The 144,179-nt window shown below is 40.8% G+C and overlaps 1 pseudogene; it reads right to left on the bottom strand.

Moving 5' to 3' along the window:
* Window positions 1–51,172: 51,172 nt before the first annotated feature.
* LOC124776183 lies at window positions 51,173–119,569 on the bottom strand (annotated as a pseudogene).
* Window positions 119,570–144,179: the final 24,610 nt, after the last annotated feature.

Here is a 144,179-nt window from a genome sequence, read left to right as displayed (position 1 = left end):
TTGCATCGGGATTCATTACAATAGGGACAATGCCGAACTAAGTACAAGAAGAGTGAATCTCTTCGGAGGTTGTGCTTTGAGCGGTTTCTGGGATACCAGTATTAGATTCCGATGCACCAGTGCAGGTTTACTGTATCCCTTCGACCTTCACATTGACCATGAAACACAGAAATTGCATCGGGATTGAATACAAATGGGACAATGCCGACTTAAGTACAAGGAGAGTGAATCTTCTCAGAGTATGTGCTTTGAGCGGCTCCTGGGAGACCAGTATTAGATTCCGTTGCACCAGTGCAGGTTTACTGTATCCCTTGGACCTTCACATTGACCATGATACACAGAACTTGCATCGGGACTGAATACAAAAGGGGCAATGCCGACTTAAGTACAAGAAGAGTGAATTTTCTAAGAGTTTGTGATTTGAGCGGCTCCTGGGAGAAAAGTGTTAGATTCCGATGCACCAGTGCACGTTTTCTGTATCCCTTGGACCTTCACATTGACCATGTAACACAGAATATGCATCGGGATTGAATACAAAAGAGACAATGCCGACTTAAGTACAAGAATAGTGAATCTTCTAAGAGTTTGTGTTTGAGCGTCTCCTGGGAGACCAGTGTTAGATTCCGATGCTTCAGTGCAGGTTTACTGTATGCCTTGGACCTGCATATTGACCATGAAACATAGATATTGCATCGGGATTGAATACAAATGGGACAATGCCGACCTAATTACAAGAAGAGTGAATCTACTAGGAATTTGTGCATTGAGCGGCTCCTGGGATATCGGTATTAGATTCCTAAGCACCACTGCAGGCTAACTGTTCCCTTGGACCTTCACATTGACCATGACACACAGAAATTTCATCGGGATTGGATATAAATCGGACACTGCCGACTTATGTACAAGAAGAGTGAATCTTCTCACAGTATGAGCTTTGAGCGGCTCCTGGGAGACCAGTATTAGATTCCGATGCACCAGTGCAGGTTTACTGTGGCCCTTGGACCATCACATTGACCATGAAACATAGAAATCGCTTCGGGAATGAATACAAAAGGCACAATGCCAACTTAAGTACAAGAAGAGCGAATCTTCTAAGAGTTTCTGATCTGAGCGGCTCCTGGGAGACCAGTATTATATTCCGTTGTACCAGTGCAGGTTAACTGTATCCCTTGGACCTTCACATTGACCATAAAACACAGAAATTGCATCGGGATTGAATACAAAAGGGACAATGCCGACTTAAGTACAGGAAGACTGAATCTCCTAAGAGTTTGTGGTTTGAGTGGCTTCTTGGAGACCAGTATTAGGTTCCGACGCACCAGAGATGGTTTACTGTATCCCTTGGTCCTTCACATTGACCATGAAACACAGATATTACAACGGGATTGAGTACAAAAGGGACAATGCCGACTTAAGTACAAGAAGAATGAATCTCTTCAGAGTTTGTGCTTTGAGCGGCTCCTGGGATAAAAGAATTAGATTCAGATCCACCAGTGCACGTTTAATGTATCCCTTGGATCTTCACATTGACCATAAAACACAGATATTGCATCGGTATTGATTACAAATGGGACAATGCCGACTTAAGGACATGAAGAGTGAATCTTCTAAGAGATTGTTCTTTGAGCGACTCCTAGGAGACCAGCATTAGATTCCATTGCACCAATGCAGGTTTACTGTACTCCTTTGACCTCCACATTGACCAAGAAACACAGAAATTGCATCGGGATTGAGTACAAAAGGGACACTTCCGACTTAAGTACAAGAAGAGTGAATTTTCTAAGAGATTGTGGTTTGAGCGGCTCCTGGGAGACCAGTATTAGATTCCGATGCACCATTGCTGATTATCTGCATCCCTTGGACCTTCACAATGACCATGAAACACAGATATTACATCGGGATTGCATACAAAAGAGCAATGCAAAATTAAGTACAAGAAGAGTAAATCTACTAAGAGTTTGTGCTATGTGCGGCTCCTTGGAGACCAGTAACAGATTCCGATGCACCTGTGCTTGTTTAGTGTATCCCTTGGACCTTCACATGGACCATCAAACACAGAGATTGCATCGGGATTGAATACAAAACTCACAATGCCGACTTAAGTACAGGAAAAGTGAATCATCTAAGAGTTTGTGCTTTGAGCGGCTCCTGGGAGACCAGTATTAGATTCCGTTTCACCAGTGCAGGTTCACTGTATCCCTTGGACCTTCACATTGACCAAGAAACACAGAAATTACATCCCGATTGAATACAAGTGGGACAATGCCGCCTTAAGTACAAGTATAGTGAATTTCCTAAGAGTTTGTGGTTTGAGCGGCTCCAGGGTGACCAGAGTTAGATTCCGATGCACCAGTGGAGGTTTACTGTATCCCTTGGACCTTCACATTGACCATGAAACACAGTAAATGCTTCGGAACTGAATACAAAAGGGACAATGCTGACTTAAGAACAAGAAGAGTGAATCTTGCAAGAGTTTGTACTTTGAGCGGCTCCTGGGAGACCAGTATTAGATTACGATGCACCTGTGCAGTTTTACTGTATCGCTTGGAAATTCACATCGACCATGAAACACAGAAATTGCATGGGGATTGAATCCTAATGGCACAATGCCAACTTAAGTACAAGAAGAGTGAATCTTCGAAAATTTTGTGCTTTCAGCGGCTCCTGGGAGACCAGTATTAGATTCCGCTGCACCAGTTCACGTTTACTGTATCCCTTGGAACTTCACATTGACCATGAAACACAAAAGTTGCTTTGGAATTGAATACAAATGGGACAATGCCGACATAAGTGCAAGAAGAGTGAATTTTCTAAGAGTTTGTGGTTTGAGCGGCTCCTCTCATACCAGTATTAGATTTCGATGCACCAGTGCAGGTTTACTGTTTCCCTTGGACCTTCACATTGACCATGAAACACAGAAATTGCATCGGGATTGAATACAAAAGGGACTCCCGACTTAAGTACATGAAGAGTTAATCATCTAAGAGTTTGTGTTTTTAGCGGCTCTTGGGAGACCAGTATTAGATTCCGATGCACCAGTGCATGTTTACTGTATCCCTTGGGCATTCATATTGATCAAGAAACGCAGAAATTGCATCGGGATTGAATACAAAATGCACAATGCAGACTTAAGTACAAGAAGAGTCAATCTTCTAAGAGTTTGTGCTTTGAGCGGCTCCTGGGAGACCAGTATTAGATTCCGTTTCACCAGTGCAGGTTCACTGTATCCCTTGGACCTTCACATTGACCAAGAAACACAGAAATTGCATCCCGATTGAATACAAGTGGGACAATGCCGCCTTAAGTACAAGAATAGTGAATTTCCTAAGAGTTTGTGGATTGAGCGGCTCCTGGGAGACCAGTGTTAGATTCCGATGCACCGGTGCAGGTTTACTGTATCACTTGGACCTTCACATTGAATGTGAAACACAGAACTTGCATCGGGATTGAATACAAATTGCACAATGCCGACTTAAGTACAAGGACAGTGAATCTCCTAAGAGTTTGTGCTTTGAGCGGCTCCTGGGACACCAGTATTAGATTCCGTTTCACCAGTGCAGGTTTAGTGTATACCTTGGACCCTCACATTGACCATCAAACACAGAAACCACACCGGGACTGAATACAAAAGAGACAATGCCGACTTAAGTACAAGAAGAGTGAATCTTCCAAGAGTTTGTGTTTGGCGTCTCCTGGGAGACCAGTATTAGATTCCGATGCACCAGTGCAGGTTTACTGTATCCCTTGGCCCTTCACATTGACCATGAATTACAGAAATTGCATCGGGATTGATTACATAAGGCACAATGCCGACTCCAGTACAAGAAGAGTGAATTTTCTAAGAGTTTGTGGTTTGAGCGGCTCCTGGGAGAAAAGTGTTCATTTCCGATGCACCAATGCAAGTTTACTGTATCCCTTGGACCTTCACATTGACCATGAAACACTGAAATGGCATCGGGAATGAATACAAAAGGGACAATGCCGACTTAAGTACAAGAGGAGGGAATTTTCTAAGAGTTTGTGGTTTGAGCGGCTCCTGGGAGAAAGGTGTTAGATTCCGATGCATCAGTGCACGTTTACTGTATCCCTTGGTCCTTCACATTGACCATGAAACACAGATATTGCATCGGGATTGAATACAATAGGGACAATGCCGACTTGAGTACAAGAAGAGTGAATCTCCTCAGAGTTTGTGCTTTGAGCGGCTTCTGGGATACCAGTATTAGATTCCGATGCACCAGTGCAGGTTTTCTGTATCCCTTCGACCTTCACATTGACCATGAAACACAGAAATTGCATCAGGAATGAATACAAATGGGACAAGGCCGACTTAAGTACAAGAAGAGAGAATCTTCTCAGAGTATGTGCTTTGAGCGGCTCCCGGGAGACCAGTATTAGATTCCGTTGAACCAGTGCAGGTTTACTGTATCCCTTGGACCTTCACATTGACCATGTAACACAGAATATGCATCGGGATTGAATACAAAAGAGACAATGCCGACTTAAATACAAGAAGACTGAATCTTCTAAGAGTTTGTGCTTTGAGCGGCTCCTGGGAGACCAGTATTAGGTTCCGACGCACCAGTGCAGGTTTACTGTATCCCTTGGTCCTTCACATTGAACATGAAACACAGATATTGCATCAGGATTGAGTACATAAGGGACAATGCTGACTTAAATACAAGAAGAGTGAATCTCTTAAGAGTTTGTGCTTTCAGCGGCTCCTGGGATACCAGTATTAGATTCCGATGCACCAGTGCAGGTTTACTGTATCCCTTCGTCCTTCACATTGACCATGAAACACAGAAATTGTATCAGGATTGAATACAAAAGGGACTGCCGACCTAAGTACAAGAAGATTGAATCTTCTAAGAGTTTGTGCTTTGAGCGGCTCCTTGGAGACCAGTATTAGATTCGAATGCGCCAGTGCAGGATTACTGTATACCTTGGACCTTCACATTGACCATGAACACAGAAACCGCATCGGGATTGAATACAAAAGCTACAATGCCGACTTAAGTACAAGAAGAGTGAATCTTCTAAGAGTTTGTGTTTGAGCGTCTCTTGGGAGACCAGTGTTAGATTCCGATGCTTCAGTGTAGGTTTACTGTATCCCTTGGACCTGCATATTGACCATGAAACATAGATATTGCATCGGGATTGAATACAAATAGGACAATGCCGACCTAATTACAAGAAGAGTGAATCTACTAAAATTTGGGATACCGGTATTAGATTCCTAAGCCCCACTGCAGGCTATCTGTTCCCTTGGACCTTCACATTGACCATGAAACACAGAAATTTCATCGGGATTGAATATAAATCGGACATTGCCGACTTATGTACAAGAAGAGTGAATCTTCTCACAGTATGAGCTTTGAGCGGCTCCTGGGAGACCAGTATTAGATTCCGATGCACCAGTGCAGGTTTACTGTACCCCTTTGACCTCCACATTGACCAAGAAACACAAAAATTGCATCGGGATTGAGTACAAAAGGGACACTGCCGACTTAAGTACAAGAAGAGTGAATTTTCTAAGAGTTTGTGGTTTGAGCGGCTCCTGGGAGACCAGTATTAGATTCCGATGCACCAGTGCAGGTTTACTGTATCCCTTGGCCCTTCACATTGACCATGAAACACAGAAATTGCGTGGGGATTGAATACATATGGCACAATGCCGACTTAAGTGCAAGTAGAGTGAATCGTCTAAGAGTTTGTGCTTTGAGCGGCTCTTGGGAGATCAGTATCAGATTCAGATGCACCAGCGCAGGTTTACTGTATCCCTTGGACCATCACATTGACCATGAAACATAGAAATCGCTTCGGGAATGAATACAAAAGGCACAATGCCGACTTAAGTACAAGAAGAGCGAATCTTCTAAGAGTTTCTGCTCTGAGCGGCTCCTGGGAGACCAGTATTATATTCCGTTGTACCAGTGCAGGTTAACTGTATCCCTTGGACCTTCACATTGACCATAAAACACAGAAATTGCATCGGGATTGAATACAAAAGGGACAATGCCGACTTAAGTACAGGAAGACTGAATCTCCTAAGAGTTTGTGGTTTGAGTGGCTTCTTGGAGACCAGTATTAGGTTCCGACGCACCAGAGATGGTTTACTGTATCCCTTGGTCCTTCACATTGACCATGAAACACAGATATTACAACGGGATTGAGTACAAAAGGGACAATGCCGACTTAAGTACAAGAAGAATGAATCTCTTCAGAGTTTGTGCTTTGAGCGGCTCCTGGGATAAAAGAATTAGATTCAGATCCACCAGTGCACGTTTAATGTATCCCTTGGATCTTCACATTGACCATAAAACACAGATATTGCATCGGTATTGATTACAAATGGGACAATGCCGACTTAAGGACATGAAGAGTGAATCTTCTAAGAGATTGTTCTTTGAGCGACTCCTAGGAGACCAGCATTAGATTCCATTGCACCAATGCAGGTTTACTGTACTCCTTTGACCTCCACATTGACCAAGAAACACAGAAATTGCATCGGGATTGAGTACAAAAGGGACACTTCCGACTTAAGTACAAGAAGAGTGAATTTTCTAAGAGATTGTGGTTTGAGCGGCTCCTGGGAGACCAGTATTAGATTCCGATGCACCAGCGCAGGTTTACTGTATCCCTTGGCCCTTCACATTGACCATGAAACACAGAAATTGCGTGGGGATTGAGTACATATGGCACAATGCCGGCTTACGTACAAGAAGAGTGAATCTTCTAAGAGTTTGTGCTTTGAGCGGCTCTTGGGAGACCAGTATCAGATTCAGATGCACCAGCGCAGGTTTACCGCATCCCTTGGACCTTCACATTGACCTTAAAACACAGATATTGCATCGGGACTTAATACAAAAGGCACAATGCCAACTTAAGTACAAGAAGATTGAATCTTCTAAGAGTTTCTGCTCTGAGCGGCATCTGGGAGACCAGTATTAGATTCCGTTTCACCAGTGCAGGTTTACTGTATCCCTTGGACCTTCACATTGATCATGATACACACAGAACTCGCAGCGGGATTGAGTACAAAAGGGACAGTGTCGACTTAAGTACAAAAAGAATGATTTTTTTTAAGAGTTTGTGGTATGAGCGACTCCTGGGAGAAAAGTGTTAGATTACGATGCACCAGTGCAAGTTTACTGTATCCCTTGGAACTTCACATTGGCCATGAAACACAGAAATTGCATCGCGATTAAATACAAAAGGGACAATGCCGACTTAAGTACAAGAAGGGTGAATCTTATAAGATTTTGTGCTTTGAGCGGCTCCTGGGAGACCAGTATTAGATTCCGATGCACCAGTGCTGGTTAACGGTATCCCATGGACCTTCACATTGACCATGAAACACGGAATATGCATTGGGATTGAATACAAAATGGACAATGCCGACTTAATTACAAGAAGGGTGAATCTTCTAAGAGTATGTGCTTTGAGCGGCTCCTGGGAGACCAGTATTGGATTCCGATGCACCATTGCTGATTATCTGCATCCCTTGGACCTTCACAATGACCATGAAACACAGATATTACATCGGGATTGCATACAAAAGAGCAATGCCAAATTAAGTACAAGGAGAGTAAATCTACTAAGAGTTTGTGTTATGTGCGGCTCCTTGGAGACCAGTAACAGATTCCGATGCACCTGTGCTTGTTTAGTGTATCCCTTGGACCTTCACATGGACCATCAAACACAGAGATTGCATCGGGATTGAATACAAAACTCACAATGCCGACTTAAGTACAGGAAAAGTGAATCATCTAAGAGTTTGTGCTTTGAGCGGCTCCTGGGAGACCAGTATTAGATTCCGTTTCACCAGTGCAGGTTCACTGTATCCCTTGGACCTTCACATTGACCAAGAAACACAGAAATTACATCCCGATTGAATACAAGTGGGACAATGCCGCCTTAAGTACAAGTATAGTGAATTTCCTAAGAGTTTGTGGTTTGAGCGGCTCCAGGGTGACCAGAGTTAGATTCCGATGCACCAGTAGAGGTTTACTGTATCCCTTGGACCTTCACATTGACCATGAAACACAGTAAATGCTTCGGAACTGAATACAAAAGGGACACTGCTGACTTAAGAACAAGAAGAGTGAATCTTGCAAGAGTTTGTACTTTGAGCGGCTCCTGGGAGACCAGTATTAGATTACGATGCACCTGTGCTGTTTTACTGTATCGCTTGGAAATTCACATCGACCATGAAACACAGAAATTGCATGGGGATTGAATCCTAATGGCACAATGCCAACTTAAGTACAAGAAGAGTGAATCTTCGAAAATTTTGTGCTTTCAGCGGCTCCTGGGAGACCAGTATTAGATTCCGCTGCACCAGTTCACGTTTACTGTATCCCTTGGAACTTCACATTGACCATGAAACACAAAAGTTGCTTTGGAATTGAATACAAATGGGACAATGCCGACATAAGTGCAAGAAGAGTGAATTTTCTAAGAGTTTGTGGTTTGAGCGGCTCCTCTCATACCAGTATTAGATTTCGATGCACCAGTGCAGGTTTACTGTTTCCCTTGGACCTTCACATTGACCATGAAACACAGAAATTGCATCGGGATTGAATACAAAAGGGACTCCCGACTTAAGTACATGAAGAGTTAATCATCTAAGAGTTTGTGTTTTTAGCGGCTCTTGGGAGACCAGTATTAGATTCCGATGCACCAGTGCATGTTAACTGTATCCCTTGGGCATTCATATTGATCAAGAAACGCAGAAATTGCATCGGGATTGAATACAAAATGCACAATGCAGACTTAAGTACAAGAAGAGTCAATCTTCTAAGAGTTTGTGCTTTGAGCGGCTCCTGGGAGACCAGTATTAGATTCCGTTTCACCAGTGCAGGTTCACTGTATCCCTTGGACCTTCACATTGACCAAGAAACACAGAAATTGCATCCCGATTGAATACAAGTGGGACAATGCCGCCTTAAGTACAAGAATAGTGAATTTCCTCAGAGTTTGTGGATTGAGCGGCTCCTGGGAGACCAGTGTTAGATTCCGATGCACCGGTGCAGGTTTACTGTATCACTTGGACCTTCACATTGAATGTGAAACACAGAACTTGCATCGGGATTGAATACAAATTGCACAAAGCCGACTTAAGTACAAGGACAGTGAATCTCCTAAGAGTTTGTGCTTTGAGTGGCTCCTGGGACACCAGTATTAGATTCCGTTTCACCAGTGCAGGTTTAGTGTATACCTTGGACCCTCACATTGACCATCAAACACAGAAACCACACCGGGACTGAATACAAAAGAGACAATGCCGACTTAAGTACAAGAAGAGTGAATCTTCCAAGAGTTTGTGTTTGGCGTCTCCTGGGAGACCAGTATTAGATTCCGATGCACCAGTGCAGGTTTACTGTATCCCTTGGCCCTTCACATTGACCATGAATTACAGAAATTGCATCGGGATTGATTACATAAGGCACAATGCCGACTCAAGTACAAGAAGAGTGAATTTTCTAAGAGTTTGTGGTTTGAGCGGCTCCTGGGAGAAAAGTGTTCATTTCCGATGCACCAATGCAAGTTTACTGTATCCCTTGGACCTTCACATTGACCATGAAACACTGAAATGGCATCGGGAATGAATACAAAAGGGACAATGCCGACTTAAGTACAAGAGGAGGGAATTTTCTAAGAGTTTGTGGTTTGAGCGGCTCCTGGGAGAAAGGTGTTAGATTCCGATGCATCAGTGCACGTTTACTGTATCCCTTGGTCCTTCACATTGACCATGAAACACAGATATTGCATCGGGATTGAATACAATAGGGACAATGCCGACTTGAGTACAAGAAGAGTGAATCTCCTCAGAGTTTGTGCTTTGAGCGGCTTCTGGGATACCAGTATTAGATTCAGATGCACCAGTGCAGGTTTTTTGTATCCCTTCGACCTTCACATTGACCATGAAACACAGAAATTGCATCGGGAATGAATACAAATGGGAGAAGGCCGACTTAAGTACAAGAAGAGAGAATCTTCTCAGAGTATGTGCTTTGAGCGGCTCCCGGGAGACCAGTATTAGATTCCGTTGAACCAGTGCAGGTTTACTGTATCCCTTGGACCTTCACATTGACCATGATACACAGGACTTGCATCGGGATTGAATACAAAAGGGACAATGCCGACTTAAGTACAAGAAGAGTGAATTTTCTAAGAGTTTGTGGTTTGAGCGGCTCCTGGGAGAAAAGTGTTAGATTCCGATGCACCAGTGCACGTTTACTGCATCCCTTGGACCTTCACATTGACCATGTAACACAGAATATGCATCGGGATTGAATACAAAAGAGACAATGCCGACTTAAATACAAGAAGACTGAATCTTCTAAGAGTTTGTGCTTTGAGCGGCTCCTGGGAGACCAGTATTAGGTTCCGACGCACCAGTGCAGGTTTACTGTATCCCTTGGTCCTTCACATTGAACATGAAACACAGATATTGCATCAGGATTGAGTACATAAGGGACAATGCTGACTTAAATACAAGAAGAGTGAATCTCTTAAGAGTTTGTGCTTTCAGCGGCTCCTGGGATACCAGTATCAGATTCCGATGCACCAGTGCAGGTTTACTGTATCCCTTCGTCCTTCACATTGACCATGAAACACAGAAATTGTATCAGGATTGAATACAAAAGGGACTGCCGACCTAAGTACAAGAAGAGTGAATCTTCTAAGAGTTTGTGCTTTGAGCGGCTCCTTGGAGACCAGTATTAGATTCGAATGCGCCAGTGCAGGATTACTGTATACCTTGGACCTTCACATTGACCATGAACACAGAAACCGCATCGGGATTGAATACAAAAGCTACAATGCCGACTTAAGTACAAGAAGAGTGAATCTTCTAAGAGTTTGTGTTTGAGCGTCTCTTGGGAGACCAGTGTTAGATTCCGATGCTTCAGTGTAGGTTTACTGTATCCCTTGGACCTGCATATTGACCATGAAACATAGATATTGCATCGGGATTGAATACAAATAGGACAATGCCGACCTAATTACAAGAAGAGTGAATCTACTAAAATTTGGGATACCGGTATTAGATTCCTAAGCCCCACTGCAGGCTATCTGTTCCCTTGGACCTTCACATTGACCATGAAACACAGAAATTTCATCGGGATTGAATATAAATCGGACATTGCCGACTTATGTACAAGAAGAGTGAATCTTCTCACAGTATGAGCTTTGAGCGGCTTCTGGGAGACCAGTATTAGATTCCGATGCACCAGTGCAGGTTTACTGTAGCCCTTGCACCATCACATTGACCATGAAACACAGAAATTACATCGGGATTGAATACAAAAGGCACAATGGCGACTTAAGTACAAGAAGACTGAATCTTCTAAGAGTTTGTGGTTTGAGTGGCTTCTTGGAGACCAGTATTAGGTTCTGACGCACCAGTGATGGTTTACTGTATCCCTTGGTCCTTCACATTGACCGTGAAACACAGATATTGCATAGGGATTGAGTACAAAAGGGACAATGCCGACATAAGTACACGAAGAATGAATCTCTTCAGAGTTTGTGCTTTGAGCGACTCCTGGGATACAAGTATTACATTCAGATCCACCAGTGCACGTTTAATGTATCCCTTGGATCTTCACATTGACCATGAAACACAGATATTGCATCGGGAATGAATACAAATGGGACAATGCCGACTTAAATACAAGAAGAGTGAATCTTCTCAGAGTATGTGCTTTGAGCGGCTCCTGGGAGACCAGTATTAGATTCCATTGCACCAGTGCAGGTTTACTGTACCCCTTTGACCTCCACATTGACCAAGAAACACAAAAATTGCATCGGGATTGAGTACAAAAGGGACACTGCCGACTTAAGTACAAGAAGAGTGAATTTTCTAAGAGTTTGTGGTTTGAGCGGCTCCTGGGAGACCAGTATTAGATTCCGATGCACCAGTGCAGGTTTACTGTATCCCTTGGCCCTTCACATTGACCATGAAACACAGAAATTGCGTGGGGATTGAATACATATGGCACAATGCCGACTTAAGTGCAAGTAGAGTGAATCGTCTAAGAGTTTGTGCTTTGAGCGGCTCTTGGGAGATCAGTATCAGATTCAGATGCACCAGCGCAGGTTTACTGTATCCCTTGGACCTTCACATTGACCATGAAACACAAATATTGCATCGGGACTGAATACAAAAGGCACAATGCCAACTTAAGTACAAGAAGATTGAATCTTCTAAGAGATTCTGCTCTGAGCGGCTCCTGGGAGACCAGTATTAGATTCCGTTTCACCAGTGCAGGTTTACTGTATGCCTTGGACCTTCACATTGACCATGAAACACAGATATTGCATCGGGATTGAATACAAATGGAACAATGCCGACTTAAGTACAAGAAGAGTGAATCTTCTCAGAGTATGTGCTTTGAGCGGCTCCTGGGAGACCAGTATTAGATTCCGATGCACATGTGCTAGTTTAATGTATCCCTTGGACCTTCACATGGACCATCAAACACAGAGATTGCATCTGGATTGAATACAAAAGGCACAATGCCGACTTAAGTACAAGACAAGTGAATCTTCTAAGAGTTTCTATTCTGAGCGGCTCCTGGGAGATCAGTATTAGATTCCGTTGCATCAGTGCAGGTTAACTGCATCCCTTGGACCTTCACATTGACCATGAAACACAGAAATTGCATCGGGATTGAATACAAAATGGACAATGCCGACTCAGGTATAAGAAGAGTGAATTTTCTAAGAGTTTGTGGTTTGAGCTGCTCCTGGGAGAAAAGTGTTAGATTACGGTGCACCAGTGCAGGTTTACTGTATCCCTTGGACCTTCCCATTGCCCATGAAACACAGAATTTGCATCGGGATTGAATACAAAAGAGACAATGGCGACTTAACTACAGGAAGACTGAATCTTCTAAGAGTTTGTGCTTTGAGCGGCTCCTGGGAGACCAGCATTAGGTTCCGACGCACCAGTGCAGGTTTACTGTATCCCTTGGTCCTTCACATTGACCATGAAACACAGATATTGCATCGGGATTGAATACAAAAGGGAATATGCCGACTTAAGTACAAGAAGAATGAATCTCACCAGAGTTTGTGCTTTAAGCGGCTCCTGGGATACCAGTTTAAGATTCCGAGCACCAGTGCTGGTTTACGGTATCCCTTGGACTTTCACATTGATCATGAAACACAGAGATTGCATCGGGATTGAATACAAAGGGAACTGCCAGACTTAAGTACAAGAAGAGCTAATCATCGAAGAGTTTGTGCTTCGATCGGCTCTTGAGAGACCAGTATTAGATTCCGATGCACCAGTGCAGCTTTACTGTATCCCTTGGACCTTCACAATGACCATGAAACACAGATATTACATCGGGATTGCATACAAAAGAGCAATGCCAACTTAAGTACAAGAAGAGTAAATCTACTAAAAGTTTGTGCTTTGTGCGGCTCCTGGGAGACCAGTATTAGATTCCGATGCACCAGTGCAGGTTTACTGTATCCCTTGGTCCTTCACATTGACCATGAAACACTGATATTGCAACGGGATTGAATACAATAGGGACAAGGCCGACTTAAGTACAAGAAGAGTGAAACTCTTCAGAGTCTGTGCTTTGAGCGGCTCCTGGGATACCAGTATTACATTCCGATGCACCTGTGCACGTTTACTCTATCCCTTCGACCTTCACATTGACCATGAAACACAGAATTCCATCGCGGTTGAATACAAAAAGGCACAACGCAGTCATAAGTACAAGAAGAGTGAATCTTCTAAGAGTTTGTGCATTGAGCGTCTCCTGGGAGACCAGTTTTAGATTCCGATGCACCAGTGCACGTTTATTGTATCCCTTGGACCTTCACATTGACCATGAAACACGGAAATTGCATCGTGATTGTATACAAATGGAACAATGCCGACTTAAGTACAAGAAGGGTGAATCTTCTCAGAGTATGTGCTTTGAGCGGCTCCTGGGAGACCAGTATCAGATTCCGATGCACCTGTGCTTGTTTAGTGTATCCCTTGGACCTTCACATGGACCATCAAACACAGAGATTGCATCGGGATTGAATACAAAAGGCACAATGCCGACTTAAGTACAAGAAAAGTGAATCTGCTAAGAGTTTGTGGTTTGAGCGGCTCCAGGGTGACCAGAGTTAGATTCCGATGCACCGGTGGAGGTTTACTGTATCCCTTGGACCTTCACATTGACCATGAAACACAGTAATTGCTTCGGAAATGAATACAAAAGGGACAATGCCGACTTAAGAACAAGAAGAGTGAATCTTGCAAGAGTTTGTACTTTGAGCGGCTCCTGGGAGACCAGTATTAGATTACGATGCACCTGTGCAGTTTTACTGTATCGCTTGGACCTTCACATTGACCATGAAACACAGAAATTGCTTGGGGATTGCATCCTAATGGCACAATGCCAACTTAAGTACAAGAAGAGTGAATCTTCGAAAATTTTGTGCTTTCAGCAGCTCCTGGGAGACCAGTATTAGATTCCGCTGCACCCGTTCACGTTTACTGTATCCCTTGGACCTTCACATTGACCATGAAACACAAAAGTTGCTTTGGAATTGAATACAAATGGAACAATGCCGACATAAGTGCAAGAAGAGTGAATTTTCAAAGAGTTTGTGGTTTGAGCGGCTCCTGGCATACCAGTATTAGATTTGGATGCACCAGTGCAGGTTTACTGTATCCCTTGGACCTTCACATTGACCATGAAACACAGAAATTACATCGGGATTGAATACAAAAGGGACTCCCGACTTAAGTACAAGAAGAGTTAATCATCTAAGAGTTTGTGTTTTGAGCGGCTCTTGGGAGACCAGTATTAGATTCCGATGCACCAGTGCAGGTTTACTGTATCCCTTGGGCATTCATATTGATCAAAAAACGCAGAAATTGCATCGGGATTGAATACAAAATGCACAATGCCGACTTAAGTACAAGAAGAGTGAATCTTCTAAGAGTTTGTGCTTTGAGCGGCTCCTGGGAGACCAGTATTAGATTCCGTTTCACCAGTGCAGATTCACTGTTTCCCTTGGAGCTTCACATTGACCATGAAACACAGAAACTGCATCCTGATTGAATACACGTGGGACAATGCCGCCTTAAGTACAAGAATAGTGAATTTTCTAAGAATTTGTGGTTTGAGCGGCTCCTGGGAGACCAGTGTTAGATTCCGATGCACCAGTGCAGGTTTACTGTATCACTTGGACCTTCACATGGAATGTGAAACACAGAACTTGCACCGGGATTGAATTAAAATGCACAATGCCGACTTAAGTACAAGAAGAGTGAATCTCCTAAGAGTTTGTGCTTTGAGCGGTTTCTGGGACACCAGTATTAGATTCCGTTTCACCAGTGCAGGTTTACTGTATACCTTGGACCCTCACATTGACCATCAAACACAGAAACCACACCGGGATTGAATACAAAAGAGACAATGCCGACTTAAGTACAAGAAGAGTGAATCTTCCAAGAGTTTGTGTTTGAGCGTCTCCTGGGAGACCAGTATTAGATTCCGATGCACCAGTGCAGGTTTACTGTATCCCTTGGACCTTCACATTGACCATGAAACACATAAGTTGCATTGGGATTGAATACAAAAGCGACAATGCCGACTTAAGTACAAGAGGAGGGAATTTTCTACGAGTTTGTGGTTTGAGCGGCTCCTGGGAGAAAGGTGTTAGATTCCGATGCACCAGTGCACGTTTACTGTATCCCTTGGTCCTTCACATTGACCATGAAACACATAAGTTGCATCGGGATTGAATACAATAGGGACAATGCCGACTTAAGTACAAGAAAAGTGATTCTCTTCAGAGTTTGTGCTTCGAGGGGCTCCTGGGATACCAATATTAGATTCCGATGCTCCAGTGCAGGTTTACTGTATCCCTTGGTCCTTCACATAGACCATGAATCACAGATATTGCATCGGGATTCAATACAATAGGGACAATGCCGAACTAAGTACAAGAAGAGTGAATCTCTTCGGAGGTTGTGCTTTGAGCGGCTTCTGGGATACCAGTTTTAGATTCCGATGCACCAGTGCAGGTTTACTGTATCCCTTCGTCCTTCACATTGACCATGAAACACAGAAATTGCATCGGGATTGAATACAAATGGGACAAGGCCGACTTAAGTACAAGAAGAGTGAATCTTATCAGAGTATGTGCTTTGAGCGGCTTCCGGGAGACCAGTATTAGATTCCGTTGAACCAGTGCAGGTTTACTGTATCCCTTGGACCTTCACATTGATAATGATACACAGAATATGCATCGGGATTGAATACAAATGGAACAATGCCGACTTAAGTACAAGAAGAGTGAATCTTCTCAGAGTATGTGCTTTGAGCGGCTCCTGGGAGACCAGTATCAGATACCGATGCACCTGTGCTTGTTTAGTGTATCCCTTGGACCTTCACATGGACCATCAAACACAGAGATTGCATCGGGATTGAATACAAAAGGCACAATGCCGACTTAAGTACAAGAAAAGTGAATCTTCTAAGAGTTTGTGGTTTGAGCGGCTCCAGGGTGACCAGAGTTAGATTTCGATGCACCAGTGGAGGTTTACTGTATCCCTTGGACCTTCACATTGACCATGAAACACAGTAATTGCTTCGGAACTGAATACAAAAGGGACAATGCCGACTTAAGAACAAGAGAGTGAATCTTGCAAGAGTTTGTGCTTTGAGCGGCTCCTGGGAGACCAGTATTAGATTACGATGCACCTGTGCAGTTTTACTGTATCGCTTAGACCTTCACATTGACCATGAAACACAGAAATTGCATAGGGATTGAATCCTAATGGCACAATACCAACTTAAGTACAAGAAGAGTGAATCTTCGAAAATTTTGTGCTAACAGCGGCTCCTGGGAGACCAGTATTAGATTCCGCTGCACCCGTTCACGTTTACTGTATCCCTTGGACCTTCACATTGACCATGAAACACAAACGTTGCTTTGGAATTGAATACAAATGGGACAATGCCGACACAAGTGCAAGAAGAGTTAATTTTCTAAGAGTTTGTGGTTTGAGCGGCTCCTGGGAGAAAAGTGTTAGATTCCGATGCACCAGTGCACGTTTACTGCATCCCTTGGACCTTCACATTGACCATGTAACACAGAATATGCATCGGGATTGAATACAAAAGAGACAATGCCGACTTAAATACAAGAAGACTGAATCTTCTAAGAGTTTGTGCTTTGAGCGGCTCCTGGGAGACCAGTATTAGGTTCCGACGCACCAGTGCAGGTTTACTGTATGCCTTGGTCCTTCACATTGAACATGAAACACAGATATTTCATCAGGATTGAATACATAAGGGACAATGCTGAATTAAATACAAGAAGAGTGAATCTCTTCAGAGTTTGTGCTTTCAGCGGCTTTTGGGATACCAGTATTAGATTCCGATGCACCAGTGCAGGTTTACTGTATCCCTTCGTCCTTCACATTGACCATGAAACACAGAAATTGTATCTGGATTGAATACAAAAGGGACTGCCGACCTAAGTACAAGAAGAGTGAATCTTCTAAGAGTTTGTGCTTTGAGCGGCTCCTTGGAGACCAGTATTAGATTCGAATGCACCAGTGCAGGATTACTGTATACCTTGGACCTTCACATTGACCATGAAACACAGAAATCGCATCGGGATTGAATACAAAAGCTACAATGCCGACTTAAGTACAAGAAGAGTGAATCTTCTAAGAGTTTGTGTTTGAGCGTCTCTTGGGAGACCAGTGTTAGATTCCGATGCTTCAGTGTAGGTTTACTGTATCCCTTGGACCTGCATATTAACCATGAAACATAGATATTGCATCGGGATTGAATACAAATAGGACAATGCCGACCTAATTACAAGAAGAGTGAATCTACTAAAATTTGTGCATTGAGCAGCTCCTGGGATACCGGTATTGGATTCCTAAGCACCACTGCAGGCTATCTGTTCCCTTGGACCTTCACATTGACCATGAAACACAGAAATTTCATCGGGATTGAATATAAATCGGACGGTGCCGACTTATGTACAAGAAGAGTGAATCTTCTCACAGTATGAGCTTTGAGCGGCTCCTGGGAGACCAGTATTAGATTCCGATGCACCAGTGCAGGTTTACTGTGGCCCTTGCACCATCACATTGACCATGAAACACAGAAATTACATCGGGATTGAATACAAAAGGCACAATGCCGACTTAAGTACAAGAAGACTGAATCTTCTAAGAGTTTGTGGTTTGAGTGGCTTCTTGGAGACCAGTGTTAGGTTCTGACGCACCAGTGATGGTTTACTGTATCCCTTGGTCCTTCACATTGACCGTGAAACACAGATATTGCATAGGGATTGAGTACAAAAAGAACAATGCCGACATAAGTACACGAAGAATGAATCTCTTCAGAGTTTGTGCTTTCAGCGACTCCTGGGATACAAGTATTACATTCAGATCCACCAGTGCACTTTTAATGTATCCCTTGGATCTTCACATTGACCATGAAACACAGATATTGCATCGGGAATGAATACAAACGGGACAATGCCGACTTAAATACAAGAAGAGTGAATCTTCTCAGAGTATGCGCTTTGAGCGGCTCCTGGGAGACCAGTATTAGATTCCATTGCACCAGTGCAGGTTTACTGTACCCCTTTGACCTCCACATTGACCAAGAAACACAAAAATTGCATCGGGATTGAGTACAAAAGGGACACTGCCGACTTAAGTACAAGAAGAGTGAATTTTCTAAGAGTTTTTGGTTTGAGCGGCTCCTGGGAGACCAGTATTAGATTCCGATGCACCAGTGCAGGTTTACTGTATCCCTTGGCCCTTCACATTGACCATGAAACACAGAAATTGCGTGGGGATTCAATACATATGGCACAATGCCGACTTAAGTACAAATAGAGTGAATCGTTTAAGAGTTTGTGCTTTGAGCGGCTCTTGGGAGATCAGTATCAGATTCCGATGCACCTGTGCTTGTTTAGTGTATCCCTTGGACCTTCACATGGACCATCAAACACAGAGATTGCATCGGGATTAAATACAAAAGGCACAATGCCGACTTAAGTACAAGAAAAGTGAATCTGCTAAGAGTTTGTGGTTTGAGCGGCTCCAGGGTGACCAGAGTTAGATTCCGATGCACCGGTGGAGGTTTACTGTATCCCTCGAACCTTCACCTTGACCATGAAACACAGTAATTGCTTCGGAACTGAATACAAAAGGGACAATGCCGACTTAAGAACAAGAAGAGTGAATCTTGCAAGAGTTTGTGGTTTGAGCGGCTCCTGGCATACCAGTATTAGATTTCGATGCACCAGTGCAGGTTTACTGTATCCCTTGGACCTTCACATTGACCATGAAACACAGAAATTACATCGGGATTGAATACAAAAGGGACCCCCAACTTAAGTACAAGAAGAGTTAATCATCTAAGAGTTTGTGTTTTGAGCGGCTCTTGGGAGACCAGTATTAGATTCCGATGCACCAGTGCAGGTTTACTGTATGCTTTGGGCATTCATATTGATCAAAAAACGCAGAAATTGCATCGGGATTGAATACAAAATGCACAATGCCGACTTAAGTACAAGAAGAGTGAATCTTCTAAGAGTTTGTGCTTTGAGCGGCTCCTGGGAGACCAGTATTAGATTCCGTTTCACCAGTGCAGGTTCACTGTTTCCCTTGGAGCTTCACATTGACCATGAAACACAGAAATTGCATCCTGATTGAATACAAGTGGGACAATGCCGCCTTAAGTACAAGAATAGTGAATTTTCTAAGAATTTGTGGTTTGAGCGGCTCCTGGGAGACCAGTGTTAGATTCCGATGCACCAGTGCAGGTTTACTGTATCACTTGGACCTTCACATTGAATCTGAAACACAGAACTTGCATCGGGATTGAATTAAAATGCACAATGCCGACTTAAGTACAAGAAGAGTGAATCTCCTAAGAGTTTGTGCTTTGAGCGGTTTCTGGGACACCAGTATTAGATTCCGTTTCACCAGTGCAGGTTTACTGTATACCTTGGACCCTCACATTGACCATCAAACACAGAAACCACACCGGGATTGAATACAAAAGAGACAATGCCGACTTAAGTACAAGAAGAGTGAATCTTCCAAGAGTTTGTGTTTCAGCGTCTCCTGGGAGACCAGTATTAGATTCCGATGCACCAGTGCAGGTTTACTGTATCCCTTGGCCCTTCACATTGACCATGAATCACAGAAATTGCATCGGGATTGATTACATAAGGCACAATGCCGACTCAAGTACAAGAAGAGGGAATCTTCTAAGTGTTTGTGCTTTGAGCGTCTCTTGGGAGACCACTATTAGATTCCAGTGAACCAGTGCAGATTTACTGTATCCATTGGACCTTCACATTGACCATGACACAGAGAAATTGCATCGGGATTGAGTACTAAAGGCACAATGCCGACTTAAGTACCAGAAGAGTGAATCTACTAAGAGTTTCTGCTCTGAGCTGCTCCTGAGAGACCAGTATTAGATTCCGTTGCACCAGTGCAGGTTTACTGTATCCCTTGGACCTTCACATTGACCATGAAACACATAAGTTGCATTGGGATTGAATAGAAAAGCGACAATGCCGACTTAAGTACAAGAAGAGTGAATTTTCTAAGAGTTTGTGGTTTGAGCGGCTCCTGGGAGAAAAGTGTTCATTTCCGATGCACCAATGCAAGTTTACTGTATACCTTGGACATTCACATTGACCATGAAACACTGAAATGGCATCGGGAATCAATACAAGAGGGACAATACCGACTTAAAAACATGAAGGGTGAGTCTTACAAGATTTTGTGCTTTGAGCGGCTCCTGGGAGCCCATTATTAGATTTCGATGCACCAGTGCTGGTTAACGGTATTCCTTGGACCTTCACATTGACCATGAATCACAGAATATGCATCGGGATTGAATACAAAAGAGACAATGCCGACTTAAGTACAAGAGGAGGGAATTTTCTACGAGTTTGTGGTTTGAGCGGCTCCTGGGAGAAAGGTGTTAGATTCCGATGCACCAGTGCACGTTTACTGTATCCCTTGGTCCTTCACATTGACCATGAAACACATAAGTTGCATCGGGATTGAATACAATAGGGACAATGCCGACTTAAGTACAAGAAAAGTGATTCTCTTCAGAGTTTGTGCTTCGAGGGGCTCCTGGGATATCAATATTAGATTCCGATGCTCCAGTGCAGGTTTACTGTATCCCTTGGTCCTTCACATAGACCATGAATCACAGATATTGCATCGGGATTCAATACAATAGGGACAATGCCGAACTAAGAACAAGAAGAGTGAATCTCTTCGGAGGTTGTGCTTTGAGCGGCTTCTGGGATACCAGTTTTAGATTCCGATGCACCAGTGCAGGTTTACTGTATCCCTTCGTCCTTCACATTGCCAATGAAACACAGAAATTGCATCGGGATTGAATACCAATGGGACAAGGCCGACTTAAGTACAAGAAGAGTGAATCTTATCAGAGTATGTGCTTTGAGCGGCTTCCGGGAGACCAGTATTAGATTCCGTTGAACCAGTGCAGGTTTACTGTATCCCTTGGACCTTCACATTGACCATGACACACAGAATATGCATCGGGATTGAATACAAATGGAACAATGCCGACTTAAGTACAAGAAGAGTGAATCTTCTCAGAGTATGTGCTTTGAGCGGCTCCTGGGAGACCAGTATCAGATTCCGATGCACCTGTGCTTGTTTAGTGGACCATCAAACACAGAGATTGCATCGGGATTGAATACAAAAGGCACAATGCCGACTTAAGTACAAGAAAAGTGAATCTTCTAAGAGTTTGTGGTTTGAGCGGCTCCAGGGTGACCAGAGTTAGATTCCGATGCACCAGTGGAGGTTTACTGTATCCCTTGGACCTTCACATTGACCATGAAACACAGTAATTGCTTCGGAACTGAATACAAAAGGGACAATGCCGACTTAAGAACAAGAAGAGTGAATCTTGCAAGAGTTTGTACTTTGAGCGGCTCCTGGGAGACCAGTATTAGATTACGATGCACCTGTGCAGTTTTACTGTATCGCTTAGACCTTCACATTGACCATGAAACACAGAAATTGCATAGGGATTGAATCCAAATGGCACAATGCCAACTTAAGTACAAGAAGAGTGAATCTTCGAAAATTTTGTGCTATCAGCGGCTCCTGGGAGACCAGTATCAGATTCCGATGCACCTGTGCTTGTTTAGTGTATCCCTTGGACCTTCACATGGACCATCAAACACAGAGATTGCATCGGGATTGAATACAAAAGGCACAATGCAGACTTAAGTAAAAGAAGAGTGAATCTTCTAACAGTTTGTGCTTTGAGCGGCTCCTGGGAGACCAGCATTAGATTCCGTTTCACCAGTGCAGGTTCACTGTATCCCTTGGACCTTCACATTGACCATGAAACACAGAAATTGTATCCTGATTGAATACAAGTGGGGCAATGCCGCCTTAAGTACAAGAATAGTGAATTTCCTAAGAGTTTGTGGTTTGAGCGGCTCCTGGGAGACCAGTATTAGATTCCGGTGCACCAGTGCAGGTTTACTGTATCACTTGGACCTTCACATTGAATGTGAAACACAGAATTTGCATCGGGATTGAATACAAAATGCACAATGCCGACTTAAGTACAAGAAGAGTGAATCTCCTAAGAGTTTGTGCTTTGAGCGGCTCCTGGAACACCAGTATTAGATTCCGTTTCACCAGTGCAGGTTTACTGTATACCTTGGACCCTCACACTGACCATCAAACACAGAAACCACACCGGGATTGAATACAAAAGAGACAATGCCGACTTAAGTACAAGAAGAGTCAATCTTCCAAGAGTTTCTGCTCTGAGCTGCTCCTGAAAGACCAGTATTAGATTCCGTTGCACCAGTGCAGGTTTACTGTATCCCTTGGACCTTCACATTGACCATGAAACACAGAAATTGCATCGGGATTGATTACATATGGCACAATGCCGACTCAAGTACAAGAAGAGGGAATCTTCTAAGAGTTTGTGCTTTGAGCGTCTCTTTAGGGACCACTATTAGATTCCAGTGAACCAGTGCAGATTTACTGTATCCATTGGACGTTCACATTGACCATGAAACACAGAAATTGCATCGGGAAGTAGTACTAAAGGCATAATGCCGACTTAAGTACCAGAAGAGTGAATCTTCTAAGAGCTTCTGCTCTGAGCTGCTCCTGAGAGACCAGTATTAGATTCCGTTGCACCAGTGCAGGTTTACTGTATCCCTTGGACCTTCACATTGACCATGAAACACATAAGTTGCATCGGGATTGAATACAAAGGCGACAATGCCGACTTAAGTACAAGAAGAGTGAATTTTTCTAAGAGTTTGTGGTTTGAGCGGCTCCTGGAAGAAAAGTGTTCATTTCCGATGCACCAATGCAAGTTTACTGTATCCCTTGGACATTCACATTGACCATGAAACACTGAAATGGCATCGGGAATCAATACAAGAGGGACAATACCGACTTAAATCCATGAAGGGTGAGTCTTACAAGATTTTGTGCTTTGAGCGGCTCCTGGGAGCCCATTATTAGATTTCGATGCACCAGTGCTGGTTAACGGTATTCCTTGGACCTTCACATTGACCATGAATCACAGAATATGCATCGGGATTGAATACAAAAGAGACAATGCCGACTTAAGTACAAGAGGAGGGAATTTTCTACGAGTTTGTGGTTTGAGCGGCTCCTGGGAGAAAGGTGTTAGATTCCGATGCACCAGTGCACGTTTACTGTATCCCTTGGTCCTTCACATTGACCATGAAACACATAAGTTGCATCGGGATTGAATACAATAGGGACAATGCCGACTTAAGTACAAGAAAAGTGATTCTCTTCAGAGTTTGTGCTTCGAGGGGCTCCTGGGATACCAATATTAGATTCCGATGCTCCAGTGCAGGTTTACTGTATCCCTTGGTCCTTCACATAGACCATGAATCACAGATATTGCATCGGGATTCAATACAATAGGGACAATGCCGAACTAAGAACAAGAAGAGTGAATCTCTTCAGAGGTTGTGCTTTGAGCGGCTTCTGGGATACCAGTTTTAGATTCCGATGCACCAGTGCAGGTTTACTGTATCCCTTCGTCCTTCACATTGACCATGAAACACAGAAATTGCATCGGGATTGAATACCAATGGGACAAGGCCGACTTAAGTACAAGAAGAGTGAATCTTATCAGAGTATGTGCTTTGAGCGGCTTCCGGGAGACCAGTATTAGATTCCGTTGAACCAGTGCAGGTTTACTGTATCCCTTGGACCTTCACATTGACCATGACACACAGAATATGCATCGGGATTGAATACAAATGGAACAATGCCGACTTAAGTACAAGAAGAGTGAATCTTCTCAGAGTATGTGCTTTGGGCGGCTCCTGGGAGACCAGTATCAGATTCCGATGCACCTGTGCTTGTTTAGTGTATCCCTTGGACCTTCACATGGACCATCAAACACAGAGATTGCATCGGGATTGAATACAAAAGGCACAATGCCGACTTAAGTACAAGAAAAGTGAATCTTCTAAGAGTTTGTGGTTTGAGCGGCTCCAGGGTGACCAGAGTTAGATTCCGATGCACCAGTGGAGGTTTACTGTATCCCTTGGACCTTCACATTGACCATGAAACACAGTAATTGCTTCGGAACTGAATACAAAAGGGACAATGCCGACTTAAGAACAAGAAGAGTGAATCTTGCAAGAGTTTGTACTTTGAGCGGCTCCTGGGAGACCAGTATTAGATTACGATGCACCTGTGCAGTTTTACTGTATCGCTTAGACCTTCACATTGACCATGAAACACAGAAATTGCATAGGGATTGAATCCTAATGGCCCAATGCCAACTTAAGTACAAGAAGAGTGAATCTTCGAAAATTTTGTGCTATCAGCGGCTCCTGGGAGACCAGTATCAGATTCCGATGCACCTGTGCTTGTTTAGTGTATCCCTTGGACCTTCACATGGACCATCAAACACAGAGATTGCATCGGGATTGAATACAAAAGGCACAATGCAGACTTAAGTAAAAGAAGAGTGAATCTTCTAACAGTTTGTGCTTTGAGCGGCTCCTGGGAGACCAGCATTAGATTCCGTTTCACCAGTGCAGGTTCACTGTATCCCTTGGACCTTCACATTGACCATGAAACACAGAAATTGCATCCTGATTGAATACAAGTCGGACAATGCCGCCTTAAGTACAAGAATAGTGAATTTTCTAAGAGTTTGTGGTTTGAGCGGCTCCTGGGAGACCAGTATTAGATTCCGGTGCACCAGTGCAGGTTTACTGTATCACTTGGACCTTCACATTGAATGTGAAACACAGAACTTGCATCGGGATTGAATACAAAATGCACAATGCCGACTTAAGTACAAGAAGAGTGAATCTCCTAAGAGTTTGTGCTTTGAGCGGCTCCTGGAACACCAGTATTAGATTCCGTTTCACCAGTGCAGGTTTACTGTATACCTTGGACCCTCACATTGACCATCAAACACAGAAACCACACCGGGATTGAATACAAAAGAGACAATGCCGACTTAAGTACAAGAAGAGTGAATCTTCCAAGAGTTTCTGCTCTGAGCTGCTCCTGAAAGACCAGTATTAGATTCCGTTGCACCAGTGCAGGTTTACTGTATCCCTTGGACCTTCACATTGACCATGAAACACAGAAATTGCATCGGGATTGATTACATAAGGCACAATGCCGACTCAAGTACAAGAAGAGGGAATCTTCTAAGAGTTTGTGCTTTGAGCGTCTCTTTAGAGACCACTATTAGATTCCAGTGAACCAGTGCAGATTTACTGTATCCATTGGACCTTCACATTGACCATGAAACACAGAAATTGCATCGGGAAGTAGTACTAAAGGCATAATGCCGACTTAAGTACCAGAAGAGTGAATCTTCTAAGAGCTTCTGCTCTGAGCTGCTCCTGAAAGACCAGTATTAGATTCCGTTGCACCAGTGCAGGTTTACTGTATCCCTTGGACCTTCACATTGACCATGAAACACATAAGTTGCATCGGGATTGAATACAAAGGCGACAATGCCGATTTAACTACAAGAAGAGTGAATTTTTCTAAGAGTTTGTGGTTTGAGCGGCTCCTGGAAGAAAAGTGTTCATTTCTGATGCACCAATGCAAGTTTACTGTATCCCTTGGACCTTCACATTGACCATGAAACACTGAAATGGCATCGGGAATGAATACAAGAGGGACAATGCCGACTTACGTATAACAAGTGTGAGTCTTATAAGATTTTGTGCTTTGAGCGGCTCCTGGGAGCCCATTATTAGATTTCGATGCACCAGTGCTGGTTAACAGTATTCCTTGGACCTTCACATTGACCATGAATCACAGAATATGCATCGGGATTGAATACAAAAGAGACAATGCCGACTTAAGTACAAGAGGAGGGAATTTTCTACGAGTTTGTGGTTTGAGCAGCTCCTGGGAGAAAGGTGTTAGATTCCGATGCACCAGTGCACGTTTACTGTATCCCTTGGTCCTTCACATTGACCATGAAACACAGATATTGCATCAGGATTGAATACAATAGGGACAATGCCGACTTAAGTACAAGAAGAGTGATTCTCTTCAGAGTTTGTGCTTCGAGCGGCTCCTGGGATACCAATATTAGATTCCGATGCTCCAGTGCAGGTTTACTGTATCCCTTGGTCCTTCACATAGACCATGAATCACAGATATTGCATCGGGATTCAATACAATAGGGACAATGCCGAACTAAGTACAAGAAGAGTGAATCTCTTCGGAGGTTGTGCTTTGAGCGGCTTCTGGGATACCAGTTTTAGATTCCGATGCACCAGTGCAGGTTTACTGTATCCCTTGGACGTTCACACTGACCATGTAACACAGAATATGCATCGGGATTGAATACAAAAGAGACAATGCCGACGTAAGAACAAGAAGACTGAATCTTCTAAGAGTTTGTGCTTTGAGCGGCTCCTGGGAGACCAGTATTAGTTTCCGAAGCACCAGTGCACGTTTACTGTATCCCTTGGTCCTTCACATTGAACATGAAACACAGATATTGCATCAGGATTGAATACATAAGGGACAATGCTGACTTAAATACACGAAGAGTGAATCTCTTCAGAGTTTGTGGTTTCAGCGGTTCCTGGGATACCAGTATTAGATTCCGATGCACCAGTGCAGGTTTACTGTATCCCTTGGACCTTCACATTGACCATGAAACACAGAAATTGTATCAGGATTGAATACAAAAGGGACTGCCGACTTAAGTACAAGAAGAGTGAATCTTCTAAGAGTTTGTGCTTTGAGCGGCTCCTTGGAGACCAGTATTAGATTCAAATGCACCAGTGCTGGATTACTGTATACCTTGGACCCTCACATTGACCATGAAACACAGAAACCGCATCGGGATTGAATACAAAAGATACAATGCCGACTTAAGTACAAGAAGAGCGAATCTTCTAAGAGTTTGTGTTTGAGCGTCTCCTGGGAGACCAGTGTTAGATTCCGATGCTTCAGTGTAGGTTTACTGTATCCCTTGGACCTGCATATTGACCATGAAACATAGACATTGCATCGGGATTGAATACAAATGGGACAATGCCGACCTAATTACAACAAGAATGAATCTACTAAGAGTTTGCGCATTGAGCGGCTCCTGGGATACCGGTATTAGATTCCTAAGCACCACTGCAGGCTAACTGTTCCCTTGGACCTTCACATTGACCATGAAACACACAAATTTCATCGGGATTGAATACAAAAGGGACAATGCCGACTTAAGTACAAGAAAGGTGAATCTTATAAGATTTTGTGCTTTGAGCGGCTCCTGGGAGACCAGTATTAGATTCCGATGCACCAGTACAGGTTTACTGTATCCCTTGGTCCTTGACATTGACCATGAAACACTGATATTGCATCGGGATTGAATACAATAGGGACAAGGCAGACTTAAGTACAAGAAGAGTGAAACTCTTCAGACTCTGTGCTTTGGGCGGCTCCTGGGATACCAGTATTAGATTCCGATGCACCTGTGCACGTTTACTGTATCCCTTCGACCTTCACATTGACCATGAAACACAGAATTCCATCGCGATTGAATACAAAAGGCACAATGCCGTCATAAGTACAAGAAGAGTGAATCTTCTAAGAGTTTGTGCATTCAGCGTCTCCTGGGAGACCAGTATTAGATTCCGATGCAACCAGTGCACGTTTATTGTATCCCATGGACCTTCACATTGACCATGAAACACAGAAATTGCATCGGGATTGAATACAAATGGAACAATGCCGACTTAAGTACAAGAAGAGTGAATCTTCTCAGAATATGTGCTTCGAGCGGCTCCTGGGACATCAGTATTAGATTCCGTTGCATCAGTGCAGGTTAACTGCATCCGTTGGACCTTCACATTGACCATGAATCACAGAAATTGCATCGGGATTGAATACAAAATGGACAATGCCGACTTAGGTATAAGAAGACTAAGTTTTCTACGAGTTTGTTGTTTGAGCGGCTCCTGGGAGAAAAGCGTTAGATTACGGTGCACCAGTGCAGGTTTACTGTATCCCTTGGACCTTCCCATTGCCCATGAAACACAGAAATTGCATCGGGATTGAATACAAAAGAGACAATGGCGACTTAAGTACAGGAAGACTGAATCTTCTAAGAGTTTGTGCTTTGAGCGGCTCCTGGGAGACCAGCATTAGGTTCCGACGCACCAGTGCAGGTTTACTGTATCCCTTGGTCCTTCACATTGACCATGAAACACAGATATTGCATCGGGATTGAATACAAAAGGGAATATGCCGACTTAAGTACAAGAAGAATGAATCTCTCCAGAGTTTGTGCTTTAAGCGGCCAATGGGATACCAGTTTGGATTCCGATGCACCAGTGCTGGTTTACTGTATCCCTTGGACTTTCACATTGATCATGAATCAAAGAGATAGCATCGGGATTGAATACAAGAAGAGTTAATCATCGAAGAGTTTGTGCTTCGATCGGCTCTTGGGAGACCAGTATTAGATTCCGATGCACCAGTGCAGGTTTACTGTATCCCTTGGACCTTCACATTGACCATGAAACGCAGAACTTGCATCGGGATTGAATATAAATGGGGCAATGCCGACTTAAGTACAAGAAGAGTTTGTGCTTTGAGCGGTTCCTGGGAGACCAGTATTAGATTCCGATGCACCAGTGCAGGTTTACTGTATCCCTTGGACCTTCACATTGACCATGAAACGCAGAACTTGCATCGGGATTGAATATAAATGGGGCAATGCCGACTTAAGTACAAGAAGAGTTTGTGCTTTGAGCGGTTCCTGGGAGACCAGTATTAGATTCCGATGCACAAGTGCAGGTTTACTGTATCCCTTGGACTTTCACATTGACCATGAAACACAGAAATTGCATCGGGATTGTATACAAAAGGGACAATGCCGACTTAAGTACAAGAAGGGTGAATCTACTAAGATTTTGTGGTTTGAGCGGCTCCTGGGAAACCAGTATTAGATTCCGATGCACCAGTGCTGATTAACTGTATCCCTTGGTCCTTCACATGACCATGAAACACAGAAATTACATCAGGATTGAATACAAAAAAGACTATGCCGACTTAAGTACAAGAAGAGTGAGTCTTCTCAGACTATGTGCATTGACCGGCTCCTGGGAGACCAGTATTAGATTCCGATGCACCTGTGCTGGTTTAGTGTATCCCTTGGACCTTCCCATGGACCTCCAAACACAGAAATTGCAACGGGAGTGAGTACAAAAGGCTCAATGCCGACTTAAGTACAAGAAAAGTGAATCTTCTAAGAGTTCGTGGTTTCAGCGGCTCCAGGGTGACCAGAATTAGATTCCGATGCACCAGTGCAGGTTTACTGTATCCCTTGGACCTTCACATTGACCATGAAAATCACAAATTGAATCGGGATTGAATACAAAAGGACTGCCGACTTAAGTACAAGAAGTGTTAATCATTTAAGAGTTTGTGCTTTGGGCGGCTCCTGGGAGACCAGTATTAGATTCCGATGCACCAGTGCAGGTTTTCTGTATCCCTTGGACGTTCACATTGACCATGATACACAGAAATTATATCGGGACTGAATACAAATTCCACGATGCCGGCTTAAGTACAAGAAGAGTGAATCTTCTAAGAGTTTGTGCCTTCAGCGGCTCCTGCGCGACCAGTATTAGATTCCGATGCACCAGTGCAGGATTGCTGTATCCCTTGGACCTTCACATTGACCATGCAACACAGAAATTGCATCGGGATTGAATACGAAAGGTACAACTCCGACTTAAGTACAAGAAAAGTGAATCTTCTAAGAGTTTGTGGTTTGAGCGGCTACAGGATGACCAGAATTAGATTCCGATGCACCAGTGCAGGTTAACTGTATCCCTTGGACCTTCACATTGACCATGAAACAGAGTAATTGCTTCGGAATTGAATACAAAAGGGACAATACCGACTTAAGAACAAGATGAGTGAATCATGCAAGAGTTTGTGCTTTGAGCGGCTATTGGGAGACCAGTATTAGATTACGATGCACCAGTGCAGGTTTACTGTATCCCTTGGACCATCACATTGACCATGAAACACCGAAATAGCATCGGGATTGAATACAAAAGGCACAATGCCGACTTAAGTACAAGATGAGTGAATCCTCTAAGAATTTCTGCTCTGAGCGGCACCTGGGAGACCAGTATTAGATTCCGTTGCATCAGTGCAGGTTAACTGCATCACTTTGACCTTCACATTGACCATGAAACACAGAAATTGCATCGGGATTGAATACGAAATGGACTGCCGACTTAAGTATAGGAAGAGTTAATTTTCTAAGAGTTTGTGGTTTGAGCGGCTCCTGGGACAAAAGTTTTAGATTCCAATGCCCCAGTGCAGGTTTAATGTATAGCTTGGTCCTTCACATTGACCATGAAACGCAGAAATTGCATGGGGATTGAATATAAATGGGGCAATGCCGACTTAAGTACAAGAAGAGTGAATCTTCTAAGAGTTTGCGCTTTGAGCGGCTCCTGGGAGACCAGTATTAGATTCCGATGCACGAGTGCTGATTAACTGTATCCCGTGGACCTTCACAAGACCATGAAACACAGAAATTACATCAGGATTGAATACAAAAGACACAATGCCGACTTAAATACAGGAAGAGTGAATCTTCTAACAGATTGTGCTTTGAGCGGCTCCTGGGAGACCAGTATTACATTCCGATTCTCCAGTGCAGGTTTAATGTAGCCCTTGGACCTTCACATTGACCATGAAACGCAAAAATTGCATCAGGATTGAATACAAAATGCACAATGCCGACTTAAGTACAAGAAGAGTGAATCTTCTAAGAGTTTGTGCTTTGAGTGGCTCATAGGAGACCAGTATTAGATTCCGAAGCACCAGTGCAGGTTTACTGTGTCCATTGGAACTTAACGTTGATCATGAAACACAGAAATTGCATCGGGATTGAATACCAAAGGCACAATGCCAACTTCAGTACAAGAAGAGTGAATCTTCTAAGATTTTGTGTTTTGAGCGGCTCCTGGGAGACCAGTATTAGATTCCGATGCAACAGTTCACATTTACTGTATCCCTTGGACGTTCACATTGACCATGAGACACACAAATTGCTTCGGGATTGAATACAAAAGGGACAATGCCGACATAAGTGCAAGAAGAGTGAATTTTCTGAGAATTTGTGGTTTGAGCGGCTCCTGGCAGACCAGTATTAGATTCCGATGCACCAGCGCAGGTTTACTGTATCACTTGCACTTTCACATTGAGCATGAAACACAGAAACTGCATCGGGATTGAATACAAAAGGGACTATGGCGACTTAAGTACAAGAAGAGTGAATCTTGTAAGAGTTTGTGGTTTGAGCGGCTCATGGACGACCAGCATGAGATTCTGATGAACCAGTGCAGGTTTACCGTATCCCTTGGACCTCCTCATAGACCATGAAACACAGAAATTGCATCGGGATTGAATACAAAAGGCACAATGCCGACTTAAGTACAAGAAGAGTGATCTTCTAAGAGTTTGTGCTTTGAGCGGCTCCTGGGAGGCCACTATTACATTCCAATGCACCAGTGCAGGTTGACTGTATCATTTGAGCCTTCACATTGACCATGAAACACAGAAATTGCATCGGGATTGAATACATAAGGCAAAATGCCGACTTAAGTACAAGAAGAGTGAATCTTCTAAGAGTTTGCGCTTTGAGCGGCTCCTGGGAGACCAGTATTAGATTGCGATGCACCAGTGCACGTTGACTGTATCATTTGGACCTTCACATTGACTATGAAACACAGAGATTGCATCGGGATTGAATACAAAAGCACAATGCCGACTTATGTACAAGAAGAGTGAATCTTCAAAGAGTATGTGGTTTCAGCGGCTCCTGGCTGACCAGTATTAGATTCCGATGCACCTGTGCAGGTTTACTGTATCCCTTGGACATTCTCATTAACCATGAAACATAGAAATTGCATCGGGATTATATACAAAATGCACAATACCGACTTAAGTACAAGAAGAGTGAATCTTCTAAGTGTTTATCTTTGAGCGGCTCCTGGGAGACCAGTATGAGATTCCGATGCACCAGTGCAGGTTTAATGTATCCCTTGGACCTTCACATTGACCATGAAACGAAAAATTTCATCGGGATTAAATACAAAATGCACAATGCCAACTTAAGTACAAGAAAAGTGAACCTTCTAAGAGTTTGTGCTTTGAGCGGCTCATAGGAGACCAGTATTAGATTCCGAAGCACCACTGCAGGTTTACTGTATCCCTTGGAACTCCACATTGATCATGAAACACAGAAATTGCATCGAGATTAAATACAAAAGGCACAATGTCGACGTAAGTAAAAAAAGAGTGAATCTTCTAAGAGTTTGTGCCTACAGCTGCTCCTGCGAGACCAGTATTAGATTCCGATGCACCAGTGCAGTATTGCTGTATCCCTTGGACCTTCACATTGACCATGCAACACAGAAATTGCATCGGGATTGAATACGAAAGGCACAACTCCGACTTAAGTACAAGAAAAGTGAATCTTCTAAGAGTTTGTGGTTTGAGCGGCTCCAGGGTGACTAGAATTAGATTCCGAGGCACCAGTGCAGGTTTACTGTGTCCCTTGAACCTTCACATTGACCATGAAACACAAAAGTTGCTTTGGGATTGAATTCAAAAGGGACAATGCCGACATAAGTGCAAGAAGAGTGAATTTTCTAAGAGTTTGTGGTTTGAGCGGCTCCTGGCAGACCAGTATTAGATTCCAGTGCACCAGTGCAGGTTTACTGTATCCCTTGGACCTTCACATTGACCATGAAACGCAGAAATTGCATCGGGATTGAATATAAATGGGGCAATGCCGACGTAAGTACAAGAAGAGTGAATCTTCTAAGAGTTTGTGCTTTGAGCGGCTCCTGGGAGACCAGTATTACTTTCTGTTGCACCAGTGCAGGTTTGCTGTATCACTTGAACTTTCACATTGATCATGAAACACAGAAATTGCATCGGGATTGAATACAAAAGGGATAAAGCCGACTTAAGTACAAGAAGGGTGAATCTTCTAAGAGTTTCTGCTTTGAGCGGCTCCTAGGAGACCAGTATTAGATTCCGATGCACCAGTGCTGATTAACTGTATCCCTTGGACCTTCACATTGACCATGAAACAAAGAAACCGCATCGGAAGTGAATACAAAAGGGACAATGCCTACTTAAGTACAAGAAGAGTGAATCTTCTCAGAGTATGTGCTTTGAGTGGCTCCTGGGAGACCAGTATTAGATTGCGATGCACCAGCGATGGTTGACTGTATCATTTGGAAGTTCACATTGACTATGAAACACAGAAATTGCATCGTGATTGCATACAAAATGCACAATTCCGACTTAAGTACAAGAAGAGTGAATCTTCTAGGAGTTTGTGGTTTGGGCGGCTCATGGGAGACCAGTATTAGATTCCGATGAACATGTGCAGGATTACTGTATCCCTTGGACATTCTCATTGACCATGAAACATAGAAATTGCATCGGGATTGAATACAAAATGCACAATACCGACTTAAGTACAAAAAGAATGAATCTTCTAAGAGTTTATGCTTTGAGCGGCTCCTGGGAGACCAGTATCAGATTCCGATGCACCAGTGCAGGTTTAATGTATCCCTTGGACCTTCACATTGACCAGGAAACACAGATATCGCATCGGGATTGAATCCTTATAGCACAATGCTGACTAAAGTACAAGAAGAGTGAATGTTCTAAGGGTTTTGTGGTTTGAGCGGCTCATGGGAGTCCAGTATTAGATTCCGATGCACAAGTGCTGGTTTACTGTATCCCTTGGACCTTCACAGTGACCATGAAGCACAGAAATTGCATCGGAATTGAATACAACAGGCAGAATGCCGACTTAAGTAAAAGAAAAGTGAATCCTCTAAGAGTTTGTACTTTGAACGGCTCCAGGGAGACCAGTATTAGATTCCGATTCACCAGTGCAAGTTTACTGTATCCCTTTGACCTTCACATTGAGCATGAAACACAGATATTACATCGGGATTGAATACAAAAGGGACAATGCCGACTTAAGTACAAGAAGAGAGAATCTTCTAAGAGCTTGTGCTTCAAGCGGCTCCTGGGAGAACAGTATCAAATTGCGATGCACCAGTGCACGTTGACTGTATCATTTGGACCTTCACATTGACTATGAAACACAGAGATTGCATCGGGATTGAATACAAAAGCACAAAGCCGACTTAAGTACAAGAAGACTGAATCTTCTAAGAGTTTGTGGTTTGAGCGGCTCCTGGCTGACCAGTAATAGATTCCGATGCTCCAGTGCAGGTTTACTGTATCCCTTGAACCTTCACATTGACCATGAAACACAGAAATTGCATCGGGATTCAATACAAAACTCACAATGCCAACTTAACCTGAAGTAGTGTGAATCTTCGAAGAGCTTGTGCTTTGAGTGTCTCCTGGGAGACCTGTATTAGATTCCGATGCACCAGTACACGTTTACTGTATCCCTATGACCTTCACATTGACCATGAAACACAGAAATTGCATCGGGATTGAATACAAAAGGGACAATGCCGACTTAAGTACAAGAAGGTGAATTTTCCACGAGTGTGTGGTTTGAGCGGCTCCTGAGTGACCAGTATTAGATTCCGATGCACCAGTGCAGGTTCACTGTATCCCTTGGACGTTCACATTGACCATGAAACACAGAAATCGCAACGGGATTGCATACAAAATGCACAATGCCGACTTAAGTACAAGAAGAGTGAATCTTCTAAGAGTTTGTGGTTTGGGCGGCTCATGGAAGACCAGTATTAGATTCCGATGAACCAGTGCAGGTATACTGTATCCCTTGGACATTCTCATTGACCATGAAACATAGAAATTGCATCGGGATTGAATACAAAATGCACAATACCGACTTAAGTACAAGAAGAATGAATCTTCTAAGAGTTTATGCTTTGAGCGGCTCCTGGGAGGCCAGTATTAGATTCCGATGCACCAGTGCACGAGAAATATATCCCTTTGACCTTCACATTGACCATGAAACACAGAAATTGCATCGGGATTGAATACAAATGGGACAATGCCGACATAAGTACAAGAAGAGTGCATTTTCTAAGAGTTTGTGGTTTAAGCGGCTCCTGGGAGAGCAGTATTAGATTCCGATGCACCAGTGCACATTTACTGTATCCCTTTAACCTTCACATTGACCATGAAATACAGAAATTGCATCGGGATTGAATACAAAAGAGACAATGCCGACTTAAGTACAAGAAGAGTGAATCTTCTAAGACAAAGTGGTTTCAGCGCCTCCTGTGAGACCAGTATTAGATTCCGATGCACCAGTGCACGTTTACTGGATCCCTTTAACCTTCACATTGACCATGAAATACAGAAATTGCATCGGGATTGAATACAAAAGGGACAATGCCGACATAAGTACAAGAAGGTGAATTTTGAAAGAGTTTGTGGATTGAGCGGCTCCTGAGAGACCAGTATTAGATTCCGATGCACCAGGGCTGGTTGACAGTATCATTTGGACCTTCACGTTGACCATGAAACACAGATATTCTATCGGGATTGAATACAAAATGTACAATGCTGACTTAAGTACAAGAAGAATGATTCATCTCGGAGTTTGTGCTTTGAGCGGCTCCTGGGAGACCAGTATGGGATTCCGATGCCCCAGTGCAGGTTTACTGCATCCCTTGCACCTTCACATTGTCCATGAAACACACATATCGCATTGGGATTGAATACAAAATGCACAATGCCAACTTAAGTACAAGAAGAGTGAACTTTCTAAGAGTTTGTGGTTTAAGCGGCTCCTGGGAGACCAGTATTAGATTCCGATGCACCAGTGCACCATAAATGTATCCCTTTGACCTTCACATTGACCATGAAACACAGAAATTGCATCGTAATTGAATACAAAAGGGACAATGCCGACTTAAGTACAAGAAGAGTAAATTTTCTAAAAGTTTGTGGTTTGAGCGGCTCTTGGGAGACCAGTATTAGATTCCGATGCACCAGTGCAGGTTTACTGTATCCCTTGGACCTTCACATTGACCATGAAACACAGAAGTTGCATCGGGATTGAATACAAAACTCACAATGCAAACTTAACCTCAAGAAGTGTGAATCTGCGGAGAGTTTGTGTTTTGAGTGTCTCCTGGGAGACCTGTATTAGATTCCGATGCACCAGTGCAGGTTTACTCTATCCCTTGGACCTTCACATTGACCATGAAACACAGAAATTGCATCGGGATTGAATACAAATGAGACAATGCCGCCTTAAGTACAAAAAGAGTGAATCATCTAAGAGTTTGTGCTTGCAGCGGCCCCTGGGAGACCAGTATTAGATTCCGATGCTCCTGTGCAGGTTTTCTGTATCCTTTGGACCTTCACATTGACCAGGAAACACAGAAATTGCATCGGGATATAATACAAAATGGACAATGCCGACTTAAGTACAAGAAGAGTGAATCTTCTAAGAGAAAGTGGTTTCAGCGCCTCCTGGGAGACCAGTATTAGATTCCGATGCACCAGTGCACGTTTACTGCATCCCTTTATCCTTCACATTGACGATGAAATACAGAAATTGCATTGGTATTGAATACAAAAGGGACAATGCCGACTTAAGTACAAGAAGGTGAATTTTGAAAGAGTTTGTGGATTGAGCGGCTCCTGAGAGACCAGTATTAGATTCCGATGCACCAGTGCAGGTTTACTGTATCCCTTGGACCTTCACATTGACCATGAAACACAGAAATCGCATCGGGATTGAATACAAAAGGCACAATGCCGACTTAAGTACAAGAAGAGTGAATCTTCTAAGAGTTTATGCTTTGAGCGGCTCCTGGGACACCAGTATTAAATTCCGATGCACCAATGCAGGTTGACTGTATCATTTGGACCTTCACATTGACAATGCAACACAGAAATTGCATCGGGATTGAATACAGAAGTAGAATGCTGACTTAAGTACAAGAAGAATGATTCTTCTAGGAGTTTGTGCTTTGAGCGGCTCCTGGGAGACCAGTATGAGATTCCGATGCACCAGTGCAGGTTTACTGTATCCCTTGGACATTCACATTGTCCATGAAACACACATATCGCATCGGGATTGAATACAAAATGCACAATGCCAACTTAAGTACAATAAGAGTGAATTTTCTAAGAGTTTGTGGTTTGAGCGGCTCCTGGGAGACCAGTATTAGATTCCGATGCACCAGTGCAGGTTTACTGTATCCCTTGGACAATCACATTGACCATGAAACACAGAAATCGCATCGGGATTGAATACTTATTGCACAATGCTGACTTAAGTACAAGAACAGTGATTCTTCTAAAGGTTTTGTGGTTTGAGCGGCTCATGGGAGTCCAGTATTAGATTCCGATGCACCAGTGCACGTTTACTGTATCCCTTGGACCTTCACATGGACCATGAAACACAGAAATCGCATTGGGATTGAATACAAAAGGCACAATGCCGACTTAAGTACAAGAAGAGTGAATCTCCTAAGAGTTTGTGGTTTGAGCGGCTCCTGGGAGACCAGTATTAGATTCCGATGAACCACTGCAGGTTTACTGTATCCCTTGGACATTCTCAATGACCATGAAACATAGAAATTGCATCGGGATTGAATACAAACTGCACAATACCGACTTAAGTACAAGAAGAGTGAATCTTCTAAGGGTTTTGTGGTTTGAGTGGCTCATGGGAGTCCAGTATTAGATTCCGATGCACCAGTGCTGGTTTACTGTATCCCTTGGACCTTCACATTGACCATGAAGCACAGAATCTGCATCGGAATTTAATACAAAAAGCACAATGCCAACTTAAGTACAAGGAAAGTGAATCTTCTAAGAGTTTCTACTTTGAACGGCTCCAGGGAGACCAATATTAGATTCCGATTCACCAGTGCAAGTTAACTGTATCCCTTGGACCTTCACATTGAGCATGAAATACAGATATTGCATCGGGATTGAATACAAAAGGGACAATGCCGTTTTAAGTACAAGAAGGATAAATTTTCTAAGAGTTTGTGCTTCGAGCGGCTCCTGGGAGGCCAGTATTAGATTGCGATGCACCAGTGCACGTTGACTGTATCATTTGGACCTTCACATTGACTATGAAACACAGAGATTGCATCGGGATTGAATACAAAAGCACAATGCCAACTTAACCTCAAAAAGTGTGAACCTTCGAAGAGTTTGTGCTTTGAGCGTGTCCTGGAAGACCTGTATTAGATTCCGATGCACCAGTGAACGTTTACTGTATGCCTATGACCTTCACATTGACCATGAAACACAGATATTGCATCGGGATTGAATTCAAAATGGACAATGCCGACTTCTGTACAAGAAGGTGAATTTTCTAGGAGTATGTGGTTTGAGCGGCTCCTGAGAGACCAGTATTAGATTCCGAAGCACCAGTGCAGGTTTACTGTATCCCTTGGACCTTCACATTGACCATGAAACACAGAAATCGCATCGGGATTGCATACAAAAGGCTGAATGCCGACTTAAGTACAAAAAGAGTGAATCTTCTAAAAGTTTGTGGTTTGAGCGGCTCCTGGGAGACCAGTATTAGATTCCGATGCACCAGGGCAGGTTGACTGTATCATTTGGACCTTCACGTTGACCATGAAACACAGATATTGCATCGGGATTGAATACAAAATGTACAATGCTGACTTAAGTACAAGAAGAATGAATCATCTCGGAGTTTGTGCTTTGAGCGGCTCCTGGGAGACCAGTAATAGATTCCGAAGCACCAGCGCAGGTTTACTGTATCCCTTCCACCTTCACATTGTCCATGAAACACACATATCGCATTGGGATTGAATACAAAATGCACAATGCCAACTTAAGTACAAGAAGAGTAAACTTTCTAAGAGTTTGTGGTTTAAGCGGCTCCTGGGAGACCAGTATTAGATTCCGATGCACCAGTGCAGGTTTACTGTATCCCTTGCAGCTTCGCATTGTCCATGAAACACACATATCGCATTGGGATTGAATACAAAATGCACAATGCCAACTTAAGTACAAGAAGAGTGAACTTTCTAAGAGTTTGTGGTTTAAGAGGCTCCTGGGAGACCAGTATTAGATTCCGATGCACCAGTGCAGGTTTACTGTATCCCTTGGACCTTCACATTGACCATGAAACACAGAAATTGCATCGGGATTGAATACAAAACTCACAATGCAAACTTAACCTCAAGAAGTGTGAATCTTCGGAGAGTTTGTGTTTTGAGTGTCTCCTGGGAGACCTGTATTAGATTCCCATGAACCAGTGCAGGTTTACTCTATCCTTTGGACCTTCACATTGCCCATGAAACACAGAAATCGCGTCGGGATTGAATACAAAATGCACAATACCGACTTAAGTACAAGAAGAGTGAATCTTCTAAGAGTTTATGCTTTGATCGGCTCCTGGGAGACCAATATTAGACTCTGATGCACCAGTGCAGGTTGACTGTATCATTTGGACCTTCACATTGACCATGAAGCACAGAAATTGCATCGGGATTGAATACAAAAGGTACAATGCTGACTTAAGTACAACAAGAATGATTCTTCTCGGAGTTTGTGCTTTGAGCGGCTCCTGGGAGACCAGTATGAGATTCCGACGCACCAGTGCAGGTTTACTGTACCCCTTGGACCTTCACATTGTCTTTGAAACACACATATCGCATCGGGATTGAATACAAAATGCACAATGCCAACTTAAGTACAAGAAGAGTGAATTTTCTAAGAGTTTGAGGTTTAAGCGGCTCCTGGGAGAGCAGTATTAGATTTCGATGCACCAGTGCAGGTTTACTGTATCCCTTGGACCTTCACATTGACCATGAAACACAGAAATTGCATCGGGATTGAATACAAATGAGACAATGCCGCCTTAAGTACAAGAAGAGTGAATCATCTAAGAGTTTGTGATTGCAGCGGCTCCTGGGAGACCAGTATTAGATTCCGATGCTCCTGCGCAGGTTTTCTGTATCCTTTGGACCTTCACATTGACCAGGAAACACAGAAATTGCATCCGGATATAATACAAAATGGACAATGCCGACTTAAGTACAAGAAGAGTGAATCTTCTAAGAGAAATTGGTTTCAGCGCCTCCTGGGAGACCAGTATTAGATTCCGATGCACCAGTGCACGTTTACTGCATCCCTTTAACCTTCACATTGACGATGAAATACAGAAATTGCATCGGGATTGAATACAAAAGGGACAATGCCGACTTAAGTACAAGAAGGTGAATTTTGAAAGAGTTTGTGGATTGAGCGGCTCCTGAGAGACCAGTATTAGATTCCGATGCACAGTGCAGGTTTACTGTATCCCTTGGACCTTCACATTGACCATGAAACACAGAAATCGCATCGGGATTGAATACAAAATGCACAATGCCGACTTAAGTACAAGAAGAGTGAATCTTCTAAGAGTTTATGCTTTCAGCGGCTCCTGGGACACCAGTATTAGATTCCGATGCACCAATGCAGGTTGACTGTATCATTTGGACCTTCACATTGACCATGCAACACAGAAATTGCATCGGGATTGAATACAAAAAGTACAATGCTGACTTAAGTACAAGAAGAATGATTCTTTTAGGAGTTTATGCTTTGAGCGGCTCCTGGGACACCAGTGTGAGATTCCGATGCACCAGTGCAGGTTTACTGTATCCCTTGGACATTCACATTGTCTGTGAAACACACTTATCACATCGGGATTCAATACAAAATGCACAATGCCAACTTAAGTACAATAAGAGTGAATTTTCTAAGAGTTCGTGGTTTGAGCGGCTCCTGGGAGACCAGTATTAGATTCCGATGCACGAGTGCACGATAAATGAATCCCTTTGACCTTCACATTGACCATGAAACACAGAAATTGCATCGGGATTGATACAAAAGGAACAATGCCGACTTAAGTACAAGAAGAGTGAATTTTTTAAGAGTTTGTGGTTTGAGCGGCTCCTGGGAGACCAGTATTAGATTCCAATGCACCAGTGCACGTTGACTGTATCATTTGGACCTTCACATTGACTATGAAACACAGAGATTGCATCGGGATTGAATACAAAAGCACAATGCCGACGTAAGTACAAGAAGAGTGAATCTTCTAAGAGGTTGTGGTTTGAGCGGCTCCTGGCTGACCAGTATTAGATTTCGATGCACCAGTGCAGGTTTACTGTATCCCTAGAACATTCACATTGACCATGAAACACAGAAATTGCATCGGGATTGAATACAAAACTCACAATGCCAACTTAACCTCAAAAAGTGTGAATCGTCGAAGGGTTTGTGCTTTGAGCGTGTCCTGGAAGACCTGTATTAGATTCCGATGCACCAGTGCACGTTTACTGTATCCCTATGACCTTCACATTGACCATGAAACACAGAAATTACTTCGGGATTGAATACAAAATGGACAATGCCGACTTCAGTACAAGAAGGTGAATTTACTAAGAGTATGTGGTTTGAGCGGCTCCTGAGAGACCAGTATTAGATTCCGATGCACCAGTGCAGGTTTACTGTATCCCTTGGACCTTCACATTGACCATAAAACACAGATATCCCATCGGGATTGCATACAAAAGGCTGAATGCCGACTTAAGTACAAGAAGAGTGAATCTTCTAAGAGTTTGTGGTTTGGGCGGCTCATGGGAGACCAGTATTAGATTCCGATGAACCAGTGCAGGTTTACTGTATCCCTTGGACATTCTGATTGACCATGAAACATAGAAATTGCTTCGGGATTGAATACAAAATGCACAATACCAACTTAAGTACAAGAAGAGTGAATCTTCTAAGAGTTTATGCTTTGAGCGGCTCCTGGGAGACCTATATTAGATTCTGATGCACCAGTGCAGGTTGACTCTATCATTTGGACCTTCACATTGACGATGAAACACAGAAATTGCATCGGGATTGAATACAAAACTCACAATGCCAACTTAACCTCAAGAAGTGTGAATCTTCGTAGAGTTTGTGTTTTGAGCGTCTACTGGGAGACCTGTATTAGATTCCGATGCACCAGTGCACGTTTACTGTATCCCTTTGACCTTCACATTGACCATGAAATACAGAAATTGCATCGGGATTGAATACAAAAGGGACAATGCCGACTTAAGTACAAGAAGGTGATTTTTCTAAGAGTTTGTGGTTTGAGCGGCTCCTGAGAGACCAGTATTAGATTCCGATGTACCAGTGCAGGTTTACTGTATCCCTTGGACCTTCACATTGACCATGAAACACAGAAATCGCATCGGGATTGATTACAAAACGCACAATGCCGACTTACGTACAAGAAGAGTGAATCTTCTATGGTTTTATGCTTTGAGCGGCTCCTGGGAGACCAGTATTAGATTCCGATGCACCCGTGTAGGTTGACTGTATCATTTGGACCTTCACATTGACCATGAAACACAGAAATTGCATCTGGATTGAATGCAAAAGATACAATGCTGACTTAAGTACAAGAAGAATGAATTTTCTAAGAGGTTGTGCTTTGAGCGGCTCCTGGGACACCAGTATGAGATTCCGATGCACCAGTGCAGGTTTACTGCATCCCTTGGACATTCACATTGTCCATGAAACACACATATCGCATCGGGATTGAATACAAAATGCACAATGCCAACTTAAGTACAAGAAGAGTGAATTTTCGAAGAGTTTAGGGTTTGAGCGGCTCCTGGGAGACCAGTATTAGATTCCGATGCACCAGTGCACGATAAATGTATCCCTTTGACCTTCACATTGACCATGAAACACAGAAATTGCATCGGGATTGAATACAAAAGGGACAATGCCGACTTAAGTACAAGAAGAGTGAATTTTCTAAGAGTTTGTGTTTTGAGCGGCTCCTGGGAAACCAGTATTAGATTCCGATGCACCAGTGCACGATAAATGTATCCCTTTGACCTTCACATTGACCATGAAACACAAAAATTGCATCGGGATTGAATACAAAAGGGACAATGCCGACTTAAGTACAAGAAGAGTGAATTTTCTAAGAGTTTGTGGTTTGAGCGGCTCCTGGAAGACCTATATTAGATTCTGATGCACCAGTGCAAGTTGACTGTATCATTTGGACCTTCACATTGACCATGAAACACAGAAATTGCATCGAGATTGAATACAAAAGGTACAATGCTGACTTAAGTACAAGAAGAATGATTCTTCTCGGAGTTTGTGCTTTGAGCGGCTCCTGGGAGACCAGTATGAGATTCCGACGCTCCAGTGCAGGTTTACTGTATCCCTTGGACCTTCACATTGTCCTTGAAACACACATATCGCATCGGGATTGAATACAAAATGCACAATGCCAACTTAAGTACAAGAAGAGTGAATTTTCTAAGAGTTTGTGGTTTGAGCGGCTCCTGGGAGACCAGTATTACATTCCGATGCACCAGTGCACAATAAATGTATCCTTTTGACCTTCACATTGACCATGAAACACAGATATTGCATCGGGATTGAATTCAAAATGGACAATCCCGACTTAAGTACAAGAAGAGTGAATTTTCTAACAGATTGTGGTTTGAGCGGCTCCTGGGAGACCAGTATTAGATTCCGATGCACCAGTGCAGGTTTACTGTACCCTTGGACCTTCAAATTGACCATGAAAGACAGAAATGGCATCGGGATTGAATACAAAAGTGGCAATGCCGACTTAAGTACAAGAAGAGTGAATTTTGTAAGAGTTTGTGGTGTGAGCGGCTCCTGGGAGACCAGTATTAGATTCCGATGCACCAGCGCAAGTTTACTGTATCCCTTGGACCTTCACATTGACCATGAAACACAGAAATCGCATCGGGATTGAATACAAAATAGACAATGCCGGCTTCAGTACAAGAAGGTGAATTTTCTAAGAGTATGTGGTTTGAGCGGCTCCTGAGAGACCATTATTAGATTCCGATGCACCAGTGCAGGTTTACTGTATCCCTTGGACCTTCACATTAACCATGAAACACAGAATTCGCATCGGGATTGCATACAAAAGGCTGAATGCCGACTTAAGTACAAGAAGAGTGAATCTTCTAAGAGTTTGTGGTTTGGGCGGCTCATGGGATACCAGTATTAGATTCCGATGAACCAGTGCAGGTTTACTGTATCCCTTGGACATTCTGATTGACCATGAAACATAGAAATTGCATCGGGATTGAATACAAAATGCACAATACCGACTTAAGTACAAGAAGAGTGAATCTTCTAAGAGTTTATGCTTTGAGCGGCTCCTGGGAGACCTATATTAGATTCTGATGCACCAGTGCAAGTTGACTGTATCATTTGGACCTTCACATTGACGATGAAACACAGAAATTGCATCGGGATTGAATACAAAACTCACAATGCCAACTTAACCTCAAGAAGTGTGAATCTTCGTAGAGTTTGTGTTTTGAGCGTCTACTGGGAGACCTGTATTAGATTCCGATGCACCAGTGCACGTTTACTGTATCCCTTTGACCTTCACATTGACCATGAAATACAGAAATTGCATCGGGATTGAATACAAAAGGGACAATGCCGACTTAAGTACAAGAAGGTGAATTTTCTAAGAGTTTGTGGTTTGAGCGGCTCCTGAGAGACCAGTATTAGATTCCGATGTACCAGTGCAGGTTTACTGTATCCCGTGGACCTTCACATTGACCATGAAACACAGAAATCGCATCGGGATTGATTACAAAACGCACAATGCCGACTTACATACAAGAAGAGAGAATCTTGTATGATTTTATGCTTTGAGCGGCTCCTGGGAGACCACTATTGGATTCCGATGCACCCGTGCTGGTTGACTGTATCATTTGGACCTTCACATTGACCATGAAACACAGAAATTGCATCGGGATTGAATGCAAAAGATACAATGCTGACTTAAGTACAAGAAGAATGAATTTTCTAAGAGTTTGTGCTTTGTCGGCGTCTGGGAGACCAGTATGAGATTCCGATGCACCAGTGCAGGTTTACTGCATCCCTTGGACATTCACATTGTCCATGAAACACACATATCGCATCGGGATTGAGTAAAAAATGCACAATGCCAACTTAAGTACAAGAAGAGTGAATTTTCTAAGAGTTTGTGGTTTGAGCGGCTCCTGGGAGACGAGTATTAGATTCCGATGCACCAGTGCACGATAAATGTATCCCTTTGACCTTCACATTGACCATGAAACACAGAAATTGCATCGGGATTGAATACAAAGGGGACAATATCGACTTAAGTACAAGAAGAGTGAATTTTCTAAGAGTTTGTGGTTTGAGCGGCTCCTGGGAGACGAGTATTAGATTCCGATGCACCAGTGCACGATAAATGTATCCCTTTGACCTTCACATTGACCATGAAACACAGAAATTGCATCGGGATTGAATACAAAAGTGACAATGTCGACTTAAGTACAAGAAGAGTGAATTTTCTAAGAGTTTGTGGTTTAAGCGGCTCCTGGGAGACCTATATTAGATTCTGATGCACCAGTGCAGGTTGACTGTATCATTTGGACCTTCACATTGACCATGAAACACAGAAATTGCATCGGGATTGAATACAAAAGGTACAATGCTGACTTAAGTACAAGAAGAATGATTCTTCTCGGAGTTTGTGCTTTGAGCGGCTCCTGGGAGACCAGTATGAGATTCCGACGCTCCAGTGCAGGTTTACTGTATCCCTTGGACCTTCACATTGTCCTTGAAACACACATATCGCATCGGGATTGAATACAAAATGCACAATGCCAACTTAAGTACAAGAAGAGTGAATTTTCTAAGAGTTTGTGGTTTGAGCGGCTCCTGGGAGACCAGTATTACATTCCGATGCACCAGTGCACAATAAATGTATCCTTTTGACCTTCACATTGACCATGAAACACTGAAATTGCATCGGGATTGAATTCAAAATGGACAATCCCGACTTAAGTACAAGAAGAGTTAATTTTCTAACAGATTGTGGTTTGAGCGGCTCCTGGGAGACCAGTATCAGATTCCGATGCACCAGTGCAGGTTTACTGTATCCCTTGGACCTTCACATTGACCATGAAACACAGAAATGGCATCGGGATTGAATACAAAAGTGGCAATGCCGACTCAAGTACAAGAAGAGTGAATTTTCTAAGAGTTTGTGGTGTGAGCGGCTCCTGGGAGACCAGTATTAGATTCCGATGCACCAGCGCAAGTTTACTGTATCCCTTGGACATTCACATTGACCATGAAACACAGAAATCGCATCGGGATTGAATACTTATTGCACAATGTTGACTTAAGTACAAAAAGAGTGAATGTTCTAAGGGTTTTGTGGTTTGAGCGGCTCATGGGAGTCCAGTATTAGATTCCGATGCACCAGTGCTGGTTTACTGAATCCCTTGGACCTTCACATTGACCATGAAGCACAGAATCTGCATCGGGATTGAGTACAAAAGGGACAATGCCGACTTAAGTACAAGAAGGTGAATTTTCTAAGAGTATGTGGTTTGAGCGGCTCCTGAGAGAGCAGTATTAGATTCCGATGCACCAGTGCAGGTTTACTGTATCACTTGGACCTTCACATTGACCATGAAACACAGATATCGCATCGGGATTGCATACAAAAGGCACAATGCCGACTTAAGTACAAGAAGAGTGAATCTTCTAAGAGTTTGTGGTTTGGGCGGCTCATGGGAGACCAGTATTAGATTCTGATGAACCAGTGCAGGTTTACTGTATCCTTTGGACATTCTCATTGACCATGAAACATAGAAATTGCATCGGGATTGAATACAAAATGCACAATACAGACTTAAGTACAAGAAGAATGTATCTTCTCAGAGTTTATGTTTTGAGCGGCTCCTGGGAGACCAGTATTAGATTCCGATTCACCAGGGCAGGTTGACTGTATCATTTGGACCTTCACGTTGACCATGAAACTCAGATATTGCATCGGGATTGAATACAAAAGGTACAATGCTGACTTCAGTACAAGAAGAATGATTCTTCTAGGAGTTTGTGCTTTGAGCGGCTCCTGGAAGACCAGTTTTAGATTCCGATGCACCAGTGCAGGTTTACTGTATCCCTTGGACTTTCACATTGTCCATGAAGCCCAAGTATCGCATCGGGATTGAATACAAAATGCACAATGCCAACTTAAGTACAAGAAGAGTGAATTTTCTAAGAGTTTGTGGTTTGAGCAGCTCCTGGGAGACCAGTATTAGATTCCGATGCACAGTGCACGATAAATGTATCCCTTTGACCTTCACATTGACCATGAATCACAGAAATTGCATCGGGATTGAGTACAAAAGGGACAATGCCGACTTAAGTACAAGAAGAGTGAATTTTCTAAGAGTTTGTGGTTTGAGCGGCTCCTGGGAGACCAGTATTACATTCCGATGCACCAGTGCAGGTTTACTGTATCCCTTGGACCTTCACATTGACCATGAAACACAGAAATTGCATCGGGATTGAATACTTATTGCACAATGCTGACTTAAGTACAAGAAGAGTGAATCTTCTAAGGTTTTTGTGGTTTGAGCGGCTCATGGGAGTCCAGTATTAGATTTCGATGCATCAGTGTTCTTTTGCTGTGTCCCTTGGACCTTCACAATGACCATGAAGCACAGAAATTGCATCGGACTTGAATACATAAGGCACAATGCCGACTTAAGTACTAGAAGAGTGAAGCTTCTAAGAGTTTGTGCTTTGAGCACCTCCTGGGAGACCAGTATTTGATTCCAATGCACCAGTGCTGGTTTACTGTATTACTTGGACCTTCACATTGACCATGAAACACAGAAATTGCATCGGGATTGAATACAAATGAGACAATGCTACCTTAAGTACAAGAAGAGTGAATCTTCTAAGAGTTTGTGGTTTGAGCGCCTCCTGGGAGACCAGTATTAGATTCCGATGCACCAGTGCACGTTTACTGTATCCCTTGACCCTTCACATTGACCATGAAACACAGAAATTGCATCGGGATTGAATACATAAGGCACAATGCCGACTTAAGTACAGGAAGAGTGAATCTTCTAAGAGTTTGTGCTTTGAGCGGCTCCTGGGAGACCAGTATTAGATTGCGATGCACCAGTGCACGTTGACTGTATCATTTGGAGCTTCACATTGACTATGAAACACAGAGATTGCATCGGGATTGAATACAAAAGCACAATGCCGACTTAAGTACAAGAAGAGTGAATCTTCTAAGAATTTATGGTCTGAGCGGCTCCTGGCTGACCAGTATTAGATTCCGATGCACCAGTGCAGGATTACTGTATCCCTTGAACCTTCACATTGACCATGAAACACAGAAATTGCATCGGGATTGAATACAAAACTCACAATGCCAACTTAACCTCAAGAAGTGTGAATCTTCGTAGAGTTTGTGTTTTGAGCGTCTACTGGAAGACCTGTATTAGATTCCGATGCTCCAGTGCAGGTTTTCTGTATCCCTTGGACCTTCACATTGACCAGGAAACAGAAATTGCATCGGGATTGAATACATAAGGGACAATGCCGACTTAAGTACAAGAAGAGTGAATCTTCTAAGAGTTTGTGCTTTGAGCGGCTCCTGGGAGCTAACTCGATACAATACACCCAGGAAGTGGAGAGCAACCCGCACTGGACACCTCAAAAGGCAGAACATTGGGAATTATTGTAGATGTAGCTAAATGGATTATCTGAAGGGAAGTAACAAAATAATGTGTTCTAGGATGGGACAAACCTGCCCAAGTCCTCTACAAAGGATACCAAGGGTCTAAATAATGTTTTTATAACATTTTGTATTTAAAAATATTTGTGTGTAGAAATTGTTCATGTTGATGTAAATTTGACAATTTAAGATATGGTCATGCTTAGGAACAATGTAAGAAATAGGTGTTATGTAAAAGCCAGTGTGCTTTTGTTTGAAACGAAAATAGCTGTGGGGAATGCAAAAGGTGCGAAAGGCGAATTGGCATGCTACCTTGAGCAAGTGCGGGAAGTAAGTCACACAGTCTGTAGGCAGCAGTGATTGAGGTAACTCCTTTGTGGAGCAGAAGCTTTGCCTGCAAATTTTCATAAAAATGCCTCAGTTGAAGACTGCAAACAGCTTACAGCATAGCTGCGAGTTGTTGAGCTGCTGTATGTAAAACTGAATGAAGCCAAGAAGAGAAATTGAGCCCATACAGCAAGAAACTTGCAGGCCGTAGTGTGGGTAGTGTAGCCGTCATAACTGTTCGCCACACCCAAGCCTACAGCCACCAGATAAGATTTTTTTCTATTTTTACCTTTGTACAGCATGAACCATTAATTTAAACTGTGTTTTAATAATCATTCTTGAACTTTATGGAAACTGGCTCACCCTGTCATTTCATCCTAATCATACATCTGTATAGGGATCCTTCCTGGTGTTTGATTAATCCGAGTGTCCTGTTTTACAGACTTATGAAATGCCAAGTTAATATAAAGAGGCACCATTTAAATTGCTTTAGTGTAAATAATAAAAATGTTTTCTTAACTATTGCAAAGTGTTATAGTTTGCTTACATAAAATTCAATCAGAGTGAAGTGCCAAGTTAAAACAAAGAGGCACCATTTATATTGCTTTAGCGTAAATAATAAAAATGTTTTCTTAACTATACCAAAGTGTTATAGTTTGCTAACATAAAATTCAATCAGAGTGCAGCCAAGTTACTAGAACCTGTTAGATGGCTATACAGAATTAATTCAAAGAATAATAGCTTTTGAAAGTAAGTTCCACCAAGAAAGAGGTTTTCTTTAAGTGAAATGTTCAGTTAAAAAGTGTGTGCTTTAGTGTCTAAGTATTTAAGTTTCTTGATTATGGAAAGTGGTTTTCTAAAGGTTGTCCCCCCCCCCACCCCGGGTAATTTTTTTTACCTTCCATGAAGTTATCTACTGGGCTTTTTCTTTTTTAAAAACATAATATATAAAGATGTAGCCCAAAATTGTTTAAGTGGGGTAATTTATTTGAAGAGCCAAACTAAACAGTAGCAAGAAAGTAGGCAAAATTCACATTTCTGCTTCTCCAATACTTCACTACTTCATTTCCAGGATAGGTTGGTGACCATTAAGTACATGTTTTAAACCACTAAATGAACTTGGAAATGAGTTGTCCTAGCTTCAGTATATTATTATTCATACTGTGTTTCTATCTAGCCACTGGGTAAGATCTTAGGAAAAGAAGTGAATAGTCCAATTTACTTATCCATTAGACGCAACACACGGTAAATCCAGTAAGAAGGATAACTCTATTGATTATCTTTTCCTATAAACAGGACTATCCTTCCATAGTGCATTTTATTTGGAAACTAAACTTAATTTTAGTAAGAGGGTTATACGTGGCAACATAGAGACAGGGTTTCTGTTATTTACGTAAAAGCATACTAATATCATAATGGTAGTGTTATAAGATCCTATTAATGTGTGGTCATGACATTTGTTAAATGTCTCACCACATTCCTATTGAAACTATTTACTCTTCTTGTAAATAACACCTATGACAATTTTATACAAATGTCCACTAAGACTTTGCTCGTCAACTTTCATTTAGGTAACAGCGATCTTTTAGATGTATTTAAATCAGTACTGTTAAGAAATACTGACTAGCTTTATTTTCAAGAATCTCAAGTTTAAGTTATACATACTGTTATCCTCCAATAAGAATCATTGGCCGATTCTTCATCTTTGACAGGTTCATCATGCCTGCAATGCAAAACATTATCTTTTGTATTAACAGATGAAATCCAACTTTTTAAATTTAATAAATGCTTATACAAACATAAAGTTTCTTCAAAAAATGTATTTCTGACAACTTCCTGTCACAGATAATTTTCACTGAATGTTGCAACCCAGTTATATTGCTGATGAGAAGCAAATGTTGATCTTTTCCCTCTCTTCCTTCACCATCTCCTGTTTTGTTCACCTTGACATATTTCTACCAAAAAGACTACCCCAATAGATCCACTGCTTATATTTAACACACAGTAAATTCAGTGCAAATATTTCCTTAACACAGGATGTGCATTGACGAGCTTGAATTAATCAGAAAAATATAAACAGATACTAACCATTCCACAGCTCTTACAAAGTACTTGCATTAAGTAATCATCAAAGCTACTTTTTGTACAGCAAGAGGACTAATGGTCAAAATGGTGCTACATGCTACAGGCAGTGCAATACAATTTATTTTACTCATTGCTACAGCAATAAATGTACTTATAAAAATATTCAGACTTAGACTATAATCAAATACACCAAGAGAAAATATTCTAACTAAAGATATATAGCAGCCATAGGCAGAAACAAATAAAAAAACTGATACTAATCTTAGCTTTGAGGACCAAAAGTTTATTCATCTGGAAAACGTAAAAAGAGAAATGAGACTGTTCAAGAATTAAGGACAAAAATTCAGGATCTTGAGTCAAGGAAGATGTATGGTTAAATGAATGAAAAAACTAGACTGGACATGATGAAATTCATTTGCGAAAGAGCAGCAGATGATGTAATTTTAAATGCTGAGAAATAAGATCTCTTCAAGAGGAGCCACCAAAAGGTCAAATAAGTGAAGAACAAGCTGAAAATACCGGTAAATGGGCTAAAATGGCGGCAAATAGATAGAGGTAACAGAAAGAAAGTGCTGAAGAACAGGCAACCAAACAACAACAACAACAACAACAACAACAACAACAATAATAATAACAGCACATTGTAGCAATATATAATAGCAGTCCCACAACATCTGGAGGAAGATTTTCCACTAACAGAGCAATAAATTCATGAAGCCATCAAATCATTCCAAAACTTCAAAGCAACAAATGAAGACTCTACTGCAGCAAAATTATTGACATAGTCAGAACACACAAATGATCTACAACTGCTGTTTGAGAACATTTGGAAAGCTGAAGAGATTATGGAAAGCATTAATCCACAGCTATGAAAAAAAGGGGACACACAAAATGTCAACAATTGCAGAGATGCCTCACTTCTGCCAGTGGTATACAAAATATTATCAAAAATTCTCTGGACAGAGTTGTAGAAACTTTAGACAAATAACTGGGAGAATCTCAAGGAGCTCTAGAAAGGGAAGACCCTGCACAGAACAGATGTTTATTAGAAAATCGATAATTCTCCACATACTGTTAATCACCAAACCTATAATAGTATCACGTATTGGTTTCAAGAAAACATTTGATTTGATAGGCAAAGAAATTATAGGTAAAATCATCAAAGAATTTTGTGTTAAAGCAAACATAATCCTCAAAACACTAGCAAATAGGATGACTGAAGCTAAATTTATGGGAGAAGTATCTCAACCATTTGAAATAAAAACTGCTGTTAGACAAGGGGACAGTTTATCACCTTTACTGTAACACTGCATTCTAGAAAAAATAGAAAGTATCTGGAATTTGGAGAAAAAAAAAATCACAAAATTGAACCAATAATTTTAGGACGAAAAACAAATGGAATTAAGGTAAACTGCCTGGCTTCTGCAGATGATTCTGATATACTTTCAAAAAATCTGACAGACAGTTATTGAAAGAAATCTTTTGGAAGAAGTAGCAAAGAGAGCTGGTCCCAAAATTTCAGCCGAAAAACCAACATTGATGACAATTTCAAACAATGCATCAACATTCTTAGAAAAACAAAACTGTAAAATAGCATTAGTAAGTAAATTTAAATATATTGGACAAACTGTACAACAAAATGGACTAGAAGAATTAACAGTAGATGCAAGAGTCAGCAAACTGGAGAGAGCAAATCGTTTGACAAAGGATATTTACAACAAGAGATGTACAACTAAAAAAACAAAACTAAAACACTATCCCACAGTGGTAAGACCAGGATGTTTATATGGATGAGGATGCCTAATGATGAACTATAAGCTGGACAGAACAGAGGTTCCTCAAAGGAGCATTATTAGAACATAATGGTTGCAATACAAGCTACAGATGGCTGGAAAATGAGAAGTAATGAGGAGATCTACAAAAATTTTGAGAAAATATCAGAAGTAATGGCTAAAAGAAGATTAATCTTTCTTGAGAGACCTCTACTGAATGAGTAGTTCTGGAAGAAGGAATCAATGATAGCATGGATTACAGAAATAAGAAAGAAACAACATCAAACAATCAGAAATAATAGAAAGAAACCTTTTTACAGATAAAATACTGAATTTAAAAGGATCATCACCTCTCCAAGATCAAAATTAATTTCATCCCTCTCAATAAGACCGTGAAAACCGGGAAAATTCATAAATATGATATTGCGAAGCTCAAAATCAATCAAAACATATTGGAACAATGCCACCAGTAACTGACAGTTGAATCCCATAAATGGGCAGACATTGCCTCCATGATCCAACAAGCAGCTAATACTACAATCCTGACAGCTAAAAAGAGGAATCATACATAGTGGAATGAGGTTTGTGGTGAGGTGGTGGCCCAAACAGCAAGTGCATGGAAAAAGTGGAACTCTACCAGGAGACCTGATGATTTTGATGTATTCCATGAAGTTTGAAAATATGCAGCCAGAACTCTACGAAGGGTTAAGCAATTGCAGAGAAACAGCAGTTAGAACAGATCGATCAGCGTTTCCAGATAAACAATGTCAGAGACTTCTATCAGACGTTCAAATCGAATTTGAAAGGATACCAAGCCCCTAGTTTTTGTTTTAGAGACGAAAATGGAAAGCTCAGTGTTGTGTACATAGTTCCGCGTATTCAGCGCGTACACAAATTTCCCACTAGAGTGCGCCCCGCTAAGCACAACAGCGCAGGCGCAGCGCTCGTCCATCTCCGCACTACGAGATGGCGCTGCCATAGAGACGGACCAAATTCTGCTTCCGCCGATCCGCGTATTAATATGTAATGCAGCCAATGAGATTGCTGCTAACATAGAACACTTTCTCCTTGCGCATCACACTCGCGCAGTGATACATGAACGTGCGAGGTATTATAACAAGTGTTAAGACCTTCGATCAGTCAGTCTGCATTTGTCTGCACCAGTCTGTACCAGTCTGCATTAGTCTGTACCAGTCTGCATCAGTCTGTACCAGTCTGTACGAGTTCTACAATTGTCTGTACCAGTCCATAGTCAAGATTCAGTCTGCGCCTAATAAGATTACCATTTTCCTGTACATAGCCATGAAGATAAATGTATAGACACTTTTGTCAAGTATCCAAGATATATGTGAGAATAAGATTAACGTACCAATACCAAAGGAACTTCAGATTGCCAATTGTAAATAGCATCCAGAACCAAGTTAAGTAATTTTTATATTTGTTATTATTTTAATAAATGTATGTGAAAATTAATCAAGTTCTGTTTAAAGTTGGTCACCGTCAATCTGCTACTCTAAGCGTGCAAGTGGCATTTCTATCGTCTGGCCTAATGGCAGAAGATAAACACGCCATGATAAGACCACGAGACATATTGCTGACACTCGCTTACTTCGTTAGAGCAACAAGTCAAATAATCTGATGGTGTGTGTACTGAAGGTCTTACAGTACGCACACCACACTTGGCCTGACCAACAAAGAAAACTGCAAGAAAATGTCTCGTTACTTTGAAAATCTACTTAATTGTGATGAACCGAAAGAAAGATTCCCTGTATGTGCCCCAATCCACAAACTACCCCTCATCTCCATCTAGTAAAGAGGAGACCAAAGATATCATCAACAACTTTAAGAATAATAAGGCAGCTGGAGAGGATTCAATAGTGGTGGAACTACTGAAGCTGGCAAATAATGAAACTCTAGATATACTAGTCCAACTTTTTGAGGAGATCTGGAGAGCTAGGATGATACCAACTGATTGGCAGTCAGCTTTAATCCATCGTCTACACAAAAAAAGGTGATAAATAGAATGTCAATAACTATAGGGGTACCTCATTAGTATCTGTTCCATATAAGATTCTCTCCAAAGTGATACAGAATAGAATAGAAGATCATTGTAACCAACTGACTGGGGACTATCAAGCTGGTTTCCGAAAGGGCGATTCTTGCGCAGAACAGATCTTTAACCTGAAGAACATCATCAGGTACAAAAAAAATTGGAAGAAATAACTATGTGGTCTTGTTTGTTGATTTTCAGAAAGTATATGACTCCATCGACTGACAGGCATTAATGAATATTTTGGAAAAGTTTGGGGTGGATAATACATCAAGAAAGCTGATCAAACAAACTCTTGCTAACACAGTGTCAAAAATTAAATTTATGGGTGAGGTATCTGAACCCTTTACAATCAGAACAGACATAAGACGAGGAGATGGACTATCCCCCTACTTTTCAATTGTGTCTTGGAAAAGGTCATTCGAGAGTGGAGAAAGTTATTAGCCCAAGAAGAAACAAATGAAGAGTGGTTCAGACTTGGTCCTAAGAACAAAGGGGTGTGCATTGACTGCTTAGATTTTGCGGCTGACCTGGCCATTTTTGCTAACAACATAGAGTCAGCAGTCAACAAGATAAATAGGCTGTCAGAAATTGCTGAAAAAAGTTAGACTCCAGATCTCTATTCAAAAGACAAAATATATGACGAACATCATTGACGGATCTGAATGGATGATAACCAACCTGGGAAAAAATCAGATGAGTTAAGAATTTCAGGTATCTCGGTGAAGTCATCCACCAGGAGAATGGATTAAAAGAAGAAGCAACTGTCGGGATGAGGAAGTTAGACCAAGCATACCAACTGACAAAGAATACTTATAACAAAAAGTCTATGAGTATATGGGCCAAGTTCCAACATTATAATACAGTTGTAAAACCTGAGGGCTTATAAGCATCCAAAACTTTGACCATGAATAGGCAAGGTCAAGCTGAGCGGCTGGAAAAGCGTGAGTGTAGGATATTAAGGAAAATCCTAAGGTAATAGATGGGTCGATGGACAATGGCGAATGAGAGCAAATGAGGACTCGTGCAGCAAGACAGAACCTATCACAGCATCCATTACGAAGAAATGATTGTTATTTTATGGTCATCTCATGAAAATGGACGGTGATCGACTAACAAAAAGAATACGGAGTTTCATCCTACGTAAGAAAACGAGGCCGAGATGGTTCAAAGAATGTGAAAAAGATCTTAAGCAGATTGGTATCTCAGAGAGAAATTCCTGAAAGGAACAAATTTAGAAGATTGGTGACCAACTACCAAGGTTTTAACATGGCATCAACATCTGAAAGACAGTGAGGACCATTATCTGAAGGGCATAAAAAGGCACTTCTTGGAGGGGCTCAGAAGATACTGGCAGGAAGTCAAAGCTGGAGCAAGAACAAGACCTGGCACTAGAGTGAAGTCGGTTGTTACCACGCAGTCCGTAAAGACTCACCTCGATAAAAAAAATAAATAAATAAAAATAAAAGGCTTTCGATGCAGAAGAAATAGGGGATTGAGAACAACACGAATAGAATTTATGAGGAGGAGATGGACGAGTACTGGAAAAACAGGAGACGACAAGGGAAGAAGAAGAAGTGAAGTTATTACATGACGAGAGATGGTTATTGGATTTGATTTGATTCAGTTTTCGTTACATACACTGAAAAAATGAGATGATTCTCGAGGGTGTGGAACATGTCAGAATGTATAACACAAAACATTTTAATATAATGAATACTACCCTGATCATTTGTCACGAGATTGTCAAAATAGGTGAATACAATACAGTAAACTGGAAAAGCTAATATTTACAGAATTAATACACTGTCAGAATGAAACATTGTTATGCACTATTAATAAATTTATCATACACAAAATACCTAATATTGTCTGTTGCGACCAAGTGCTGTCAAAACTTAAATCTAACATATTTTTACTTAAGCTGGCCTAACAGTCTCTGTTAGGTTAGTCATCTATAGAGTAGAAGGCATTGCCTATCAAAAAGTCATTCAAACTCTGTTTAAACTGTGCTTTATCTGAAACCAAGTTTTTAATGGTTGCTGGTAATTTATTGAAAATGTGTGTTCCTGAATATTGGACCCCCTTTTGGACCAACATAAGTGATTTTAGGTCTTTATGTAGATTGTTCTTATTCCTAGTATTGATAATATGTATTGAGCTATTTGTTGGAAATATAGATATATAACTTGCAACAAATTTCATTAAGGAGTAAGTATACTGAGAAGCAATGGTTGGAATTCAAAGTTCCTCAAATAGGTTCTACACGATGTTCTTCAAAGACTGGTCCCAGATACTCCATTGCACCATTCACCGAACCTCATAACCCCGAGCCGTCAGTAACAAAAATTAAGTCTTGCTTAAGACATTTACAACACTACATGCACTTGTTACCAAAGTCTCATTTACTTTTAGAGCTATCTGTTCCACTTCCTTTTTGGCCCCACTTCTCTCTGTCTTCACTATATCCCATACAGTTCTTATTTTGTTGCCCGATACAATTATCTTTTTCTCTTAATAAAGCTACTTCGATTTCTGGATTACTTGATTCAACATTTTGCAGTATTCTTTGTAATGCATTACAATGCTAATATCAGAAATGTTCCTAGATAGTAGACACAGTCTCCTTTTTGCCCCACATGATATCTTTATTCCTTGTGTAATCCATGGTTTATCTTTTGACTTCTGTGTGATTTGAGTTACCTTTAGAGGAAAACAATTTTCGAATGAGGAGGTAACTTTATTAATAAATGCTTTGTATTTTCCATTTGAGTCAGGTAAACATCTCTCCAGTTCATGTCTTTGAGGAATTTCCTGAATTCCTCAATTTCTGGCTTATTTATTATCCTCCTGTACTCAGATTTAATATTTTTTTATCCTGACAAATTTCAACATTTAACACAAGATGCTGCACGTCGTGATCAGATAGTCCATTTACTATCCCCTAGATTTGTTCATAAAGATATTATCAATAGCAGTCTCAGAGCATTTACATATCCTAGCTGCAAAGTTCACAATAGGAACTAAATTGAATGATAGTGTTAAAACACCAGCAACCACTATTTCCTCTTCTTCTTCTTCTTTTTTTTTTTTTTTTTTTTTTTTTTTTTTTTTTTTTTTTTTTTTTTTTTTTTTTACAGAAGCCATTCCTTTCGCTTTGTGAAATGAAGCACTGCCTAGTTCCAAAACACAGGACTACTATGACAAGGTGAAATGTTCTCAGAGTGCTACATGTATGATAGTAAATGTAATCAGCACTATAGTTGTTTTCTGAGTAGTTATGCTGTGTGTGTTTCATTCAATCAGATGAAATGGAATAAAATCATCAATTTATTTATTTGGGCTCTTTATCACCAAGATACATTCAATGTTGGTTGAGGTTTATCTTTTGAATTCACTCCAGTGTAGATTGTCAAAATTTTATCAGTTGTCAAAGTACTTGTAACACAGTTTCCGAATTTACCGCCATCCAGGAAAGTCTCGCACTCAAATTATTCTCAGCGACTGAGAGCTGGCTGAAACCCAGAGTAGAAAGCTCTGACATATTTAGTGATTAATGGAATATATATCGGAAAGGCAGGTTAGACACTGTAGGAGAGGGAGTGTCCATTGTCTCTATTGAGGTCAAAGCTGATTGTGACAGTGAAGTATAACAAGTCTACGTGAAATCACGTTAATTAATGGATGTTTTAATCAGCCACCCGGTTCTGCTATGACAGTTTTGGAGCCATTCAAAGAAAGTCTACAGACAGTAGCACGTAAATACCTAGATCATGCAATACTAGTTGGAGGTGAATTTAGCCTACTGAGTATAGATGGTAGCCTATGGCTTCATTGCAGGGGGTGCAGTCAATCTTGTGAAGCACTTTTGAATGTGGTTTTCGAAAATTGTCTTGAGCACCTAGTTTGGCACGCCACATGCAATGGAAATATCTTGGACCTTGTAGTTACAAACAGGCCAGATATCATCAATGACTTCAGCATAGAGATGGGGATTAATAATCATGATAACATCATAACAACTAAGGTTACAAAAATCAATAAATCAGTCAAGAATGCTAGGAAAATGTTCATGCCAGAAAGAGCAGATAAGCAGATGTTAGCATCTCACTTAGACAGAACTGACATCACTTACTTCCATTAAGATGGACGTAGGGAGATTATGGTCAAAGCTTAAACAGATCGTGAATTGCACTCTCAACAAGTCTGTACCTAGTAAACGAATTAAGGATGCAAAAGAGCCACTGTGGTTTAACAATGAAATTCGGAAAATACTGAGGAAGGAAAAGCTACTGCACTCTTGGTTCAAAAGAGAATGCCAAATGGCAACAAGGAAAGGTTACTACCACTGTCATACCTCAGCAAAAGATCTGGCTGAGAAGCAGGGGAAATTATTGTCCTATGTAAAATCACTAAGTGAGTCAAAGGTTTCCATCAAGTCACTTGACCAGTCTGGTGTGGCAGTAGGAGATAAATGTTTTAAATTTTGCATTTAAGAAATCATTCATGCAAGAGAATCATATAAACATACTGTCATTTAACAATAGCACAAAGACACCTAACAACAATCACCACAAGAGGCCAGCGCTAGCACAAGTTGTTCACATGATATTCGTTGGACTGTTACCTGTAAACACGTGCCATGTCAGTGCTCTTGGAAGAGAGCTGTGGCAGTGACACGGCTCTGTTGCTGTTCCTGTGTAGTGATCTGCAAAGACGAGGGGGGGGGGGGTCGGGTCGAGATTCAAGCAGTGATTAAGTACTTCATAAAGAAAGGTATGAAAGCGAACGACATTCATGCCGATTTCCAGAATACACCAGGGGACTCTGCTCCTTTGTCTTCAACTGTTGCTAAGTGGATAAATGAATTTAAATTTGGTCAGGAGAGCTTAGATGATGATCATCCATGAATAGGTCAGCCAAGATGTGTCACTACTCTAGAAATCATTGCAAAAGTGCGCATAATGATCAAGGAGGATCACCAATTTAGAGTGCATTAAATTGCTCACGCTTGCCAGATGTCATCTGAAAGGTATTCACAAGATGGGTGCCGCGACTCTTTACGCTGGGTCAAAAACGCATAAGAATGGACATATCACAACAATGTTTGGCCTGTTTTAGGAGAAACAAACAAGATCTTTTGTGCTGGTTTGTGACCACGAGGAAACTTTGGTTTACTACTATACCCCAGAGACAAAGCAACAATCAAAGCAGTGGAAACATGCTGAATCTCCTCCGCCAAACTCCTTCAGCGGGGAAGGACATGGCGTCAGTGTTCTGGGATGCACCACCAAATTCCTTCAGCGGGGAAGATCATGGCATCAGTGTTCTGGGATGAGAAGGGGATTCTGTTTGTACATTATCTCCCCACTGGGCAAACAATTACTGGAGAGTACTATGCTAACCTTCTGGACAAATTGCAACAAAAGATATGCAAAAAAGGCCAGGTTTAATAAGGAAGAAAGTCATCTAGCATCAAGCCAATGCACGCTCGCACGCATGTGCCATCGCCATGGTAAAATTACACAAACTAAGGTATGAATTGTTGCCACACGTGCCTCTTCCCTAAACTGAAAATTTTTCTTTGTGGATGAAGATTCACTTAAATGAAGAATTGATAGCCTGAGTTGACAACTATTTTGCAGGCCTGGAGGAAAATCATTGTCGAGATGGGATCAAGGTATTGGAACACTGTTGGACCAAGTGAAGTAATCTACAAGCAGGGTACATTGAAAAACAACAAAGTTTCAGTGACTAAGTACTTTTTTTCTATTCTGTTTCAAGAACTTTTCAAACCACCCTCGTAAGCATCTCTGACACCTGAAATAATTAAAAACAAATAAGTCGCCAGTTGCAGATGGAATCTCAATTTGGTTTTACAAAGAGTGCTATATGGCACTGGACCCTTACTTAGCTTGTATTTATTGTGAATCTCTCACCCAGCAGAAAGACCTAAGCAACTGGGGAAAAAATACAGAGGCGTCTCCTGTATATACGAAGGGCGAAAGAACAGACCTGCGAAATTACAGACCAATACCTGTAACATCAGTTTGCTGCAGAATTCTTGAACATATTCTGGGTTTGAATCTAATCAGTTTCATAGAGACCAATAAGTTTATGTCCACAAATCAGTACAAAGCATCGCTCATGGGCAACTCAGCATGCCCTTTTGTCATACGACGTCTGTTCAAAAAATTCCAGAACTTTGTCCACAAAATTTTCTATGCTTATCTTTTAGTTACTATGGATTGTCTCCTTCGAAATACTCTCCTCCACAATTGATACACTGCTCCCAATATCATTTCCACTTCCAGGAGCAGTCTTGACACACCTCTTGCTGGGTCGCATAAAGTGCCATCTGCGAATTTTCTTCTATCTCATCTACCATTGGAAACTTCATCCTTTTCAACTTTGGAAATAAAAAGAAGTCTGCAGGGGTCATACTATTCTCGCAAGGAACATCTCATTCTCATTTGTGAGATCCAAAAAGTTTTTTTGGTCTTGACTCATGAGCCGTGGAATGAACTTGGCGGCAACACAATGCATTCCAAGATGCTGTGTCATTTCATAACATGATCCAATTGAAATGTTACATTCTTCTACAATCTCTCGGACAGTGAATCTTCGACCGGCACACACAATTTCGTTGACGTTCCTGACACAAGCATCATCAGGGGACATCTAAGAGCGTCCTGAACAAGGATCATTTTTGACTTTTGTAAAGCCATTTTTAAAACGTGTGAATAATATGTAACACCGAGTATGGCTTAAGCACTCATCGCTATAGGCTCCCTGCATCATTTGGTGTGTCTCTGTAAAGGTTTTCTTGAGTTTCACGCAAAATTTAATGCAAATGCATTGCTCCTCTAACTTTGCCATCACAAAATTCACAAACCCAGATTCCATATTTCTTGATTTCCGAGAAGCATTTGACATAGTGCCTCACTGCAGACTTTTAACAAAGGTACAAGCAAATGGAATAGGTTCCCAGACATGTGAGTGGCTCAAAGACTTCTGAAGTAATAGAACCCACTACATTATCCCGACGGTGAGTGTCCATCAGTGACTAGGGTATCATTAGGATCGTTCCAGGGATGTGTGATAGGAGCGCTATTACTCATATTTTCTATGTGCATAACTGATCTGATGGACAAAGTGGACAGTAATCTGTGGTTGTTTGCTGATGATGTTGTGGTGTATGGAAGGTGTCATCGTTGAGTGATTTAGGAGGATAAAAGATGACTTGGACAAAGTTCCCAGTTGGTGTGATAAATGACAGCTAACCCTAAATGTAGAAAAATATAAGTTACTGCAGATGAGTTGGAAAAACAAATCCATAATGCCAGAATCCACCATTAGTAGTGTCATGAATGAAGAAGTCACATTGTTTCAATATCTGGACATAACATTGCAATGTGATATGAAATGGAACAAACTTGTGAGGGTCATGGTAGGAAAGGTGGATTTTACTACAGTGTGGCTCAGCTGTGATGGACATCACATATAGGATGCTAGTGTGATCTCTTCTTGAGTACAGTTTGAGTGTCTGGGATCCACAAGGAGTCGAATTAAAGCAGACATTGAGGTAATTCAGAGGCAGGATACTAGATTTGTTAACAGTAGGTTGAAACAACAACATACAAGTATTATGGAGATGTTTCTGGAACTCAAATGGGAATCCCTGGAGGGATTTTGAGGAACACTGTGCTGACTGCAGAACAATTCTGCTTGCACCAACATACATTATGCGTAAGGACCACGAAGATAAGAGACGACAAATTAGGACTCATAGAGAGGCATATAGACATTCACTTTTTCCTCACTCGATTGGCAGATGGAACGGGAAAGGAACTGACTACAGTCGAATTAAAATTACTTGATAGTTGGCACTTCAAACGCCAATAAGAGTAGTCAGCGTCACACTTGAACTGTCTGCTGTTGCCAAACTCCACCAAAATTGGCCAGTCACTTCCAATTCCTGGTTCAGCATTCTTTCTTGATGTATTTGTATCCCGAATTATGAGCCCGACACTTTTATTATGTATTTCATGACACGCGATAACTACACCAAAAACAACACACATTAACAATGCTAATAAAAGACACACATTTCATTCATAGCACTAACCAAATACTACCAAATAACTCAGCACAAGGTGTAATTCAGTATCATACATATAGTTATCATATTCACAGAGATCATCTTACATTAGATAAGCTTTTCACTACACTGCGTGAAACTGAAATTTTTAAGGTTGCAATTCATAGTTGCAACTGGGTCACTACATTCACATATATAAATACTTCATGCAGTGCTGTGGCATAGCACAATGGTTGGCAGATTAATCTAATGTGTAGCATGTCGTAGGTTTGAATCTCATCAATGCAGCAAAATTTTTATTTCTAAATCTAACCAAAAGAGTGTGATTATTATTTTCATTCAATTAATTGCTTTAAATATATATATTTTTTTATTTTTAATAATTTGCTGCATCATTTTTCATCATTGTTTTGACTGTTCTATTTGGTCTTATTTGTCTTCCTGTCATTATTTCTTCATTTGGAATCTGCCTCAGTCATCTATAATCCACGACCAAGTGCCCACATGGACAGTTCACTGGTTTCTAACATGGCAGCATGTGCAACTAGTGTAAGGATAGTTACAGGTAACAAATGACATGGAGAAATTTCAATTTGCTTTCAGCCCTGAAATTGAGTTTTTGTTGTCTTGAGTTTACCCTTAAGGGTTAGCTTTAATCGCCATGAACAAAGTGATCATGATATTAGTACTGCTGCAGACTGTTGACCACAATTTTCTCAGCTGGGTTAGGACACAAGTTTACAGTCAGGGATACAAAAGGGGTCGTCTTCCCCAGTTCAGTCACTGGTCACTTTAAATCAATAGTCGACAGAGTATCCAACATTTCTGACATACCTTGCACCAGCCACTAGAAAAATTGCTCTGTGTTAAACATTTAACATAATTTGTGAAGTGAGCCGCTTGTTTGTTGTCACCTGTAACCAAACAGTAGCTGGCAGCCAATGTGGCAACATTGTTGCAGCAAGTGATTGATGTCAACTATCAAGTAATTTTATTCAGACTATTGTAGTGAGACAGGGTACCTTCTGCCATGCACCATATGGTGGCTAGTGGAGTATGTATGTAGATGTGGAATCAGTCTTTCCTTCTCATCCCATTTGGAAAGTCACCCTTGATCTGCAGTTCTGGATAACTTTCTCAAAATCTACCCTTTTTCCTAGACCTATCCTTCACCCCTCTTCCTTCCACTTCAACCCTTCTGCCTGAAGAATGAGCTACTGGCTCTGAAAGCTTGCCCCTGCAACTACTGAAAAGGCTGCTGCCCCTCTTCAGGAACCACATGTTTGTCTCGCCTCTCAACAGATACCCCTCCGTTGTGGTTGCACCTACGGTACGGCCATCTGTATCGCTGAGGCACGCAAGCCTCCCCACCAATGGTAAGGTCCATGGTTCATGGGGGGAGTTCCTTCATAGTCAACAGTTAAGGAATGGGTGGCTGAATTCATATGTGGCATATGTCTCTGTAAGATGACTCATGAACAACTTCCTAGAATTACAATCAAATATGAAAATGCTGAGAAAGAACACAGTGTGATATTGCAAGATCAGTAATTAAAAAGATGTGCAAAACAGTTGATGCCGTGGCCGTACCAGAAAGTGAGTGGCATGTCTGTTGAAGCCTGACTACAACCTAATGTGAAAAACAATTTGGGACAATCTGACACACAACTGATTCTATGCACCAATCTGTTCCCGTGGATGAGAGATGACTGAAATGAAACAGCAGTTGCACAAAAATAGCCAAGGTGACTTCATCGGAGAGAAAGAGTGGTCATTGTTTTCAAGGATGCAAAAGTGATTTGTATTTTAGATTAGCTTGCAAGACTGAAACAATACCTCACAAATACTATGCAAGTATTCTGACTCAACTGGATGAAAAAATATGGAGCCAAGACCCAGGGGGGGAAAAAAAGTTTATCGTCAGTGAAATGCATATGGTCACAAAGGCACTTTCACAATAGGAAAACTGGGAGTTTCAAGTGTGAAGTCTTCAAATATCTATTTTATTCTCCAATTTTTTCACATTCTGACTTTAGCTTCTTCTTCTTTTCTTTTTGTATGAATGATTCATTGAAGACTACATGCGTCACAGCTCAAAACCGTTTTGTGAGTCAACAACTGGATATGTTTTCACTGCTCTGTCTCTTGTAACTCCGTTGGACATGGAGGTAGCAAATGAGGATGCAGGATGTCCATGACATACTGCTGTGCTGTCAGAGTGATCTGAAGTCATATCCGATGCTGCCCCACATGCCCTCTCCCTATGTCGTTGTCATACTCACTGACAACTGTCATCGTGGGTCTTGCAGAATGTGACTCACTGCTGATCACATGACAGGTGCGGGTGTGAAAGGGTTACAATGTGCTCGCCGTACATTACAGCAATTCTCCCATGAGCTCGTCAGACACGGTCAACCGGAAGCTTGCTGACAAGCACGCCGCCCTTACGTTCCCAAGCAGTCCAACATGGGGCCACTACCACATCTGAATGTCTCACAAATCTGAATATTGCATAATTCAATCAGCCTGGCAAATGGAGACACACAATTAGGCCCCTTCAAATTTTGTTACATGCTGATATTGCTGACTCACAGAAGTACAGGGCATCTGTGCCCTTCACAGGGATCACTCAACATCTTACACTCTTCACATCTCTTATAGCTCCTACCATTCACGGTAACAATCCGAGACACAAACAAAGCTAATGCAATCTGGTGGCCTTTGTATCCATTTCAGAGAGTTGCGACTCTCATAATTTACCTCTGGTATGCACACTCGTGAAACTATGTTGCTTCAGGGAACTTCCCTTTTTTCTCTTCAAGCAGTTTAGTTCTTTGAATCCATTTTTCTTGTAGCTCAGAATAATTATTTTATTGTGTAGCAAACTTACAGACTAGCATTCTGATCTGAGCTGTCGGAGTCGGCGGTCATGTGTGTGTGAGGTGTGCTTGCTTGTGTGAATGAATGGTGTGTATTTCTATTTCTTTTTCTGATGAAGGTTGTGGCCAAAAGCTTATGTGTAAGTGTCTTAACTGTGCCTGTCTGCATTTTAACGTGCCATCTTTATGGTAATTAGCACTCTATATTTTCCTACACAGCTGATATTCCAACCTGGAGTTTCCATTGTTTGAACTTACGGTCTACTGTTTTATGTTGCAGTGCACTTCTACAAGTGTAATACACAAATGTTGCCTTAGGAAAGAGTCACAATAACATCCATGTCTACCATTTGCTATTTTTTACGAAATAGCATGTCACACTCGAAATTTAACTTAGCCAATGAAATAAGTTTGAAGATTTATTGTGTGTAAAAGACACGAGGGCCCACTGTGTGGGAAATGTGTGAAGTTCTGTGCAGAGACGGAGTTATCCACAGACGCGGTAAGTCTGGGGAGCTATACGGGTGTTAAAACATCGCCACCTGCTGGGATGAGGGGCCACTTACTCTGAGGTGGCGCTGTGCCAGCAACGAGCTCGACCCATTGATTAGCACCACAGATGACAATGAGCAACCAGCTGCTTCTCTGTGCAGAGATATAAAATTTATCGATTTTGGACGTCGGGTGACAATCTGTCACATGGAGAACAATGTTTACTCTGGCAATTTTAACACTAATCTAGTGTTCTGCAACATATTAATGTGAAATGTTGTCTATGATGTTGAGGAGTGTAAGTTAAACTGATATCTGAGAATTTGTTGTTTTTGTGGCACTATCTGGAAAATGGCCTCTCTTGCAGCTCCAAGCATAAATGTCAAGTGAAGAAGAATAATTAGCACAGCACACTGGAACCGAGTAGGGATCCGGTTTACTGCTCGGCCACTAAATTAGCATATCGTGAGTACATCAGAAGAGACGCTGTACACGCTTGCATATACTACATACACAAGTACAAGCATCGATCAAGCTACTGTGAAACTGCACTCTATGTGACTCATCACTACATCAGAATACTGTAAATGTGGTGATTCCAATTCCTTAAGGTCTCTTCCTGTTTGTTTTCATCAGTTGGATCTTATTTTTCAAGTATGTGGGAATCCAATGAGCTGCCGGTTTGGATACATTCTTTCTGTACGTCCCACAAGTTGGATTCTTTGGAGACACATTGTAACAAGAGTTTTTAGGAATTTGCCTGGAGATTTCACACTGGGTTCTGTGTGATGTATTCCATCTTTTATTCTTGGACCTAAGATTTTTACTACAATTTTACATTCTTCTAATTCAGTTTGCTGTTTTCATGTCTTGTGTTGGACAAAGAGTCTCTCTCATGCATAAAGAAATTCTAATTTGATCACTGTTGTACAATGTTAGATTTTAGAGTTCCAGGAAAAATACTTTTAGTTAACTGAGAGACAGTTTGTATTTTCTGAAGTCTGGATTCTATGGCCTTCTTTTCATTATGATGTTCAGTGGTCTTTTTCACCTAACTATTTAAACTCTTTAACACCAAATACTATGTCATTTCCTATATAAGTTCACCCAGTGCCATTTTGGTATCATCCAAGAATTTTTTCTCCAGGTGAAATTAGTAGTCCAATTTTCCTAGCTTGCTCCCTTAATATTTCAAATTGCTTTAGCACATCAGTGATGTTTTTGTCAATTAGTATTATGTCATCGGTATAGGTCACACAATATAATTCTATCTTTAAGTTTACGTTCTAGTCAGTGTAATAGTGCACCTGCTCTTCTCCATTATCTTACAATTTTCTTAGGGGCATAGTTGAATAGCAATGTGATATGCCATCCCATTTTCATATTCTTATGTCTGTCTTAAATTACACTGCTTGAAAAAAAGTGAGACACTCAGAATGTGGGGAGAAAACAAATTGAAACATAGCGAATTTAGAGCGTATGTGATGTTATTTCAGTGATAACAAAACAGAGTCAAATTTATACAGAACTTATCAGTTTGAGCCCACTTATCAATACAGCAATGCACCCTGTCTCGCCTGGACAGTGCGGGAGGATGTCGTAAAGCTGCTGCATACCCTCCTGAGAAAGGTGATCCACAACTGTTGTAACTGGACATTGCAATCATGGATACAGGCAGTGGGATGGAGTTGACGTCCATGTTGGTCCCATAATGTTCTATCGGGGACAGATATGGGGATTTTGCTGGCCACAGGAGTATATCAACATCACGCAGACAATTTAAAGAGATACATACTACATGTGGACAAGCACTGGCCTGTTGAAAAATAGCACCACAATACTATTACACACTGCTGTACCATCAGAGTTCCCTCGGCCATTACAAGCCATGACCTGAAGTCATACCCAATGGCTCCCCACACCATGGGACTGCTTTGTGACACCCCCCCCCCCCCCCCCAAATGTGGAAGAATGGGACCTCTCCCCATCTCCCCAGGTCACTGTCAAACTTCTCCACGATAGTCATTTGGAGCAGTGCAGGACTGGGACTCATTAGTGAACATAATGTGATGCCATTCATTAGCAGTCCGTACTTCTTGATCATGGCACCACTTCACATGCAGTCATTTGCTTGGCTGTTAATGGCAGCCTATGCGCAGGACGGCAATTCCATAGTCTGGCTGCTCCTAGCTGTATGACACAGCATGTTGCAAGGAGTCTATTACAGTGAACTCCTGTTTATCCGAAATGATCGGGACGGTGGCCGGTTCCGATAACGAAAATTTCAGATAAATCAAAGTCCCCCTGTTTTCACATGTGAACACTCCAAATTGCATCAATATTGCGAAATACGATCGTAAAACGTGCGTAGGGTATGTAAAACGTTACTGATATGGTTGCAAATAACCCTGCACTTTTTTACTGAAAAAATTGTGTTGACATGTTAAAAAGGCACCAAACTATGATTGAAAACTCAAAGTTTTTAAATGCTGTATAACAAAGCTCGTTTATTTTGCATTCTTACAGAAAAAATCTCCCTTATTTGGCAGCAGGAAAAAACAGGAGTTTTAATTTTATTACCTACTCTTTTGAATAAAAAATAAACTACTGAACAAAATTATGAAACAAATCTAGAGATTACTCAAAGGAACGAAAAGTCTGTCTAGAGGAACTTTCAAGAAAAGTAAAAAAAAAAAAACTTTTTAAGTTATGGACATAGAAGTTCTAGGATGCTTCATTAGAGTTTATTTTTTGGTAACGAAGTCACAAATGTCTTTTTTTTTTTATTTTTTGCTTGAGAAACTATTACTGCAACAATACAACTCCAACGTTGAAATCAAACTATTTCAGGATAAATCGTCTCCTCCTGTTGGCTGATGTACTCCAGGGCAGTTTGGATCACTTCGTAACAGAGTATGTGAGGAATATTTTTCTCTGATTCATCATCAGAAACATAGTCTTCTGACACTTTATGATCGGTCACAATTTGGACGATTTCATCCTCAGTCACATGAAAAAATGCCATTTTCCATCCACTCTTCAATGTCTTCGAAGTGTGTGTCTTTACAACCAGCTTCTCCAGTAAATTCACCAAAATTATGTCAGCTTGAGTTTCAGTGTTGCCTCCTCCTTCCCACCACTTAGGTTGCCTTACGATCTAAGAGTTTTTTCCAAGACCCAACAAGAGGAAGTGGAGGAATTAGACTCCAAGCTTCAGCAATCAATGAATGACACTTAAAACATCGATTTTTTAAGAGCTTCCACAAAATCATCTTCAGCATCAATCACCTAGCATCTTGCGTCTGTAATGTTTTTCCATCGCCTCAAGAATACCTTGGTCCATCGGTTGACATAGAGATGTGACATTTTGTGGGAGAAATACAACTTTGATATCCCCATCTTGCAGATCACCTAGGTGATAAGGAGCATTGTCCACAAGAAGTAGTGCTTTTCGAGGAAGTCCATTTCCTTCCATGTAATTTACTACAGCTGGAACAAACTCTGCCTGGAACCACTCTCTGAAGATGGCACTGTTCATACATGCCTTAAGACTGATTCGTGTACCTCAGTGGCAAACTGGTTGGTTGGTGTCTAAATGCTCTTGGTGTTTTGGATTTGCCAATTAAAGTAAGACACAGTTTATGATTGCCAGTGGCATTACTGCAAGTGAGGACAGTAAATCTTTCTTTGATATTTTTGTATCCGGAAGCCATTTCTTCTTCTTTAGAGGCAAGGGTTTTCGTTGGCAGCATTTTGTAATTCAACCCAGTTTCATCACATTTGTAAAGTTGATTGCCAGTATAACCTCCTTTGTCAATGATTGTGTGCAGTTTCTTCTTAAAATCAGCGTAGCAGCTTCATCCCAAGATAATGATTTGGCACTGATGGCAATTTCATGAATGCCATGCCGCTTCTTGAAACGATCCTGCCGGCCATTACTTCCGAGGAATTCTTGCTTCTTTCCTTCAATCAGCTCATCAGCTCATTTTGACAAAGTAGAGGACCTGAAACTGACACACCTTTGGCTCTTATTTATTCGTGCCACAAAAATAATGCCTCTTCTAACTGAGGATGTGCACCTTTTCTCATTGTTTTTCAAGATTTCACTGCGCTGCCCAATGCTTGGATGGAACAAAATTTTTCAATTCCTGATCGATTTGTCTTCCGATCAGTAATTGTACTCCTACTCTGCAGCAACTTTTGTGGGTGGCTCACCAGCTTTGATGTACTGACAACAAATGGAAAGTGTTAGGCGGCGCACTCTAATTGTCAGTTTCGACAGGACTACGTTGCGCTGCATAGAACAATACTGTATGTACTGTACTTACAAGGAGTTCCAATAGATGGCAGTGGCATGAAACCATGCAATACGAATAAGAAACACACTAGAGCTTCAACCAACACACGCACGAATTGACAATACTTGGACTTTTGACACGTACCAGTGCACTGATTAGCACTAGATTGCCAAAAAACACCAGCAAATGCTTGGCTCCAGGTGCATGCAAATTGAAACTTGTCAAGTGTCAATCTAGCTAGCCAAAAGTGTAGCTGCACGAGAGTTTACTGTACTTGTTCTCAGATGGCAGTCACAGACGTGAACAGGTTACAATGTACTCAGTACACTACACAGTGATGCTCCCTTGTAGTGGTCTGATGTAGTCAACTGGAACATTGATTTTGAGTATGCCCTTACTTTCCAACATCAGGCCACTATCAGATCCAAATACTCCAAAAATACAGATGTTGCAAGGTTTAACCAGGCGACCAAATGGACATCCACAATGAGGTTTCTTTCAAACTCTCATCAGATAATGCTGTCTCACACCAATATGCAGCACCTTCATATCCTCCAGAGTGATGATTCAACATCTGACGCTATTCGCATCCCTTATATACCACATGATGCTTGCTAAACAGCAATAAAAACAAAGAACACTAATGAATAATGAAGGAAAAGACAGACTCTTACTTACCATAAAGAAGATACCTTAGGCTGCAGATGGGCAGAATTAAAAGACACTTACATAAAGCTTTCAGCCACAGCCTTCACCAGTAAGTAGTAATCTGTCTTTTCCAACATTGTTGATATTCCTACTGGAGTTTCCATTGTTTCAAGGACACTGATGCTTTTCTGTGAGTGTTTCCTTTATGATGTTTTCTACATTTTAGCTTCTCTTTTAAAAAGAAAAAAAAGAAAGAAAGAAAGAAAAAAAAAGATTTGTTGCTGGAAAACTTCTGAAGTCCAATAAAGGAGTTACAACAGCCATATATGGTTATCTGGTGGACCTTGCAGAACCAAATTCTAGGGCTGAAATGTATTGTTGACCAATGGGCATTAATCAGACTGAATACTAAATAAAAAATTAAATCCAATTTTACACAAAAACACAGGTTCTATCACTGTTGTTTTTCGATCTATTTTGCTCTTATGTTCGCTATGACTTGTTAAGCAGATATTTTCTTTCTATCTATAGAGTTACATTTGCTGTAATGTATCTTACCTGCATGTTGTTACTTCTTTCTTCTCACTGCTGCCCCAATCATGGCAAGCAAGTCATCCTCACTGCATTTGCTTCGTATTGCATCTCTGAAACAACAGTTAAAACACCCGTTAAACAGTACCAGGCAATTACCACACAGTGAAATGTTGGTACACTAAAAAGGAAGAAAAACTTTGCAGAAATCTTCAACAGTAATCTTGTAGTCTGTAGTAGGCAACAGCAGGATAACAAACCCACTGGACAAGAATGGGAAAGTCATGATAGAAGTTACTTTTATTTTTATAAATAAACAGGTATCTTACACAAATGCTCAAGAGTATACATAGGATCTTGGGCTGAAGAGGTGGAGCAGAAACTGACATTAGTTTTGTTGAAGAGGGAGTAGTGGAACACAGCACAATTTCTTGCAAAATGAAGCCGAATTTATTGATAAACTGTTAATTAATTGCCAAGCTCACTAAATTGACCATTTTACAACAGGTACTTACTGCTTGGAGTATATGTGAATTTTCAGGCTTGCCTGATAGATCTGTTGCAAAAACACTTTGGGTTCCCCACCAGATAACATTATGCAAGTCCCTCCCTCAATATTTCAGTGACACAACATTTTGGCATCTTCAGGTGGTGGTGATTTCCACCATTACTGCTGCAAGATGCAACTGGCAATTTCCACGTGACAGCTTTGAAATTTATCATGTGGATGACTATGACCATCATATTTAGAATTCAGAGGATTTCGTAGAATACCTGAAGATGCTTAAACTAGAACTTTCAGATCTTTTAGTTAGCTCAAATGTTATATCATTACTTACAAAAGTGCCCCTGCAGCCCTCATTAGAGATTATTAGCAGCAAGTTTGAGAAAGAAATTGTGGTGCTGTTTAAACATGTGCATACCTCATCCTATTTCTTATGTAACACCAACTACTTTGATCAAGTGCACAGTGTTCCCATGGGAGACCCTCTATTTCCCTTAGTAAATATCCAACATTCCTCCTTCTGGCAGAATGCTGAAGAGACATTTGTGGTGTGGCCCACATAATACAGACACTACCTATGTTCCTGCAGCATTTGCACTCACTCCATCTGAATATTCAGTTCACTGTGGAAGTACAATAAGATAGCAGCTTACCATTCCTGGATGTCACGGTTAAAAGAAAAGCTGACAGAACACTGGGGCATAGTCTCTACTGCAAACTGATACACGCAGAGTTATATTTGCGGTCCAAAAGTTGCCATCACCCTGCACAATGTGGTAGTGTCTTACACTCCCTGGCACATAGAGCACACGTGATCTCAGATACCGACAGTCTGCCTGGTGAACTGTAACACCTAAGAACAGTGTTCCAGCAGAATGTTTATTCTTGTAAACAGATTTGCAATGTGTTCTGAGCAAAGCAAGTTCAGTGTAGGGATGTAAATGAAGATACTTAGACAAGCACTGCAAATGGCTTTCTTGCCATATTTCAGTGGCATGTTTTCAAAAATAGAAAGAATCGCTAAGAGAAACAGAATCAAGTGTGTTTTTCGTCCACCAGCAAAACTAAGGAATTGTTTGGGTTCAGTTAAAGACAATCTTGACCTTAGAAAACACAGATCATATATAAGATCTGATGCCATTATGGCAAATCTTATATAGGGCAGACACCTCACATTGTGCAAGAACACTGTGTTCAACAGCGCTGGCAAAAATGCCACCCAGTAAATTAGTGGTAGCAGAGCACTGCCTGAATACAGGGCACCACACGTTTCCCAAGAGGACTGAAATTTTATCCTCAGCATCATCACTCTAGGATTGTGTTTTTAAGAATGAGGCATGTATACATACGGTGGGCAATCTTACCAACAGGAATATGGAATTTTGATTAAGCACTGCCCAGAATCCAGCACTGACTGCCATGAAATTAAAACAGTAGAAACCAGATCCTCCGATGTATGACCTGATGCAGCACCTTGCAGAGAGTTAATTCAGCTTTTAACCACACGAGTGTCCAGAAGTGCAGTCATTGCCCACAACACATAAGCAGAAGGCTACTATGAATGGCATTTCCATCCAACTGGGAGTGCCTGTCCACACATTCGTACTCCTGCTTCTAGCCTGACAAATTTCAATTCTGCTGTGCGAATATCACCAGTCACATCTTGCAGCAGTGATGACAGGACCCACCACTACCTGAAGATGACGAACAGTTGTGTTGGTGAAATCTTGTGAGGCTTGCACAAAGTTATTCAGTGGCAAATCTGAGAAGGTTTGTATACATTATTTTTCTGTGATGCAGGTAATGTGCAGCAAAATGTGATAACTTTCTGCATTTGCCTTTTTATACATTTCAAAATACCCCAAAAATTGGTGATAAACACTGAACATATGACGTAACCAGATGACATACCCCACAGCATGTGCAGCAGTTGGGGCTGAGTGTAAAGGAATGATTGAGCAGTGCAATACTTTCATTTGAGCAAACAGAGCAAATTTCGAAAACATTTTGTAAATATGATCTGTTGTAAATGTAGATGTTACAAAATTATTGTCCCTGCTGTAATCAAGCAAAAGCAGTTCTGATTTTGTGTTCTTTGCTTCTGTCCCTTCTCTTTTTGTTTACAGACATTAGTTAGTAAAGAAAACATAGGTCATTTAATGGCAATGATGCTATTCTGAAGTTTATACTCATCTACTTGTTATGCAATATGGTAGGTTTTCATTGTACTGTACTTTGCAAGAAATCAAGGAAACTGCAAGACCGGTAAATAAAATAATAAACTTCAATATAAATACATAATTGTTTAACACAATGAAAAAATACTGCCTGCCAGATGCAAGACTCAAATCCTGAACACCATCACTAAAGTCGCACACGTGTGTCCGTAGCCACAATGATATGAATACTTGACTTGGGTTGGGACGATCAAGTGTGGCAGGCCGAGAGGCTCAACCACTGCAAGCATGGCAAGGTACATCATCTGGTGACATTTGTCATTCACTTTTGACACATTTCCCAACATTTGTATCGTATCCAACATTTATGATCCCATGTGTCTTGTATTAAATTACTTGTCTCAGGGTCATCTACAGTGCTTTGGAGGTTTTTAAATGTTAATACGCATCACCCTGTCTGTGTGTGTGTGTGTGTGTGTGTGTGTGTGTGTGTGTGTGTGTGTGTGTGTGTGTGTGTGTGTGTGTGTGTGTGTGTGTGTGTGTTTATATATATGAAACAAATACTAACAAAGAGATAGAGGGCCTGACCAGTACTTACCTCAGCTCAGTACAGCCGATAGATACACAAAACAGAACAGAAAATTGACGTATCCTAGCTTTCGGAACTTCGTTCCTTCATCAGGGAGGAGAGAGGGGAAAAAAGGGGAAGAAGGGAAAGTGGATTCAGTTATTCACAACCCAGGTTATGAAGCAACAGGGGAAAGGTAAACAGGAAGGGTAGCAAAGATGGAGGCATGGATGTCAGAGGGAAGCCAAAGATATTCTACTGTAATTACTGTGCCAGCTTCAAACCAAGGAGGATGAATACAGAAGTAAAGAGGCACATAGTATAAAGATAAACGCAACTGTGTAGGATGAAAAGATGCGTGAATGGCTAAAGAGGAAAGGGAAAGAGGAGAAGACTAAAGAGTAAGTGGGAGTGAGGTTGGTTAACATATGTTCAGTCCAGGGGGATGGCGGGATGAAAGGATGTGTTGGAGTGCAAGTTCCCATCTCCGCAGTTCCGAGGTACTGGTGTTGGGTGGGAGAAGCCAAATGGCACATATTGTGTAGCAGGTTCCTAGGTCCCTAGAATTATGCTGGAGGGCATGCTCCGCTACTGGGTATTGGACATCTCCTAGGCGGACAGTTCGTCTGTGCCCATTCACGCGCTCAGCTAGTTTAGTTGTCGTCATACCAAAGTAAAAGGCTGTGCAGTGCAGGCATGTCAGCTGATAAATGACGTGTTGTCTCACATGTGGCCCTGCCTTGAGTTGTGTATGTTATACCAGTAGCGGGGCAGGAGTATTTGGTTGTGGGGGGATGCATGGGGCAGGTTTTGCATCGGGGTCGGTTACAGGGGTAGGAACCGCTGGGTAGAGAAGGTGGTCTGGAAATATTGTAGGGTTTGACAAGGATGTTACGGAGGTTAGGGGGTCGGCAAAAGGCAACTCTGGGTGTTGTGGGGAGAATATTGTCAAGGGATGATCTCACTTCAGGGCTTGACTTGAGAAATTCATATCCGTGGCAGAGTAATTAGTTGCCGTATTCGAGGCCAGGATAATATTGGGTGAAAAGGGGGATGCTTCTGTGTGGTCTGGGGGTAGTAACATTGTTGTTGGGTGGGGAGGAATGTATTGCTTGGGAGATCTGTTTGTGGACAAGGTCTGCAGGATAGTTGTGGGAGAGGAATGCACTGATATATAATATAATACAGGGAAACATTCCAAATGGGAAAAATATATCTAAAAACAAAGATGATGTAACTTACCAAATGACACCGCTGGTATGTTGATAGACACACAAACAAACACACACACAAAATTCAAGCTTTCGCAACCCACAGTTGCTTCATCAGGAAAGAGGGAAGGAGAGGGAAAGACGAAAGGATGTGGCTTTTAAGGGAGAGGGTAAGGAGTCATTCCAACCCCGGGAGTGGAAAGACTTACCTTAGGGGGGAAAAAGGACAGGTATACACTCACGCGCGCACACACACACACACACACACACACACACACACACACACACACATATTCATCCGCACATATACAGACACAAGCAGGGTATATGTGCGGATGGATATGTGTGTGTGTGTGTGTGTGTGTGTGTGTGTGTGTGTGTGTGTGTGTGTGTGTGTGGCATACTGATCTGAACTATGCAGCCTTCAAATGGAAGTTTTTTGATCACTCCTTATTTTGCACCCTGCCACCTTGGCAATATGTACCGCAAATCATCAGACAGACGACCTTCCTGCATGCTTCGAGCATCCCCTGGTGCTGTTCCGAACCAATGCTAATCTTTGTAACTGTGACGAGCAGTGTGCAGATTACATGTTTGTATCCCACAAAGAGGTGACAGTTCCCAGTGGCATGAATGGTTACTGTTTATTGACTGTCACTGAGTTGGTGAGTCATTTGCTGCATTGTGGCCCACCTGTTCACTGCTAAAGCCATGCTAGTCAGTGGTAACCCCTGTCAATGATATCCTGTTGCCCATAGCAGTTCACTCTGCTGATTGTGGTAGTATTTTCCTTGAATAAATCTGCTCACAGTACACCTTTGACACTGTGGTACAAGAAAGCCCAATGACTACACACCCTTATAGAATATGTGTCTTGACCCATGGGTACCCACGATATGGCAGTGATGAAATCACCCTGTGATCAACTGTCACACTGCAGCTGTAAGCTGCACCTCCTTTTTCAGAATACTCAGGTTTATTAATTTGAAGTAAATCAGATCTTTTGAAGGAAGATTTAACAAAGAGAGCACATTCAGGAAAGGATGAAAGCATGTCTAATTAACTGGAACACAAAATTAATAATTAGTGGTGACAAAGATCCTCTGCAATAAAAAATAATGTCCACTTACTTCATGTATTAGTCTTCAAGTGACAGAGTATATGTAACGGTGTCCTTCTTATTTACACTGATTAAACAATGTAAATTCCAGGTAGGAATATCAACAGTGCAGGGAAAGATAGATCACTATTTACCGTAAAGAAAATAAAGTGGCACACAGGCACAACACACAAGCAAGCACACTGCGTGCGCACACACGCACACACAGAGAAAAAAAAACTGCCAAGTCCAGCAGCTAGGGGCAAGCTGCTGGAGTTGGCAGTCATATGTGTGTGACATGTGCTTGCCTGTGTGTATGAATGTGTGTGTTTCTCTGTATCTCTTTTGCTGATAAAGGCTGTGGCCGAAAGCTTTGTGTAAGTGCCTTTTTAATTGTGCCTGTCTACAATGTAACATGTCTCCTTTACAGTAAGCAGCAATCTATGTTTTCCTATATTTTTCATTTACACGATGTAATTAACAAATCAGAGTCTATTTATTCCAGAGAAGTGACAGTTTGTTCATGACAGTTCAGCACAAATCTGATTCTTTATATACAGCAAGGCTACCTATAAATTATTCTGTGTGCCAGTGTTCATGCTGACTATAGGGATTCACACTGATCATGTGTAATTTGACATCTGGTCCTGTAAACTTACTTCTGCTCAACGTGAAAAATTCTCCAATCCACGTTTTGTAATTAACCTTAACATATCAAATAATGCACCCTTCAATATAACTGCTTATTGTCCACTTCCCATCACTCTATTCCCACTGTCAACCCAGCTGACCACTACTTCTAATCCAAAAACCATGGTTGACTCAATGTTTGCTATTGCAAGCTATTGCTATTGCAACACAAAAGTGCCAGAGGCACCAGTAATGATATATAATTAAAAATTTTAGAAAGTAAGGCTCACCGGTTAGTTCATGCTAAGACAAACACTACAAGTGTCTAAGACACTGCGCTCTCACACAAGTACGAGGTCTGAATACATTCCAGTTACGATACACTAAACTATTTCATTCACGGTGGCAATATACATACTCTCTCCCCAATAAACAGAATAGTTATAACTCAATTGTTCACAAGTGTATATTATGACTCTTGCCACAGCTATGCAGTCAGTATGCCACAGGCGTGCCATAGAAAGGGATCAGGTTCAATTCCTTGTAGAGCCGGGAAATTCTGCTCGATGGACAGACTGGAATAGGGTACACACTGCTTGTAGTTCCAGCTGAGGAGCTACTCAAGTGAGAAGTAGTGTCTTCAACTTCTGGAAGTTGATAACAGCCTGGAGAGTTGTATACTGACCCCTTAACTCTCCATAGATATATAGTAGAGAACATCTCTCGAAGAGCATTGCGTGGTCTTCTGGGCCCAATACAGAGTTCCTTTATCAATGTATATTGTATATCACCACTTGTACACACTCATCAGCACAGTACCATATTGTCTCTTCACGTGGCAAATTTTTATTCCCTTGTTTCCAGATCAACATTTTTCCTCTTCTTCTTCTTCTCCTTTTTTTTCCTTACTATCATTTCTTGTACCACACATATTCCACACGGTTTATGCTCACTCCTTCAATGATACTGCCCATCCTTCTCTAGTGTGCGAGTTGTCCCTGCTTTCCTGCGTGTTTGTTGGTTTGAACACCCTTGTTTCAAAAGAGAGTGACAGCTTAGATACAGTCTTGTCAACATTTTGTATTTTTATTTAGCAATTATTGTTTGAGCCTTATATGCGAATGTCACAAGATATTGTCAACCACTGCATTCACTAGATTGGAATGGGGTTCATGGTAACTTATCAATTCATTTTTTAAGTTGCTGTTATCTTTTTCATCCTATCTTGGACTAGCTTTTCCATATTCCCACTCTATTTTATGTAGTCAAACAGTTATCTGCCCTTGCAAACTTGCTCCTTTACTACCAAGTTAACTAATACTGGGCAGCCTAACAGAAGTTCCAATATCCAGTCTTTCACCACAATTCACCTACACACACTTTTCACTCACTGATTTTCTTTTTTCAATGTCATAAATATTTTGCTTTCACAGACTGCTGTGCTTTGAACATAAAATTGTAGGAACATCTGCCTCACATGTCAGTTTTTTTTTTTTTTTATTTATTAAAGAATATGTTCCTTGCTTATTCCTATCTGCTTCTGATACATTTCCATTCTCACTTTTATTTTGTTTTGATCCATTTCTTTTTTCTTTGATAGACAAGTCAAACAACAATGGCAATATGTTGCAGCCCCCTGTGTTTCACCCTACTTACTACGAACTTACTTTTCTTAGCTTCCAATTTCATTAGTCATTTGGTTTCTAAGATACTTAAATTAATTGTTTGACCCTGTATTTTTATATCTTATTTTACCTTCGGTTGATAAAGGATTTCTGTTATGCTCACAAAGAGAGAGCTGATTCTTCCCACCCCCTACCCCCCTTACCTTGTCCTGAAACAAACTTATCGCCAAGTATCTTGCAGTTTTTTTCCTATTATTAATCTCTTAGTCTAGTCATCAATGTAAAAGTGTCAGTTGTTGGTCCCATTGTCTAATAATGTGTACATTTATACACATGAAGTTCCAATTTTTATTTGGAACATATAGACTCTGATAATCATGAATCACAGTTCAAATGGCTCTGGGCACTATGGGACTTAATATCTGAGCCAAGGCAGGATTCAAACCTGCGACCGTAGCAGTCGCGCGGTTCTGGACTGAAGCGTCTAGAACCGCTCGGCAACGGTGGCTGGCGAATCATAGTTACCATCACATGGACAGAAATACTGTGTTAACTATATTACAACCAAGGGACATAGCTAAAAATGTCTTTACATAATTTCCAGTCCTGATTACTTTCCTTTAATTTAATCTCACAAATAGGTTAGTGTAACATGATGTTGACAGAGGTAAATTATATATACTCACAAATTATTTAGCTAGAGGTATCTGGTTTGTATGTCTGGGAGGGAGGAGGGTGCAAGCTGAAAACTTCAAGAAAAGATTACTCATTTCATACCTGCTGGATTTAACTGCAGTTTATCTCTTCCATATACCAACCACATACCTAATGTGCATGGCAAACAGTTTAAAAGTATTATTCTATACTCAGCATTTGGAACTATCAGTTCCTTCATGAGATAGGAAAGAGGGATAAGTTCCTGATGGTCTGAAAGGTCACTCGGACTCCACGACTAATGTGAGGACAAGAGGAACGAATGTGTCTATAAGAAGTTTTGGAATTTCACCTCTTGAACGTAAAATACTGATCAGTCTGTCAGTCTTCTAGTAATTTTATGGTTTCCTCACATGAAATTTCACTTGGACACGATTATTCTATGTTTCATCACTCACCTGAGAGATATCTCTGAATTCCCAAAGAGACACACCTCCAAATTGCCATCAGCTGTTATCCGTAAACGGTTGCACGTGCCACAGAAGTGTTCACTCATTGAGGTAATAAATCCCACACATCCCTTGAAGCCCAGGACATGGTATGCCTGCAAAAAGAAATTGTAAGAAAATAGCTACTGCTGTTGTGAAAATACTATAAATGTGTTGCTCACCAAGTGGAGGAAGGAGAAAACGTGCATTAAGGGGAGTTTGAACACCCTATCCTGACAATGTTAAATTTAGTGACTTAACTTCCCCGTATTTCAGGAACAACTGTAGCCATTGACAAGAAACTTTTACAGCACATTAAACTATATGTTCTGGGTCTTACAATAATTGCATTTCAGCCACTGCTTTTGGAAATACAATTTTTTAATTACACACTTAAAATTTTGTGTACTTTTTTGTATGTTATTCTAAATAATTTTATTTATACATAACATTATGTTTTTCTTTTAGTTAAGAAGACTCAGGATACGTATGTTATTACTCCCTGAAAATTTGAATTCGCTACTCAAAGTAGTTTCTGAGATTTAGCGAAAAATGCAAGAGAAAATGTAAATTTTCAGGAAGAGTTTTTAAAGTTTTAATAGACTGTAACTCAATATATGCTTAACATTTTATTTTTAGTCACTCAGAAGCACCCTGCACCATACTGTATATCATCCTCTTGATCTTTTTTAAGTTTTTTCTTGTTTTCTTCTTTCTGGACTCCGTAGTGGCCAACTGTGCTGCATACTTTGCTTTACCAATGCAAACCTTGTCCATCCATTCACATTCTCTGATGCAGTTTGCTCCAGAATTAATTCCCATATGTTGTAGCACTTTCACGCTACCAATGTTGCCATCATTAAAAGCAATAACAGCATAACTGACCCCCACTTTAGTGTCTTCATTACGAGAAAATCATTTTTTGGTCTACATCTACATCTACATACATACTCCTAAAGCCACCTGACGGTGTAGGGTACCTTGAGTACCTCTATTGGTTCTCCCTTCTATTCCAGTCTCATATTGTTTGTGGAAAGAAGGATTGTCGGTATGCCTCTGTGCGGGCTCTAATCTCTCTCATTTTATCCTCATGGTCTCTTCGCGGGATATACGTAGGAGGGAGCAATATACTGCTTGACTCCTCGGTGAAGGTATGTTCTCGAAACTTCAACAAAAGCCCATACCGAGCTACTGAGCGTCTCTTCTGCAGAGTCTTCCACTGGAGTTTATCTAACATCTCTGTAACGCTTTCGCGATTACTAAATGATCCTATAACGAAGCATGCTGCTCTCTGTTGGATCTTCTCTATCTCTTCTATCAACCCTATCTGGTACGGATCCCACACTGCTGAGCAGTATTCAAACAGTGGGCGAACAAGTGTACTGTAACCTAATTCCTTTGTTTTCGGATTGCATTTCCTTAGGATTCTTCCAACGAATCTCAGTCTGGCATCTGATTTACCGACGATCAACTTTATATGATCATTCCATTTTAAATCACTCCTAATGCATACTCCCAGATAATTTATGGAATTAACTGCTTCCAATTGCTGACCTGCTATATTGTAGCTAAATGATATGGGATCTTTCTTTCTATGTATTCGCAGCACATTACACTTGTCTACATTGAGATTCAATTGCCATTCCCTGCACCATGCATCAATTCGCTGCAGATCATCCTGCATTTCAGTACAATTTTCCATTGTTGCAACCTCTCGATATACCACAGCATCATCCGCAAAAAGCCTCAGTGAACTTCCGATGTCATTCACAAGGTCATTTATGTACATTGTGAATAGCAACTGTCCTACGACACGCCCCTGCAGCACACCTGAAATCACTCTTACTTCGGAAGACTTCTCTCCATTGAGAATGACATGCTGCGTTCTGTTATCTAGCAACTCTTCAATCCACTCACATAATTGGTCTGATAGTCCATATGCTCTTACTTTGTTCATTAAACGATTGCGGGGAACTGTATCGAACGCCTTGCGGATGTCAAGAAACACAGCATCTATTTGGGAACCCGTGTCTATGGCCCTCTGAGTCTCGTGGACGAATAGCACGAGCTGGGTTTCACACGATCGTCTTTTTCGAAACCCATGCTGATTCCTACAGAGTAGATTTTTAGTTTACAGAAAAGTCGTAATACTCGAACATAATACATGTTCTAAAATTCTACAACTGATCGACGTTAGAGATATAGGTCTATAGTTCTGCACTTCTGTTCGACGTCCCTTCTTGAAAACGGGGATGACCTGTGCCCTTTTCCAATTCTTTGGAATGCTATGCTCTTGTAGAGACCTATGGTACACTGCTGCAAGAAGGAGGACAAGTTCCTTCGCATACTCTGTGTAAAACTGAACTGGTATCCCATCAGGTCCAGCGGCCTTTCCTCTTTTGAGTGATTTTTATTGTTTCTTTATCCCTCTGTCATCTATTTCAATATCTACCATTTTGTCATCTGTGTGACAATCTAGAGAAGGAACTACAGTGCAGTCTTCCTCTGTGAAACAGCTTTGGAAAAAGACATTTAGTATTTCAGCCTTTAGTCCATCATCCTCTGTTTCAGTACCTTTTTGGTCACAGAGTGTCTGGACATTTTGTTTTGATCCACCTACCACTTTGACATAAGAGCAAAATTTCTTAGGATTTTCTGCCAAGTCAGTACATAGAACTTTACTTTCGAATTCATTTAACGCCTCTCGCATGGCCCTCCTCACATTACATTTCGCTTCACGTAATTTTTGTTTGTCTGCAAGGTGTTGGCTATGTTTATGTTTGCTGTGAAGTTCCCTTTGCTTGCGCAGCAGTTTTCTAACTCGGTTGTTGTACCACGCTGGCTCTTTTCCATCTCTTACGATCTTGCTTGGCACATACTCATCTAATGCATATTGTACGATGGTTTTGAACTTTGTCCACTGATCCTCAACACTATCTGTACTTAAAACAAAACTTTTGTGTTGAGCCGTCAGGTACTCTGAAATCTGATTTTTGTCACTTTTGCTAACCAGAAAAATCTTCGTACCTTTTTTAATATTTCTATTTACGGCTGAAATCATTGATGCAGTAACCACTTTATGATCGCTGATTCCCTGTTCTGCGTTAACTGTTTCAAATAGTTCAGGTCTGTTTGTCACTAGAAGGTCTAATATGTTATCGCCACGAGTTGGTTCTCTGTTTAACTGCTCAAGGTAGTTTTCAGATAAAGCTCTTAAAAAATTTCACTGGATTCTTTGCCCCTGCCATCCGTTATGAAAGTTTGAGTCTCCCAGTCTATATCCGGCAAATTAAAATCTCCACCCAGAACTATAACATGGTGGGCAAATCTACTCGAAATATTTTCCAAATTATCCTTCAGGTGCTCAGCCACAACAGCTGCTGAGCCAGGGGGCCTATAGAGACATCCAATTACCATGTCTGAGCCTGCTTTAACCGTGACCTTCACCCAAATTATTTCACATTTCGGATCTCCAGCAATTTCCTTCGATACTATTGCACTTCTTATCGCTTTAAACATGCCTCCCCCTTCACTGTCCAGCCTGTCTCTGCGGTATACATTCCAATCTGAGTTTAGAATTTATTAATGTTTACATCTGGTTTCAGACAACTTTCTGTCCCTAGTACTATGTGGGCATTGTGACCGTTTATTAATCAGAGCAGTTCTGGGACCTTTCTATAGATGCTCCTGCAGTTTACTATTAGCACATTAATGTTGTTATTCCCTGTTGCATTTTGTCTACTTCTACCTTGCCGCATCTCAGGAGGTGTCTTGTCGGGCCTAGGGAGGGAATTCTCTAACCTAAAAAACCCACATGTGCACTCCACACATACTCCGCTACCCTTGTAGCCGCTTCCTGCATGTAGTGCACGCATGACCTATTCAGGGGGACCCTACTTTTCTCCACCCGATAGCGGAGGTCGAGAAATTTGCACCCCAGATCTCCGCAGAATCGTCTGAGCCCCTGGTTTATGCCTTCCACTCGGCTCCAAACCAGAGGACCACTATCGGTTCTGGGAACGATACTAAAAATAGCTAGCTCAGATTCCACCCCGCGAGGCTTTCCGCCTTCACCAACTCTGCTAACCGCCTGTACGAACTGAGGATGACCTCTGAACCCAGACGGCAGGAGTCATTGGTGCCGACATGAGCAACAATTTGCAGTCGGGTGCACCCAGTGCTCTCTATCACTGCCGGCACGGCCTCCTCCACATCTCGGATGAGACCCCTGGCAAGCAGACAGAGTGAACACTGACCTTCTTCCCCGACCTTTCCGCTATTTCCCTAAGGGGCTCCATCACCCGCCTAACGTTGGAGCTCCCAATAACTAATAAACCCCTCCCCCCATGTGCCTGCTCGGACCTTGCTGAAGGAGTGGCCACATGTCCACTCACAGCCAGAATGGGCGATGCCACACGGCCAGCCTCCACACTGACCCTCCGCCTCGTGCGCCGCGAATGCCGCTGAACCCGCCACTCCCCTTGGGAAGAGGGTGGCCCAACCGCATGCACCCGGTACCCACAAAGATGTGTCGACAGAAGGGTCAGTGGGTGAAGCATGTAACACCTGGGGTGTACCATGCAACGCACCAGACTCCCCACTGCCGCTACACTCCAAGGAAACAGCCTGAAGACGGCTAACCGCGGCCATCAACACGTTCAGCTGTTCGCAAACAGTGGCCAGCTCCTCCTGTGTCCGTACACAGCAGTCTCACATCCTATCCATCCTAAGAAATCAATTTACTGTAGAGAGTTAATCAACTTATAACTGGACTGCTAATTCACTAAAGGCGGCTGATAGTTGACTAAACTGTGGTTACTAGACACTTCCTGTAGAAAACAATGAAAATAGCACTACCTGTCTCTGGACTGTATTGAAAACAAACACTAGCACTACTGGCACTATGGCTGACTAAACGGACTCTCTCTGACTGTATTCAAAACAAACACAAAATCTATGGAACACTATTACTAGCACTCGACAATTAAAGCTTCCTAAAAACAAAAACACACGGAAGAAGAAGTGACAAGTAAGAAAAATAGAGTTAATACTTAAACTAGCGTAGCTCACTGCACAGCAGACGTGACGCAGACGGCAGTTACGATGACACTGACACTATAAGATTATTGAACGACTCATTGGGATTTTGAGTCTGACAATGCAGACACTTCTTCAATAATTCAGGATTGCCAGGTCTCTGTAAACAGGTTTTATGATATCCACAACTGCTGCTGGGATAGAATGTTTATGGCTGTATGACCTGTTTGATTACTGGGCATTGCGGTAATTGCACCATGAACCAGATCCAGGAGGGCAAAGATGTTGTACTGGTTTATCATCAGCTGACAGTCTCTGGAAGAAGGTAGCCCATACTGCCTGCTTCATTTTCAACAAATCCTCAGTATTATTTCTAATGGCAATCTCATAATACTGTTGTAGTTCATCAATCATTTTGTCTGTCAGCCTGCTTCTTATGGTCTTACCACCTGAAAGTTTCTTGTCTCTCAAACTTTGTTTCAACTTCCTCAATCTGGTACCCATCCTCTTCTGGACATGACCAACACATTCCATTTCTGTGATAAGCTTCTCACCATAAGGCTGAGTGGCTACTACACTGTTATATGCATTTGAGTCTGCCTAACCTAAGAACTTAGTGTAACACACTCACCTTTAGTTTACAGATCGATTATAAATTTCAACAGCTGCACAGGCCTCCGTACGACTAGTTGTCCTTCATAATTTCTGTCACAGATATGCCCTTCTTCATTCCCTGATTTATACTTATAACAATGTTTGGTTAAAATCTGGAAATCTATTAGCTTTCCAGTATCCACACTGGTCACTGTAGCAACAGAATTCTTAGAACTGCAGCTGCGCTTCTACCAAGTGCCCCAAAAGCTACTGATATGTCAATCATACCATCGTTTATTTCAGCAGCTTCATTTGCAGCACCCTTAATTGACTCACATGCAGCAGATTTCACAGCAGCTCCAATAAATCCTGCATACTTGTCCATTTTACAAAGTGGGCGTGGCATATACATCATGACAGACATTGTTTCTGCTGCAGTGTGTCCTTTGCCAATAGCTCTCAATCCATAAAACCACCTAACATTTATTTCAAAATAATTATCTTTACACTTATCAGAATTCCAAAATGAATGAGTATATTTGCAACTGGCAGAATTAATGATAAGTTTCCTGGCTTGTCCATTTGATACCTCAATGTCTTCATGTAAACTAACTGGCCCTCCACATACATACAGCACACACATTCACATAACATCCCTATTAGGATGTGTAAATGTATCAGAATATAACCTAACCTACCGTTTACATGAGGTTTGTTTTGAGATAACTGTGTTATAACTATGTTTCATTTTAATCTTCGAAGCACTAATGGGTGTTTCGCTAGATACTCATGAGTTTGCCAGTATTTCATTGTCTGTAACTTCACACACCACATGCTGAACACAATGTTTCTCTTTATTCAAAAATTTATTACCATGAAACCCACATTTCTTAAAAACACTTCATTTTGGAGTCATACTTTTTGAGAGATTTACCAGTCTATTCGTCACTTTTCCTCGGAAAAACGTTAGCACTTCGATATACAAAGCATGTTTATACTATGAAAAGATACGATACTATTTTTGACACTGCTACCAATACAAACAAATAACTTAACCTTCATAACACAGCAATCCACAGCTTTCTACAGGGTGGTCCATTGATAGTGACCAGGCCAAATATCTCACGAAATAAGCATCAAATGAAAAAACTACAAAGAACAAAATTCGTCTAGCTTGAAGGGAGAAACCAGATGGCGCTATGGTTGGCCTGCTAGATGGCACTGCCATAGGTCAAACTCATATCAACTGCATTTTTTAAAAATAGGAATCCCCATTTTTTTATTAGATATTCATGTAGTACGTAAAGAAATATGAATGTTTTAGCTGGACCACTTTTTTCGCTTTGTGATAGATGGGGCTGTAATAGTCAAAAATGGTTCAAATGGCTCTGAGCACTATGGGACTTAACTTCTGAGGTCATCAGTCCCCTAGAACGTAGAACTACTTAAACCTAACTAACCTAAGGACATCACACACATCCATGCCCGAGGCAGGATTCGAACCTGCGACCGTAGCGGTCGCGCATTTCCAGACTGTAGTGCCTAGCACCGCTCGGCCACTCCAGCCAGCTGCTGTAATAGTCACAAACATGTAAGTATGTGGTATCACATAACATTCCGCCAGTGCGGACGGTATTTGCTTCATGATACATTACCCGTGTTAAAATGGACTGTTTACCAATTGGGGAAAAGGTCGATATCGTGTTGATGTATGGCTATTGTGATCAAAATGCCCAAGGGGCGTGTGCTATGTATGCTGCTCGGTATCCTGGATGACATCATCGAAGTGTCCGGACCATTCGCCGGATAGTTACATTATTTAAGGAAACAGGAAGTTTCCAGCCTCATGTGAAACACCAACCACGACCTGCAACAAATGATGATGCCCTAGTAGGTGTTTTAGCTGCTGGGGCAGCTTATCCACACATCAGTAGCAGACAAATTGCGTGAGAATTGGGAATCTCAAAAACGTCAGTGTTGAGAATGCTACATCAACATCGATTGCACCCGTACCATATTTCTATGCACCAGGAATTGCATGGCGATGACTTTGAACGTCATGTACAGTTCTGCCACAGGGCACAAGAGAAATTACGGGACGATGAAAGATTTTTTGCATGCGTTCTATTTAGCGATGAAGCATCATTCACCAACAGCAGTAACCTAAACCGCCATAATATGCACTATTGGCCAACGGAAAATCTACGATGGCAGCAACAAGTGGAACAGCAGCGACCTTGGCAGGTTAATGTATGGTGTGGCATTAAGGGAGGAAGGATAATTGGCCCCCATTTTATCGATGGCAATCTAAATGGTGCAATGTATGCTGATTTCCTGCGTAATGTTCTACCAATGTTACTACAAGATGTTTCACTGCATGACAGAATGGCAATGTACTTCCAACATGATAGATGTCCGGCACATAGTTTGCATGCGGTTGAAGCAGTATTGAATAGCATATTTCATGACAGGTGGATTGGTCATCAAAGCACCATACCATGGCTCGCACATTCACCGGATCTGACGTCCCCAGATTTCTTTCTGTGGGGAAAGTTGAAGGATATTTGCTCTCGTGATCCACCGACAATGCCTGACAACATGCGTCAGTGCATTGTCAATGCATGTGCGAACATTACGGAAGGCGAACTACTCACTGTTGAGAGGAATGTCATTACATGTATTGCCAAAGGCATTGAGGTTGACAAATTTCGTTCTTTGTAGTTTTTTCATTTGACACTTATTTCGTGAGATATTTGGCCCGGTCACGATCAATGGACTACCCTGTATATAAAAAATTACCGATTTTATTAGGTCTTGAAGTAATGCATGTAAAAATTTTAACATTTTCAACTGGTGTAGATTATATTTTAGAAAATAAAATAAAATACTTCCCACGCAAGTTTATAAGTAATATACATATCATTTTATTTGGAAAATTGCAAATTTTATAATCAGATAAAAATCCAAAAAAGTGAAAAAGAATGTTTTCCCCTTCTAACTCCCCTTAAAGTTACGGAAATGTGCTAGCTTTCGGAGCCAGTGGCTTCTTCTTCTGGCAGAAACAATGAAGGGGAAGGAAAAGGGAAGTAAGAAAAGGATTGTCAAGGTTTAGGAAATGGGGAGAGTTGCAGAAAAGCTGCAGAGAAACCCAGGCCAGCACAGACTTACTGAATGGGATGAGAAATATGTAACTAAACCAGTCCATCTCTCATACCACCAGCAGATGTGAAGTATTCTTGTGATTGGTAGTAAGTCATAAACATTAAATTATTTTCAATGTATGTTCATATGTAATACTTCACGTACCTTTGAGGTATCATTGGGCCCATTGGGAAGAGGATCAAAATCAGGCCACTGCTTTCTAATTATTTGGAGCATTTCACTAAATGAGACCATCTTCCCATCATTCCATTTGTTGCCGCTGAAAGGCATGTACTCGATAAATCTTACATCAACATTTTACTCTTTTGTTAACTCCACAAAACTGCACACTTCATCTTCATTAAAATCTCGCATTACAACACAATTCATCTGTGGAAGAAAGACACCATTAAAAACTTGGTATCAGATAAAGCTTGGTTTAAACAGAGTTTGAAAGACTTTTCGATAGGCAACTCATCCTACTCTATAGATGAATATCTTAACAGTGGCTGTTAGGCCAGCTTAAATAAGAATGTCTGTTAGATTTCAGTTCTGAGAGCACTTTGTCATAACAGTCAAGATTATGTACTTTTTGTATGATAAATTTATTAATAGTGCATAACAATGTTTCAGTCTGACAGCGTATCAATTCTGAAAATATTAGCTGTTCCAGTTTGTATTGTATTCACCTAGTTTGACAATCTCCTGACAAATTATCAGGGTATTCAAATGTTTTATATTTTTTATGTTATACTTTCTGGCATGTTACTCGCCCATGAGAATCATCTCATGTTTTGGGTCTTGGAACAAAAGCTGAATCTAATCTAATCTAACCTACAAAATAATGGTTCTACAAGTCTGTTGTTATATTTGTATACCTCACTGATTCTGTTAAATTAATCTTTTTCTCTCTTTTTAGAGAATGTGGGAATTTATCTTAGCATGCCAAGCTGTTAACCTTCTTAACAATTTACGAAAATTAAACTACATACATCTCCAATCTTTTTCCCCACTCCAACGCACACATCTTTTGCTGAAGGTATTATTTTAACTATTACATTAAATTATGAAGCTTTCTTGAAACTGTGCTGCCATTTGTGAAACAACTTTAAAAGTGTTCTCAAGATAAAAGGTCTTCACAAAAGGAGCATTTAGTATCTGTGCAGGTGGTTAACACTGACAGCCTTCATATAAACAAGCCCAAATGGTAGAACATCCTTATTTACACATACACACAATGGTAGAAAAAAGGAAAAGAGCACACCTTTCATTCAAGCATTGAATATATAAACTGATGAGACAAAACACTATGACCTCCTGTTTGATAATGTGTTTGTCCACTGTTGGAACACAATACAGCAGTGATTTTGTGTGGGACAAGTTCAACAAATTTCAGGTATGTTCCCAGCATTATGTGAGGTATGTTCCCAGCATTATGCAGCACCGCATGTCTAAGCACAGGTCATGTAATTCCCATAAATTGGAGATCAGTGGTTTCTGGGTGCAGAACTGGTATCTGATAGCATCGCAGATGTATTCCATCAGATTCAGAAGGGGTGAATTTGATTCTGGCCTCGTGACACTGAAAGTCATATTGTTGAAACATGTCACCTTCATTAGGGACAGGGTGCGGACAGTGCACAATAATGTTCACACAGAACAAAGCTGTTATGGAGCCTTCAGTTACTACCACAGGACCCACAGAAGACCAGGTGAATGTCCTCCATAGCATAATATTGCTCCCACTGGCCTACGTCTGTAGCAAAGTGCACCTTTCAAGCACCAATTCACTCTGTTGACAGTGTATGTGCACAAAACCGCCAAGCAGGTGTAATGCGAAACATGAATGATTCAACCAGATGACACATTTCTATTGATTCACTGCCCAATCTCAATGCTCCTGAGCCACAGAAATTGTAATTCAACAGTGTTGTCAACATGGGAACATACAGGGGTTGTCTGCAGCAGAGCCCTATGTTTAACAATGTGCAATGAATGGTGTGCTCTGAAATACTCGTGCTTCCACCAGCACTGTGTCATCAGACCTGCCACAGAAATTAGCTTTCTCAGCCGAATGTCATCTTTTTTAAAGGAACCATCCCAGAATTTGTCTTAAATCATTTAGGGAAATCGAGGAAAAGCCAAATTTTGGTGGCCCGATGGGACTCGGGTCCGTTGTCCTCTCGAAGGCAAGTCCACTGTCTGACTACTGTGGTGGCATGACCTAGTCTTAATTAAGCCAGAAAATCCTGGGAAATGCTGACATACTTATTGATTTAAGACATAACAATTTAAAACAATCCTTTCATGAATTTCACTACAATTTTCTGCTCTTTTGAAAAAAAATTTCTTTTGACTGTTTTGATATTGTTTAGTATGTTTAAATAATGATGGCAGTCTCTATAAAAGGGCAGTTTGACTTTTAAGTTTAGTTATACTGTTTTAAACTACATGCTTCATCTATTTGTCCACACAGAAGTGCTATAGGATATAACTTGAAGACTATGGTGAGGTGGTGGGGGACAGTCATGTGTTGAGAAGGTGGTGCTGCCAGAAATGAAGTGTGACACTGCATACAGGGAGAATAAAAATACTCTATTCCATATTCATTTACAATCTAATTCTGGCCCCCATATGGTTTTACTTTTCTCCAATAAGAAAAAAGAAATTGTCAGTAACTGTCTTTATAAGGTCTTAAAAGGAAACAAACAATAGAAAATCTAGGCTGGAATAATGACCATATTATAAAAAAGATACATTGCTATTCACAGTATACAGGAGATGTTAGGTCACAGACAAGCACAACAAAAAGACTACTAAACACGTAAGCTTTCGATCAGAAAGTCTTCTTCCAAAGTGGACAAAACACACACACACACACACACATGACCGTTGTTTCTCCCATGATGCGCAGTTGCTCCCAGTCTGGCCCTAGCAGCCAGAGACAGTGGTCATGTATGTGTGATTTGCATTTGCGCGCATTTGTGTGTGTGTGTGTGTGTGTGTGTGTGTGTGTGTATGTGTGTGTGTGTATGTGTGTATGTGCATTACTTCTGCAAACCTTTCAGAAAGGACACGGTATGCATTTCATTCAGCAAGATGAGTAATAAACAATATTAGCAATACTGCATCAAACTTGTTCACTTTCATCTTTGGATTAAACATTCGATTTCAGAGAGTACAGAATTTGGCAGAATAAAATTTTGGGGATATGTGGAACTGGGACAGTGTCATATTTTTCACCCATTCAACAAACTAAGCACTGCTGATTGCTACTTTTATTGTGTCTGCTGCTGCAATGCATATATGAAACTGTAAGTGCAGCATCTATGATGGAATAAAATTTTATACAAATGAAACAAACTCTCGTTCAGAACATGTTCTCTCATACACAGTCTATTATTTGGTTCTTGTTGATCATTATCAAAGAAAGCAGCAGTGTAAGTAACAAGAAATAGTAGTCTCTTGCCATTGTTTCGCTAATGAGACGATTTCTCTCTCTTTTCTTCTTTCACAAAGAAAAAGGAGCCACAATTGCACTTTGTGTGCCAGTTACTTTCCAATACATTGGCACCAGCTGATCTTATTTAAGAATACTCAACTTTCGTAGCCATACAGCACATCCTTTGCTTCCTGGCCTAAATCCAAGTTAACTCCCAGCCCCCCTGCCTCCCCCCCCCCCCCCCACACACGCCACTCCCCCCCCCAAAATCAGCTAGTTGTGTGCTGTTATCTCACGTCACACCCTAGTCTATGAGTGCCCAGCTGTCTGTCGCCTGACCCCTCTACCTGCACCCCTAGCTAGCCCACAGATGGCTCCCCACTCTCCCACGAGCCACTAAATGCTTCCCTCCAAACCCCTCCCATCTCTCTCCATCTCTCACATTGCCTCAACCCACCCCATCCTACCCCACTCTAAAGCCATACCTCACTCCAGAACACTCACCGTGGGCCAGTAAAGAGCTGGCAGTTGAGCGACCACAGCATAAGGAGACATGCATGCGCATGTGAGAACGTGTGTGTGTGTGTGTGTGAGTGTGCGCGCACGCGTGGGCGCGCGCGCATGTTTTCCCTACAGCTAGAAAAAGAAAGTGCATTCTGGAAGCTCGCCAAGCAACGTACCTTTGTTTGGAAGGTAGAAGGCGAGGTACTGGTGGAAGTAAAGCTGTGAGGACGGGTCGTGAGTCGTGCATGGATAGCTCAGATGGTAGAGCACTTGCCCACGAATGGCAAAGGTCCCAAGTTCGACTCTTGGTCCGGCACACGGTGTTTATCTGCCAGGAAGTTTCATATCAGTGCACACTCCACTGCACAGTGAAAATCTCATTCTACATACCTTTTGTTCGTGTGCCTATCGATGAGACAGTGCTTCTGCCTTTTGGTGAGCCATCTCCTTTATTCCTAAATAATTTGTAATTTTCAACAGAAACCTTCCATACGTTATTATTGCATCCTACATTACAGTATGCAATTTCCACAATATGTGGTCATCTGTGAATATAATGGGGGTAACAACTGTAGGAGACCAAAAACTGAGTGCAGTAAGCAAGTTCAAGTTACTGTACGCTGCAGTGGTTATGCAGAGGTGAAGAGGGTCACACAGGATAGGCTAGCATGGGCAACTCCATGAAACCAATCTTCAGATGGAAGATCACAACAATAAAAACATTTGATTCAGCATACACCAGACTCCAAACAGCGTACACAACCTGTATGCTCAGAAACACAGAAAATCATATTGGTTCCATCAGCAGGAAACTTCAGCCAGTAATTGATATGGAACACTGTGTCGATTTTGTTCATTAATAAAACCCAAAACTGGGGAGTAATAAGAGAGTATTGTTGTAACTTCTTATCAACCTGGTTACCAAAATACATATTAAGAAGACTGGTAAAGTGTTATTTTAAAGGGGTCACTCCAAAGCACCACGAAAGTATTTGAGCAATGTATAACATTAGAGAATCAGTGCGCAATATTGAAAGCCTATCTACATTATCTATATCTGCATGACTAGTCTGTAATTCACAAATAAATGCTGGCAGAGGGTTCAGAGAACCATCCTCGACCTATTTATCTACCATTCCACTCCCCTACAGCATTTGAGGAAAACCAAACACTTCAATATTTCTGTACAAGCTCTGATTTCTCTTATTTTATTACAAGATCATTTCTCTCTATATAAGAGGGCTCTAACAAAATATTTTCACATTCGGAGGAGAAAGTTGATGATTGAAATTTTAAGAACCTGCTCCAGCAAAATGCTTTTGCTTTAATGACTGCCACCCCAATTCACATGCGATATCTGTGGCATGCACTTTCCTGTTTCCCAATAATACAAAATGAGCTGCCCTTCTTTGAACTTTTAAATGATGTCCTCTGTCAGTCCTATCTGGTAAGGATCCCACACCATGCAGAATGCTCCAAAAGAGGACAGACAAGTATAGTTGTAGATAGTCTCTTTAGTAATCATAATCTTCTAAATGTTTTACTATTAAATCACAGTCTTTTGTTTGCTTTCCCACCGCATTATCTATGTGAGCATTCCAATTTAAGTTATTTGTAAATGTAATTCCTAAGTATTCAATAGACTTCACAGCCTTTAGATCTGCGTGAATTATCATGTAACCAAAATTTAGTAGATGCCTTTTACTACTCATGCGGATGACATAACAATTTTTATTATTTAAAGTCAGTTACCACTTTTTGCATCATATGGATAGGTAGCCTAAATCATTTTGCAGTTCATTTTGATCATCTGATCACTTTACAAGACAGTAAATGATTTGCAAGACTGTAAATGATAGCATCATCTAAGAGGACTGCTCAGATTCTCTCTTAAATTGTTAATGTAGATCAGCAACAGCAGGTGGTCTATAACACTTCCTTGAGGAATGTCAGATATCACTTCTGTTTTACTTGACGATTTTCCATCAATTACTATGAACTGTGACCTTTCTGACAGGAAACCACACATCCAGTTGCACAACTGAGACAATACGCCATATGATTAGAAAATGCTTGTGAGGAACTGTTTCAAAAAGTCTTCTGGAAATCTACAAATATGGAATCAATTTGAGATCCCAAGTCGACAGCACTTATTACTTTGTGTGACTAAAGAGCTAGCTGTGTTTTAAAAGGTCGATATTTCTGAATCTATCTTGGCTATTTATCAATGAATCATTATCTTTGAGATAATTCATAATATTCAAACACAACATATGCTCCAAAATCCTAATGCAAATCAACATTAGTGATATGAATCTGTTATTTAGTAGATTACTCCTCTTTTCTTTCTTGAGCATTGGTGTGACTTGAGCAACTTTTCAGTCTCTAGGTTTGGATCTTTATCAAATGAGTGGCTATATATGATTTCTAATGGAGCTATTGTATCAGCATTCTCTGAAAGAAACATAACTGCTTTATGACACTGAGGAGAGCTACTACTAAGTTACTCACAGTTGCAGTTGTTCTTGATTTGAATACTGCAATATTTACTTTGTTGTCTTTGGTGAAGAAATTTCAGAAATCCGTGTTTAGTAACCCTGCTTTAGTAGCACTGTCATCAGTAACATTACCACAGCTATTGTGCAGTGAAGGTATTGGTTGCGTCTTGCCGTTGGTGTACTACACATGAAACCAGAACCTCTTTGGATTTTCTTCCAGATTTCAAAACGAACTTTCACTATGGGAACTATTAAACACATCTTGCACTGAAACCCACCCTAAGTTTCGAGCTTCAGTAAAACATCGCTAATCTTGGAGATTTTGCATTCTTTTAAACTTTTACATGCTTTTTTTCATTGCTTCTGCAGCTGAGTTTTGACATATTTTGTGCACCGTCCTTTTAATTTATTTGGCATCCTTTCAATTTATTTGGTATATATCTCTTAATTGATGTCGATACTATTTCTCTGAATTTAAACCATGTCTGGTCTACTCTTACATAGTCAGACTTGAAGGAGTAGAGACTTAGTAGAGACCGTCTCCTTGGAAGGCATCAAGTTAATTTTTATCTGCTTTCTCATTAAATGCCCTATTGTGTAGGGCTGAAAATTAATAGAGATAAGGCAAACAGAATGTGCAAAGTAAGTGGAAATTACTCATCTCTTCCCCGATTACAGTGCAATAGAAGATACTACAAGATGTTGACAGATTTCCATATTTCGGTAGCTTTATATGTAATAATGACGTCACAGATGCAGAAATCACCAGCAGAACTGGAAAATCAGTCCATATGGCAATTAGGTCTGTAATATGTCAACAAAGCTTTGACTGTACTCCTTTATCGTTTATATGTGTGAGACTTGGGAAATGTCAGTAAAATCAGCACACAGTCTCCATATTTTTCACCAACAATGCTAGAGATGAATTCTGAAGATGTTAACCCAACCAAGTTACAAACGATGAAGTGCTGAGAATACAACGTCTAGACAGCCTGCACAAAATTATTGTTGAAAGAAGACTGAAGATTGCAGGTTATGTTCTACGCATGTAAGGTGGAAGAATCCCAAAATCACCACTGTTGTGGAAATCAGTGGACAGATACAGATGTACAGGAAGTCCTTCTAACACCTGGAACTTTTGCAATGAATCTTCAATGCATGGACTTGGAGGAAGGTGAGAACTTGGCAGCTGATCAAGTGAACTAGTGGAAACCAGTTCCTTGTATGGTACACAGCAAATCTGAGTAGGTTAGTAAGTAAGTAATTAAGTAAAGTAAGTACAACTGGGGATTTTGCAAAATTGTTGGATGATCGATATTATTGTCTAGATTTGACACTGTTGGACTTCTACCTTTTCCTTGATGTGTATTCTTCAAATTGTGAGTTTTATGAGAAAGCTGATAGGTACTTACCAATCAACATTCCCTCACACGAACTGACATTGTCTCTTTGTAAATTCTACTGTGCTAACAATTATCTTCTGAGAATCCTCGACTAGGTCTCCGCAGCTCAAATGAGCCAGTTTCTTTTAAATTTCTGTCTTTGGCTATAATTGTCTTCCAAGTATGGTGACACAACATCCTGTCATGAAACTTTTGCCTTTACACTTGTTTACTTTTCTGGAAACTGCCTTTTTCTACACTGTGCACTAAATACATTATGTGAGTAACGCCCAATCTCCAACAACCAATCGTGAACTGTAAACAGTTGTAAACTCTATCAGGGCTCATAACAAACAATTAACATTTGTGTTTTAGTGTTCTAAGCTGTGAGGTCATCAGCGGACAAATAATTTTAGTACCTATTACTGGACAGCCGGAGTGGCCGTGCGGTTCTAGGTGCTACAGTCTGGAACCGAGTGACCGCTACATTCACAGGTTCAAATCCTGCCTCCGGCATGGATGTGTGTGATGTCCTTAGGTTAGTTAGGTTTAATTAGTTCTAAGTTCTAGGCGACTGATGACCTCAGAAGTTAAGTCGCATAGTGCTCAGAGCCATTTGAACCTATTCCTGACGTGCTGTTGTTTGGAACAACAACTGACATGATCCAAAATATTACTTTCTTTTATTATAGCTTCACTTTTATTTTGTCTAATGATTACTACTTTCAGTATCAAATTCCATCATCAAGCCACTACATGATCAGAAAGCATAGTGTTTCGTTAAAATATTGTTTAATAAACAGATTACCATTATATCATCATTCCTTCAAGTAATGTCCAAAGTGGAAGGACAGATGATTAATTTTGAGTGTATACAAAAGTCAGAGTGCTGAACTGGATATGAAAGAAGGAAAACCAGAAGGGCAGTGAGAGACGGGTGCCTTCTATCACCTTACTTCCATAATATGTTCATCAAGGAAGTAATAACAACAACAAAGAAAAGATGACAAGAATCAAAAGGTAATTTCTGGAATACTCCAAGGAAATGTGATAAGACCATTACATTTACAATGTATATAAATGATCCAGTAGAAAGTGTCAGAGGCTCCTTAATATTGTTCACAGATACTACACTTGTCCATCAGAAAGTAGCAACAACAGAAGACAGTATCAATTTGCACAATGACCTGCAGAGGATTGGTGAATGATGCAGGCTCTGGCAGTTGACCCTGCACATAAATAAATGTAACATATCACACACACACACACACACACACACACACACACACACACACAGGAAAAGAAATCCAATACTGTACAACTACACTATTAATGACAAATTGCTGGAAACAGAATCTACCATAAAATATCTAGAAGTAACTATCCAGAGCAACCTTAAAGTGGAATGACCACATAAAACAGCAATAGAAAAGTAGATGCCAGACTAAGATTCACAGGAAGAATCTTAAGTGAATGTAAATTACCCCTGTGTCCTTACCCAGTAGGACTGACAGAAGAGAGAAAGAAGATCCAACGAAGTCTGGAGTGTTTTGTCACAGGATCATTTAGTCACTGTGAGATCATTACAGAGATGCTCAGCAACTCCAGTGGTAGATGCCATAAGAGAGCAGTTGTGCATCACGGAAAGATTTACTACCCAAATTTCGAGAGAGTAGTTTCCGAGAAGAGTCTGACAACATAATAGTTTCTCTCATATACAATTCACGAAATGATCACGAAAAGAAAATTTGAGAAGTTAGAGATAATACAGAAGTGGAACAAGGCAGAGGGGATCAGTTGGTGGCATGAGACGTACCCCCTGCCGCACACAGTTAGGTGGTTTTTGGAGCATGATGTCGATATGGAAACTTAATTGCATGCATATACACTGCAGATTGACAACATCGCAATAGTAAATCAGAGTAGGAACTAAATAAAATGTTTCAGGCCTTAAATCAAGAAGTGGTAAAACTAAAGCTAAAAACGAATACAAAGAAGACAAAAGTTATGGCTACAGACAAGAAAGGAGGTGAAGGTAGGACTGACACAAGAACAGGCAATGAGCAACTCAAGAAAGGAACTGAAATTCACTATCTCAGTAGCATTTTGCAAGAAAACAATCAATATTTCAAGGCATTCAAGAAAAGAAAAGCACAGGTGAAGAGTTCCTTCCAAAATAAGAAGAAGCTGCAACTGAATAAACATATCAGCTTCCACATTAAGAAAATATTTGTAAAGACCTTTGTGTGGAGTGTTCTGACACACAGATGCAAAATCTGTACATTAGAAAAGCCAAAGAAAGCTCGCCTCAAACCTGCTGAAATGTGGTTCTGGAGGAGAAGTACAAGAACTAGCTGCATTGACAGAAAAGTTAAAGGAAATAGGAGACAAGAAAGAACCACTGAAAGTTATAGGCCAGGGCAAAGCAAAATACACTGGACACTTAACTGGAGACGATAATCTTTTAAAAAACATTTCTGAAGGCAAGATCGTAGGTAAGAAAACAAGGGGATGACTGAGAACATCCTACTTAAACAATATGATCAATGAATGGAATTTTCTTCACACATGGAGATGAAGACAACTGCTGAAGAGAGAAAGCTGTGGCTGCAGAGACAAGGTTTAACCTTTTGGAAGAGTAAGGACAAACTAATACAAAATATGAGTCTGCATGGTAGCTACATATGGAATAAATGACAACTTCTTGTGTGCAGTCATCAAGTCACTTACCTCTGTAGGTGTCTTATCTACTAAAAGTAAAGGTCACTGTTGTGCTTTCAATAGATGTGAACTGCACCCTGAAAATGGTATGTCTAGTTTGCAGTTGTACAGAAGCTTTTTATTTTGCAAAATGGTTCAAATGGCTCTAAGCAGTATGGGACTTAACGTCTGAGGTCATCAGTCCCCCAGACTTAGAACTACTTAAACCTAACTAACCTAAGGACATCCCTGCCTGAGACAGGATTCGAACCCGCGACCGTAGCAGCAGCACGGTTCCGGACTGAAGTGCCTAGAACCGCTTGGCCACAGTGGTCAGCTTTTATTCTGCAAAGAAATTTTTGATAATAAGATGAACTGATGCTGGTACTTGCTACTGAAACCAGTAGTACTTAGACACAACAAAAGTGTGACTACAGAATTAAGAATAATTTTTCCAAACAATCGAGTATTTTTTCAAAACAACACCACAATAGAGGAAACTTATTTTAAACTAAAGACACAAATGAAAAAAAGAGAAACTGTAAAGATCTTGAGTCTCATAAGACTCTCTTGGGAGGAAAATATAAGATATTTAATTGGTAAACTTGCAAGGCATACTTTTTTATGTTGTATAAACTATGAAACTGTTAGCATCATCAGCTAAAATTTACTTCTTCTGTCTTAATATACCTTCCTTCACTTACAGCTGCAGTGTGGAGACAGGGGTGACGGTGGGAGCGGTGATGGGGGCGAGGGTGAGGGCGTACTGCTTTAAAATGGTGATACTTGTATTGATATTCTTAACAACAGATTTATATCTTTTGCTTATGAAAGTCTGTATGCGATGACAGCTGCACTAGTAATACCTTCACAGGGTCGTATTCAAGTTGCAAGGCTAGATCTATGCCAGCCATGACACGCTCCCAGCCTTTCCTCCTCGTGATCTGGTTGTAGCGTTGGGACTGCAGGGTGTCTAAGCTGATGTTCAGACCGTCAAGCCCTGCCCTCTGCAAGGCAACCAGCTGTCTTGTCAACATGAGGCCATCGGTTGTCATTAAGACACTTTCGAGATCTTTTATTTTCTTCAAGGCACCTGTGAAACAGCAAATTATTCTAAAGAAACTGAAACAAATAATTTGTAACATTGCTGCTGCATATGAAACAAACCTCCAGTTGATAAATTTAAAATACAAATTCCTTAAAAGTTAACTGTACATTTGCCCTAATACAAAGAGATAAGAAGGGTTAATAAACTGAATTGAAGAATGCAAGTTAAGATAGCAATGAAATAATAATTAGAGGCATGAGATCACCTACTGCAACAGGGAAATGGGAATCAATATGAACCAATACCCAGCTACTGTCAACTGATTCCATGTCTCCATGCACACTGTATAAACCACTGTGGGTTGTATGACAAAGTACATTGTTGTACCACACATTATGGTTTTTCCCCATTCAATGCTCATGTGGAGTGTGGGAAGAATGATTCTTTAAATGGTTCTGTGCATGCTGTAATTAATCTTGCCTTCATGGTCCCTATAGGAGTGATACATATGCGGTTATTGTATAATCCCTAAATACCTCACTTAATACAGGTTCCTGAAATTTCATAAGTTGGGTTTTGTCATATATTTGGCGTCTATCTTCACTTGTCTGGCATTTCCAATTTGTAGTACCTTCTTGATGCTCTCCCATGCATCAAATAAATCTATGATCAATCATGCTACACTATTTTGTATACATTCAATGTCTGCCATTAGCCTTATTTGTTATGGGTCATACTTAAGCAATATTTTAGAATGGGCCACACAAGTATTTTGCAAGCAATGTCCTCTATAGACTGATTACATTTTCCAGTATCTTACCAATGAATTGAAGTCTGCATTCTGCTTTGCCTACAAGTGAGTCTATGTCACCATTTCATTTCATCCAGATATTTGTATGAGTTGACCAATTAAAACTGTGATTATTTGATAATGTAGTCATACAATACTGTCTTTTATTTGTTTTGTGATGTGCTCCAATTTACATTTCTGAAAACTTAAACTCAGTTGCCTATCTTTGGACCAATTTGAAATGTTATGATCTGACTCAAATTTGTGCAGATTTTTTTCAGGCAATAATTCATTATAGACAACTCTATCATCCAGGAAAAGTATGAGGCTCCTTATAATATCGTCTTCCAGAACATTAAGGTACAACATTAATGTAATGGTATAAATTACTATAACTGTATAAATAAGTTTATAAGTGTGTAAAATACATTGAACTATTTGTTACAACAAAACATTGTACTGGTATACTCAGCAAGATGTTAAATCAGCAGATAGCTACATTTTATGTTCAACATTTTGTGTACAGCATATATGCTGGAAAGGATTTATACCCAAATTAAAGAAATCTGAAGAAATGGTAGGGTGTCTCTGGAAAAAAAATCCATAAAAACTCATACAGTCCAATTTGCTATTATGTCACTGTTACTGAAATATAATACAAAGTAACTGAATTCGATGAACATTCTCAGAGTGCAATATGCCTCAGAGTGAATGCACAGTAATGTCAACATTATTTTTCAAGGCTATGTTTGTGAAAATGGATGAAAGCAAACCACACATTTTGTTCTCAATCTGCGGAAGCATTATGCACTGTGAAACACTGTACTGCTGTTCTACATAAAAGCTGTCTCATTGCCAACATCTTTCCCCTGCTGGCTGTTCTACACTTCTCATCACTGATTCAACATGTTGTAAGATATTTTATGCTGTATGACACCACAGTCCAATCTGGTTAGGATAGCATAAAAATAATATATGAATTTCAGTATTGAAACTGGAACAGCAGAACAGCTCTCATCACACTGGATATCAAATCGAGGTTGGATTACAGCCATGGGTACATCATTCCATGCTACTCAACTGTATGTCATATGTCAGAGTTCATCAACTGTAGTGGCTGGTGACTGGTGGCTGGCGACTGGTGGCATAGCCATCTCTTGGCATCCAGTGAACAGACGTTCTACACAGGTGACAGATTTGAAGAAAATGCTGGATACGGCAACAGTGGAACACTCTCTGTATCGAGGTAGCTCAGTACAGCTCAGGTGATGTGTAGTCTTGCATTATCTTGTTAAAAGATAACATCACGGATCCCTTGAGAATAGGGCACAGCGATAGGCCTTAACAAAACACAAATGCAATGGCTGCTGTCCAAATTACTGGCTATGTGAACCAGAGGTTGTGACATGTATGCAGTTGCACCCCATACCATCACATCACATGCTGGACCCGCATGAGAATGACAGGTACAATCTGGCCAGGTCTGTTGGCATCAGAGCCTCCACACACGAGTACATCAATTGTGACGATGTTGCAGAACCGAGACTCATCTGATACGATGACACAGTGCCATTCCTGTGTCTGGCATTGTTGTCAGTTGCACCGCTGTCAGTTCACCTCTCTCTAGAGCTGCATTAAGGGCTAGACAGTCTGTGCTGCTCCAGATGCCATCACATTGTCTGTGTGGATACTTGTCTCACTGTATACAAGCCCACTTCCTGACTAAATGTACACAACTTCACTGCAGGATCACGTACGCATGAGTGAACACTTGTCTGCCCTCTCAGGTGCTAGTTGGGTGGCACTACTGAGGCCCTGCAAGGCATTTAGCATGGCCCTCCTGAACCTACCAATTCTATGTTCGCACAAAATGAGATTCTGAGCAATGCAAGCAGCAATATAGTGAAACAATAAACCAGAGCCTCAGCAGACCATGAGCCTGCCACTGCCATATCTGGAATGCTGATAAACATTTCTCCTTCTTCCATTATGCTTAACACGGACTTCGTGTAAACAACCAACACTGAAATAGAATTTCTGAATGAGAAACCTGCTTCATAAGCTTTTTCTTGCATACAGAATATGCATGGGAGTGCTGAAAAGTAATGCCTCTGAATTTTTTATTCTGTTCTCAATATCGGTCGAGGTATGACACGTCACGCATATTACTTGGTTAACTTTCCCACTTCACTGACTCGTGGCACACCCCCCTCCCGCAAACAGATGGAGTCGCAATAGGCAGCCCACTCTGACCAGAGATTGTGAATATGTTTACGGTGCACTTCGAGGAAGAGGCGCTGATGTCATCCAAATGGAAATCCATCTTCTTCTTCTTCTTCTTCTGTTATGTGGATAACACACTTGTCATCTGGCCTCATGGAAGAGACAAACTTCTTGACTTCTTTGTACATCTGAACTCCACACGCCACAAAATCAAATTCACTATGGAGACCAAAGAAGAAGGAAGACTACCATTCCTGCACATCATAGTCAGGAGAATAATGGACAACACCCTGTGCCACAGCGTGTATCTGACTCTATAAAACACATAAACTCAGTTCTCCCTATGGCACTGTGAATAATTTCAATAACAAAAAGTGAGATGAATGTTGCAGCGTACATTTAATTTCCACTTTGGCTTTGCATTCAAGATCAGTCTTACCTGAGAGTGCAACATTACATCTTTGGTTAATTTAATTATATGTTCATTAGATTTTGGTTATAAGGCACGTTTTGCTGCCTAATGTTTCATCTCCAAATGCTGGAAACAATCCATGGAGGAAGAGGAGTATGTAAGACATTGGTAGACCAGGTTGGAAGAATCTGTGAATTTCAATACTCTGTAGAAGAGCTCAATCATTTGAAAATAACTTTCAGACCTTGTGGCTATTCTAACTGATATACATAAGGCACTACATTCTAAAATATTTGCATCTTTCGCTGAAAAACAAGCAACTAGAGGAAAAGTTCTCTTGCCTTTTGTAAAATCAGTCGCAGATCGCGACCTCCAAGTGCTATGAAGAGAAGGTATTGACGCAGTGCTTAAACCAAACTGAAGACCACAACAGCAGCCATACTCAAGTAAATTGCTATGCAGTAGTTTCAGTGAATTTGACAATGATGTGGCTGCTTTCATGGTGGCCCAGTCATATTGTGGGGTAGGGAATGCCAGTGACAGGGCTGGAATTGTAGGTGACAGATGGATTTTTGGCAAAGCCTTGTGTCAATACCTCCTTAATTATTGAGCTGAAAAACTGTAAAAAACATTCATACAGCAAAATCACACAAAAAAATTTCCTCTATCTGCAGGTATTGTGCCTTCTGTTTCTTTTTCATTACAAAAACATATTGATTCAAGTTTATAAAGTCACAACTATGTCACTGTGATTTGTGTAACACACATTCTGGAACATGTTCCAGGAATGTCATGAAACAGACAGCTTTAAATACTTACTCTAGCTCATCTTTCAAGACTTGCATGCCAACAACAACACCATCTATCCAATCTGTTTTTATTTCACTTTCATGTAAAGATTTCTCCACAAAGGATATCATCTGCCATGTAGGCAGTGCAAGAGGAAATTCCACACTCACATTTGGGTAATCAAGTGGATTCTGTGTCTTGTCAGAACCAAGTACAACCAACCCAATTTCATCTTTACCACTGGTAAATATCTGGAAACATATTAAATGGTAAAAATAAGTTTTGTTTATAACAAGTTGTATACCAATAAAAACATCACACACAGATACTCTTTATAAAATTATTTAATTGGATAGATAAAAAATCTACTCACCAAGCAGTGGCAGAACACACACATAAAAGACTGTTGTGATAGGCAAGCGTTTGGAGCCAGTGACTCCTCCTTCAGGCTGAAGGGTTGCAGGGGAAGCAAGAAGGGTGAAGGAAAAGGACTGGAGAGGTCTAAGAAAAGGGGTAGATTTTGAGAAAGTTACCCACAACCGTGGGTCATGGGTGACTTACCGTACAGGATGAGAAGGAAAGACTAATTGTTGGGGCTGCATCCGGCAAGATTCGGAAACCTGAGAGCTTAAAGGTGGAAGACAGGGTAATATGCAAGACAGAGATTACTACTAAAACTGTACATGAGTTAATAAGAGTGAGAAGCTAAGTGTATTGTATGCAACAGCTGTGGGAGGGGGCAGTGAAAATAGACGGAAAAGACAATGAAAGATGTAGAAAGCTAAAACGGAGTGAAGCAAAGAGTAATTACAGTGAAGAAAAGCTGAGACAGGAGAAATTAACGTAAATTAAGGCAAGGTGGATGGTGAGAACCAAGGACACGTTGTAGTGCTAGTTCCCACCTGCGGAGTTCTGAGAAACTGGTGTCTGGCGGAAGAATCCAGGTGGCATGTGTGGTGAAACAAGTGCCGAGGTCACGTATGCCATGTTGTAGAGCATGCTCTGCAACAGGATATTGCGAGTTTCCAGTATATCGTTATAGGTACAGAAAGCTGGCTTAAGCCAGAGATAAATTCTGCCGAAATTTTTACAAAGGTACAGACGGTGTTTAGAAAGGATAGATTGCATGCAACCGGTGGTGGAGTGTTCATCGCTGTTAGTAGTAGTTTATCCTGTAGTGAAGTAGAAGTGGATAGTTCCTGTGAATTATTATGGGTGGAGGTTACACTAAACAACCGAACTAGGTTAATAATTGGCTCCTTTTACCGACCTCCCGACTCAGCAGCATTAGTGGCAGAACAACTGAGAGAAAATTTGGAATACATTTCACATAAATTTTCTCAGCATGTTATAGTCTTAGGTGGAGATTTCAATTTACCAGATATAGACTGGGACACTCAGATGTTTAGGACGGGTGGTAGGGACAGAGCATCGAGTGACATTATACTGAGTGCACTATCCGAAAATTACCTCGAGCAATTAAACAGAGAACCGACTCGTGGAGATAACATATTGGACCTACTGATAACAAACAGACCCGAACTTTTCGAATCTGTATGTACAGAACAGGGAATCAGTGATCATAAGGCCATTGCAGCATCCCTGAATATGGAAGTTAATAGGAATATAAAAAAAGGGAGGAAGGTTTATCTGTTTAGCAAGAGTAATAGAAGGCAGATTTCAGACTACCTAACAGATCAAAACGAAAATTTCTGTTCCGGCACTGACAATGTTGAGTGTTTATGGAAAAAGTTCAAGGCAATCGTAAAATGCGTTTTAGACAGGTACGTGCCGAGTAAAACTGTGAGGGACGGGAAAAACCCACCGTGGTACAACAACAAAGTTGGGAAACTACTGCGAAAGCAAAGAGAGCTCCACTCAAAGTTTAAACGCAGCCAAAACCTCTCAGACAAACAGAAGCTAAACGATGTCAAAGTTAGCGTAAGGAGGGCTATGCGTGAAGCGTTCATTGAATTCGAAAGTAAAATTCTATGTACCGACTTGACAGAAAATCCTAGGAAGTTCTGGTCTTACGTTAAATCAGTAAGTGGCTCGAAACAGCATATACAGACACTACGGGATGATGATGGCATTGAAACAGAGGATTACACGCGTAAAGCTGAAATACTAAACACCTTTTTCCAAAGCTGTTTCACAGAGGAAGACCGCACTGCAGTTACTTCTCTAAATCCTCGCACAAACGAAAAAATGGCTGACATCGAAATAAGTGTCCAAGGAATAGAAAAGCAACTGGAATCACTCAATAGAGGAAAGTCCACTGGACCTGACGGGATACCAATTCGATTCTACACAGAGTACGCGAAAGAACTTGCCCCCCTTCTAACAGCCGTGTACCGCAAGTCTCTAGAGGAACGGAGGGTTCCAAATGATTGGAAAAGAGCACAGATAGTCCCAGTCTTCAAGAAGGGTCGTCGAGCAGATGCGCAAAACTATAGACCTATATCTCTTACGTCGATCTCTTGTAGAATTTTAGAACATGTTTTTTGCTCGCGTATCATGTCATTTCTGGAAACCCAGAATCTACTATGTAGGAATCAACATGGATTCCGGAAACAGCGATCGTGTGAGACCCAACTCGCCTTATTTGTTCATGAGACCCAGAAAATATTAGATACAGGCTCCCAGGTAGATGCTATTTTTCTTGACTTCCGGAAGGCGTTCGATACAGTTCCGCACTGTCGCCTGATAAACAAAGTAAGAGCCTACGGAATATCAGACCAGCTGTGTGGCTGGATTGACGAGTTTTTAGTAAACAGAACACAGCATGTTGTTATCAATGGAGAGACGTCTACAGACGTTAAAGTAACCTCTGGCGTGCCACAGGGGAGTGTTATGGGACCATTGCTTTTCACAATATATATAAATGACCTAGTAGATAGTGTCGGAAGTTCCATGCGGCTTTTCGCGGATGATGCTGTAGTATACAGAGAAGTTGCTGCATTAGAAAATTGTAGCGAAATACAGGAAGATCTGCAGCGGATAGGCACTTGGTGCAGGGAGTGGCAACTGACCCTTAACATAGACAGATGTAATGTATTGCGAATACATAGAAAGAAGGATCCTTTATTGTATGATTATATGATAGCGGAACAAACACTGGTAGCAGTTACTTCTGTAAAATATCTGGGAGTATGCATACGGAACAATTTGAAGTGGAATGATCATATAAAACTAATTGTTGGTAAGGCGGGTACCAGGTTGAGATTCATTGGGAGAGTGCTTAGAAAATGTAGTCCATCAACAAAGGAGGTGGCTTACAAAACACTCGTTCGACCTATACTTGAGTATTGCTCATCAGTGTGGGATCCGTACCAGGTCGGGTTGACGGAGGAGATAGAGAAGATCCAAAGAAGAGCGGCGCGTTTCGTCACTGGGTTATTTGGTAACCGTGATAGCGTTACGGAGATGTTTAATAAACTCAAGTGGCAGACTCTGCAAGAGAGGCGCTCTGCATCGCGGTGTAGCTTGCTCGCCAGGTTTCGAGAGGGTGCGTTTCTGGATGAGGTATCGAATATATTGCTTCCCCCTACTTATACTTCCCGAGGAGATCACGAATGTAAAATTAGAGAGATTAGAGCGCGCACGGAGGCTTTCAGACAGTCGTTCTTCCCGCGAACCATACGCGACTGGAACAGGAAAGGGAGGTAATGACAGTGGCACGTAAAGTGCCCTCCGCCACACACCGTTGGGTGGCTTGCGGAGTATCAATGTAGATGTAGATGTAGATGTAGATGCCTATGCCCATTTATCCTGACTGATAATTTGGTGGTAGTCATGCAGATGTAGAAAGCTGAACAGTGTTTACATAATAGCTGGTATATGACATGTGTCGTTTCTATTTTTCGCCTGATCCGCAGTTCTGGGTGACTTTCCCAAAATCTACACCTTTTCCTGGAACTCTCCAGGCCTTTTCCTTTACCCTTCTTCCTTCCCCTTCAACGCTTCTGTCTGGAGGAGCCACAGGCTCCGAAAGCTTGCCAATCACTACAGTCTTTTATGTGTATGTTCTGCTGCCGCTTGGTGAGTAGATTTTTTATCTATTCAATTAAATAATTTTATCAATAATTTATTGTTTATGTTGTTATAGTTACTCTTTATAACCTACTTAAAATACATCACGTACCCTCCTCTCCACAATTCTTCGAACACATAGTTTTGCCTTTTGTAAAAAATCACTGCATTTCTGTATAACATACTTGGAGTCAAAGTGTCCAACATCTATTACAATTATAAACAGAAGAAAGAAAGTCATTGTATTTATTGGCAGTATTACGCAATCAAATATTTTGAAAGAGTACCAGTGGTATAAATTTACAATATCTTACAAATAAATATATACGTTTATTCTTTAAATCAATTCTTAGCAATAACATAATAGTATAAATTGCAGAATCAATATAGCCAATTTTAATGTAATGACTGCAATACAAATACAAAATAACAGCGATAAGTTATAACAAATGAGAGAGAGAGAGAGAGAGAGAGAGAGAGAGAGAGAGAGAGAGAGAGAGAGAGAGAGGCATTTAGACAATGTTTCATTACAGTGTGAAACTTATTAGAATTAAAATGAAGCCATAGTGAATTATTACATTCCAAAAACAATAATTATTGTGTTCTTTCACCCCAAAATAATACTATCATTAGGTAATATATACTTTTAATTTCAGAAATTTTTACAACAGCTCTGGACTTCACTGCCTCAATGAATTTATTACATGTGTCAATGAATGAAGGTTGATAACACTGCTCTAGTCATTCAATTGTTCGTCATGTGATATTCACAATGTTCTTAATAACTTCTTATGTAAAGTTCCATCATCAAAAAGATAATCTACGTAAGTTTTAAAAGTCGCGAATCTTTAAACAACAACTTGAAAATGGGTATATCAGTATTTTGTATACTTTCTAGCATTGCTAGATTTACTTTTAAATTTTAAAGTATATGAGCAGATTGAGCGACTTTCCATCCAGAAAATTTGCTGTTGGCAAGGCCTCACTACAAAGATAAATGGTCTTTCCGGAACAAATTCAAAAAAAATTCATAAATACCAGCATTGTAAGTGATACAAACAGGTATTAAGCAACGGGCATAAATATCGTTCTGCTTGACGAGAAAAAAAAGTAGGTAGATGAAAGAGTAAATTGGGTGCAAGGATTGAACACAAAACTCACCCAAATTGCAAAGGTATTAAAAAAAAAAAAAAAAAAAAAAAAAAAAAAAAAAAACACAAGAGGGTCACTGCTCAAGAATTGAGAACTGCCCCCCCCCCCCCCACCTTTCTTTTACAGGCTTGCTTTCACTTTTCAGATGAGACCATGTCCCGCATATGTGAAGAAAATAGCCAATATGTAAAGAGAATTACAGATAAAGAGTTTTCTAGAATGAGATTTTCACTCTGCAGCATAGTGTGCACTGATATGAAACTTCCTGGCAGATTAAAACTGTGTTCTGGACCAAGACTCAAACTTGGTGATCGTAACCCCAGACCTGTGTTGCCGTTTTGGGAGGTAGATCTCGTATCTGGAAAGAGGAGATGACAGTTAGGGTACAATGGGCGAGCAGCTGCCATCAATTTTTGATGGTGCAGAACCCACAATAGTGGAACTGCTGCCTAGTCCAAAGGCACCTGTTACCAGTCTTACCCCACAATAGTGTATCGAATCCAGACGTAATGTCGAAGCTGATAAAAAGTCATATGAGAGATTCCTGTAATCTAGGTGTGACTGCACCAATGCTGCATACAGCCATATCAAAGTAGAGTGGACCACACCGCGGTCGGTGTCGCTGAGGCATAGAAGAGCATTCAGGTGCGACCTACATGTCTGCTTTAGTTGACAAAGATGGGGAAGCCATGTCAACTAGGCATCAAAGACCGGTCCTAAAAAACACAATGACAGAAATGCATAACGTAGGTCATGGCAGCCAAAAAATGGATGCTATGAGTGAAAGCCCAGGATTGTGCTTGGTGTATTGCTCCCTGCATTCTGCCTCCAGCAATAGCCGTCGTGGACGAACAAAAAAGATGGGGACACCATATGTCATGCAGCTGCCGCCAGATCATTGATAGCCACAAAAAGGAGAGCGACACTCAAAACAGAACCTTGTGCAAGCCCATTCTCCTGCAGGGGGGGATGCTACAGGAGGCACCAACCTGTACCCAAAAAGTGTGACATGGAAGAAAGTTCTGGATAAAAATCAGGAGTGGGCCATGGAGGCCCCACTCCTTTAAGGTGGCAAGGACGTTATGGCACCATGTGGTATCATAAGATATATACGCAGATCAATGAAAACTGCAACAAGGAACTGATGCTGAGCAAAAGCTGTTCAGATAGCACACTTCAAGTGGACTAAATTATCTTCAGTAGAGCGCCCTTGGCGAAAAGCACCCTGGATCGAAGCCAAAGATCCGGGGATTCAAGGACACAATACAGCCTTCGACTAACCATATGTTCAAGTAACTTGCAGGACACTGAGTAAACAATCTGGACGACAGCTGTCCGTTTGAAGAGGCAATTTATCTGATTTCAAAATTGGAATAACGGCATTTTCTCGCTACTGGGAAGAGAATTCTGCATTGCACCAGGGATGGTTAAAGAAAGGCCAGGTACATTGACAGAAAAATTTGCAACACCAAAAAATAATTAATGTAGAGTAATGAAATACCAGGAATATATTTGTTGAGACAATGTATGTAAAGTGATTAATGTTGCAAGATCAGAGATCAATGTGAGTGTGAGATAAGCCACTGCAAATGTAAATGTAAATGCTGGTACGCTGTTGTACACGTGTCATGTGTCAGTTTGTGGGATGGAGTTCCATGCCTGTTGCACTTGGTTGGCCAATATAAGGACAGTTAATGATGTTTGTGGATGGGTTGAAGCTGTCATCAGATGATGTCCAATATGTGCTCGATTGGAGGTAGAGCTGGTTATCGAGCAAGCCAAAGCAATATGTTGACACACTATAGCATGTTGGCTTACAACAGCAGTATGTGAGCAAGTGTTATCCTGTAGGAAAACACCTCCTGGAATGCTGTTTGTGAATGGCAGCACAACAGGTCAAATAACCAGACAGACATACAAATTTGCAGTCAGCGTTCATGGGATTCAGACAGACAGACAGACAGACTCGGTCTTTTAAAAATGTCTGAAGGAAACAGGGTAGGTGGCCACGGAAGCCCCACATGTGAAGAGTATGGAGGGTACTAGCTCTCTAGCAGGTGTCATAGGCCTTCTCCAAATCGAAAAACACAGCAACAGTCTGGGATTTCTGCAGAAAACCATTCTTGACATGGGTGGGCAAAATAATGAGACGGTCAACTGCAGAATGCCGTGTTGAAAGCCACACTGTGCATCCATCAAAAATTGTGAGACTCGAGCCACCATATCATCCGGGCATGAATCATATGTCCCATCACCTTGCGAACACACTGGTAAGAGAGATGGAGTGGTAGCTAGAAGGAAGTGTGTGTGTGTGTGTGTGTGTGTGTGTGTGTGTGTGTGTGTGTGTTTTTGTGTGTGTGTGTGTGTGTGTGTGTGTGTGTGTGTGTGTGTGTGGGTGTCAGAGAGAGAGAGAGAGAGAGAGAGAGAGAGAGAGAGAGAGAGAGCTAATTTCGGCAAGAGCTGGATTTCCATCAATAAACTGAGTTGAAGTCTACTGTTGTGGTCTTCATCCAACTACTGCTTTGGTGCATCTCACCAGCCTATTCCAGCCTTTGTAAGCCTCTTCATCTCTGCATAGTATTTCAACCTAAATCCACTTAGAATGGTGAACCACCATTCAGAGAATAACTTTTTAACAACACAGTTTGACTTCTGTAAAGGCTTCTATACTGAGAATCCAACATAATATCTCACAAATTCATTTCCAGTAGAATTAAATAGTGGAAATTATTCCCTCTGTCGTCTTGCCAAAGCCTTTGACTGTTTAGATTAAAAAATTCTGTGAGGGGGAGCTAAAATAGTATGGCATTAAAAGTCTTCCCCTTGCATGGATTGAGTTGTACTTTAACTACAGAAAATGGAAGGTCACATTAACAAATGATAAGACAGGAATAAGATTAAACTCAAAAAGGGAGAACATAAAATATGGTGTGGCACACAGTGTTTGCTGCCAAGTCCACAAAAATGATTTACTTGGGGCACTGGAGGGCTTTGGAAAAACTCTAATGTTTTGCAGTGTCACAAACTTATTGATGCAAGATCTAAACTCATCCATACCAGAAACATCCAGGAGAATAACAGAACAGGCTTGTACTGATCCACAGGTACCAGCTTAATGCCTAAAAACTTGTATTGTGCAGTTCTAAAGAAATAAAAGTGACTTACAGATACGAATATCAAAAGCAGGGATAAATGGGCAGTTAGGCTCCCGTGTTCTAAGTTCCTGGGTATGCAGATACCACTCACGTGTGAGACCAGCATGTGAGTCAGCTAACCAAGAAGCTCAGTTCCGCCCATTTTGTGCTTAGAAATCTCTTACTGTATCAAACTGGACAAAGGATTGCTAACACACTTTCACTCAGTTTACTCATATGGCATAATCTTCTGAGGTACTTCAGCTATGCAGAAAAAAATATTTATTCTACATGTTGAAAAAGCTTCTTCAGGGACCCATGGATTCTCACACTTACATGCCTATAGAAGTTATATTCCCTAATGGTATTTGTGATTAATAACAAGAGTTAGTTTAAGATGAACTCAGCAATTCAGAACTGCAATACTAGAAGCAAAAATAATTTCCATATATAAAAACCTAAAATCAGGGTTGCCACAAGTTTCTCCAAGTGAAATTCCCTGATATTTCTCTGATTCCACAGACACGTTTTAGAATTTTTCCCCGACAAATTTTGAGGTCTCAAGGGGAGGTAAAGACATAAGTCGACAAAAGAATGTAAGGGCTTTGTATTTCTCCCCCATTTTGTTTTAGGGCGCAAAAACACCTAGGGTCATATGTGTCCATGCCAAAACTGTGAAACACAAAGATGAAGAGAGGAGTTAAAAATGATTACATGTCAACGTTTAATGACAGAAGAGAGGACAGCTACAAACAGGGACGTGGAGAAAGGTCTATGAAGTACGCAATAGGGAAATGGAGGCCCAGAACTAAAAATTAAATGGCCTTCACCATATTGCTACAACTGATAAAAAGTAAAACACGGTCGACAGCCCACGCATTGTTCACTAAAACGGCCAATAACTCAGATGGCAAACCCAAACGGGAATGTAAACGGTAAAAAAAAAAAGGGCATCCCCTCAGGAAACGGCAGACAGTTAAAAGTTGGGTGCAATGTGCACAAAGTGGTAGGGGAGCACCACTTAACAAATGGTGATGACTAAAAAGGCAGTGCCCAATATGCAACCTAGTTAAAATGACCTCCTCACCACAGGAGGACTGAGAGGTGGTTGTCCAATCCACTGGGAGAGGCTTAATAACCCAGAGCTTATTCCTATGAATGGAGGACCAGTGGCGATGCCAAAGTGACATCACCTCCTGACAGAAAGCAACAAGAGATCATCAGAGGGAATGCAAGAATTATTGGGCTGAAGTACGAGGAATGCAGCTTTGGCAGCAGTATCAGCAACCTCTTGGACCGATATGACCTGGAACCCACATAAACATCACAGTGGCTCCATAAAAAGTGAGCAAGTGGAAGCTCTCCTGGAACCGGTGCACTAAGGGATGGACAGTCTACAGTGCACAGAGGCTTTGAAGGGTGCCAAGAGAGTCTGAGCAGTGACACAGTTGAAAAGAGTATGTCACCAGATGTACTCCATGATCTGATACAGGGTGAAGAGCTCTGCTGTAAATACTGAGCAATGTGCTGGAAGTCAGTACCAAAAAATGTTGGTTGACGTTGAAGGCACACCCGACACCATGGTCAGTCCAAGAGCCACCAGTGTACACAAAGATACTATTGCAAAATTCCATGCATAGGTCATGAAACTGAAGGCAATAGACTGAGCCTGGTGCAGTGCCTTTAGAAAGTGAATGAAGGTCAAGGTGAAGATGGGCTGCCGCACAAAGCCAAGATTGTGAAGGGTTCACAGCCATCGAAAAAGCTGCAGGGAGCATGAAGTGGGAGGACCAAGATAGTTTTGTATAAAGCGGGAGCCTCAGGAATTTTGTAGTGTCAATGAATGGAAGAGCAACAGGCCCAAGATGTAAAAATGGTGGGAGAAACCAGCTGTGCTGCCAGAAATTCATACAAATGTTTTTGTCAGTAGAAAAACGAAAGCCACTGTTGATGCTCCGTGAGTAAAGACGACCGACACATTGCTGAAGACACCACTCAATGAGACAGGTTCATGGAGAGCAGCAGTAGATAGCAAAATTGTCAACAAAAAGAGAGCTGGAGATGCCCGGCAGGAGACAGGCCATAGTAGGGATAATGGCGACAGCAAAGACGACGACACTCAGGATAGAACCCTGAGGTACACCATTTTCCTGGATAAAAGTGTCCGAGGAGGCAGACCCCATACGTACTTCGAAAACTCGTCTTTTAAAAATTCCTCAAGGAGATGGGGCAGTTGGCCCCATGTGTAGAGAGTACAAATGATACTAGTCCTCCAACAAATGTTGTAGGCTTTCTCCAAATTGAAAAACACAGCCAGTCTGGGATTTCCACAGAAAACCATTCATGACATGGGTAAACAAAGTGGGTGATAGCCAGAAGGAAGTTGTTTGTCCTTACCGGGCTTAGGTGTGGGTATGACAGTGGCTTCACGACAGTGGCAGGAAAACATGCCCTCTGCCCAGGTCCGGTTGTACGTATTAAGCAAAAAGTGCTTGCCCACAAGAGAAATGTGCTGCAACATTTGAAAGCTAACAGTGTCTGGTCCAGGGCAGAGGATTGAGATGAAGTGAGAGCGTGACCTAGCTTCCTCATAGTGAAGGCAGCACAGTAACACTCACGATTCTAAGAAATCCAGCTCTTGCCGAAATTAGCTCTCTCTCTCTCTCTCTCTATCTCTCTCTCTCTCTCTGACAACCACACACACACACACACACACACACACACACAAAAACACACACACACACACGCACACACACACACACACACACATACACACACACACACACACACACACTCTTCCTTCTAGCTACCACTCCATCTCTCTTACCAGTGTGTTCGTAAGGTGATGGGACATATGATTCATGCCCAGTTGATATGGTGGCTCGAGTCTCACAATTTTTGATGGATGCACAGTGTGGCTTTCAACACGGCATTCTGCAGTTGACCGTCTCATTATTTTGCCCACCCATGTCAAGAATGGTTTTCTGCAGAAATCCCAGACTGTCGCCATGTTTTTCTATTTGGAGAAGGCCTATGACACCTGATAGAGAGCTAGTACCCTCCATACTCTTCACATGTGGGGCTTCCGTGGCCACCTACCCTGTTTCCTTCAGACATTTTTAAAAGACCGAGTTTTCGAGGTGCATGGAGGGTCTGCCTTGTCGGACACCTTTATCCAGGAAAATGGTGTGTCTCAGGGTTCCATTCTGAGTGTCATTCTCTTTGCTATCGCCATTAACCCTATAATGGCCTGTCTCCCACTGGGCATCTCCGGCTCCCTTTTTTTGATGATTTTGCCTTCTATTGCAGTTCTCTATGAACCTGTCTCACTTAGTGGCATCTTCAGCAATGTCTTGATTGTCTTTACTCCTGGAGCATCGACAATGGCTTTCGCTTTTCCACTGACAAAACTGTCTGTCTGAATCCCACGAACGCTGACTGCAAATTTGTATGTCCGTATGGTTATTTGACCTGTTGTGCTGCCATTCACAAACAGCATTCCAGGAGGTGTTTTCCTACAGGATAACACTTGCTCACATACTGCTGTTGTAAGCCAACATGCTATAGTGTGTCAACATATTGCCTTGGCTTGCTCGATAACCAGCTCTACCTCCAATCGAGCACATATTGGACATCATCTGATGACAGCTTCAACCCATCCACAAACATCATTAACTGTCCTTATATTGGCCAACTAAGTGCAACAGGCATGGAACTCCATCCCACAAACTGACACATGACACGTGTACAACAGCGTACCAGCATTTACATTTACATTTGCAGTGGCTTATCTCACACTCACATTGATCTCTGATCTTGCAACATTAATCACTTTACATACGTTGTCTCAACAAATATATTCCTGGTATTTCATTACTCTACATTAATTATTTTTTGGTGTTGCAAATTTTTCTGTCAATGTACCTGGCCTTTCTTTAACCATCCCTGGTGCAATGCAGAATTCTCTTCCCAGTAGCGAGAAAATGCCGTTATTCCAATTTTGAAATCAGATAAATTGCCTCTTCAAATGGACAGCTGTCGTCCAGATTGTTTACTCAGTGTCCTGCAAGTTACTTGAACATATGGTTAGTCGAAGGCTGTATTGTGTCCTTGAATCCCCGGATCTTTGGCTTCGATCCAGGGTGCTTTTCGCCAAGGGCGCTCTACTGAAGATAATTTAGTCCACTTGAAGTGTGCTATCTGAACAGCTTTTGCTCAGCATCAGTTCCTTGTTGCAGTTTTCATTGATCTGCGTATATATCTTATGATACCACATGGTGCCATAACGTCCTTGCCACCTTAAAGGAGTGGGGCCTCCATGGCCAACTCCTGATTTTTATCCAGAACTTTCTTCCATGTCACACTTTTTGGGTACAGGTTGGTGCCTCCTGTAGCATCCTCCCCTGCAGGAGAAGGGGCTTGCACAAGGTTCTGTTTTGAGTGTCGCTCTCCTTTTTGTGGCTGTCAGTGATCTGGCGGCAGCTGCATGACATATGGTGTCCCCATCTTTTTTGTTCGTCCGCGACGGCTATTGCTGGAGGCAGAATGCAGGGAGCAATACACCAAGCACAATCCTGGGCTTTCACTCATAGCATCCATTTTTTGGCTGCCATGACCTACATTATGCATTTCTGTCATTGTGTTTTTTAGGACCGGTCTTTGATGCCTAGTTGACATGGCTTCCCCATCTTTGTCAACTAAAGCAGACATGTAGGTCGCACCTGAATGCTCTTCTATGCCTCAGCGACACCGACCGCGGTATGGTCCACTCTACTTTGATATGGCTGTATGCAGCATTGGTGCAGTCACACCTAGATTACAGGAATCTCTCATATGACTTTTTATCAGCTTCGACATTACGTCTGGATTCGATACACTATTGTGGGGTAAGACTGGTAACAGGTGCCTTTGGACTAGGCAGCAGTTCCACTATTGTGGGTTCTGCACCATCAAAAATTGATGGCAGCTGCTCGCCCATTGTACCCTAACTGTCATCTCCTCTTTCCAGATACGAGATCTACCTCCCAAAACGGCAACACAAGTCTGGGGTTATGATCACCAAGTTTGAGTCTTGGTCCAGCACACAGTTTTAATCTGCCAGGAAGTTTCATATCAGTGCACACTATGCTGCAGAGTGAAAATCTCATTCTAGAAAACTTTTTATCTGTAATTCTCTTTACATATTGGCTATTTTCTTCACATATGGGGGACATGATCTCAACTGAAAAGTGAACACCCAATTTACTCTTTCATCTACCTAGTTTTCTTCTCGTCAAGCAGAACGATATTTATGCCCGTTGCTTAATACCTGTTTGTATCACTTACAATGCTGGTATTTATGTATTTTTTAGCATTTGACTCCGGAAAGACCATTTTTCTTCGTAGTGAGGTCTTGCCAACAGCAAATTTTCTGGATGGAAAGTCGCTCAATCTGCTCATATACTTTAAAATTTAAAAGTAAATCTAGCAATGCTAGAATCTACAAAATACTGATATACCCATTTTCAGGTTGTTGTTTAAAGATTTGTGAGTTTTAAAACTTACGTAGATTATCTTTTTGATGATAGAACTTTACATAAGAAGTTATTAAGAACATAGCGAATATCACATGACGAACAATTGAATGACTGAAGCAGTGTTATCAACCCTCATTCATTGACACATGTAATAAATTCGTCGAAGCAGTGAAGTTCAGAGCTGTTGTAAAAATTTCTGAAATTAAAAGTATATATTACCTAATGAAAGTATTATTTTGGGGTGAAAGAACACAATAATTATTATTTTTGGAATGTAATAATTCACTATGGCTTCATTTTAATTCTAATAAGTTTCACACTGTAATGAAACATTGTCTAAATGCCTCTCTCTCTCTCTCTCTCTCTCTCTCTCTATCTCTCTCTCTCTCTCTCTCTCTCTCTCTCTCTCTCTCTCTCTCTCTCTCTCATTTGTTATAACTTACCGTTGTTATTTTGTATTTGTATTGCAGTCATTACATTAAAATTGGCTATATTGATTCTGCAATTTATACTATTATGTTATTGCTAAGAACTGATTTAAAGAATAAACGTATATATTTATTTGTAAGATATTGTAAATTTATACCACTGGAACTCTTTCAAAATATTTGATTGCTTAATACTGCCAATAAATACAATGACTTTCTTTCTTCTGTTTATAATTGTAATAGATGTTGGACACTTTGACTCCAAGTATGTTATACAGAAACGCAGTGATTTTTTACAAAAGGCAAAACTATGTGTTCGAAGAATTGTGGAGAGGAGGGTACGTGATGTATTTTAAGTAGGTTATAAAGAGTAACTATAACAACATAAACAATAAATTATTGATAAAATTATTTAATTGAATAGATAAAAAATTTACTCACCAAGCGGCAGCAGAACATACACATAAAAGACTGTAGTGATTGGCAAGCTTTCGGAGCCTGTGGCTCCTCCAGACAGAAGCGTTGAAGGGGAAGGAAGAAGGGTAAAGGAAAAGGCCTGGAGAGTTCCAGGAAAAGGTGTAGATTTTGGGAAAGTCACCCAGAACTGCGGATCAGGCGAAAAATAGAAACGACACATGTCATATACCAGCTATTATGTAAACACTGTTCAGCTTTCTACATCTGCATGACTACCACCAAATTATCAGTTAGGATAAATGGGCATAGGCATAGTGTATATACTGGAAACTCGCAATATCCTGTTGCAGAGCATGCTCTACAACATGGCATACGTGACCTCGGCACTTGTCTCACCACACATGAAACCTGGATTCTTCCGCCAGACACCAGTTTCTCAGAACTCCGCAGGTGGGAACTAGCACTACAACGTGTCCATGGTTCTCCCCACCCACCTTGCCTTAATTTACGTTAATTTCTCCTGTCTCAGCTTTTCTTCACTGTAATTACTCTTTGCTTCACTCCGTTTTAGCTTTCTACATCTTTCATTGTCTTTTCCATCTATTTTCACTGCCCCCTCCCACAGCTGTTGCATACAATACACTTAGCTTCTCACTCTTATTAACTCATGTACAGTTTTAGTAGTAATCTCTGTCTTGCATATTACCCTGTCTTCCACCTTTAAGCTCTCAGGTTTCCGAATCTTGCCGGATGCAGTCCCCAACAATTAGTCTTTCCTTCTCATCCTGTACGGTAAGTCACCCATGACCCACGGTTGTGGGTAACTTTCTCAAAATCTACCCCTTTTCTTAGACCTCTCCAGTCCTTTTCCTTCACCCTTCTTGCTTCCCCTGCAACCCTTCAGCCTGAAGAAGGAGTCACTGGCTCCAAACGCTTGCCTATCACAACAGTCTTTTATGTGTGTGTTCTGCCACTGCTTGGTGAGTAGATTTTTTATCTATCCAATTAAATAATTTTATAAAGAGTATCTGTGTGTGATGTTTTTATTGGTATACAACTTGTTATAAACAAAACTTATTTTTACCATTTAATATGTTTCCAGATATTTACCAGTGGTAAAGATGAAATTGCGTTGATTGTACTTGGTTCTGACAAGACACAGAATCCACTTGATTACCCAAATGTGAGTGTGGAATTTCCTCTTGCACTCCCTACATGGCAGATGATATCCTTTGTGGAGAAATCTTTACATGAAAGTGAAATAAAAACAGATTGGATAGATGGTGTTGTTGTTGGCATGCAAGTCTTGAAAGATGAGCTAGAGTAAGTATTTAAAGCTGTCTGTTTCTTGACATTCCTGGAACATGTTCCAGAATGTGTGTTACACAAATCACAGTGACATAGTTGTGACTTTATAAACTTGAATCAATATGTTTTTGTAATGAAAAAGAAACAGAAGGCACAATACCTGCAGAAATAGGAAATTTTTTTGTGTGATTTTGCAGTATGAATGTTTTTTACAGTTTTTCAGCTCAATAATTAAGGAGGTATTGACACAAGGCTTTGCCAAAAATCCATCTGTCACCTACAATTCCAGCCCTGTCACTGGCATTCCCTACCCCACAATATGACTGGGCCACCATGAAAGCAGCCACATCATTGTCAAATTCACTGAAACTACTGCATAGCAATTTACTTGAGTATGGCTGCTGTTGTGGTCTTCAGTTTGGTTTAAGCACTGCGTCAATACCTTCTCTTCATAGCACTTGGAGGTCGCGATCTGCGACTGTTTTTACAAATGGCAAGAGAACTTTTCCTCTAGTTGCTTGTTTTTCAGTGAAAGATGCAAATATTTTAGAATGTAGTGCCTTATGTATATCTGTTAGAATAGCCACAAGGTCTGAAAGTTATTTTCAAATGATTGAGCTCTTCTACAGAGTATTGAAATTCACAGATTCTTCCAACCTGGTCCACCAATGTCTTACATACTCCTCTTCCTCCATGGATTGTTTCCAGCATTTGGAGATGAAACATTAGGCAGCAAAACGTGCCTTATAACCAAAATCTAATGAACATATAATTAAATTAACCAAAGATGTAATGTTGCACTCTCAGGTAAGACTGATCTTGAATGCAAAGCCAAAGTGGAAATTAAATGTACGCTGCAACATTCATCTCACTTTTTGTTATTGAAATTATTCACAGCGCCATAGGTAGAACTGAGTTTATGTGTTTTATAGAGTCAGATACACGCTGTGGCACAGGGTGCTGTCCATTATTCTCCTGACTATGATGTGCAGGAATGGTAGTCTTCCTTCTTCTTTGGTCTCCATAGTGAATTTGATTTTGTGGCGTGTGGAGTTCAGATGTACAAAGAAGTCAAGAAGTTTGTCTCTTCCATGAGGCCAGATGATAAGTGAGTTATCCGCATAACAGAAGAAGAAGAAGAAGAAGAAGAAGAAGATGGATTTCCATTTAGATGACATCAGGGCCTCTTCCTCGAAGTGCACCGTAAACATATTCACAATCTCTGGTCAGAGTGGGCTGCCTATTGTGACTTCATCTGTTTGCGGGAGGGGGATGTGCCACGAGTCAGTGAAGTGGGAAAGTTGACCAAGTAATATGCGTGACGTGTCATACCTCGACCGATATTGAGAACAGAATAAAAAATTCAGAGGCATTACTTTTCAGCACTCTCATGCATATTCTGTATGCAAGAAAAGCTTATGAAGCAGGTTTCTCATTCAGAAATTCTATTTCAGTGTTGGTTGTTTACACGAAGACCGTGTTAAGCATAATGGAAGAAGGAGAAATGTTTATAAGCATTCCAGATTTGGCAGTGGCAGGCTCATGGTCTGCTGAGACTCTGGTTTATTGTTTCACTATATTGCTGCTTGCATTGCTCAGAATCTCATTTTGTGCGAACATAAAATTGGTAGGTTCAGGAGGGCCATGCTAAATGCCTTGCAGGGCCTCAGTAGTGCCACCAAACTAGCACCTGAGAGGGCAGACAAGTGTTCACTCATGCAGTGAAGTTGTGTACATTTAGTCAGGAAGTGGGCTTGTATACAGTGAGACAAGTATCCACACAGACAATGTGATGGCATCTGGAGCAGCACAGACTGTCAAGCCCTTAATGCAGCTCTAGAGAGAGGTGAACTGACAGCGGTGCAACTGACAACAATGCCAGACACAGGAATGGCACTGTGTCATCGTATCAGATGAGTCTCGGTTCTGCAACATCGTCACAATTGATGTACTCGTGTGTGGAGGCTCTGATGCCAACAGACCTGGCCAGATTGTACCTGTCATTCTCATGCGGGTCCAGCATGTGATGTGATGGTATGGGGTGCAACTGGATACATGTCAGAACCTCTGGTTCACATAGCCAGTAATTTGGACAGCAGCCATTGCATTTGTGTTTTGTTAAGGCCTATCGCTGTGCCCTATTCTCAAGGGATCCGTGATGTTATCTTTTAACAAGATAATGCAAGACTACACATCACCTGAGCTGTACTGAGCTACCTCGATACAGAGAGTGTTCCACTGTTGCTGTATCCAGCATTTTCTTCAAATCTGTCACCTGTGTAGAACGTCTGTTCACTGGATGCCAAGAGATGGCTATGCCACCAGTCGCCAACCACCAGTCGCCAGCCACTACAGTTGATGAACTCTGACATATGACATACAGTTGAGTAGCATGAAATGATGTACCCATGGCTGTAATCCAACCTCGATTTGATATCCAGTGTGATGAGAGCTGTTCTGCTGTTCCAGTTTCAATACTGAAATTCATATATTATTTTTATGCTATCCTAACCAGATTGGACTGTGGTGTCATACAGCATAAAATATCTTACAACATGTTGAATCAGTGATGAGAAGTGTAGAACAGCCAGCAGGGGAAAGATGTTGGCAATGAGACAGCTTTTATGTAGAACAGCAGTACAGTGTTTCACAGTGCATAATGCTTCCGCAGATTGAGAACAAAATGTGTGGTTTGCTTTCATCCATTTTCACAAACATAGCCTTAAAAAATAATGTTGACATTACTGTGCATTCACTCTGAGGCATATTGCACTCTGAGAATGTTCATCGAATTCAGCTACTTTGTATTATATTTCAGTAACAGTGACATAATAGCAAATTGGACTGTATGAGTTTTTATGGATTTTTTTTCCAGAAACACCCTACCATTTCTTCAGATTTATTTAATTTGGGTATAAATCCTTTCCAGCATATATGCTGTACACAAAATGTTGAACATAAAATGTAGCTATCTGCTGATTTAACATCTTGCTGAGTATACCAGTACAATGTTTTGTTGTAACAAGTAGTTCAATGTATTTTACACACTTATAAAATTATTTATACAGTTATAGTAATTTATACCATTATATTAATGTTGTACCTTAATGTTCTGGAAGACGATATTATAAGGAGCCTCATACTTTTCCTGGATGATAGAGTTGTCTATAATGAATTATTGCCTGAAAAAAATCTGCACAAATTTGAGTCAGATCATAACATTTCAAATTGGTCCAAACATAGGCAACTGAGTTTAAGTTTTCAGAAATGTAAATTGGAGCACATCACAAAACAAATAAAAGACAGTATTGTATGACTACATTATCAAATAATCACAGTTTTAATTGGTCAACTCATACAAATATCTGGATGAAATGAAATGGTGACATAGACTCACTTGTAGGCAAAGCAGAATGCAGACTTCAATTCATTGGTAAGATACTGGAAAATGTAATCAGTCTACAGAGGACATTGCTTACAAAATACTTGTGTGGCCCATTCTAGAATATTGCTTAAGTATGACCCATAACAAATAAGGCTAATGGCAGACATTGAATGTATACAAAATAGTGTAGCATGATTGATCATAGATTTATTTGATGCATGGGAGAGCATCAAGAAGGTACTACAAATTGGAAATGCCAGACAAGTGAAGATAGACGCCAAATATATGACAAAACCCAACTTATGAAATTTCAGGAACCTGTATTAAGTGAGGTATTTAGGGATTATACAATAACCGCATATGTATCACTCCTATAGGGACCATGAAGGCAAGATTAATTACAGCATGCACAGAACCATTTAAAGAATCATTCTTCCCACACTCCACATGAGCATTGAATGGGGAAAAACCATAATGTGTGGTACAACAATGTACTTTGTCGTACAACCCACAGTGGTTTATACAGTGTGCATGGAGACATGGAATCAGTTGACAGTAGCTGGGTAATGGTTCATATTGATTCCCATTTCCCTGTTGCAGTAGGTGATCTCATGCCTCTAATTATTATTTCATTGCTATCTTAACTTGCATCCTTCAATTCAGTTTATTAACCCTTCTTATCTCTTTGTATTAGGGCAAATGTACAGCTAACTTTTAAGGAATTTGTATTTTCAATTTATCAACTGGAGGTTTGTTTCATATGCAGCAGCAATGTTACAAATTATTTGTTTCAGTTTCTTTAGAATAATTTGCTGTTTCACAGGTGCCTTGAAGAAAATAAAAGATCTCGAAAGTGTCTTAATGACAACCGATGGCCTCATGTTGACAAGACAGCTGGTTGCCTTGCAGAGGGCAGGGCTTGACGGTCTGAACATCAGCTTAGACACTCTGCAGTCCCAACGCTACAACCAGATCACAAGGAGGAAAGGCTGGGAGCGTGTCATGGCTGGCATAGATCTAGCCTTGCAACTTGAATACGACCCTGTGAAGGTATTACTAGTGCAGCTGTCATCGCATGCAGACTTTCATAAGCAAAAGATATAAATCTGTTGTTAAGAATATCAATACAAGAATCACCATTTTAAAGCAGTACGCCCTCACCCTCACCCCTGTCTCCACACTGCAGCTGTAAGTGAAGGAAGGTATATTAAGACAGAAGAAGTAAATTTTAGCTGACGATGCTAACAGTTTCATAGTTTATACAACATAAAAAAGTATGCCTTGCAAGTTTACCAATTAAATATCTTATATTTTCCTCCCAAGAGAGTCTTATGAGACTCAAGATCTTTACAGTTTCTCTTTTTTTCTTTTGTGTCTTTAGTTTAAAATAAGTTTCCTCTACTGTGGTGTTGTTTTGAAAAAATACTCGATTGTTTGGAAAAATTATTCTTAATTCTGTAGTCACACTTTTGTTGTGTCTAAGTACTACTGGTTTCAGTAGCAAGTACCAGCATCAGTTCATCTTATTATCAAAAATTTCTTTGCAGAATAAAAGCTGACCACTGTGGCCAAGCGGTTCTAGGCACTTCAGTCCGGAACCGTGCTGCTGCTACGGTCGCGGGTTCGAATCCTGTCTCAGGCAGGGATGTCCTTAGGTTAGTTAGGTTTAAGTAGTTCTAAGTCTGGGGGACTGATGACCTCAGACGTTAAGTCCCATACTGCTTAGAGCCATTTCAACCATTTTGCAAAATAAAAAGCTTCTGTACAACTGCAAACTAGACATACCATTTTCAGGGTGCAGTTCACATCTATTGAAAGCACAACAGTGACCTTTACTTTTAGTAGATAAGACACCTACAGGGGTAAGTGACTTGATGACTGCACACAAGAAGTTGTCATTTATTCCATATGTAGCTACCATGCAGACTCATATTTTGTATTAGTTTGTCCTTACTCTTCCAAAAGGTTAAATCTTGTCTCTGCAGCCACAGCTTTCTCTCTTCAGCAGTTGTCTTCATCTCCATGTGTGAAGAAAATCCCATTCATTGATCATATTGTTTAAGTAGGATGTTCTCAGTCATCCCCTTGTTTTCTTACCTACGATCTTGCCTTCAGAAATGTTTTTTAAAAGATTATCGTCTCCAGTTAAGTGTCCAGTGTATTTTGCTTTGCCCTGGCCTATAACTTTCAGTGGTTCTTTCTTGTCTCCTATTTCCTTTAACTTTTCTGTCAATGCAGCTAGTTCTTGTACTTCTCCTCCAGAACCACATTTCAGCAGGTTTGAGGCGAGCTTTCTTTGGCTTTTCTAATGTACAGATTTTGCATCTGTGTGTCAGAACACTCCACACAAAGGTCATTACAAATATTTTCTTAATGTGGAAGCTGATATGTTTATTCAGTTGCAGCTTCTTCTTATTTTGGAAGGAACTCTTCACCTGTGCTTTTCTTTTCTTGAATGCCTTGAAATATTGATTGTTTTCTTGCAAAATGCTACTGAGATAGTGAATTTCAGTTCCTTTCTTGAGCTGCTCATTGCCTGTTCTTGTGTCAGTCCTACCTCCACCTCCTTTCTTGTCTGTAGCCATAACTTTTGTCTTCTTTGTATTCATTTTTAGCTTTAGTTTTACCACTTCTTGATTTAAGGCCTGAAACATTTTATTTAGTTCCTACTCTCATTTACTATTGTGATGTCGTCAATCTGCAGTGTATATGCATGCAATTAAGTTTCCATATCGACATCATACTCCAAAAACCACTTAACTGTGTGTGGCAGGGGGTACGTCTCATGCCACCAACTGATCCCCTCTGCCTTGTTCCACTTGTGAACAGTGCTTGGGAAGAATGACTGTCAGTACGCTTCTGTATTAACTCTTAACTTCTCAAATTTTCTTCTCGTGATCATTTCGTGAATTGTATATGAGAGAAACTATTATGTTGTCAGACTCTTCTCGGAAACTACTCTCTCGAAATTTGGGTAGTAAATCTTTCTGTGATGCACAACTGCTCTCTTATGGCATCTACCACTAGAGTTGCTGAGCATATCTGTAATGATGTCACAGCGAATAAATGATCCTGTGACAAAACACTCCACACTTCATTGGATCTTCTTTCTCTCTTCTGTCAGTCCTACTGGGTAAGGACACAGAGGTAATTTACATTCACTTAAGATTCTTCCTGTGAATCTTAGTCTGGCATCTGCTTTTCTATTGCTGTTTTATGTGGTCATTCCTCTTTAAGGTTGCTCTGGATAGTTACTTCTAGATATTTTATGGTAGATTCTGTTTCCAGCAATTTGTCATTAATAGTGTAGTTGTACAGTATTGACAGTATTGGATTTCTTTTCCTGTGTGTGTGTGTGTGTGTGTGTGTGTGTGTGTGTGTGTGTGTGTGTGTGATATGTTACATTTATTTATGTGCAGGGTCAACTGCCAGAGCCTGCATCATTCACCAATCCTCTGCAGGTCATTGTGCAAATTGATACTGTCTTCTGTTGTTGCTACTTTCTGATGGACAAGTGTAGTACCTGTGAACAATATTAAGGAGCCTCTGACACTTTCTACTGGATCATTTATATACATTGTAAATGTAATGGTCCTATCGCATTTCCTTGGAGTATTCCAGAAATTACCTTTTGATTCTTGTCATCATTTCTTTGTTGTTGTTATTACTTCCTTGATGAACATATTAAGGAAGTAAGGTGATAGAAGGCACCCGTCTCTCACTGCCCTTCTGGTTTTCCTTCTTTCATATCCGGTTCAGTACTCTGACTTTTGTATATACTCAAAATTAATCATCTGGCCTTCCACTTTGGACATTACTTTAAGGAATGATGATATAATGGTAATCTGTTTATTAAACAATATTTTAACGATACACTATGCTTTCTGATCATATAGTGGCTTGATGATGGAATTTGATACTGAAAGTAGTAATCATTAGACAAAATAAAAGTGAAGCTATAATAAAAGAAAGTAATATTTTGGATCATGTCAGTTGTTGTTCCAAACAACAGCACATCAGGAATAGGTTCAAATGGCTCTGAGCACTATGCGACTTAACTTCTGAGGTCATCAGTCGCCTAGAACTTAGAACTAATTAAACCTAACTAACCTAAGGACATCACACACATCCATGCCTGAGGCAGGATTCGAACCTGTGAACGTAGCGGTCATTCGGTTCCAGACTGTAGCGCCTAGAACCGCACGGCCACTCCGGCTGTCCAGGAATAGGTACTAAATTATTTGTCCGCTGATGACCTCACAGCTTAGAACACTAAAACACAAATGTTAATTGTTTGTTATGTGCCCTGGTAGAGTTTACAACTGTTTACATTTCACGATTGGCTGTTGGAGATTGGGCGTTAATCACATAGTGTATTTAGTGCACAGTGCAGAAAAAGGCAGAGTCCAGAAAAGTAAACAAGTGTAAAGGCAAAAGTTTCATGACAGGATGTTGTGTCACCATACTTGGAAGACAATTATAGCCAAAGACAGAAATTTAAAAGAAACTGGCTCATTTGAGCTGCGGAGACCTAGTCGAGGATTCTCAGTAGATAATTGTTAGCACAGTAGAATTTACAAGGAGACAATGTCAGTTCGTGTGAGGGAATACTGATTGGTAAGTACCTATCACCTTTCTCATAAAACTCACAATTTGAAGAATACACATCAAGGAAAAGGTTGAAGTCCAAGAGTGTCAAATATAGACAATAATGTGGATCATCCAACAGTTTTGCAAAATCCCCAGTTGTACTTACTTTACTTACTTACTTACTTACTTACTAACTTACTCAGATTTGCTGTGTACCATACAAGGAACTGGTTTCCACTAGTTCACTCGATCAGCTGCCACGTTCTCACCTTCCTCCAAGTTTGTGTCCATGTATTGAAGATTCATTGCAAAAGTTCCAAGTGTTAAAAGGTCTTCCTGTACATCTGTATCTGTCCATTGATTTCCACAACAGTGGTGATTTTGGGATTCTTCCACCTTACATGTGTAGAACATAACCTGCAATCTTCAGTCTTCTTTCAACAATAATTTTGTGCAGGCTGTCTACACGTCGTATTCTCAGCACTTCATCGTTTGTAACTTGGTTGGGTTAACATCTTCAGAATTCATCTCTAGCATTGTTGGTGAAAAATATGGAGACTGTGTGCTGATTTTACTGACATTTTCCAAGTCTCACACATATAAACGATAAAGGAGTACAGTCAAAGATTTGTTGACATATTACAGACCTAATTGCCATATGGACTGATTTTCCAGTTCTGCTGGTGATTTCTGCATCTGTGACCTCATTATTACATATAAAGCTACCGAGATATGGAAATCTGTCAACATCTTGTAGTATCTTCTATTGCACTGTAATCGGGGAAGAGACGAGTAATTTCCACTTACTTTGCACATTCTGTTTGCCTTATCTCTAATAATTTTCAGCCCGACACAATAGGGCATTTAATGAGAAAGCAGATAAAAATTAACTTGATGCCTTCCAAGGAGACGGTCTCTACTAAGTCTCTACTCCTTCAAGTCTGACTATGTAAGTGTAGACCAGACATGGTTTAAATTCAGAGAAATAGTATCGACATCAATTAAGAGATATATACCAAATAAATTGGAAGGATACCAAATAAATTAAAAGGGTGGTGCACAAAATATGTCAAAACTCAGCTGCAGAAGCAATGAAAAAAAGCATGTCAAAGTTTAAAAGAATGCAAAATCTCCAAGATTAGTGATGTTTTACTGAAGCTCGAAACTTAGGGTGGGTTTCAGTGCAAGATGTGTTTAATAGTTCCCATAGTGAAACTTCGTTTTGAAATCTGGAAGAAAATCCAAAGAGGTTCTGGTTGCATGTGTAGTACACCAATGGCAAGACACAACCAATACCTTCACTGCGCAATAGCTGTGGTAATGTTACTGATGACAGTGCTACTAAAGCAGGGTTACTAAACACGGATTTCTGAAATTTCTTCACCAAAGACAACAAAGTAAATATTGCAGTATTCAAATCAAGAACAACTGCAACTGTGAGTAACTTAGTAGTAGCTCTCCTCAGTGTCATAAAGCAGTTATGTTTCTTTCAGAGAATGCTGATACAATAGCTCCATTAGAAATCATATATAGCCACTCATTTGATAAAGATCCATACCTAGAGACTGAAAAGTTGCTCAGGTCACACCAATGCTCAAGAAAGAAAAGAGGAGTAATCTACTAAATAACAGACTCATATCACTAATGTTGATTTGCATTAGGATTTTGGAACATATATTGTGTTTGAATATTATGAATTATCTCAAAGATAATGATTCATTGATAAATAGCCAAGATAGATTCAGAAATATCGACCTTTTAAAACACAGCTAGCTCTTTAGTCACACAAAGTAATAAGTGCTGTCGACTGAGGATCTCAAATTGATTCCATATTTGTAGATTTCCAGAAGACTTTTTGAAACAGTTCCTCACAAGCATTTTCTAATCATATTGTGTGCCTAGGGAGTATTGTCTCAGTTGTGCAACTGGATGTGTGGTTTCCTGTCAGAAAAATTGATGGAAAATCGTCAAGTAAAACAGAAGTGATATCTGACATTCCTCAAGGAAGTGTTACAGACCACCTGCTGTTGCCGATCTACATTAACAATTTAAGAGAGAATCTGAGCAGTCCTCTTAGATGATGCTATCATTTACAGTCTTGCAAATCATTTACTGTCTTGTAAAGTGATCAGATGATCAAAATGAACTGCAAAATGATTTAGGCTACCTATCCATATGATGCAAAAAGTGGTAACTGATCTTAAATAATAAAAATTGTTATGTCATCCGCTTGAGTAGTAAAAGGCATCTACTAAATTTTGGTTACATGATAATTCACGCAGATCTAAAGGCTGTGAAGTCTACTGAATACTTAGGAATTACATTTACAAATAACTTAAATTGGAATGCTCACATAGATAATGCGGTGGGAAAGCAAACAAAAGACTGTGATTTAATAGTAAAACATTTAGAAGATTATGATTACTAAAGAGACTATCTACAACTATACTTGTCTGTCCTCTTTTGGAGTATTCTGCATGGTGTGGGGTCCTTACCAGATAGGACTGACAGAGGACATCATTTAAAAGTTCAAAGAAGGGCAGCTCATTTTGTTTTATTGGGAAATAGGAAAGTGCATGCCACAGATATCGCATGTGAATTGGGGTGGCAGTCATTAAAGCAAAATCATTTTGCTGGAGCAGGTTCTTAAAATTTCAATCATCAACTTTCTCCTCCGAATGTGAAAATATTTTGTTAGAGCCCTCTTGCATAGGGAGAAATGATCATTGTAATAAAATAAGAGGAATCAGAGCTTGTACGGAAATGTTGAAGTGTTTGGTTTTCCTCAAATGCTGTAGGGGGGTGGAATGGTAGATAAATAGGTTGAGGGTGGTTCTCTGAACCCTCTGCAGCATTTAATTGTGAATTACAGACTAGTCATGCAGATATAGATAGTGTATATAGGCTTTCAATATTGTGCACTGATTCTCTAATTTTATATATTGCTCAAATACTTTCGTGGCGCTTTGGAGTGACCCCTTTAAAATAACACTTTACCAGTCTTCTTAATATGTATTTTGGTAACCAGGTTGATAAGAAGTTACAACAATACTCTCTTATTACTCCCCAGTTTTGGGTTATATTAATGAAAAGATCGCCGCAGTGTTCCATAACAATTACGGGCTGAAGTTTGCTGCTGATGGAACCAATATGATTTTCTGTGTTTCTGAGCATACAGGTTGTGTACGCTGTTTGGAGTCTGGTGTATGCTGAATCAAATGTTTTTATTGTTGTGATCTTCCATCTGAAGATTGGTTTCATGGAGTTGCCCATGCTAGCTTATCCTGTGTGAACCTCTTCACCTCTGCGTAACTACTGCAGTGTACAATAACTTGAACTTGCTTACTGCAGTCAGTTTTTGGTCTCCTACAGTTGTTACCCCCATTATATTCACAGATGACCACATATTGTGGAAATTGCATATTGTAATGTAGGATGCAATAATAACGTACGGAAAGTTTCTGTTGAAAATTACGAATTATTTAGGAATAAAGGAGATGGCTCACCAAAAGGCAGAAGCACTGTCTCATCGATAGGCACAAGAACAAAAGGTATGTAGAATGAGATTTTCACCGTGCAGTGGAGTGTGCACTGATATGAAACTTCCTGGCAGATTAAAACTGTGTGCCGGACCAAGAGTCAAACTTGGGACCTTTGCCTTTTGTGGGCAAGTGCTCTACCATCTGAGCTATCCATGCACGACTCACGACCCGTCCTCACAGCTTTACTTCCACCAGTACCTCGCCTTCTACCTTCCAAACTAAAAGGTACGTTGCTTGGCGAGCTTCCAGAATGCACTTTCTTTTTCTAGCTGTAGGGAAAACATGCGCGCGCGCACACACGCACACACACACACACACACACACACACACACACACACACACATACACACACACACTCACATGCGCATGTCTCCTTATGCTGTGGTCGCTCAACTGCCAGCTCTTTACTGGCCCACGGTGAGTGTTCTGGAGTAGGTGGGGCTTTAGAGTAGGGTAGGATGGGGTGGGTTGAGGCAATGTGAGAGATGGAGAGAGATGGGAGGGGTTTGGAGGGAAGCATTTAGTGGCTCGTGGGAGAGTGGGGAGCCATCTGTGGGCTAGCTAGGGGTGCAGGTAGAGGGGTCAGGCGACAGACAGCTGGGCACTCATAGACTAGGGTGTGACGTGAGATAACAGCACACAACTAGCTGATTTGGGTGGGGGCGAGAGGGGGGGGAGCGGCGTGTGTGTGGGGGGGGGGGGGCAGGGGCGCTGGGAGTTAACTTGGATTTAGGCCAGGAAGCAAAGGATGTGCTGTATGGCTACGAAAGTTGAGTATTCTTAAATAAGATCAGCTGGTGCCAATGTATTGGAAAGTAACTGGCACACAAAGTGCAATTGTGGCTTCTTTTTCTTTATGAATTTTGAATAGTCTGCAGAGCAAATTGAATTAGGAGGATCAGGCATTTGTGTGGGTCTAGGAAAGTAAATTGTAGAGCCAGATAAAAGGCGCGCAAGACAGGAGGGGTACTACTACTCATCACTGCTGTATCGTGCTACTAGTACATGTCAGCGTGAGTGCACCGAGAGTGGTGTTGCCGTACATGCGTCTTTAAATTGGTAACCGACTGATCATTGCAGGCTGGCTGCTGGATTCCGTCTCTGGGAGCCAAGCGTGCGGCGCGGTCCCTGCCGTGCCATCTGCTGATGACTCGCACATATATAAGTGTGGAACAGTGCTGACTGACTCTCTGTGTGATTCTAGTTTGTAATGTGCACATCAGTGTTCTGTGTCTTGTTGAGTCCTTAGAGGCATATTGTTTGGAGGTTATTATTAAAGCCATATTTGTGCGACTTGGATCACACTTCAGTATTTATTTATTTATTTAATTATTTATTTATTTCTTGTTCCATAGATCCAGTTAGTGAGTCAATCACAACGATATAGAATGTGTCAAATTGTACAGGTTTCAATTTAAACTTACAATAAATACAAGGGCAATTCAATGGCAAATTGTACATAGTTTAAGTAAGACATACTATAAATACAGTAACAGATACACTGTCAGCTAGACAACATAACAACCGTTTGACAGAAAAAGGAGTTTCAAATAAAGGTTAAAGATAAGAGCACAAAGTTAAATCAGATATTAGGCCTACAAGAGTAAATACATGTACAGCCAATCTGTTGTTGCAAAAAGTGTGCTAATGCCCAAATGCACAATAAAATCAATTGAACTACTTCTAGACACAATAAGTTTAGTGATGGTATACATTTTATTTCAGGTATTCATCCACAGTATAATAAGATTTCTCTGTCAGGTAATCTTTGAGAACTAGTTTAAATTTTGGCAGTTCTGTATGAACACATTTGATATGTAGTGGTAGAGCATTGAACAACTTAATGCTGGAGTAGTAAACTCCTTTTTGTACCAGAGTGAGACGTTTCATTTCTAAATGTAGATTGTTTTTGTTTCTGGTGTTATAACCATGGAATTTACTGTTGTCTTGGTAGATGGAATAATTTTTGCACACAAAGGTCAGCAAGGAAAAAATAAACTGTGAGGCAGTTGTTAGGATACCTATCTTCCGAAACAAGTGCCTGCAAGAGTGTCTTTGATGGACCCCACACATTATTCTGATTGCTTTTTTTTGGATGGTGAAAACTTTTTTTGCAAGTGGTTGGTTCCCCCAGAATATGATAGCATATGACATCAATGAGTGGAAGTTGCCAAAGTAGGCAACCTTAATAGAGTCAACTTCAGCCACTGAAGAAATTACCCGTAATGAAAATGTTGCCGAGCTAAGTTTTTTACATAGCTGAAGAATGTGAACTGACCAATTACATTTACTGTCTATGTAAGCACCCAGGAATTTTGTGTCTTCAACTTTCTGTATTGGTTGATCTCTACATTTTATGTCAATTTCATCGGGATTACTTTGTGATGTATGGAACCTCATATAATGAGTTTTATCTGCATTGAGTGAGAGACCATTTGAGGAGAACCAATTTAAGATGTCATTAAAAACAGTATTTGTAGTTTTTTCAAGATCATCATCAATCAAATCGTCAATTAGAATTGTGGTATCATCGGCAAACAGGGTAAATTTGCTGTTTGTCTCAGAACAAAGAGGAAGATCATTAATAAAGATGAGGAAAAGCAGTGGGCCCAAAACGGAGCCTTGAGGCACACCACACGTTATCGTGCCCCATTCAGATGAGGCAGGTTCTCCAGAAGAGCCATTTAGCATTACAGTCTGCTTCCAATCCTGTAGATATGATTGTAGCCACAAGCCAACAGTACCACCTAAACCATAGTATTCTGCCTTTTTCCAAAGAATTTGGTGGTTTACACAGTCAAAGGCTTTCATAAGATCGCAAAAAATACCCACTGGAGACATTTTTTTGTTAATGGCTTCCAGAACTTGGTTGCTGAAAGAGAATATCGCCTGTTCAGTACAAAGACCGGCACGAAAACCAAACTGATTTTTGCTTAAGATACTATGGTAGTTGAGATGGTCTACAATCCTCCTGTGCATGAGTTTTTCTAGAATTTTCGAGAAGGTAGTTAATAGGGATATTGGGCGATAGTTTGTAACAATGCTTTTATCCCCTTTTTTAAAGAGAGGAATCACTACAGCCAACTTAAGTCTGTCAGGGACAATCCCATCTTGTAGGGATGCATTGTATATGTTGCATAAGACGGGACTAACAAATTTATAACAGTGTTTCAGTATTTTACTAGAAATATTGTCCACACCAGCAGAATTTTTATTTTTTAATGATCTAATTACTCTTATGACTTCGCTTACAGTAACTAGAGATAAGGATAACTGTGGGATTCTGTTGCTAATAGCTTTCTGTAGGAGGGACAATGATTCTTCCATGGAACCATTACAGCCTGTCTTCTCTGCTGCTCTCAAAAAGTGGTTATTAAATATTTCTGCAACCAACTCAGGTTTCTTAATGATACTGTCCCCTGTTTTAATCTCTACCTGAGACATGTTCCCTGTTGTCCTGCCAGTTTCCCTCTTTATTACATTCCATATAGTTTTAATTTTATTTTCTGAGCTTTCAATTTCTGATTTTATGCACATATTTTTAGATTTATTTATAACCTTCTTGAGAATGCTACAGTAAAGTTTGTAGTGTTGTCGTTTCTTTGGATCATTACAAGTCCTGAGAGAACTTTATAACATCCTCTTTGTTCTACAAGATGTTGTTATCCCTGTAGTGATCCAAGATTTCTTAGCATTGCCTATATGACTATTTCTAACTACTTTTTTGGGAAAGATGGACTCAAATACAGACATGAATTCATTTAAAAATGAATTGTACTTTTTGTTTACATCTGTTTCCCTATAAACTCGGCTCCAGTCTATCTATTTTAGGCTATCATTGAATTTTTTAAGGCCCTGTTCATTTATTATCCTAAAAGATTTCCAAGAATGCTCGGAACTGTTGCACACACTGATGTAATTGAGCCTAAGCAATTGACCACCATGATCAGAAAGGCCAAGGATTGGATGTACAGTGATCTCATTCCATGTAGACTTATCTATAAATATATTATCTACCAGACTTTTACTGTTAACAGTAACCCGAGTTGGGAAATCTACTATTGCCATCAGATTATAAGACTCCATTAAATGTACTAAATCAGCTTTACTATTGCTCTCATTTAGGAAATCAACATTAAAGTCACCAGAAATTATCAAGTTCTTGGACTTTGAGTACAGTATGGATAATGAAGAATCTAAGTGCTTAAGAAATACATTCAAATTCCCTGAGGGAGATCTATACAGTGCTAACACTACAGCCGTGAAGTCATTTACAGTAATCTCAACACCACATACTTCAATTTGTTGCTCTATACAATGGCTCTTTAAATCTAATGCATTGTAAGATATGTTGTTTTTTACATAAATTACCACTCCACATTCTTCTTGAGTAATGCGCTGCCTGACACACAGTATTACTTGGTTAGTACATCACTACATGTGCCAATGTTTCAGTGCATTTTTGAATATGTTTGTTAACAGATTCATCAACACAACAAAAATTTACGATCTCAGTAGCATCTTATTTCTTAACTCATACTTTACTATTCATCAGAATCTTCATTGCTGCTCTTTGATTCGTCAGAGCTCCCTGCTGTACTTTGTTTTATTTCATAGTTAGAATTAGTTGAAATACCACCTACCGTATTTACTCAAATCTAAGCCGCACTCAAACCTGAAAAATGAGACTCGAAATAAAGGAAGGAAAAAAAAAATTCCTGAATCTAAGCTGCACCTGAAATTTGAGACTCGAAGTTCAAGGGGAGAGAAAAGTTTTAGGCCGCACCTCCAAATCGAAACAAAGTCGGTCCATTGTAATATGAGACACAACTTAGGTCGAATGATTGACGATACAGCTACAGTAGTTTGGTTCGAGTCGTAAGCTTAGCAGTTAAGCTTTACCAGGTAGCCTTTGCTATGCGTCAGGTGCTCCGTCCGTATTTATACTGGTACCCTTCCTTTTTCACATGCATCATCTGGTTTGAATCGATTGCTTATTTTGCTTTGATCTGATAAGTGCCGTTTTCCTTGTTATAGGCGTTTATGTCACTCTAAGCTGAAAATGCATTACTGTACTGTGTCATGCATTGTTTGTCGCATTCTGATAGTGCGTGAAAAAAAAAAAAAAAAAAAAAAAAAGAGAGAGAGAGAGAGAAATCATCTCATTAGCGGAACAATGGCAAGAGACTACTATTTCTTGTTACTTACACTGCTGCTTTCTTTGATAATGATCAACAAGAACCAAATAATAGACTGCGTATGATAGAACATGTTCTGAATGAGAGTTAGGCGAAAATTTTTCTCCATTTGAAAATCTTTGCGGCCGCTTCTTTAGTACATCAAATTCTGCACAGAAATTAGAGTCATCTTAGATTTAAAAATCTAGTCAGTTGCCGTGCTTCATTTCTGACTGTATCACTATTAGGCATAAGAATAATACGAATATAAACATGACACGATACGTATATTCTTCCGCGTTTGCTGTTGTCTCACTCTAGTTTCATAGTTTATTAGGCAGACAGGATTTAAATAAGATAGCAGCAAACACGAAAGAATACGTGGCAAAATGTTTATATTCGTATTACTCTTATGATGAAGAGAATACTGCATGTGATTCACATTTCATCAGGTTCCTATTAGCAACCATCTCTTCTCACAGGTAGGAAAAAATTCAGAACGTAGAGTTGGCCATATTGACAAACATCCCAAACAGTCTTGCCAGTCGGATTTTCGTAATACATTGAAGTTCTGCTACATTCGAAGATGAACAATACGGAATTTGTATTTACTTCGTTGGATAATGTATGAAAATTGTCTTCCACCTTTTTTCTTAATTTATTTACTGACGCAGAGGTTTTGGCGCCAGTATTTATCTTTGTGCCTACGAAGCATGCCTGTGTAGCGCTACATATATTCGACGGCAGAAGTTAGTTGTGGCAGCACCTACCGACATTTTTCAGAACTTCCACTTGCTTTGCACTCGAATCTAAGCCGCAGGTGGTTTTTTGGATTACAAAAACCGGAAAAAAAGTGCGGCTTAGATTTGAGTAAATACGGTACATCCTCTCCTTTGGATTCAACTTCTTAAGTATTATCTTTCAAGTCAACACCTGCTAATCTGTGAGACCGAAATGATGAGCCATACTACTCTATTTCACTGTGCCTGTTTGTTTCATTTGTATAACATTTTATTCCATCATAGATGCTGCACTTACAGTTTCATATATGCATTGCAGCAGCAGACACAATAAAAGTAGCAATCATCAGTGCTTAGTTTGTTGAATGGGTAAAAAATATGCCATTGTCCCAGTTCCACATATCCCCAAAATTTGATTCTGCCAAATTCTGTACTCTATGAAATCGAATGTTTAATCCAAAGATGAAAGTGAACAAGTTTGATGCAGTATTGCTAATATTGTTTATTACTCATCTTGCTGAATGAAATGCATACCATGTCCTTTCTGAAAGGTTTGCAGAATTAATGCACATACCAGTTTTCTAAAAACTTACATTGAGATTGTGCTCTCCTCCCTCTTGTACAAATTAGTAGAGCCCTTCGGATTACTCCACAATATGCCTCTTGGCAAGGTGGTAACGACAGTATTATCAAATGATAGATTGGCACTCACTGTATAGTGTAGATGTTGTGTTGCAGGCAGGGGAAAAAAAAAAAAAAAATACACCACCTATTAAACACATAAGCTTTTGGTGCAACCCCCCCCCCCCCTTCCCACACACACACACACACACACACACACACACACACACATATGCGTGCAAATGCAGATCACACATACATAACCACTGTCTCTGGCTGCTAGGGCCAGACTGGGAGCAACTGCGCATCATGGGAGAAACAACGGTCGTGTGTGTGTGTGTGTGTGTGTGTGTGTGTATGTGTGTGTGTGTGTGTGTGTGTGTGTGTGTGTGTGTGTGTGTGTGTGTTTTGTCCACTTTGGAAGAAGACTTTCTGATCGAAAGCTTATGTGTATAGTAGTCTTTTTTGTTGTGCTTGTCTGTGACCTAACATCTCCTGTATACAGTGAATAGCAATGTATCTTTTTTATAATATGGTCATTATTCCAGCCTAGATTTTCTATTGTTTGTTTCCTTTTAAGACCTTATAAAGACAGTTACTGACAATTTCTTTTTTCTTGTTGGAGAAAAGTAAAACCATATGGGGGCCAGACGTAGATTGTAAATGAATATGGAATAGAGTATTTTTATTTTCCCTGTATGCAGTGTCAATAACGTCACCTCACACACTTAATTTCTGGCAGCACCTCCTTCTCAACACATGACTGTCCCCCACCACCTCACCATAGTCTTCAAGTTATATCCTATAGCACTTCTGGGTGGACAAATAGATGAAGCATGTAGTTTAAAACAGTATAACTAAACTTAAAAGTCAAACTGCCCTTTTATAGAGACTGCCATCATTATTTAAACATAATAAACAACATCAAAACAGTCAAAAGAATTTTTCTTTCAAAAGAGCAGAAATTTGTAGTGAAATTCATGAAAGGATTGTTTTAAATTGTTATATCTTAAATCAATAAGTATGTCAGCATTTCCCAGGATTTTCTGGCTTAATTAAGACTAGGTCATGCCACCACAGTGGTCAGACAGTGGACTTGCCTTCGAGAGGACAACGGACCCGAGTCCCATCGGGCCATCAAAATTTGGGTTTTCCTTGATTTCCCTAAAGGATTTAAGACAAATGCTGGGATGGTTGCTTTGAAAAAGATGACATTCGGCTGAGGAAGCTAATTTCTGTGGCACGTCTGATGACACAGTGCTGGTGGAAGCACGAGTATTTCAGAGCACACCATTCATTGCACATTGTTAAACATAGGGCTCTGCTGCAGACAACCCCCGTATGTTCCCATGTTGACAACACTGCTGAATTACAATTTCTGTGGCTCAGGAGCATTGAGATTGGGCAGTGAATCAATAGAAATGTGTCATCTGGTTGAATCATTCGTGTTTCGCATTACACCTGCTTGACGGTTTTGTGCACATACACCGTCAACAGAGTGAATTGGTGCTTGAAAGGTGCACTTTGCTACAGACTTAGGCCAGTGGGAGCAATATTATGCTATGGAGGACAGTCACCTGATCTTCTGTGGGTCCTGTGGTAGTAACTGAAGGCTCCATAACAGCTTTGTTCTGTGTGAACATTATTGTGCACTGTCCGCACCCTGTCCCTAATGAAGGTGACATGTTTCAACAATATGACTTTCAGTGTCACGAGGCCAGAATCAAATTCACCCCTTCTGAATCTGATGGAATACATCTGTGATGCTATCAGATACCAGTTCTGCACCCAGAAACCACTGATCTCCAATTTATGGGAATTACATGACCTGCGCTTAGACATGCGGTGCTGCATAATGGTGGGAACATACCTCACATAATGCTGGGAACATACCTGAAATTTGTTGAACTTGTCCCACACAAAATCACTGCTGTATTTGTTCCAACAGTGGACAAACACATTATCAAACAGGAGGTCATAGTGTTTTGTCTCATCAGTTTATATATTCAATGCTTGAATGAAAGGTGTGCTCTTTTCCTTTTTTCTGCCATTGCGTGTATGTGTAAAGCAGGATGTTCTACCATTTGGGTTTGTTTATATGAAGGCTGTCAGTATTACCACCTGCACAGATACTAAATGCTCCTTTTGTGAAGACCTTTTATCTTGAGAACACTTTTAACTTTGTTTCACAAATGGCAGCACAGTTTCAAGAAAGCTTCTTAATTTAATGTAATAGTTAAAATAATACCTTCAGCAAAAGATGTGTGCGTTGGAGTGGGGAAAAAGATTGGAGATGTATGTAGTTTAATTTTCGTAAATTGTTAAGAAGGTTAACAGCTTGGCATGCTAAGATAAATTCAGACATTCTCCAAAAGGAGAGAAAAAGATTAATTTAACAGAATCAGTGAGGTATACAAATATAACAACAGACTTGTAGAACCATTATTTTGTAGGTTAGATTAGATTAGATTCAGCTTTTGTTCCAAGACCCAAAACATGAGATGATTCTCATGGGTGAGTAACATGCCAGAAAGTATAACATAAAAAATATAAAACATTTGAATACCCTGATCATTTGTCAGGAGATTGTTAAACTAGGTGAATACAATACAAACTGGAACAGCTTTTTTTTCAGAATTGATACGCTGTCAGACTGAAATATTGTTATGCACTATTAATAAATTTATCAAACAAAAATACATAATCTTGACTGTTATGACAAAGTGCTCTCAGAACTGAAATCTAACAGACATTCTTATTTAAGCTGGCCTAACAGCCACTGTTAAGATATTCATCTATAGAGTAGGATGAGTTGTCTATCAAAAAGTCTTTCAAACTCTGTTTAAACCATGCTTTATCTGATACCAAGTTTTTAATGGTGTCTTTCTTCCACAGATAAATTGTGTTGTAATGCGAGGTTTTAATGAAGATGAAGTGTGCAGTTTTGTGGAGTTGACAAAAGAGAAAAATGTTGATGTAAGATTTATTGAGTACATGCCTTTCAGCGGCAACAAATGGAATGATGGGAAGATGGTCTCATTTAATGAAACGCTCCAAATAATTAGAAAGCAGTGGCCTAATTTTGATCCTCTTCCCAATGGGCCCAATGATACCTCAAAGGTACATGCAGTATTACATATGAACATACATTGAAAATAATTTAATGTTTATGACTTACTACCAATCACAAGAATACTTCACATCTGCTGGTGGTATGAGAGATGGACTGGTTTAGTTACATATTTCTCATCCCATTCAGTAAGTCTGTCCTGGCCTGGGTTTCTCTGCAGCTTTTCTGCAACTCTCCCCATTTCCTAAACCTTGACAAGCCTTTTCTTTCTTCCCTTTTCCTTCCCCTTCATTGTTTCTGCCAGAAGAAGAAGCCACTGGCTCCAAAAGCTTGCACATTTCCGTAACTTTAAGGGGAGTTAGAAGGGGAAAACATTCTTTTTCACTTTTTTGGATTTTTATCTGATTATAAAATTTGCAATTTTCCAAATAAAATGATATGTATATTACTTATAAACTTGCGTGGGAAGTATTTTATTTTATTTTCTAAAATATAATCTACACCAGTTGAAAATGTTAAAATTTTTACATGCATTACTTCAAGACCTAATAAAATCGGTAATTTTTTATATACAGGGTAGACCATTGATCATGACCAGGCCAAATTTCTCACGAAATAAGTGTCAAACGAAAAAACTACAAAGAACGAAATTTGTCTAGCTCGAAGGGGGAAACCAGCTGGCGCAATGGTTGGCCTGCTATAAGGCACTGCCATAGCTCAAACTGATATCAACTGTGTTTTTTAAAATAGGAACCCCATTTTTTATTACATATTCATGTAATACGTAATATCTTAGAAGAAAGATTAAGAAAAGGCAAACCTACGTTTCTAGCATTTGTAGACTTAGAGAAAGCTTTTGACAATGTTGACTGGAATACTTTCTTTCAAATTCTAAAGGTGGCAGGGGTAAAATACAGGGAGCGAAAGGCTATTTACAATTTGTACAGAAACCAGATAGCAGTTATAAGAGTCGAGGGACATGAAAGGAAAGCAGTGGTTGGGAGGGGAGTAAGACAGGGTTGTAGCCTCTCCCCGATGTTGTTCAATCTGTATATTGAGCAAGCAGTAAAGGAAACAAAAGAAAAATTCGGAGTAGGTATTAAAATTCATGGAGAAGAAATAAAAACTTTGAGGTTCGTCGATGACATTGTAATTCTGTCAGAGACAGCAAAGGACTTGGAAGAGCAGT

This window comes from Schistocerca piceifrons, chromosome 2 (assembly GCF_021461385.2).
Source record: "Schistocerca piceifrons isolate TAMUIC-IGC-003096 chromosome 2, iqSchPice1.1, whole genome shotgun sequence".
NCBI classification, from domain to species: domain Eukaryota; kingdom Metazoa; phylum Arthropoda; class Insecta; order Orthoptera; family Acrididae; genus Schistocerca; species Schistocerca piceifrons.
The sequence above is the reverse complement of the archived record's forward strand: the minus strand, read 5'-3'. Positions and strand labels throughout refer to the sequence as shown.